Below are 129347 nucleotides of genomic sequence, written 5' to 3'. Positions count from 1 at the left end.
TCGCCTCGGGACACCGAGATGTCCGACAAGAACTTTGCCGGGCTGCAGGCTTCTCCTATTCTCGAGGAGACGACTGGCATCGGGCAGTCGTCTTCTACCCCTCGGGAGCAGAATGATCTGAAGCTTGTTCCTACTCCCAAGAGGCAGAGGGCATCCTCCAGTCCGGAAGGAACTCTCACCGTGATGGAGAGGAACTTCGATGCTGGGGCCTTTATTGACAGTCAGTTGATTCCCGGTACGGAGGACCACTTTCTTGGTACCGATCTCACGGGACAGGCGAGGTGGATGTACCGCACACTTCTCCGCGGGGCGGTGATAGCTCGGAAGGCCGAGTTCGAGTTGTCGGGCATGCAGGCGTTGTGAACAAAACTCGATACTGCTGCCCAGGCCAACAACAATTTCAAGGCCCAAGTCGAGAAGCTTCAGGAACAGCTGTCCGCGGCGGAGAAGGGGCGTAAGGATGCCGAGGAGAAGGCCACGTCCTTTGAGGAAAAAATGAAGGTCTCTGACGCCACCATATCCCGTTTGACCAAACGGGAGATGACTCTGGAGAGCCAGCTCAGTGCCGCGCAAGGTCAGGTGGTCACTATGGAGAAGGAGTGCGACCAGGCCGTTTCGTTGGCCAAAGCTGTCCAAGCCGAAGTCGAAGATCTCAAAAGGAAGCACAAGGCAACTAAAGAGCAAGGAAAGAACGCGATCTTCATGACTGAGGAGGCTCTCAAGGCTCAGGTGAAGATCGTGGTTCCAGACTTCGACACGTCGGCTATTGGTGTCTTCAAAACGATTCAGGATGGCAAGATTGTTGATATACCCCGAAAGTGAACTCTTGTAACTTGTACTTTTTCCTGGCTTTGTAATGTACTTTGTTGCAACCGTTAAGACCTTTGTTACTCTTTAATGGTCATCTGGTCGGCTTCTAATTATCGCCTTTATCTTGTTTGTTTAGTAGCGTTTATGTTTTGTTACCGTTTTTCTGGCGTGGGCTTATTGCTTGCGTCCGTTTTTCCGTTTACGTTGGTAACATGGTTGAAACCATCTTGGTCATATTGTCGCGGCCGTTTGTTATGGCTATGACTCGATTGGCTCCCGGGGTGATCAGTCCCGGATTGCCGTTTGAAGAGCGCGATTGTGTGGGATACGTTTTGGGGAATAGTAGATGGAATAATTCAGATAAGTAAAAATTGGTCGTTAGCTAAACAATATTCATGAACATGGTAGGCATTTGATAAAAGTAAATCATTGGAAATTAGCATTTGATAAAAGTAAACATCTATCTAGCTCGTCAGGCCGCTTGGCTGGTGTGCCCAAGCTATGAATAGAACCTCCTCAGGTTATCTGCATTCCATGTTCTTGGGATTTCTTTGCCGTCGAGTTTTTCCAGCTTGTAGGCGCCCTTGCCAAGCACTTCTTTGATTCTGTAGGGGCCTTCCCAGTTCGCCGCCAGCTTTCCTTCTCCTGGGGTCGGTAGCTCGACGTCGTTGCGTCGCAGGACGAGGTCTCTTTCCTCAAATTTCCTTCTGAGGACCTTGGTGTTGTAGCATAGGGCTATTCTTTGTTCAGCGCTACCTCTGACAAGTGGACCATCTTTCTGACCTCGTCTACCAGGTCTTTGTCCACCGCTTCTTCTACTCCTGCGAGGAGTAACCGTGGGCTCAGCTCACCGATCTCTACGAGTATCACCGCCTCGACCCCGTACGTTAAGCGGAAGGGGGTTTCCCCTGTGGAGCTTTGCTCGGTTGTTCGGTAGGACTAGAGAACCGAGGAGAGCTCATCGGCCCAGGCGCCTTTTTTGCTATCTAAACGCTTCTTGAGACCTAGTAAGATGATCTTATTTGTGGACTCCACTTGTCCGTTTGTTTGGGGGTGTTCAACCGAGGAGAACTTCTGTTTTATCCCCAAGCCTGTGAGAAACTCCGCGAACTTCTTGTCAGTGAATTGCGTGCCATTATCCGAAATGACGATCTCCAGGATGCCAAAACGGGTTATCACCTGCCTCCACATGAACTTCCTACAATTGGGTGAGGATATGCTGGCCAGCGGCTCACCCTCTATCAATTTGGTGTAGTAGTCGATGGCAACTATGAGGTACTTGACCTGCCCCGGGCCAACTGGGAAGGGTCCCAAGAGGTCGGCTCCCCACTGTGCGAAAGGTCGAGTGGACGTCAGTAGGCTAAGCTCGGAAGCTGGCGCTCTGTGGAAGTTGGCGTTTTGTTGACACTTCGCGCATCTTTTTACGAACTCCTTGGAGTCATTCATCATTGTTGGCCAGTAGTATCCAGCTCGGATGAGCTTCCTAGCTAGGGCTTTGCCCCCGATATGGTGGCCGCAGCACCCTTCGTGGACTTCTCTGAGTACGTAGTCCGTCTGGTCGGGATGCAGGCACTTCAGCAAAGGTTGGCTGAGTCTCTTTTTGAATAACTGATCCTATATGATCGTATATTTGGCGGCCTCCCTTCTTACCGCTTTGGCTTCCTTCTCGTCCTGAGGGAGTTTTCTGTTTTCCAAGAAGTCAGTGATGGGGTCCATCCAGGAAGGGCTTATTTTGGTTAGGTGGAGGGCAACTGCCGGCTCTTTCGTGATGCCTTGAATGAGGGAGCGGTTGCCGGTTCCAGGTTTTGTGCTTGCCAGCTTGGATAGGAGATCTGCCCGTGTGTTTCTTTCCCTCAGAACGTGTTGGACCGTGACTTCCTCAAACTGTTTGCTCAGTTCCTTGACCCTTTCTAAGTATTTCTGCAGCAGCGAGTCTCTGGCTTGGTAGCTTCCATTTACCTGCGCGGTGACGACCTGCGAGTCGCTGCACACTTCTAGCCTCGTTGCTCTGACTTCTCGAGCCAGAACCAAGCCCCCCAGGAAGGCTTCGTATTCTGCTTGGTTGTTCGATACATGGAACTCAAACTTAACTGATTGTTCGTAGATGACTCCGGCTGGGCTTTCTAGGATGATCCCAGTGCCCCCAGACGTCTGGTTGGAGGCTCCGTCTACATGGAGCTTCCACCGTGTGTCTGTGACTTCAGTTGGGTTCCCGGTTACTTCCACCAGGAAGTCTGCCATTGCTTGCGCCTTGATCGCATGTCGGGGTTCGTAACTTAAGTCGTATTGGGACAATTCGATGGCCCAGGTCATCATCCTTCCCGCCAGATCAGGTTTTTGGAGCACCTGACGAATCCTCTGATCCGTTCTCACGACCACCTGGTGACTCTGGAAGTACTGTCGTAGTCGGCGGGAGGAGACCAGGAGTGCCAGTGCCAGCTTCTCCAGCTTACTGTATCTAAGTTCTGCCCCTTGCAGTGCTCTACTCACAAAGTAGATTGGTTGCTGGGCCTTCCCTTCTTCCCGCACCAGCACCGCTGCAAGCGCTCCTTCTGTTATGGCTAGGTACAGATAGAGTGGTTCTCCGTCCTTGGACTTCCCGAGCACCGGGGGTGCTGCTAGAATCTCTTTGAAGTGGTTGAAAGCTTCTTCGCACACAGGAGTCCATTCAAACGCTATTCCCTTCTTCATTAGACCGAAAAAGGGTAGGGCCTTTGCTGCCGATGCACCCAGGAAACGGGACAACGCGGTGAGCCTTTCCGTCAGCCGCTGAACGTCTTTGATGCAGCCTGGACTCTTCATCTAGAGTATTGCTTGGCACTTTTCAGGGTTGGCCTCCACTCCCCTCTGAGTTATCATGAACCCCAAGAACTTTCCGGCCTCCATGGCAAAGGCGCACTTAAGCGGGTTGAGCCTCATGCCGTGTCGTCGAAGGGATGCGAACACGTTCTCCAGGTCACTTATGAGATCGTCAGGCAGGGTGGTCTTTGCAAGGATGTCATCCACGTAGACTTCCACCGTCTTGCCAATGAGGTCGTTGAATATTTTATTCATCAGTCTCTGGTACGTTGCCCCCACGTTCTTTAGGCGAAACGGCATCACCCTGTAGCAGTAGGTCCCCCCTGGCGTTATGAACGCCGTTTTATCCTCGTCTGGCCGGTGCATCGGTATCTGGTTGTAGCCGGAGTAGGCATCCATGAAGCTCAGATACCGGTATCCCGCAGCCGTGTCGACGAGTGCATCAATGTTGGGGAGGGGGTAGCAGTCCTTGGGACATGCCTTGTTGAGATCGGAGTAGTCCACACACATCCTCCATCTCCCATTGTGCTTTTTTACTAGGACCACGTTTGACAACCAGGTCGAATAGTCGAGCTCCCGGATGAACCCCGCTTCGAGGAGGCTGGCCGTTTGCCTGGCCACTTCCTCTACTCTTTCTTGAGACATCTTTCTCCTCCTTTGAGCTACCGGTTTGGCTTCCGGCCTGATGGCTAGGTGGTGCGACATGAGACTGGAGTCTATACCCGGCATGTCGGCAGGTGTCCAGGCAAACAAATCGCCATTGGCTATGATCATTTCCATCAAAGGTTCTTTCAACTCGTGGGGGAGGTTCCTATTCACGATCGTGAACTTTTCCTCCGAGTTCCCGACCCTAAACTTTTCCAGGTCCCCTTCGGGTTCGGGTCTGGGTTTGTCGTCTATTCTGGCATCCAAATCGGCGAGGAATACTCCCGATGCCTCTTTAGACGTCCTTCTCAACGAGAGAATGGAATTGTCGCAAGCGACTGCCGTTTCCAGGTCTCCCCTCACAGACCTTACTGACCCTTCTTCAGTTATGAACTTCATTACCAACATCCTTGTGCTGATGACTCCTCCTAGGTCGTTGATTGTCTTTCTCCCCAGGATGATATTGTAAGCGGTGGAGTCCCGTAGGATCACGAACTCGGTCATTATCGTTCTCCTCCCTTGGCCTTGTCCCAATGAGGTTGGTGGGGTGATTATGCCATCTGGCTTGATGAAATGGTCGCCGAGCTCTACGACGCTGTGCTGGTGAGTGATAAACCCCGATTTTGTGGTTTATCTTGTGCTTAATTTGGGGGATTTTATCACCTTTTCTCACATTTATTCAATGAAATAGCATGGTTTTGTAATTCTCCCTTGAATTGTGCGTAAATATGAAAACATACTTTTTAGGCCTTAAAATAGCTAATTTTAATTCACTTTAATTCCATTCGATGCCTTGATATGTTTGTTGAGTGATTTCAGGTTCATAAGGCAAGTATTGGATGGAAGAAGTGAGGAGAAAAGCATGCAGAGTGGAAGAACTCATGAAGAAATGAAGGAACCGTAAAGCTGTCAAGCCTGACCTCTTCGCACTCAATCGACTATAACTTGAGCTACAGAGGTCCAAATGAGGCGGTTCCAGTTGAGTTGGAAAGCTAACATCCGGGGCTTCATATAAAATTTGCCATATGTTACTTCGCGTTCAGGGGCGCGCACGCGCCATGTACGCGTGCGCGCCGATGCTGTCCGTGGCCCACTTTAATGAAATCGCCCCCAGCGATTTCTGAAGCATTTTGGGCCCAATCCAACTCATTTCTGATGCTATTGAACCCAAGGATTCAGGGGAGAATGAACCAAGTAGTCATAGTTTAGTTTTTCATCATGTTTGAGGGTTAGAATTCTAGAGAGAGAGGCTCTCTCCTCTCTCTAGATTTTAGGGTAGTTTTAGTTAATTCTTCTTGGATCCAAGTTATAAATCTCATTTTGATTTAGTTTTCCTTCTTAATTTCTTGTATTACATCTTTGTTCTTCTAGTTTTACTTGTTCATTTCCCTTATTTTGTTACTTTTATGTTGATGAACCATTGTTGAATCTTAATTTTCTTTAATACAATTTTATGTTTCTATGTCCTTTTTATGTTCATCTTAATTGCTATTGTTGATTTCTTGCTTGTGGTAGTCATGGGTTTCACTAATTCTTGCATTTTGTGATGTTTACTTTTATTGCACACTAGGTGTTTGATAGAATGTTTTCTTTAGTTTTTGAGTAGTTTTCTTTGCTCTTGGCCTAGGCTAAGGGAATTGAGTGACCTTGAGTCATTGGGTCTCATTGAATTGGTGATTTGAGAACCCTTGGTGATCAATTTGATAATCATTGATGCCAACCCACTACTAATCTAATTAGTAGGTAGGTTGGGACTCATGGGTTGATGTGATCAAGCCTATTTGATGTACTTCAAGCCTAGGAGTAGATATTATGTACTTAAGGCTTTTAGAAGTAGACTTAATAGGTTGGCCTCTCATAATTGTCAATATATGGTTTGTAGACAAGGATGGTGATCTCAATTACCTATGTCTAGCCAAGAGTATTTTTCCCTATATTTTATTAGTTCTTGTCATTTTACCTTCTTGTCATTTAATTTTTCTTGCCATTTACTTTCTTGCAAAAATATAAAACCAACCCCTTACCCCCTTTATAGCCAATAATTGACCACTTCATTGCAATTCCTTGTGAGACGATCCGAAGTCTAAATACTCCGGTTAATTCTTATTTGGGGTTTGTACATGTGACAAAACCAATATTTTTGATGTGAGGATTGTTTGTTGGTGTAGAACTATGCTTGCAACGAGATTTCATTCATTTGAGGAAATTCTATACCATCAAAGAATTCGTTCATCAAATTAATGGCGCCGTTGCCGGGGAGTTGCAATGGTGTTATATTGTTGGCTATTGTATATATTGTGAATAGCTTGATTTTTGGTTTGCTTGTTGGTTTTTTCTAGTTGTAGGACTTAGTTTTCTTTATTTCTTGTTAGCTTTTGTTTTTATTTTCTCTATCACCATGAATTCTCATCACTTTGGCTATGAGTGTGGTTCAAACTATATTGTAGGAAATGGAAGCTTCAATGAGGATGTGCATCAAGGATTTGGAGATCAAAGGTGTGAGGAGCCCCAAGCTTATGAACAACCTTCATGGCAACAACCTCCTCTGGATTCTTATGGGTATAATCCTAATCCTAATGCATACCAATCTAATGTGTGTGATGACCCTTATTGTGATTGTCAACCACAACCATCACATGCATATGAACCCCCTCCTCAACATAGCCCTCAACAACCACACTCACAAGCCCCATACCACCATCCACCTCCATATGACCCCAACCCATATCCACCATACCAACCACCTTGTGAACTATATGAACCATATGAAGAACCACCCCAATTCCACCACCAATACCCTCAAGAACCACCACCTCCATACTATCACATAGATGAATCACCTCCCATGTATGATAACTTTCAACCATATAATGAATTTCCCTCTCCACTACAACCCTCCATGGAAGATCACCCATATCCATCCATGCAAGAGTCAATGGATCGTCTCAATGAAGCAATGGATCGGCTTCAAGCAATAATCCGTCAAAAGGAGCAAGAGGAAGCCCAAAAGAATCATGAAGCTATTGAGGCTAACCTTGCAAAAATTAAAGCCAACTTGGACTCATGAGACTCATGCAACAAGCAAAGCATCTACACGGATGAATGTGAGAATTCAACCGATGAAAGGAGCATGAAGGAGATTTTAGAATCTCAACATGAGGACAAGGAGATGGGGTATGTCTTGCAACAAGTGGAGGAGGAAGAGATTGTTGAAGAAGAAGAAGTGGTTGAAGAGTTAGAGGAAGTTGAACAAGAGGTGGATTTCAAACTTGAGAGCACTTCCACACTAAGTGACATTGTTGATGATTTTGTGGAAGTTGTTGAACCTTCTTCCAATGAGCTTGAATTTGGTGTTGAGGAGGGTGCGCAACCTCTTAAGCATATAATGAATGATGAAGAATTGGAAGAAGGTGAGCAAGCGACAAATCTTCCTCTTAAAGATGATCCCACACCAACACATGATCCTTTGGTATTTGAGGAACCTTCTCCTATTGATATTGAGGTGAATGTTGAGATAAGTTCTACATTACCTCCATGTTGTAACATGAAGAATGGGGAAGAGCTAGACGAAGTTGGTGAAGAAGTGGTTGAATATGAAGAACTTTGTCAAGAGGAAGAGGTTGAAGTTGAAGAAACTTGCCGAGAGGTGGAGGTATTCAAGAAAGAGCACAAGGGAGTAGACCTCGCATTGTCTAAGTGTAGGGAGGTTCCCCTTCCTAAGTCACCATCCAACATAGCATTCAAGTGGGTAAAATTCTTATCTCTAATCTTTACTTTCCCACTTGAATATGGTTTGATTGAGACGGATGGGTAACTTAGAGCTCTTTGTAGAGTTAAGAGCAAAAGAGAATTTATTAGTGGGTGGAAATGCCAATCAAGGTTCCTTATGGTTGGAAACTCAAAGTCTAAGTGCAATGGTTGGTATAGTTCTCAACTGAAGGGGTCTAGGAAGATGCTTTGGTGTTTACTTGAGAATTTGGATCACTTCTCACCCAATTGGAATTGTGATGATCAACTTGAAGATGGGTGTAGAAACAAGATTTGGGATCCGGGTATATATGAGGATCAATTTTGGGAACCCTTAGCTTGTGAAGGACTCCATCAAGACTTGTTGCAACTCACTAGAAATTTTGGAGCACAATGGAAAACCAAGCATTGGTGGAGGTTCCAAGATGAATTCAAGCACAAGCCACCATAACAAGGAGCTTCCCAAATGTCCAACTTAAGGACTTAAACTAAAAGTGCTAGGTGGGAGACACCCCACCATGGTAAACTCTTTCCACTCTCTTTTAGATTTGGTTAATAAGTGATTTGAGTTGCCATTGTAGGTAGTTTTTATTATTTTCTATACTCTTATGCATTTCACTTTTATTGATAGGTTGTTTGTTGCATTCATGCTTTGATTAGAATAGTTGTTGTTAGATTGCATTTTGTTTGTAGTATAAATTTTGTTTTTAGTATGTTTGAAAATTTTTCAAAAACCAAAAAGATTTGTTGTTGAATTTAATTTTGGTTATATTAGAATTCTTGTAGATTAGGAGAGTGCCCTGTAAAAAAAAAAATCGGACATCGGCGCCCAAGCGCGCAGTGCGCGCGCGCCGATGTAGTTTCACAACTCCTAGTACTAAAACACGAGAGTTGTTCCCACTTTATGCCTACTTTGTGCCAGGCGATCCGCGCGTAAGCACGCATGGCGCGCGTGTGCCGATTGTCCCTGTCGCATCTGTGCCCTAGCACGCATGGCGCATATGCGCGGATTTGCACCCTGTCTTTCTCCTTTCTCCTTCTTTCTTCTTTCCCTCTTCTTTCTTTCTATTTTTTTCTTCTTTCTTCCTCCTCTCTTGGAAAAATTTTTTTTCTCTTTCTTTTAAAAATATAAAAATAATAATAATAAAAAAAATTATAAAAAAATAATAAAAAAATTATTAAAAAAATAAAATAAAAAAAGTATTTTTCTTCCATTTTCTTTTATTGCATTTTCTTGTTTTCATTCATTGCATTTTAATTTTATTTTTGTAACTTGTTTTCCCTTTTATTTTCTAAGTTTCTTATTTTAATAATGGTGTTGGATTCTTTTACTCAATTGTTGAGAATTTCTTGGTTAATCTTGGTGCTTTGTGACTTGTTTGACATTAATTGTAGTATTTTCTCTACACACAAGATTAGTGCTTTAGTCCTTCCTAACTCATTATCCCTTGTTTTTATACATTGTTGTCATTATGTTAGGATAGGGCCAAATACTCTCATGCTTATCCCTAATCTTGTTTGGGTCAATTATTGATTAAGCTTGATGCAACATGCTCTTGATGTTATTTACTTGTGCTTTGACTTTCCTCTTGCATCAAGTATTAATTGATATGTCCTTTGCCTATATTGCTTTCTCACTCACATGCGTAGCTAACATGTAGTGAGGACCCTACTCTTATTTGGCATTAGCCCCGCCTATGTTCTACTTGCTTTGATACCTTTGATGTAGGCTTAATTATCCTTCTTTCTCTTTCCTTTTAGGTTGGCCACCAAGAAGGAAAGGATTGGAAAGGCTTCTAGATGGGGCAACAGACAAGTTCACTCGCACAACCCTTTGAAGGAGCTCATCAATTGTAGCAACCCATCCACCTTGCTCTTCTTTGCATGCACTGAGGACGGTGCAAATTTCTAAGTGTGGGGAGGTCGTCCGACCGATCTCCATGGGTAACAATTTCCCTTTCAACACCAATTTTTCAATTTTTGCCTTGTTAGATTAGTTGTTGCATTGCATGATAGAATGCATGTTAGTTAGAATTTGTACATATTTTATCATTTCTTTTTATGTTAGGACTACTTGGTTAGGGTGATGATTTCTTTTCCAAAAAAAAAAATTTGTTTTAGGGCACCCTACCAATTTAAAATTTTTTTTCTTGTTGAACTTGCTTGAAGAATTTATTTTGGATCATGGTTTTTGAGCTAAGAATACAAGCTTGTGAGTTTTGAGCCCAATTGTGTGGTTACATCTTATAACCACTTATTTTCCATTCTTGTGTGCATTGTTCTCTTTCTATGATTGTGATCTTTGATTTGTTTGATTTTATATGTCCATTTATTCCATGTATACATGCATTTATATGATTGAGGCCATCATTTCACTTATCTCACTTGCCCAAATGGCGTACCTTTCATCAACCATTGTTAGCTAATTTTGAGCCTATTTAATCCCCTTTGTTCTTAATTTTAGCACATCACTACCCCTAAGTGAAAAATAATAAATGTCCTTAATTTGGATCTTTGATTAGCTTAGGCTAGTGAGGGTGTGTATCATTTGGGTATGGAAAACTTGGGACATTGGTTGAGGTAAAAGTGTAACTTTTATTTTTGTTAAAAATATTGGGAATTGGGTACATACTCATACACTATATGTGAAACCATATGCATTGATACGTTTGTATATACTTTAAAAAAAAAGAAAAAAAAAGAAAAAGAACATATATATATGTATATAAAAAAATATATAGAAAAGAGAAAAAGAAATAAAAAGGGGACAAAAATGCCCCAAAGTAGAGTTTAATAAAAATCAATGCATATGGAATGTGAATTAAAAAGAATGCATGAGTATGTGAAAAAGTGGAAATCATGGGTAGTTAGGTTGTGTATTAGAATTGCATAGGTTGTTATATGTGTTTAGTGAGAGCTTAGGCTAATCAAAGATACAAATTTCAAGCTCACTTGATCATATACATCCCTACCTTGACCCTAGCCCCATTACAACCTATGAATAAGTCCTCATGATGAATGTATGCATGCATTGAATAATTGTTGATTGTTAGATGAAAAATAAATCTTGGAAAGCATGATTAGAGGAGAATTGAGTGAATCGACCCTATACACTTGAGCGACTAAAGCGGATACACTTCCGGTGAGGGTTCGATGCTCAATTCCTTGTTCCCGGCTTTCATGAGCTTTTCCTTCTTGCAAGTCTACTTGTACTTTATTTTGATATTCAAATTGGTAGGATTTATGAATCGTCATATGATCATAGTCCAACTTGTTCATACATGCTCTTGGAGATTGATTTGCTTTTGACCAAGTAGGTAGAATCATCTTGCATCTAGTTGCATTCATATAGATAGGTGCATATAGTTTCTTTACATTGAATAAATGTTCATACCCTTTTCTTGTCCTTCTTTATTCTTAGCATGAGGACATGCTTGGTTTAAGTGTGGGGAGATTTGATAAACTCCGATTTTGTGGTTTATCTTGTGCTTAATTTGGGGGATTTTATCACCTTTTCTCACATTTATTCAATGAAATAGCATGGTTTTGTAATTCTCCCTTGAATTGTGCGTAAATATGAAAACATTCTTTTTAGGCCTTAAAATAGCCAATTTTAATTCACTTTAATTCCATTCGATACCTTGATATGTTTGTTGAGTGATTTCAGGTTCATAAGGCAAGTATTGGATGGAAGAAGTGAGGAGAAAAGCATGCAAAGTGGGAGAACTCATGAAGAAATGAAGGAACCGTAAAGCTGTCAAGCCTGACCTCTTCGCACTCAATCAACCATAACTTGAGCTACAGAAGTTCAAATGAGGCGGTTCCAGTTGCGTTGGAAAGATAACATTCGGGGCTTCAAAATGATATAAAATTTGCCATATGTTACTTCGCGTTCAGGGGCGCGCACGCGCCATGTACGCTGCGCGCCGATGCTGTCCGTGGCCCACTTTAATGAAATCGCCCCCAGCGATTTCTGAAGCATTTTGGGCCCAATCCAACTCATTTCTGATGCTATTGAACCCAAGGATTCAGGGGAGAATGAACCAAGTAGTCATAGTTTAGTTTTTCATCATGTTTGAGGGTTAGAATTCTAGAGAGAGAGGCTCTCTCCTCTCTCTAGATTTTAGGGTAGTTTTAGTTAATTCTTCTTGGATCCAAGTTATAAATCTCGTTTTGATTTAGTTTTCCTTCTTAATTTCTTGTATTACATCTTTGTTCTTCTAGTTTTACTTGTTCATTTCCCTTATTTTGTTACTTTTATGTTGATGAACCATTGTTGAATCTTAATTTTCTTTAATGCAATTTTATGTTTCTATGTCCTTTTTATGTTCATCTTAATTGCTATTGTTGATTTCTTGCTTGTGGTAGTCATGGGTTTCACTAATTCTTGCATTTTATGATGTTTACTTTTATTGCACACTAGGTGTTTGATAGAATGTTTCCTTTAGTTTTTGAGTAGTTTTCTTTGCTCTTGGCCTAGGCTAAGGGAATTGAGTGACCTTGAGTCATTGGGTCTCATTGAATTGGTGATTTGAGAATCCTTGGTGATCAATTTGATACTCATTGACGCCAACCCACTACTAATCTAATTAATAGGTAGGTTGGGACTCATGGGTTGATGTGATCAAGCCTATTTGACGTACTTCAAGCCTAGGAGTAGATATTACATACTTAAGGCTTTTGGAAGTAGACTTAATAGGTTGGCCTCTCATAATTGTCAATATACGGTTTGTAGACAAGGATGGTGATCTCAATTACCTATGTCTAGCTAAGAGTACTTTTCCCTTTATTTTATTAGTTCTTGTCATTTTACCTTCTTGTCATTTAATTTTTCTTGCCATTTACTTTCTTGCAAAAATATAAAACCAACCCCCTTACCCCCTTTATAGCCAATAATTGACCACTTCATTGCAATTCCTTGTGAGACGACCCGGAGTCTAAATACTCCAGTTAATTCTTATTTGGGGTTTGTACATGTGACAAAACCATAATTTAATTTGGTGTGAGAGTTGTTTGTTGGTTTGAAGCTATGCTTACAATGAAATTCTTCTTTCTATTAGAGAAATTCCTAACCAACACGATTTTTGCTATCAGTGAGTCTGTAGGTCAGCGTCCCTTAGGCCTAAGGCATCAAACACGTTACAGAACATGATGTTCGAGTCATCCCCCATGTCTACAAGGATTCGTTTGATGAGACCGGTTCCTACTCTAGCCGTTATGACCATGGGGGGCTTTCTCCGACTTCGTCAAACCACTGATCTTCCGGGCCGAACGAAATGGGTGGGAGCTTTCTCGTGCTTCGCGCAGAGGACGAGGAGACCGCCAGGACTTTGGCGTCTTTCCTTTGTGCCGACCTTGACCTAGGTGCCACGTTCCTAGCTGTTACCACATTCACTATGGTGAGGCCCCGGTTGTCTTCCTCCGGTTCTTGGCGTCGCTTGGCTGCCCGAGTCCTGTCCTCGCCGTCCTGGTCGCGGTTCCGTCGTCTCGGCTCTCTAATGAGGTGGGAGAATTCAGCTAGCTTCCCATCCCTGATCGCTTGTTCCAATGCGTCCTTCAGGTCGAAGCAATCCTGTGTTTTGTGCCCATAGCCTTTGTGGTAGTCACAGTAAAGGCTTCGATTTCCCCTTGTTCTTTCCTTTAGTGGTCGGGGTTTCGACAAGATCCCCTTTTTGGGCGATTTGTTGATAAACTTCCATGATTGGTGCAGTGAGGGGAGTGTAATTGGTGAACTTCCCGACCCGAGGAAACGGTCTGGGTGCCTTGGTCGGACCGCCGTCCCTGGCGTGTTCCTTTTGACCTTCTCTGCTCCCGCGGTGCCGGTCTTGGTTGTAGGAGGGCTGCCGTTTGTTGGCGGCCACGACTTGGCTCACTTCTTCGTCGTTGATGTACTCCTTGGCTACACATTGGATCTCCTGCATGGTCCACACCGGCTTCGTGGTGAGGTGCTTTCTGAAGTCCTCGTTCAGAAGTCCATTTGTCAGGCACAAGCTCGCAACTGAGTCTATCAGCCCGTCGATTTCCAGGCACTCGTCGTTGAATCTGTCTAGGTATTTCCTGGTTGGCTCGTCGGGTCACTGAGTCACCCCGAGCAGGTTGATTGGGTGCTTCGCTTTTGTGATCCTGGTCGTGAATTGGGCTAAGAAGGCATGGCTGATGTCCGCGAAACCGGTCATCGAGCCCTGCGGGAGGTTATTGAACCACTGTATTGCAGGTCCCGCCAGGGTGACCGGGAAAGCGCGACACCTTACCTCGTCTCCCACTCCCTCCAGGTTCATCCTGGCCTCAAAGGCCGTGAGGTGTTCCAGCGGGTCTTGCGTTCCGTCGTACCTCATGTCCGTTGGCTTGTCAAAATATTTTGGCAGCCGGACCTCGAGTATGGAACGATGAAATGGGGTCGCTCCCATTATCACGGGTCCCCGCGTTCTCGCTATTCTCCCTTCGTCGTCGTCCCGATGAGCTCCTTCGTGTCCGCGATCTGTAGTATGCCGCCTCTCATGCCTGGCGTAGATGACGGGGTCGTGGCGTCTTCTCGTGCTTCGTCTCTCTCCCGCGCTCTCGGATTCAGCCTGGGGGCTGGCCGTGCGTCTTGAGTGGCTCCTAGAGTAAGAGCGGGAGTGACTTTGTTCTGGGGTGTGCTGGTTGTGCTCCCTGTCTGCCAGCCGGCGCTCCAAGTCTTGCATCCTGTGGCGTAGTTCTTGCATTATTCTGGTGTGGTTGTCGCCAGTTCTCCCGAAGGGGCGTCTCTTGTGAGATTGTGTTGTGTGTCTTGAAGGGGATCTTGTGCGCTGCCGGGAAGCAGTCGCGGCGTGGTCCTCTCTGGGCTCGGCCTCACGGCCTGTTCCACCTTGGACCAGTACGAAGTCCATGGACGGATCCCCACAGACGGCGCCAATGTTCGGTAGGTCGGGTACCGGACAGTTCGGGTAGGTATCATGAGTGAGGGGGTGATCTCGTCTGGTCGTAGGCCACGGGCTGGAGTAGGCGGGGCCCCGAGCACTTCACGTGGAAGGGGGGTGTCACCTGCAAAGACACTCCGACGCTCTAGTCAGTGAGTGTGCAGGCGAAAAAGGGGTAGAATGATGTGTGACGTATCTTGGGGGAAGGGCAGGTCCTTCCCCATATATATCGTGTCAGAGGTGGGCCCTACAGGGACAGGCCCACCTTCTTCGAGGCCTCCCTCGCACAGCTGTGGCGAAGCTGTCAAGGACGCGTGTCAGGGACGCGTGTCCGGGTCGGCCTCTGAGCGTCTCGCCTCCGACCGTTCGGGTCGGGTGCTGCTCGAGTCGGGCCGGCCCGTAAAGTACTTGGCCCAGGCCGTAAGAATTTGATAAATTGTTCATGTTATTAATGTTGATTTGATAAATTATTCATGTTGTTGATCTTAATTTGATAAATTGTTCATGATGTTGATCTTAATTAATTGTTCTTATTAGGAAGAGAATTGAATTGAGGTATATCAATTTACAGGTAGCTATAAATTGAAAAGAGGACACTCACTGGGCAGAGCTCCTTTGTTACTTCATTAAATATTTTTTTCGGTTTCTGATGCAACACATGAGATTAAGAATTGAATGGAAGATGAGCAATATTAACTTTCTTTTCGTTTGTTTGTTTGAATATGAATTCAAGATTATGTAAAACTAACTTTTACTAGGAATCCTATAGCTTGCCGAATATGTTTCAGTTCTTCCCAGACTGAGCCTACATACTGTACATGACAGATTCAGGTTATAATATAAATATGGAATAGAAGGAATGATCTCAAATGGTTGATTGGTGCTCACCTCATCAGTGGCCTCAATACACCATCTCTTTAATTCACCCAATCCTGCCTTTACATGCTCTCCATTGCTGATAAATATGAAATCTATGTCACCCTCATAATCTCTATCAAAGTCTACAATTTTCCCTCTTAGGCTTTTTTTTATGGCAACTATTCCAAATGGAGATATTAAAAACATCTTCTCATGATAATTATAGTTTAAAAAATTTGATTTATTTATTTTATCACACTTTAAACAAAAGTAACATTTTTATAACATATAAAAATCAACCCTCAAATTTAGTCAAAATAAAGTATCTTTATATAAAAACAATTATAAAATCTTAATTAGAGTATCCACCTTTTTTTTAAAGTAGATACTAGCATGATGACATATTGACATAAAGATAATATTGTGGACCATTAAATATGTTGATATGTTTGACTAAATATGTTTGATTAATTATCTAAGAATTTATAATGTCATCTTTATATGAAGATGTCATCATGTAAATATATTTTTTTTTATTGCCCTTGGTCTTTCTTTCACGACACACGTTTTTGTTTTCCGTACGATCGTTGATGATCTACTTTCCTTTAACAAATCCGCTGTCTTCTTGCCTTGTTCACCCTTTGCACTCTCTTATGTTTTCTTTAATAATCTCTCCTTATTCAAACTTGTTTCCCTTGTTCTCTCCTTTCTTACCTTTTTAATTTTGTCCTCTTGATACGACCCATTCCCGTTTGATCTATTGTTTTCTCAAAGTCTTCTAATAAATAGGATCACATACAGATATATCCTTCCCTTCATATTGGGCTTCCTTACTTTGCTGCGCTTCTTCCATATCCTTGAAGTAAAATATTTCGCCCTAAGGTATAGACACATATGGTTGGAGACCGGTTCAAGTGATACATCATGATGTGCCTTCCAAGTAGCCACATCCCCAGTTTGAATTTGGCTAGAAATTCATTTAGTGATGTAAGTGTGTAGTGTGGATGTATTGTCTACTAAAAAAAAGGTATAGACACTTCTGCCACCAAAAACAAAATGGGGGCATAGACATCTCTGACCCAAAAAGAAGGTACGGACGCCAATATCTTAGTCAGCCATCTTGTATCATAGATCCCACAACTACAAGAATGGTGGTGTGTATACAAGATATATAGATAGATAACTAAGAAGTTAGGCCCCGTTTATGATACTAGCAGTCATGTACTAAACGGGGCATTAGTGTCTAAATGTTGAACAGAGTTATGTATTTGATTATAATCTCTGGTTAGATGTATGTAAGCACTAATTAAATATTGGCAATTGTTTTGGTATCCTTTTGAAACTAGACGATAAATTATTTTTTCTCGTGTATTATTGTAGAATAGGTTTATTTTGTTTTTTTAATACATGAAATAATCATATATTCAATCAATCTAATACACAGTTAAAATTTAAATAAAAATAAACTTTTTAAATATATTTTAGGATTACATAATTATTTTTCAAGTTTTATAATTTTATAAAAATTGAAATTATATGATAAGTTAATTACGTGTCCAATTAGACTTATTATGTGATAATATATAAAAGAGCACCGCTAGAAGCTAATAATTTTTTAATTTTTGGGCCAGCAAACAACTAGCATTAGTATTTTTCTACCAAAAAAAAAAAAAGCCAAATGCATATAGAGAGTATGAGTACACACTCTTTACCGTACCCTTTTCTTCTTCCCCAAAATCCCACACACAGTCTCTCTTTATACTCTTGCAGCGCGCTATCTTTCTTGCTCTCAACGCTGGAGCACACTCAACACGAATCAGCATTCTTGAACTCGCTATCCATCCCCAGTAGCGTCTCCAATAGCAGCGGCGTTATTCTCTGCGGCAGCATGCATCTCTCAGCTCTCTATACATTTCTCTTCGTTTTTACTGATGCGTTATGCTTCTGCAAGGTTAATGTGAAGGTTAATTAGTTTTTATTTTTGTTCATTTATTGCTTTTTGCAACTCTTTCTTTCTTGTTGTCCATCATTCTGTATCCATTCAAAACATGCAAGGAGAAACTCATAATGACACCAAAAAATATGGCTCAATGTTTCTTGTCTATTCATGAAAATCTTTAAGCACTTTATAATAAAAATTTCTTTTGATTTTGATTTTGATTCATCATATCTTATTTATGAAACTTAGGTACTTTTAATTTATAAATCTTTGAAAAAATTCATTATGTTATTATCTCAGTTGTTAGCAGAGCTTTGTTATGGTAGAGCTTTGATATGGCTACTGTACAATTGATTACTAGGTTTTTTATTTGTGTTTGTGTTAATAATATGTTTCTTAATAATATGTAGTGATTATTTGAAATGGAAAAAGATCCAGATATTAAGATGCCGCGAAAAAGTACCAATACAAAGAAATCTGAAACAGGAACAAGAAGGAAAATGCAGCAGAAAATTCTTGAAGAATTAGAATCTCGGGTATACACCCACTTAAAAGGAGATTTTGCACACTTTACTCAGGACACTTTGCACCCATCCGAATGAAATTTTGCACACATGAATCAGAAAGTTTGCATCCACTTTAATGAAATTTTGTACATCTTATTCAGCACAGTTTGCACCCAATGTAATAAATTTTTTGTACACACGAATCAGATAGTTTGCACCCACTTTAATCAGATTTTGCACACATCAATTCGACAATTTGCACCTACTTTAACATTTTTTATATTTTCTGTCTTAGTCATTTCATCAAACAGTTGGTTTGCGTTAACTGTGCATTATTGCATTATGAAAATCAAAATCGAATAAGGTATAATTTGGATTCTGTACATTTAATTTAAACTCTATTATGAAAAACAAAAACAGCATGCTTTGCAAGCTTAGAAATTCATAATCATAATCATTATTGTGTCCATTAATGCACTATGAAAATCATTACAAAAATCATGAAATTAGAAGAGAGAGAAATTGCTTACTTCAATATTCTGTTCTTCTAACACTGATTCCACCATTAACATGGAGCAAGAGAGTGAAATTCTGAGTTGTTCTATAGTTAAGAAAAAATGAGTGACAAAGAAGAGAATTTTTATCCAAGAGTAAAAAATGAAACTTCATAACCTTTGTCAATGAAACTGCGATCGTCGAAGAGCCTAGAAATTGAGATATCCGACTAGTTCTTTGGAGAAGAACGTGAGAGAGATCCGTTTGTGATAGCATATACGTGAGCAAAACTTTTCATATTATGATGGTATAAAAATATATACTGGCTGAATGATGGTTAGATTTTATTATATTTGTTGATCTTAAAATTTTTCGTATATAAAAATAATAATTTACTCTCCAATTTTTGACGAGTAATATAGTAATTACGTTAAATATTACTCATCACAAAAAAGAACAAAACAAAAAGGATAAATTTCACTAGTCCTTGTTAATATCATGCGATAGTGCACATAAGTATTTCTAAAAGTACATATTAATTTCTGTTCATACATTTTTATACATTCTTATAAAATGAGATATTGATCTCATCTATAATATATAAACATGGCACTGGCTGACTTACATTATAGGAATGACAAATTAAAGAGTAGTGTCATGTTCATGCATATATAATATCATCTAATTAATTAAGTAGTCAAGGTCACATACAAATAATAATTGACAGGCACGTGCTTGATGGAATTCAACGCGTATTCAAGTAAGGCACCAAATGCTGTTTCAACCACTTTGAAGTTTATTAAGTTGATGTTCAAAGTTCAAACAGAAGCTGCTGATCATATGGATGGATTCTTAATTACACAAGTGTCTGCATGCATACATGAGAATGAATGAACCAATGAATGCTGCTGAATAAATAATAGAAGAGTTTTACATGTACCACTTTTTTAGTTTTTTGTATACCACTTTTATAAATTTTTTATTTTTAGTATTAAAAATAAAGAATAAAAAAGATAAAAAACATATGTATCCCATATTATAAAAGGAAAATATATAAAAAAATGTATATAGAAAGTGATACAAACATTATTTTTTAAATAATATCATAATAAACGTTATTTTGACCTATGCTATATTCTCCTCATGCGGAGTTTTCAAGGTTACCCCAAAAATTACAAGAATGTCCTCACTTGTTAGTATGGTGGTTTTTATTTTTTGATTTTCCGACTAAATTAGTTCACTGGTTCCCTCATCAAAGGTTCACATAACATTAGTGTACTCTTTAAAACATTTGCGACATTAATTTAGTTAGTCTCCCAAAGAATACATATGATATGGTATTATTAGTTTAACCTTTAAGAGATTTGTGACATCCATTTAATCCTTAGAAAATAGATGGAATGTCATTTTAGTTTTTAAAAGATAGATATGTTATATATATGTAATGTCTAGGGTATTTTTTTAGAAAACTAATGTTACAAACATTTCAAAGATTAAACATTTGAAAAATCTTTCCATGACTAAATCAATGTCAATTACATGTATTTTTTTTTTTGAAAAGAGAAGATTAAGTAGATATTTTCCTTTTCTTTTTCATTTATCTTTTCTGTTTATTTTCCTCAATCCTCAACAGAGAAATAGAGAATAGAGTAAATAATTAAATATCACTTCCCTTACCAAAATGGAATCGGAAAAGTACAGCTTGCATTGTGCTTTACGAGTACGACTATGGACCAATTGGCAGCAGCACTGTTGAAAGCCTCCATTATTCAATCCATGCAAAAAAAAGCATCCAAGAGGTGCCACTAGGGAGTAACTAATTCGGGTCAAACAGTTGTAATTTTTTGGTTCTGTTTAATGGTTTATATTGTAAGTTCCACTATAGATTGTACTAAATGAATGATATATATAAAGAAAGAAATATTCGTGAGGAGTTTGAACTAAATAAATTATTGGGTATTGATGTGCAAACTTTAGCTAATAGTACTTGTTTCGAAGGTCATCTGAAATAGATGAATTTGTGTCTGAATGTGAAGTTCAAACTTTTTTTTTTTGGGACAGCGTCCGACGTCTTCTGGTGTTAAGGTATTATCGTCTGAGTTCCTTTTGAGGAGATGAAGGGTGGTACTTGTAAGGGACTCCAATGCTTAAGTTAGCAAGGATTTTAGGCAGGTTTTTAGTATATTAGAATTTGAAAAATGTCTAAAGGTGTCAGGGTATTTATAAGTGTATATATAGAGTCAATAACCACCTTTTGAGTAGTCACACATTTGGTGATGGATTTGTTACTCCCTTTTGTTAAAGAGGCTGTTAACATCTCCTTTCTAGATGAGTAAGAGAGTTAGTATAGGAGTTGATTACATATTTAGATAACTAAGGCTGCACTCATTACATGTTGTTATGACCGACCTCTATGAGGTCGGATATGTGTCGATCTGTATAATGTCTGTAAATTGGGCTTTATTTATTTTGGGTCTGGCTAGGTAATGGGTCAGGGTATGAACAATGCTCCTACTTGAGGCTGAGCTTCATCGACTCGGGCTCAAGCATTACCGAGTTGGTTTTGATCTCTTTGTAGCCTTCATTTTTTTATGTCGGGCGTACTACCTTTCTTGGAGCTAGGTCGGGTATTCGATGTGTTTTTGAATCTGAACGTTACGTCTTTTCATAACCGTTTGCGCATCTTTGCAGTTACCTTGATAACCTTGCATGTCATTAAATGAGGGATAAATGTACCATTTTGCCCCTAGTGACTATATATAAACATGATTATTTTCTCTTTCTTCTTTTTCGCTTCCACTTTGTGAAATTTTTACTTCTTCTTCAAAAACTCTTCTTCCCTACCGGACTCCTTCTTTGTTAATCTTTTTCCAATATTTCTTTATCTTGGAGTCCAGTTCCTGTTCGAGTTTGACGATCAGCGTTGCCATCACAATTACTTCCCTCTATTCTTCAACAAGACTGATTTTTTCTTTTTGTTTATCTGTTTTTTGCCGTTATTAGTTAATGTTCTTTGGTAAAGCTTTATGTTGTTGTTTTAATGTTCTTGTTTTCTTGCAAATATGGGTTCTTATTGCTTGCTTGCAAAAGTTCCTTTCCTTTCTTATTCTTGCCTATTACCCTGGTTATCGTGAATCTTTGTTATTGTTTTATGAGAATTTGCATAATCAGGTAGAAAGAATTTGTAGAATCTAGTAGATTCTGGATTTTGCTGAATTTGTGACTTGTTTGTTGAATTTTCTAGGGGTCCATGGAATTCTGAGGTTTTGTCTTGCCCTAAATGATGCCATCTCCATTCTGAATGATGGTGCCATTTCATGTTTTAGTAGAGCAGGTTGAGGGTCCCACCTTTGAGGATGGTCCAACCTTCTTTTGTATGTTGTGTTATGACATGATACCTGATTTATAGTTTGCTGATAGTGACAAAATTTTATTTCACTTTTGTAGGTATAACCCTTTATGTCTTGTTTGATTATTCTCAGTATGTCATCTAAGGTTCCTCTAGGTTTAGATTGGGTAGATATTACCGTCATTTTTGCTGTCCCTGTGGTTGATAATGAATATTAGAAAAATTTCGTTTACAACATAGGATTTGTAGGACCCGAGAGGACGAGGAGAAGTACAAACTGGTAGCACCTGACCTGGAGGATAGGATTTGTTTTTCCCGACTTAGTAACTTGGAGAGCCATTTTCTTTTTATGTATGACTGCCTTTATACTAGGCGGGTTATACTTTCTTTTCCTGATTTTGAGACCGAAATCCTTGGTATCTGTAAAGTAGCTCATTCTCAACTCTACCCGAACTCATGAGGTTTTATGAAAGTTTACTAACTCATAAGTTGGGAACTTGACCTTCCACTGTCTGCAAATTTTTTTTATTTGTTCCAGCTCACCAAGCCTTTTAGCTTGAAAAAACAACACTAGCTCTCTTTTCGAGCTATTCAAGGCTGAAAATTTTTTCTATTTATGATGAGTCTTTTCACGATTTCAAGAACTACTATTTTAAGGTTTGGGCTGTTGAGGGTTCCCGACCTTTTTTTCTTAATGAAAGAGATGAACCGGCCTTTAGTTTGTACTGGAAAGAGGCCTCCACAGTCATTAAATACAACCTTGAGGATTTGGATGAAGTAGATGAGTCTATAGTGGCCTTTTTCCAGGAGTGTTGGGGTCGAGCTCTGAACCTTAACACAAAGAAGTTTTTGATAGGCAAGGCGAGCTATGTCCGTACCGAACTAGGTAGCTACCTTTTCTTTTGTACATACTTCTTTTATATGTGTTCAGGTTATGTAACCCGAGTCTCTTTTTTGTTGTGTTGTAGCGAGGATGACCAATGACTCGAATGCATTACTGAGAGTTCGGCAAGCAAAGAAGAATGCGGTAGCTCAGGCCATTCAGCTGGAAGAGTCCTTTAAGTCGGGCGAAACTTCCTCCCCTTCCAAGTCGGATTCATCCACTTCCCAATCGGCCAAAGTAGTCTGTCCTTCTCCTCCTCCTCCGAATATAGTCTTTGTACTTAACTGCTCCTCCCGTGCCTCCCTTCTCCGACTTGAGCTCTCGTAAGTAAAAAACTCTATCTTCAGAATTTGGCAGTGTTCATGATAAGGAGTTTGATGCCATTATTTTCTGTGAGGATCATATCCTTCCTTATAGTTCTATAAGCATGGACGATGTCTCCCTAAAAAAATACTTGGAAGTACTCGCCCAAGGTGGTATTCAGACTGTAGGGGTGTGTTCATCCCTCTTAAAACAATTAGAAAAAATTCCGCTGGGCTCTATTCAAAGGGAACTGATCAACCTTAGGGTTGACGTAGCTTTTCTTCGGGAGATCAAGTCAAAACTAGAGGTCAAAAAGGGGCTCTTACTTCTGACCTTTCAAGGCTTCATGAGAGGGTGAAGTAATCTAAAGCGGCTTGTGCTATGATCAAGGGTTTACAGAAAAAGGCTGAAGATAGTTAAGCCTATATTTTTTGGGAGAAGATGGATCTGAAGGAGGAGCTGTCTAAGTTAAAGGAAGAATATGCTGGGTTGGAGGAGTCGGTGGTTGAGGGGATGGATGCGATGACTGAGAATCTGAAGGCACAATTTCGAGTTCTAGCACCCAATATCGATCTCTCTCTCATTGATCTTGATAAGGTCATGATTGATAGGAGGATCGTTCTACCTAAGGCTGAGTTCATTCCTGTTAAGGATCCAAAGACTTCCAGTGCATGAGTTGAGGAAACTCCTGTGGATTCTTCCCTTCTAACTTCTGACAGTCAGCATTCTCCTTCTATCCAGGTTGAGGGAGTGGCCGCTATGACTACTAATGAATAGTATCCTCCTCTTTCTTAGTTTTATTCTATAACTTTTGTATTTGGTGACCCGTTTGTTGGTCTTTTGAACACTTTTGTAATAGTTGAAGTAGTTTGGATATTATGTTGCCCCATACTTGGATTTTTAAAAACTTTTTCACACTTATTTTGATTTTATAAGTGTTTATAGTTTTATGACTTGTAATTGTGGTTTTGTTTGCTTCTTTGTGATTTTTAAATATCACTTAACAAACTTTTTACCCTTTAAGGATGCTATCCTTTTTTAAGAGTGATTTTCAAATATCATTTAACAAACTTTTACCCTTTGAGGATGCTATCCTTTTTTAAGAGTTGGTAATATTTTTACAAGGTATTTAGGACTTTCTTTCACAACTCATTTTGGTCGAGCTGCTTTATGACGTCGGATACCTTGTTTGGATTACCCTCCTTTTCTCATAATGTTTTGAATGATTTGTTATAAGGTCGGATAATAATTTGCTTTCTTATGTCAAGAATTGATCCCAACCTTAATAGGTCGGTCTTATTTTGTTATCAAGTTACTTTTGTGATTCGTTTTAGGCTTGCCTCTTTTGCTAACTTATTTTTGTACAAGTAGCTTAATGAGGTCGGACTACGATCTACTTATATAACTTCTTATACCAATTTGGATCTCGTTGATTTATCTTGCCGACCATCCAGAGATCGGGCAATGTTTTCTTGCACTTTTTCGAGCTTAAATTGGTGCGTGTGGTAGAACAATTGATTGTAGGAAATGGGATAAATGATGAATTATCATCAATAAAATGATTTACAAAAATTATTTTGCTACTAAGAGTTTTTCTATTTTTTAACTCCTAGCCCTTGCTATGATGCCTCATTAAAACCCCCTTTAGAAAATCATTCTCGAAAAAAAAAACCATGAAGTCAGGAAAAAGAGTACACCAGGGAGCAAGGTTCGCTTTCTTGCTATAATATCTCTTCAAGTTGCATGCATGCCATGATCTAGGGATCTCGTTCCCTTGTAGGTCGGACACTTTGTAGTAAGATTTTCCCAAGACTTCTATGAACTTGTAAGGTCCTTTCCAATTTGCAGCCAACTTTCCTTCGCCCGACCTTTGTACTTGTCACACCTTAAATTCAAATCCTTATGCTCGAGCCATAAGTCAAAGATAATAAGGTGGTACGACTCTCAAGGTGGATTATAATACATAAACATATATATAAGTTAAAAGGAAGTATTAAAGGAGAAGTCTGAAAAATGAGTATAATAAAATTGCGAAACGGAACACTCACGTTTCGATAGACAGAAGAGGAGGCGCACCCAGAAAGCGACATAAAGATAACATAGTAAAGGAGAATAAAATAAAGACAGAATAAAATCAGTTTAACAACAATATTTCCTATTTCTCCCAAAATATACATCAAAGCCTCTATAGGAAAGTTTTCTAAAATGATAAATAGATATAAGTTTTTCAAGATAAATACAGAGAGATTTTAAGCAAAAGTAAAACAGGAGTCCCATGATCTTCGCCATCTTTCAGATGAATCACAGCTCACTGTTGAGCTCCAAGACCTGTATCTAAAAAACAAGAGATATATACAAAATGAGAACCCCCGACCCATGGGTTTCCAGTACGGTAAAAGTGTCAAATAAATATAATGCACTATAATAGGTACTCACTAAGCATCCTAAGCTTCCTTTCATCAAATATTCATCCTAGGTCCTCACTAAGCCATAAATAGGCAACTGTCATAAGGGAATACTAAATCTAATTCATCTTTCTCATCTTTCCCAACTTTCAAACTCTCCAATGTAATAGAACCAGAATCATAAACAAAACCATCACCATCTATCTTGTCTCAGCAATTCTATATCAATACCTCATCTCTTCACTTGGAGCAAGTGAAATCACTTTATTGCATCTACCTAGGGAGCTCAAATCATCTCATTCAATATTCATCATTGTTAATCAGTCATCTTATCATTTCATTTCAATAAAGACAGCTCTTAGCGTCAACCGACACTAGTATGAGGGACCTCTCAGTTGTACAAACACAAGCAATGCAGACAAGTAATATACAAGTAGATTCAAGTAAGGAAAATAGCACATAATCACATAGTATGGCATATTCAATTAGGGAAACCAGATACAAATAAGCAAACCCAAACAAATCAAACATATGCAAATGATGTATGCCCACCCTATAGATGATGATATCATCTGTCAGTTATATAGCCAACCCGACATGTCCTGGTAGCTAACCATTGGACAGTCCCTGTGAGCACGCATCCCCAAGCTCAAAATCATAAATCATTCAATACATATATATCCATGGGGGAGAGCTCATCCGGAAAGGTATAAGTGTCCGGCCACACTTACGACGCAGGGTCAAAAGAATCTCGGATCTCAACCTGGAGCAAGTGGAGCCGACCCACTGCATCTACCCAAGGAATTTCGAAACTCAGATAATTTCTCAAATCTCAAATCATTCTCGACTGGGAGCAAGTGTGGGCTAATCACTGCATCTTCCCCAGGATACTCAAACCAAACCCGGAGCAAGTGGATCAATGGCTCTACATCTTCCCAGGCAGGTATAATGAATTCAGAATCAAATTCAAATATCAATTTCATAATCATTATCATTCTTATCGTCAATCTCATAGTCATCATCATTCTCATCATCAATATCATAATCATCATCATTCTTATCATCAATCTTATAATCATCATCATTCATCATCTTCATCAATCTCATAATCATCATCAATCTCATTATCATCATCATTCTCATTTCACATTTTGTTCATTTCTCTCAATTTTACTAACTCAATTCACTGGGCTTTATCCCTAACTCTTCCATCCTCAATTCCACTATGTCTAGACTCATATCAAAGTTTATAAAGGTTTAGGAGGCCAAAAGAATGGTCAAAATACATAAAAAAAAAATACATTCTTCCAAATTTTGGGAGGTGTGCGTACGCATACATGCGGTGTGTGCAGTGACGGATCCAGAAAATTTCGATAGTGGGGCAGAATATATATAACATAATAATGATTTTTATAAAAAAAATATTATATGTACATAAAAAATTAGCTACTAAATTATTTATTATGTATTTTTATATATATTTTGTATTTGAATATATATTCTTAGGAATAGTTATTTTTTATGTACACGTAGCATAACTATTATTATTATTATTATTATTATTATTATTATTATTATTATTATTATTATTATTATTATTATTATTATTATAAAATATGATTAATCTTCAAAATATTTAATTATCAAATTAAAATACTAAAACACTAATTTAAATAATAACATATAATTTAAAATTCTATTTTTTTAAGTTTTATATTTTAAAAAGATTGAATAATCTTTTTCTTAACAATACAATTGAAATATCTTTTTTCAAGATTGAATAATCTTTTTCTTAACAATACAATTGAAATATCTTTTTTCTACATATATCACTAAATGATCATTGAAAAATTCACATCCCATACAATTAGGTCTTGATGATATTCATAGTTTAGAAAGTTCTTTCAATTAATGCAGTTGTCACAAAAAAAAATCTAAAAACTAACTTTAAAAGAAGAAATATTAATGGATAAATAATATTCTTTCAAGTCGATTTCTAAAAAAAAATATTAATCTCATTTAAATTTGAGATTTGATCATTATAATACATCTAATATGAAATTCTCAAATTGAATATCAAGTTTCAAAAGTTGAGTAAAATATTATTGTGGGGTCAAAATCAATAATTTAATAGGGACAAATAAATATTATTATCATGTACTACTCAAAAAACTTCAAATTGCAGTGGGGGCGTTTGCCCCCGCACCCTTACACCTAGAACCGTCCCTGGGTGTGTGTATGCACAGGATGAAAAATTGGGTGTCTCGTACGCATGCAAAGACCCGTATGCGCATAAGGTGAAAATTTAATAAGTCGCGTATGCATGCATGGTGTTGCGTACGCATGCAGTGTCCGCGTACCCATCCATATCAGAAAATAGAAAATCTGATATGTTGCAGAAATTATTTTTTTAGTCCAATTTTCAAAACCTCATAACTTTTTCCAAGAAATTCCTTTTTCAACCATTCTCAAACTGTTGGAAAGATTGATAAATGAATTTTTATAAAAATCTAATTTTAAAAGTTTTCCAACTCTGAGGACTGAGTTACAGCACGCCGAAGTTGGCAAAAAATATATTTTTACCAAAAACACACATTTACTAATTTTCCAATGATTCACTAGCCTCAATCATTTTCAACCAACAAAATGAACCCAAACCAACTCAAGTTACATATTCACATACAACCAATTCCAAACCTACTCCTCTTACACATTCCAACTTAAATACATCCATTCTACATTTCAAAAATCTCATTTTCCACTATTTCATCAATTAATCAAATTCTCATACATTGCATACCAATTCTTCATTTAATCTCATACATTATCACACAATTCAATCATCACTTACCGTCCTTACCTTTTTTCGGCCTCTGACCCAAAATTCACGGCCTCCGGCCCAAATTTACAATTTCAATGCATATTCCACAAACCAATAATCATTATCCAATTCATCAAATTTCTCAACACACCAAGCATGCAAATTCACACAATTCTCAACCCAATCATTAATTTCCACAACATATCAACTATACATATTAATATCGACCATTTGCACAATCCAAACCTAATCCTAGGGGCATCTAGCCTAGGAATTCTCATCACATCACACGGTACTTAAATGAAACTTAAACCGTACCTTAATGACGACAGTTCACACCCAAACACATCATAACTTAAGCTTCCAAGGCTCTCAATCATCACCAATAAGCTTTAGCTACCAACACCTTGTTCCAAGTGCTCCAAATACACCCAACAACACTAACATAACCAATTTCACATATACATTAATCTAGGGTTCATAAAATTTGATAAATTACAAGGGTTTTGAGGTTTCTTACCTTAATGCATTGAACTTTGTGATGAATATCACCAATGATTCATACTAGAGTACTCCTAAGCAACCAGAATCACAAAATTACTCAATACCCATAACAAATTTCGAATTTAAGAAGAAAAATAAAAAATGCACAGAGGAAAATGATATACTCACCACAATACCTAGATAAAATCAAAGAGGACAAGAAGAATGATGCATGGCCACAAACGGCTCATCAATCGGAGCTCTGGATCAAAAGTTATGGAGGTTTGAAGTTGATGGTGGCTAGGGTTTCATTTCTCCACTCTCTTCTCTCTTCACCACCGAACCTCTCTCTCTCAAAATGGGAGAAAATGGGTTGTTTTGTGCTGAAATGAGTTCTTGTATAGTGTGGGTTTGGGTCCATTTGGGTCCGGTTCACTCGGTTTAACCCGTTGGCCTAATTTTAGGCTAAAACCTTTAAGATTAGCGTTCTAAATCGCGCTTTAAATATTTTTTACTTTCTATATCACAAATTCTAACTTTCTAATCTCTCTCACTCATAAATTATTTTTTCTCAGCTGTAGTACCGGACAGATCTCAGCCGGTATTGTCGGTCAAATTTTCATTATGCATTTTCACGCAAAAAACTATGTTTTCCGACTCAGAAAAATTCATTGAGTCCAAATATCATATTTAAATTTTCAAATTATGATTCTAAATTTTTCTAAATAATTTTTCCCATATTTAATTTATTATTTATTTAATTACGATTTAACCGGGTCTTACAGTACTCCGATGTCATTCCTGATCAGCGTGAGGTCGTTCATGGCAAGTTTCTTCTAATGACTTTCTTGTTATACCTCGAGGACATCCTCTGCTTGAATGCTTCCTCCCTTATCCGAGCTTGCTCTCAGATTTTTGGGAGGAGGTTGAACTCTTCTTTTTTAGCTTGGATGTTTTCCACTTCAATTCATTGTAGAATCTTATCCTTGGGCTATCTTTGTTGACTTTTATGGGGATCATGGATTTTATGCCATAAGCTTTGTAGAATGAGGAGTTGTCCAATATGCCCAAAGAACTTCGGATAGCTCCTCCATCCATGCACCTTTTGCATCATGTAGTGATGCATCAGCATCTTTAGTTGTTCTTTATTATTTCTTTGAATAAAGTTACTGATTTCCTTGTTATAATTGAAATTTTTATGCTTTAATCAATGTTTCTTGGAGTTGCTGTGAACTTGATATGTTTAGAAAGTTGTTGAAAGATTTTAGGCAAGAACAAAGTAGGAGAAGGACAACCAAAGAAGCCCCAAGGAGAACCAAAGAAGGTGGCATGTAAAAGGAAGCAACCTCTCAGGGAACCAAGAATTGAAAACAAGCCCCAGGGAAGTTCAAAAAAAAAATTTGCAAATGCTGTCAATCCTGACCTCTTCAAACTCGAGCGAGCATAACTTGAGCTATAGAAGTCCAAATAAAGTAGTTTTAGTGGCGTTAGAAAACTAATATCCAAAGCTTCAAAACGATATGCATTTGTTTATAGTGGACATTAAGTTTGGGCCACGAACAACCCTCACCTTTGAGCTCATGAAAATAGCACGAAAAACCTGCGTTTGACGCAAGAACTAGCTGCATTTGATGCAGCTCCACCTCCATTTCACATGCGTTCAACGCATCCCTCACACGCATTCAACGCATCTCTCCCTTGCATCTAACACACCACCAGAATCACTTCCAGTAGCTGGAACCCACCTTGCGTTGAACGTGCCATCCTTTGCGTCTAACGCAACCAATACAAAGGCCTCAAGAAGTGCAAATTAGGCCTTGCGTTCAACGCACCATGCCTTGCATCTAACCCGTTTTATGGGCCATTTCCAAGGGGCATCACAATCTTTCACCAATCTCTCCAACTTCAAGTACATGATTTGTTGACCCAAAATTAAGTTGCAAGCTCATGATTTGAACAAATCAATACACCAAGTTTTGAATTTTAAATATAAGAAAGATTACTAATTAGTTAAAAGTGATTAAAAAAGATTTGATTAGGATATGATTTGATTCTATTTTGATTTAGTTTGAATTTAAATTTTAAGTTATTATTTTATGTCATAAAATAAGTCCAGAAACTTGTCCACGGACAACACATCTTACACCACACTTTACAATTCTGTTTGCTCTACACCATGAGCAACTAATCTCCTTTGTTAAGGTTGAGAGCTCTATTTACTTGATGGATTAATATTATTATTTTTCTACTTTTGATTAATACATTGATGTTTCATTTAAGAAGTGAGTTTTGTTCTTCATCCTAAGGATTAGAGTGTATTGAAAAATAACTTTAATCTGAGTTAAATATCTCTATTATCCTGGAAGATTTAATCTTTGGAATTAGGCTAGAAACTCCTTCTCATAATTCTTTGAGTGTCTGAGACTAATTTTGATAAGTGACATATAATCAATTAGGGTTGGCTCTTAAGAATCGTATTGCTTTAAATCAGAAACTGTTCTTAAACTCTTATCATAGTTAATTGATCAAAGAATTGACGGTTAATTAAGTTAAGGAAAATTGAATTACCAAGGGATTGGAGTTTGACTATTTAAGGTTTGCCATGAACACATCTTTGTATGATCAAAGAAGATAGTAAGACGTGTTAATCCTGAAATTTAAATATCTCTAAAACCTTGACATTCTCATCATCATTGTTTTCATTCATTATTTGCTATTTGACTACCTTTGTTTACACGTGATTGCTTATCTCTCCTATTTTTGATTTGTCTAATTGGAATAGTCAATTAATCATTGTTGCTTAGTTCTTAAATCCTTGTGGGAACGATAACCCACTCACAGTGTATTACTTGATATGATTCAGTGCATTTTTTGAGTTGGAAATCCTTCTATCATGTAGCCTTTACTTAAGTCTAGCTAATATAACTTTTTTGTGCAGCTTCTGCTTGTCCATTGGCCTGATGGTGTTCTACCAATGTGAATTGATGTTTAATCTTAAGGTTTGCCACCAAGCTTCTAAAGGCTGAGTCAGTGAACTGGGTGCCATTTTCTGTGGTGATGGAGTATGGGATTCTAAATTGGATGACAATATTCTTGTAGAGAAATTTCTAACTTCTTTGAGCCGTGTTCACTGCCAGTGGTTCTGCCTCAATCACTTAGTAAAGTAGTCAATCCTAACTATGAGATATTTCACTTACCAGGTGCTTAGAGAATGGTCCAAAAAGATCCAAACCCCATTTTGCAAAAGGCAATGGTAAGATGATACTGATGAGCTCTTCTGGAGGTGCCACATGGAAATTGGCATGCCTTTGGCAGGGCAGGCACTTTTTGATGAAGTCGGCTGCTTCCCTTTGTAAAGTCGGCCAAAAGAAGCCGGCTTGTAACACCTTCTTGGCTAGTGATCGTGCTCCTAGGTGATTTTCACAGATGCCACTATAGATTTCTTTTAGGACCTCTTCAGTCTTGGAGATCGGGATGCACTTCAGCAAGGGTGTAGATATTCCTCTTTTATAGAGAACATTGTGGACCAGAGTATAGTTCTGTGCTTTCCTTATGAGTCTCCTTGCTTTCCTTTCTTCTTTTGCGATAATATCAAATTTGAGATATTCAATAGGAGTCATCCAACCCAAGTTTAGATTGAAGATTGTTAGTGCACCTGACTTGTCGACCTCCATGGCCACTGATGGTGTGTGGAGAGTTTCCTAGCTCAAGCTTTTATTATTGCCCCCTAGCTTAGTGCTAGCCAGTTTGGAGAGGGTATAAGCTTGACAATTGAGCTCCCGAGTTATATGCATGACCTCTGTCTCTTGGAAGTGTGCTAGCTTTTCTAGTGTTTTTTGCAAGTACCTCTTCGTGTTAGGATATTTAGCTTGGTAATCCACATTTATCTGAGAGGTTATTACTTGAGAGTCACTAAACACTATGACTTTTGTTGCTCTGACCTTTTTGGCTTTTTTAAGCCAGCAAGCATGGCTTCATATTTAGCTTGGTTGTTGGAGGCTGAAAACTCAAACTTTAACGAAAGCTCTACCCGAGTTTTTTGCTCATTCTCAAGAATAATTTATGCTCTGCTGCCAGCTTTATTTGATGACCTATCCACATATAGTTGCCAAGCTGCCGGGCTTCCTTGTAGTTCACCTATGTATTCAGCTAAGAAGTCGGCTAGGTATTGGGATTTGATTGCCGTATGAGCTTCATACTTGTGGTTGAACTCGGATAATTCCACAGCCCATTGTAGCATCTTACCTACGATATCCATCTTTTGGAGGATACGCTTCATGTGTTGGTTAGTTCAGACTTTAATAGTGTGGGCTTGAAAATTAGGTCGTAGTCTTCTTGAGGCTAAGATGAGGGCATATGCAAAATTTTCTATTTTTTGATAGTTCAATTCTGCCTCCTGTAATGTCTTGCTCATGAAATGGACAAGTCGTTACCCCTCCTTATCTTCTTAAACAAGAGCTGAGGCTATAGCCTTGTCTGCAATGGCTAAGTATAGCACAAGTTCTTCTCCTTCTTCAAGTTGGATTAGTATAGGTGGATGGCTTAAGAAAATTTTTAAGTCTTGGAAGGCTTAGTCACATTCTTGAGTCCACTGAAACTGATGTCCCTTCTTGAGGATTGAAAATATGGATAAGAATTTCAAAGCCAACTCGGCTAAGAATTTAGACAAGGCTGCCAGCTTGTCATTTAGCTGTTGGACCTATTTTAAGTAGGTTGGGCTTTTCATTTCCATGATGGCTCTACAATTGTCTGGGTTAGCTTCAATACCCCTTTCAGTGAGCATGAATCTTAGGAACTTTATGGCTTCTACTTCAAAGGTGTACTTTAAGGGATTTAATCTCATTCTGTGTTGCCTTATTGTGTTGAACACTTCTGTAAGGTCGGGCAACAGGCTGGTTTCTTCCTTAGTTTTTACAAGTGTATCATCTACATAGACCTCTATCAATTTTTCGAGGTGGGATGAAAATACCTTCTTCATTAATCTTTTGATATATGGCTCCAGCATTTTTCAACCAAGAGGGTATTACCACATAGCAGTAGTTTGTCCTGGGAGTAATGAAAGAGGTATTTTCTTAATCTGGCTTATACATCGGGATTTGGTTGTATCCTGAATATGCATCCATAAATGATAAGTACTTGTAGCCTAAGGCCAAATCTACCAGAGCATCGATATTAGAAAGTGGATAAGGATCCTTAGGACAAGCTTTATCGAGGTTGATGTAGTCAACACACATTCTCCACTTCCTGTTTTATTTCTTTATTATGAGTATTATGCTAGCAAGCCATAACTGGTATTTTACATCCCTTATAAAACTGGATTCTAACAGTGTCTGGACTTATTCTTCTACGACTTCTGCTCTTTTAGGACTGAGCTTTCATCATTTCTGCTAGACAGTTTGTGAGCCTGGGTAGACAGTGAGCTTATGGCTCATGAGGTCGGGTGAATTACAGGCATGTTAGAAGCTTTCCAAGTAAAGAGGTCGAAATTATTCCGTAGGAGCTTAACGAGTTCTTGCTTTAAATGCTGCTCTATATTAGCCCACACATTTGTTATCTTTTTTACCTCATCCCCAATCTGAACCTCCTCAATCTTTCCTTCAAGTTGGGGTCTCAATTCCTCACGAACTTGGACACTTCTGAGTTCTTTGCTGTTGACCTCTTTTTCTTTCGTATGTCCTCGTAGGTTCAGTCTTTCATTGTAGCATCTTCTTGCCAAATTTTGGTCCCTATTTATAGTGGCTATCCCTTCCAGAGTAGGGAACTTCATACATAGATGAGGGGCAGAGACTACTGTAGCAAGTCGGTTTAATGTTTTCTATCCTATTAGGGCATTATAAGCTAATACTACATCGACCACTATATAGTCTATGCTCAAGGTTTTTGATTTTGGGCCCTTCCCAAAGGTGGTGTAAAGAGAAATAAACCCTAGAGGTTGGATTGGAGTGTCTCTTATACCAAAGAGGGTATTTGGTATTTTCTCAAATCCTTTTCCTCTAAGCCCAACTTATCAAAAGCTGGTTTGAATAGGATGTTTGCCAAGCTTCCTTGATCTACCAGAGTTTGGTGGAGGTTTGCATTGACAAGTATCATTGTGATCACGACAGGGTCATCATGTCCAGGTGCTACCCCTTGAGCATCCTCTTTTGTAAAAGTGATGACGGGAAGGTCGGGAACCTTAGCTTCCTCATCGACCTGGTAGACTTTTTTCAAATGTCTCTTTCAGGAGGACTTTGTTACTTTTCCTCCTGTGAATCCTCCAACAATCATATGGATGTACCTCTAAGGAGTTTGTGGTGGTTGATCTCGGCGAACCCTGTCTTCTTTATCTCTTTCCTTCTTATCCTGATCATCCGACTTGTCTACTAAATACCTATCCAACTGACCTTCTATATCCAATTTCTCAATTATATTTTTTAAACCATAGCAATCATTGGTGGTATGGCTATAGATTTTGTGGTATTCATAGTATTCTAACTGATTTCTACCTTTTTTGTTTCTCATTGGCTCGGGGGGTGAAATCTTTTCTGTGTAACAGATCTTTTTGTAGACATCAACAAGGGACACTCATAATGGGATGTAGCTATGATACTTTCGGGTTTTGTCTGAGTTGTATTCTTCTTTTTTCTTTAATTCCTCCTCTTTGTCTCGAGCTGGATATTGATTGTGTTGTCTCGGAGCAGGTTCCCTTAAACGAGCTATTTTTTCCATATTGATGTACTTTTTGGCTCAGTTTTGCACCTCGTACAAAGAGGTTGTGTGCCTTCTTAATATAGATTGGGAGAAGGGTCCTTCTCTAAGGTTGTTGACTAGTCCTATGATGACTGCTTCGGTAGATAGATTCTGAATCTCCAAGCATGCTTTGTTGAATCTTTCCATATAAACTCATAGAGATTCCTCGACTTCTTGCTTTACACCTAAAAGGTTTGGTGAATGCTTAACCTTATCCTTTTAAATGGAAAATTGGGTAAGGAAGCTTCTTGCCAAATCGTTGAAGCGTGTGACTGATCTAGGTGGTAAACTATCAAACTATTTCATTGCCGCCTTGGTTAATGTAGTCAGGATGGTTTTACAGCGAGTTACATCTGATGCATCTGCCAAATACATGCGGCTTTTGAAATTGCTCAGATGATACCTCGGATCGGCGATTCCATCATAAAGGTCCATGTCCGGGCTCTTAAAGTTTTAAGAAACTTTAACCCGCATGATTTCTTCTATGAATGGATATTTGCCTATCAGAGGAGTTTCTTCTCGTTCAGCTCGGGCTCTCCTGCCCTTGAAGTCAGACTCCAATTTCAAGAGCTTCTCTTCTAATTTTCTTCGCCATCGTACCTCCCTCCTCAGGGCTCTTCAAATTCTCATTGTCGCTCTAGTTCCTGCTCGAGTTGTTCCAGCCGACCTTGATGTCCATGGATAAGTCCCATGATCTCTGTGGGATCTCTTGGCCTCGGTATACTTTCAAGCTTATCTTGTGTCCTTCTGGGTTTGAAGGATGCGCATCTCTGGTTACACCCTTCCCTCTATCAGCTCGGGGAGGTATGACTAATGCACGCTCATCATTATATTGCTCTTCTTCTCGGGCTTCAGAGTTAGAAGCCGTGTGTCCATCTTTCGGGATGTCATTTGCCATCATACGATCTTGACTTCTAGGTCCACGACAATGGTGTCAATATTCCGAGGGTTACCAAAAACAGATGAATTTGGGCCTGAACGTAAGGCCCATACTCCTTTTTGGGGCAGTGAAGAGAGAACTTTTGCGAGGTTTAGAAATTCGCAGATAAATTCTCGTTGCAGGTATAGCTTCTACACCAACAAAAGTCCTTTCTTACAAACGTTTTGGTTGTCACAAGTAACAAACCCCTAAATAAATTGATAACCGAAGTATTTAAACCTCGGGTCGTCTTCTCAAGGAATTGCAGGGAGGTGTTCTTATTATTGGTTATGAGTCTTGTAAATTGGGGGGTTTTGAAGGTAAGGGACAAGTAATTTAAAATAACAAGTCGTTAAAATAATAACTAATAAAGTTCTTGACAAGGTATAAGAACTGGAAGTCCTATACTGGTTATCCTTATCAATTGTGATGAGAATTGGATTTTTCCCCCACCTTATTAACCTCTAACTATGAAGGTAAGTTAAGTGGATGAATTAATTTTTTGAATCCTCAAGTCCTAGTCTTTCCTTGGAAAAGGCTAGAGTTATTGGAACTCGATTTAATTCTTGAAGAATTCCAATTTTCAATCAGCACCTCGAGTTTGATAACTCAAGCGTGACCAATTACTTAACCAAAGTCAAAAGGAAGAAAATATCTAAATTAAATTAACAGCATCCATATAAATAAAGCAAAGCAAAATTAAATCTGAAAATACGTCAAATTGCATTAATAAAGGAAATCAAATTTAACATGGATATTCATAAATTAAATTAGGAAAATAAATAAAAGAAAAATTGAACCTGATAAAAAGAAACAATCCTGAAAGTAAAGAAATCCTAAATCCTAATCCTAAGAGAGAGGAGGGAACCTCTCTCTCTAAGAACTACATCTAAACCTAAAATTATGAATTATGAGCTGATTATTATGAATGAATGGATTCCTCCACTTTATAGCCTCTAATCTGTATTTTCTGGGCCGAAAACTGGGTCAAAAACAGCCTAGAAATCGCTAGAGAAGAAATCTGCCACACTGATTTTCGTCACTGCGATTCGTCCGCGTGGAGCGCGCATTTGCATCACCTAGCGTCAGGGAAACTATGACATATTATATATCAAATCGAAGCCCCGGATATTAGCTTTCCAACGCAACTAAAACCGCATCATTTGGACCTCTGTAGCTAAAGTTATAGCCATTTGAGTGCGAAGAGGTCAGGCTGGACAGCTTAGCAATTTCTCCAACTTCTTGTATTCCTTCCACTTTTGCATGCTTCCTTTCCATCCTCTGAGCCATTCCTGTCCTGTAATCTCTGAAATCACTTAACACACATATCAAGGCATCTAATGGTAATAAGAGAGGATTAAACATAGGGAACTTAAGGCCAAAGAAGCATGTTTTTAATCAAAGCACATAATTAGGAAGGCAAATATAAAACCATGCAAATAGTATGAATAAGTGGGTAAAGAGTTGATAAAAACCACTCAATTGAGCACAAGATAAACCATGAAATAGTAGTTTATCAACCTCCCCACACTTAAACATTAGCATGTCCTCATGCTAAGCTCAAGAGAAGCTATAAGAGAGTGAAGAGGAATGGTAGAATGTATGAAATGCAACCTATCTGTATGAATTCAACTACATGCAAAATGTTTCTACCTACTTAGTTACAAGTAAATCAAATTCTCCAAGAATATACATAAATCAGATTTCACTAATTCAAATTATACAATAAAAGACAAGTAAACTTGTAAGAAGATAGCTCATGAAAGCGGAGAATATAGAATCAAGCATTGAACCCTTACTGGTAGTGTATATCACTCTAATCTCTCAAGTGTCTAGGGTTAATCACTTTACTCTTCTCTAGTCATGCTTTCTAAAACTTTGTTCTTCATCTAACCAATCAACAAATATTTAGCATATCAATACAAACATCATGAGGTCTTTTTAGGGTTGTAATGGTGCTGAGGTAAAGGTAATGATATATGTATGGCTAAGTGAGCTTTATAAAGTGAATCCTTGATTAGTCTAAGATCTCACCTAACATATACATACTTTATATAATTTAAAATACTTTACCTAGCTACCCAAATTTTTTTCACTTTTGTATTTCATGCTCAAGTATCAAACTTATTTTTGAATTTTGTCCCATGTGCATTGATTCTTTTTATTTTGCATTTGGGGTAATATTATTTTTTCTTCTCTTTTTTTTGTATCCCCTTATTTAATTACTTAATATTTTTTTTTCAATACACATGGTAATTTAATTATTTTGATTTCATATGAGCATGCTTCCCAAATCTTCAAATAACTTATTCAATTTAATTTCCTACTTTTTCATATCATCCCATATTCCCATAAAATTTCCCACACTTAAATTATACACAATATCTATCTTAAGCTAACCAAGGATTCAACTTGGGATTTTTATTTTATTTTTCTGCTTAAGGCTAGTAATGTGGTTATGAAATAGAAGGAGGTTAAAAAGTTCAAAGTGGTTAACAAGCAGTAAAAGGTAGGCTTATTTGGGATAAGTGAGCTAATAACAAATAATGGCCTCAATCATATGCAAGCATGTAAATACACTAAATAATGGACATATAGAATGGAACAAAGCAAAGATTGCAATTATAGAGAAGAAAATACACAAGAATAAAAATTTATGGTTAAATAATGTAACCATGTAAATAAGCTCAAAATCTCACAGGTTGTGTGTTCTTTGGCTCAAAAACCATGTTCCAAATACAACTTCAAACAAGTTTTAACATAAAAAAAAATTTCAATTTAAATTAGTGAAATTTTTCAAAAATAGAGTCCTAAAAAGAAATTTATTACTTTAACCAAGTAGTGACTAAATGCATAAAATCAAACAAACATGCAATTAAACATGCAAATGCAACAACTAATTTAACAAAGAAAATTTAAACATTGGTGTTGAGACAGGAAGGTACTAACCCACGAAGATCGGTATCGACCTCCCCACACTTAAAGATTGCACCGTCCTCGGTGCATGCTGAGATGTGCAGGTGGACGGATTGTTCCAACTGATGCTTTTCTTCAAGGATTGTGCAAATGGACTTGTTTGTCTCCCCTTTTAGAAGTTTCTCCCTTTTTCCATCTTCGGTGGCCAGCCTGAAAGAAGAGAAAAAGAAGAACAGTAACTTAGAAATAAAGATAAGAAGACAAATAAAATATGGTTGGGTTAATGCCAAATAATGAGGGTCTCAATTACATGGTAGCTACAACATGCAAGTGAGAAAACAGTAGAAGTACATGGCAAATCAAGAGTGCAAAAATTTACAACAATAGGGAAGAGAGTGTGGGTAAGGAGAGATAATATAAATTCATGTCAATGCAAAAGTAATACAGGTATAAAAGATTGGCATTGATAATATTATCTAACCAGAATAAAACAAGTCACTAAACACCCAAAATAATACAAGAGAAGATGCAACAGTTAAATAAGAAAATTCAACGCCAACAGAAAAGTAATAAATTTAGAAAAGAAAGTAAAAATATGCACAAAATTAAAATGCAATGAATGAAAGTATGCAAATAAATTAAGTAAAATAGAATGAAGGTGAAAAAGAATGAGAAGTGAAAGAGATAAAGTAAGAAAGAAAGAGGAAAGAAGAAAAGATAGAAGAAATTAGGGTTAGAAAAGAAAAGATAGGATAATTGGCGCTGATCTAGATAAGTTGTGCGACGCAGGCGATGTGGACGCGTGAGTGACGCGGTCGCGTGGTGCGTGATAAGGTCAGGTGACGCGGACGCGTGGGTCACGCGATCGCGTGACTTGATTTGTGTGATTGGCGCGAGTGCAGCCTCACGTTCGCGCAACTTTCTGTTCGAAACTCTTTTTGCTAAATTTTTGGGTGACGCAGTCGCATGGTTGACGCGATCGCGTGGATGGCCTGTCTTTTAAAAATGACGCGGACGCGTGGGGCACGCGTTCGCGTGGTAGGGCTTGTGCTTTTAGCATGGTTCCAGCCTCATTCCAGACCAACTTATAGCTTTACACCCTTTTACGTCGATTTCACAGAGCCACGCATTCGCGTGGGTGACGTGGACGCGTGGGAGGCATTTTTCCAAACGACGCGGACGCGTCAGCGACGCGGTCGCGTGGGTCAATTTGTGCCACAGGCACGCCTCCAGCCACGCTCTCGCGTGATTCTCTGTCCAATTCTCTTTTCTTCAAAACGCATTGGTGACGCGGACGTGTTAGTGACGCTGCCGCGTCGCATGCGTGCTTTTCTCTTTTTTTTTAATAATGCAGTATGCAGAATGCAATGCTAATATGAACGTTATGCATGATTCCAGGTCCAATCAAAACTCAAAAACAAACAAAACAGACTAGAGTTAAAACTGAAAAAGGGACGATCATACCATGGTGGGTTGTCTCCCACCTAGCACTTTAGTTAAAGTCCTTAAGTTGGACATTTGGTGAGCTTCCTGTTATGGTGGCTTGTGCTTGAACTTGTCTTGAAACTTCCACCAATGCTTGGACTTCCAATAAGCTCTATTAATACCAAGTAAATTCCTCAAGCTTTGATGGAGTTCTTCACAAGCTTTGAGCTCCCAAAATTGATCCTCATATATTCCTGGATCCCAAATCTTGTTTCTACACCCGTCTTCAAGTTGATTATCATGATTCCATCCGGGTGGTTCAGCCTTAGAATTCTCACTGAAGTGTCCAAACAACTTTCTAGACCCATTCAATTGAGCTCTACACCAACCTCTGCGTTTAAACTTAAAGCTTCCAACCATAATGAACCTTGCAGGACAATTCTTACCACTGACCATCTTCATCTTACTCTTAGTGCCACAAAGAGCTCTAAGTTGACCATCCGTCTCTAGTAGCCCATATTCAAGTGGGAAAGTAAAGGTCAAGGATGAGAATTTTACCCACTTGAATGTTGTGTTGGACGATAATGGCCTTGGGGGAGGTGTCTCTAATGAACTTGCAAGCTCCACTTCCTTGTGCTCTTCTTTGACATCTTCCACCTCTTTGCAAGCTTCTTCAATTTCAACCTCTTCCTCTTGGTAGCTTTCTTCCAATTCAATCTCTTCTTCATTTCTCACCAAGGGCATGGGAGGTTGTGCCTCTTTTTCTTGAATCTCCATCTCTTGATCAACCTCTTCCAAGTCTTTAACCAGTGTATGCCTTGGAGGTTGTACACCCTCCTCAACATCAAATGCAACCGTCTTGGAAGGAGACTCTATGTCTTGACTTTTCCATGGAGGTTCAGCATCTCGCAAGTCTTCAACCACTTTTTCCTCTTCAATAATTACTGCTTTGTCCAGTAGTTTTAATATAAAATCGTACTCATCCTTAATGATTTTCTTTCCATGACAACTCTTTTCAACTATTCTTTCATCTTCAAGGGTCTTTACTACCTTCACCTTTAGGGCCTCCTCTAGCTCCTTATGAAGTATGGATTCGCGAAGATGATTCCTTCTCTCTTGTTCCATGTCAATAGCATCATTGGGATCATGTTGCTCTTGGATTGATGGATGTGGGTGCTCTTCCATGGATGGTGGTGATGGGATGGAGAGATCATTCTGTGGTTGAAAAGGAAGTGCACTAGAGCTTGAGGGTTGATTATTGAAGGTATTTGGTGGTCCAATTTGGGCGACGAGAGCTTGTATAGTAGAGTTTAGATCAGTAAGTGCTTTCTCCATGGAGGTTTGGGGTGGATAAGAGGGTTCATTTGGCTCATAAGATGGTTGGTATGGTGGATACGAATTAGGGTTATATGGAGGTGAATGGTGAAAATGGGCTTGTGAGTATGGTGGTCCAAAGTCATGTTGAGGAGAGGGTTTATAGGCATATGGTGGTGGTTGTTGCCATGAGGGTTGATCAAATCCTTGTGGCTCCTCCCATCTTTGATTGTTCCAACCTTGATGCCTGTTCTCATTGTAATTTCATCTTCCTGCAATATAATTGTAACCAAACTCATAGCCAAAGGGGTGAGAGTTCATAGTAGCAAATAAAAATTAAAAACAAAAATAAAAATAATTTTAAATTAAAAGGTTATTTGAAATTTAAATTTTTGAATTTGAAAATTAAATTTTGAATATGAATTTTAAATTTTGAAATTTGAAATTTGAAATTTTGAAATTTGAAATTTAAATTTTGAATTTTGAAAAAGTCAACAATATAAGATAAAGATTTGAAAAAGATTTAAATTTTGAAAAGGTTTGATTTTTAAAATTTTAAATTTGAATTTTGAAATAAGATAAGATAAGATTTTGAAAAAGATATGATTTTTGAAAAAGATTTGAATTTTGAAATTTAAAACTAAGATAAGATAAGATAAAAAAATTTTAAAATAAAAATCTGAATTTTTTTTATGCAAATTTCGAAAATTCAATTAAAATAAAGAGAAAAGATATTTTTGAATTAAATGAGGAAAGAGAAAAACAATAAAATGACACCAAACTTAAAATTTTTAGATCAAAACGAAAAAACAACTAAGAACAACTTGAAGGTCAAGATAAACACGAAGAACAAATTTTTTGAAAAATTTTTAATAACTAAATAAAAACCAATAACCTCTTAATTTATGAAAAAGCAAAAATAAAAACAAAAAATAAAAACAAATAAACAAGTAAAAAGCAAATAAATTCTACACCAACAAAAGTCCTTTCTTACAAATGTTTTGGTTGTCACAAGTAACAAACCCCTAAATAAATTGATAACCGAAGTATTTAAACCTCGGGTCGTCTTCTCAAGGAATTGCAGGGAGGTGTTCTTATTATTGGTTATGAGTCTTGTAAATTGGGGGTTTTGAAGGTAAGGGACAAGTAATTTAAAATAACAAGTCGTTAAAATAATAACTAATAAAGTTCTTGACAAGGTATAAGAACTGGAAGTCCTATCCTGGTTATCCTTATCAATTGTGATGAAAATTGGATTTTTTTTCCCACCTTATTAACCTCTAACTATGAAGGTAAGTTAAGTGGATGAATTAATTTTTTGAATCCTCAAGTCCTAGTCTTTCCTTGGAAAAGGCTAGAGTTATTGGAACTCGATTTAATTCTTGAAGAATTTCAATTTTCAATCAGCACCTCGAGTTTGATAACTCAAGCGTCACCAATTACTTAACCAAAGTCAAAAGGAAGAAAATATCTAAATTAAATTAACAGCATCCATATAAATAAAGCAAAGCAAAATTAAATCTGAAAATACCTCAAATTGCATTAATAAAGGAAATCAAATTTAACATGGATATTCATAAATTAAATTAGGAAAATAAATAAAAGGAAAATTGAACCTGATAAAAAGAAACAATCCTGAAAGTAAAGAAATCCTAAATCCTAATCCTAAGAGAGAGGAGGGAACCTCTCTCTCTAAGAACTACATCTAAACCTAAAATTATGAATTATGAGCTGATTATTATGAATGAATGGATTCCTCCACTTTATAGCCTCTAATCTGTGTTTTTTGGGTCGAAAACTGGGTCGAAAACAGCCCAGAAATCGCTAGAGAAGAAATATGCCACACTGATTTTCGTCACTGCGATGCGTCCGCGTGGAGCGCGCGTCCGCGTGGAGCGCGCGTTCGCATTACGTAGCGTCAGAGAAACTATGGCATATTATATATCAAATCGAAGCCCCAGACATTAGCTTTCCAATGCAACTGAAACCACATCATTTGGACCTCTGTAGCTAAAGTTATAGCCGTTTGAGTGCGAAGAGGTCAGGCTAGACAGCTTATCAATTTCTCCAACTTCTTGTATTCCTTCCACTTTTGCATGCTTCCTTTCCATCCTCTGAGCCATTCCTGTCCTGTAATCTCTGAAATCACTTAACATACATATCAAGGCATCTAATGGTAATAAGAGAGGATTAAACATAGGGAACTTAAGGCCAAAGAAGCATGTTTTCAATCAAAGCACATAATTAGGAAGGCAAATGTAAAACCATGCAAATAGTATGAATAAGTGGGTAAAGAGTTGATAAAAACTACTCAATTGAGCACAAGATAAACCATGAAATAAAGAAAAAATTGGGGCAAGTGTGACCGTTAGCCTAATCTGTCAATAAAGCTCAATTAATGGAATGCTGCGTTTTGGTCACACACAATGCGTTATCGTCAGATTTATCCGCCAGTAAACTTGCCCTAAATTTGAATTTCTCGCTTTCCCCCTCATTTCGAAAGAGCCACACTCTCTCTCTCTCTCTCTCTCTCTCTCTCTCTCTCTCTCCACCAATCACCTCCGGCAGTCACTTCCGTCAGTGCCGACCACCATCAACATTCTCCAAGGATTACGTGGACTCGACTAGAACTCGTTGCATTGTGTAAGGAATTGCTGCCATTTGCGTTGCTGCTGCCACTGGTCCCTCCTATAGATAAGTTCTCCTCCTCCTTCTCCTTACTATTTTTAGGCAATTTTAATTAACAGAAACCCTAAACACATTCCTGTCGATCGATCACTACCATCGCTATCGTCACGCCGTCCATGCTGCCACCAAGCTGGAAGAGTCTTTCGTGCCGCCGCACCACTATCTTCGGGTAAACCCTAAAGCTAAAAGAGCTAAATTTGAAAATTGTTTTTGAAAGAGAATGGTAGATGAGTGACATATGTTAACAATGCTTTATTTGATAATTAACGAAATGAAAAAGTACTGCTATAGTTTAATGAGACGCAAATCAAACTTTTATTTTTCTTTTTTTTTTTCCCTTTAAGAAATGATGTGTTAGAATATTTTAGATTTGGACTTTTCATTAATTGTCAAATTTTGATTTCTTGGGCATGGGGTTGGAAGTCACTATATATTATTAAACTTAAAGTGGTTTTGTACCTTGAATACCTTGTAAAATGGGTTGAGTATATGTAAACTTAGAAACATGTTCCTTTATTTACTCTCTAGCCCATTCTATTTGTTGCCTTGCTTTCGATGTAGATTCTAACATCATCCTAAGATTGGTGGAACTGATGTAGGTTTCTAAATACATTTTGATATATTATTGCATTTTCTAATTTAACAGTATCTTTATGGATTGAGTTTTGATTGATGTTGTAAATTGATATTTTTTGAATTTATAAAAAACCATAAATTTGGATATGTCCATATTTTAGGGGAGGTTATGTCAAAATTTTGGCCAAAATTGTGGGTGAAATTAACTAGTAAAGTGATTTAAATGTAGTAAATATGTATGCATCACCTTTATATATATATATATATATATACTATTACATGCTATGGGTTTGATTCTTTATAATTTAATCATGTCTCAAGTAGACACGACAACAGGTAGAGGTGTCATGAGACGGGGTAGAGGTGGTCGAGGTACAGGAAGGGTGACTATTGGCTCCCGTGGGACCACTCAGTCCTCACCTTCTATCTCGGCTGCCCCTGGATCGTCACAGGATCCACCTTTTATCATGGTTCTGAACCCTAACTACGTGGGTCCTACTATGCAACCCTTCCTTTAGGCAGTCGTCCTGCTAGTATGTAACTTGTTTTATTTTATTAAGTTCGTTTTGTCTTTGACATATACTGTAATTATTACTTGATTCAACATATTGTTTCAATATGTGTAGTCTATGTTGTTGGAGTGTGACGTGACGATGGCGAAGACCTTCATGTATTCTAACACCTTGAAGAAGAACAAGGAGAGATTTTCTTATCAGCAGTCTACAGAATAATATGTGAATAAACATCCTGTGATAGTATAAAGATCAATATGTATTTTTTTCAATTAACCGTTGTCCTAATCCTAACATGTGTTACATGGAGTCCTACACACAGAGATTAGAGGTTGCATCTCAGCAATATCAGTAGTAGAGTGGGGACGACGACAATAACTCTACTGCTTCAGTTGTCGATCCTGATTCAGTTTGGCGTGAGACCGCTTCTGAGTTGTACAAGAATCATGTCTATGAGCTGGGGTTATTCTTCATGAGCAACCTTTGCACCTCCACATTGAAGGATTCATCCGCCTTAGCCACCAACACTACCGATCCTGAGGACAATGTTGACTTACGGGAGCAGTTTTAGAATCTCACCCATAGCCTTCACGTCCAGGCTCAACGGCTGCAGCAGTCTAAGGAGGGGTATAGTGAGATTCTTGTACACGTGTTAGAGATAGATTCCCTCAGGCTGGAGTTTAGGCAGGAGTTGGAGCAGATTCAACTGAGTGTTGTTAGAGGGATACCAACATCACCACCTAAACCGTTGACTCAGCAAGACTAGGGGATGATGACAACGACTATCAGGATCCGTAGTGATTAGGATTTTGTTCTGATTTATTTGATTATTGAATGTCTTATGATCATGGATTATTGAATGCCTTGTGATTATTGATTAGTGATGTGCTACTGTGTTATGTTTTACTGTTTTGTGACTTAATTATGCTTAAATCGTGACTATCTTGATGATTTATTGATTTTAGTTAGGGATGATAATATTAATCAAGAAGAATTTAATGATAATAATACATCTATAAATAGTAATTTGACTGCTAATCCTTCTATTTCGAAGGATGTTGGTAATCCTAATCCATCTAATTCCAACGATAGTCAGTCACAAGCTTTTTTCAATATACAGAAAAAAATAGATCCATCTTGAAAATATGTTGATGAACAAGTAGTGATGAAAAGCCACAATAACAATGTTTTTTTTTCACAAACTTATGGAGGATGTAGGATTCACAAAATGAAGAAACACTTGGCAAAGATGACTGGAGATGTTAAAACATACATATCCTAAAGTTTCATGTAATGTGGAAAAAAATGAAAGGCTTATTGAAAGAAATATAGAGCAACAAAAGCAAAAGAAAAGTAAGTTTTAGTGAAGAGAGTGATGATGAGATAGAGGATGCAATTGATAAAGCAATAGCGCAAGAAGAAGAACAACGTACGTTGAGTCAGATACCATCTAATAAGCAAGTGGTTAGAGGCAATCCAAAAAAGAAAAGTGCTTTAAATTTGGAAGATAAATTAAGGTTATGTTAGATTATAATTATGTTTTAAGGTATTTATTTATAATTTATTTATTAGGGTTACATACGATTTTGGTCTTTTTGATTTTAAACTAAAAATTGAATTCGTCCCTAAGTTTCAACTTGGTTTTAAAATAATCCATTTACACAAAAATACCCTTTCACTATCTCATTCACCATTTCACTTTCTCATACACGCACACAACTCCAAAAAGAAAGAAAGAAAGAAAGACGGAACAGGGGGTCAGAGAAGCTCAGAAGGAGAAGAGAAAATGAAAGGGGAGGAAAGAGAAGGCAGCATCGGCGAGTCAAGGTGCTGTCATCATCGTTGTTGTTGAAGAAAGAAGCAAGGAGAGAGGCTGTAACGTAAGAACCAAATTTTTGGTAAACTGACTTTTGTGGCTGTTTTGTAATTTATTTCGCAAAATCTTGAACCACGGCCCAAAAACTACTAGTGAGGCAGGCTCAATGGTAAAAAATATATAAATTAGAAAATAGTAATTAGTAGGTCAAACTTCACTTTATGAGAATAACCAATTTTTCTAAGTCAAATTTGACTAGTAAAAAGTAACCACTTGCTTGCCATTAGTTTATTTTCCTCACTAGAGACATTTTAAGTTGGGAATTCACTTTTAGTGACGGTTTTGCGTGCATCAGAAAAAAGTTAATAATAGAAAAACTCGGAATCAGTGGTAAAAATAATTTCTTCCATGGTAATTGTGCCCCAAGATTAATATTATCTATCTATTCATGATTTATTTCTTTAAGAATAAATTTTAGCCATTAATTATTTTATCACACGGTAAAAGTTACCACAAATTAAACCGAATTTCTGATTAGTATTCTGCAAACGACTTCTAAAGATTCCGAATCCTCTTACTTGTCACCAAAGTAACTTGCCCCTCCCTCTCAGCCTCTGGACCGAGATTATCTCAGCCTTTCACCCCTCTCTGGTGTGTTTTTAACCCCGAGTAACTAACTGCGATTAATTGTGGATAAGCTCGACACGCAAGCGCTGACCAAGCTTCCTCGCTTTCAAGCCCCTTCTTCATTAATACCTATCCCTTGAACATGAAAATTTTCAACCCCTTTTATCACAATTAATTCAACGAAGACTCTAAATTTTTATTTAAAGAAACCTTGCCTACAAATTTTACAAACACTTATGCATTTTTACCACCTTTTTGACCGAATTCTTGAGAGAGAAAGAGAGAAAAATATTGTACCTTCCCTCTATGTTTGAGCCTTGATTCCAATAGTTCTTCCATTGATCTTCATGTATTCATCAAGAATCAAAGCCATATAAACACAATTCCTTGTCCGTTTTCACTAATTCTTGCGTTTTTACCAAAATTTTAGCAAGGTAAGCTATTGCTCCTTTTCCATTCTTTTCAATTTTTCTAGAAGTGACCATAATGAATTTTTGCTCTCTTTCAATATATAAAATTCCTCTTGAAGCCCATATAGAGCACACCTAAGGAGCTAGAGAAATTCAAGCTCAAAGTGGTTAATTCTAACACTTTTGCGACGCTTTTGGCCAAACAAAACCTGCACCATACTCACATGTGTTCCAGCCTTTGTGAGATCATTTTCTAGTGTTTGAGAGGTCTGGTGACTGAATTAAATGAGAGGTAAGGGTTAGGAATAGTTAGAATATGTTTGTGCTTGATTCGGAGTTCATATAAACTACTTTGTGGTGATTTTGTGCTTGATTTTTAATTTTAGAAATTCAGTGATGTTTTTTTACTTTTAAACTATTATTTGAGTGATATATAAAGCTTATTTACCTCTGAAAAATGTATGGGACAGCCAAAAATTGATGGAACACTTGGGGGTTTAAGTTTTAAGCTTTAAACATCACTAAAAGTGGATAAATATATAAAACTATGTTTCTGAAAATTTCAGCACCTAAAAACCTGAAAAGCAACATGCTCAGGTGTTAAAAGAAGTTAGGAAAAGTATTTTTAATCCTATGAAACAAGTAGGTAAGAATAAAACAGATGTTATGATTATTTTCGGGTAAAAAGAGGGTTAAAAATATAATTTAATTGAAAGATCAGTAAAATTCTGAGCTAGTGTCATAAGGGATAAAACATTAATTATATAATTTATTTGGATCAAAATTATAATTAAAATAAAGTTTCGGGCCTAAATAAAAACTGTAGTAAAAGTTAGAAGTAAAACGGTAAAAAGTGATAACTAAAACAAGTAAATAAGATAATAAAAAGTAAAATGGTATTTTAGGTCTCTAGGGGTAAAATTGGTATTTAATAAAAATATTAGAGATAATTGGGTCATAAAAAAATATTAGGATTAATTCGGTAAGTTTTAACACTAAATAAGATTAGACAGAAAAACTAGAGCACTTAGGGTTAAAATGGTAATTTAGGCATAAAATAAATATAAAAATGGTTTAATTAACTTAATGAAGGATAAAAAGATATGTTAGGAAGGATATGAGGATAAAATGGTAAAGTAGTAATATTAGTGATAAAAACGCCACTAAAAGCCTAAAAAAAGGGTAAAAAGAGAAGTTATGTACACAAGGCCAAAATTAGAAATATATAAAAGTATCAAGGGCAAAATAGTAAATGTGAGAAATGCTGAGAGATTTAAAGAGAAGAGACGGGGCACAAGTTTTTATAAAAGAAAAGGGCAGATAAATCCCTTAGAGATAATGTTTATTTGAAAAGGCCGCGGAAAAAAAAATTGTAAATCCCAAGGTGCTAAGAGATTATCTGGAGAGGAGTGTCTACTTCGACAGAACCAGAACCATGCTAAGAGATTATATGGGTTGAAGGATTTTCTGCTCCAACAAAACCAGAACCATAAGATGTGAGGATACCCACTTTATGTTGAAACATGTTCCTCCAACTGTTAGCATACTATGGTGTCAAGCTCTGTGATTATTGTTAGTTGCCAGAATGCACATGGCTTTGCCTTCAGCTACCAAGATATGCATGAGCAGCAGCAGTAATCGTAGCAGTAATAGTAGTAGTCTTTGCCATTGCTCTGTATAAACTTTTAGAAGGCTGGGTGCTTTTATAAATACCCATATAAATAAGTTAAAATGGGTCCCAGACTAAGGTGTCTCTTGTGAGTCGGGGCCTATTAATATAAATAATGGAGTCTGTAAATATTTACACGAATAAGCAATGACGTAACCCAGTGTTAACTATGATCTACTAAATGAGCCTTTGGGCATATGTGTATGACATTACTATGTTTTTATGTGTTTTCTATACTTCATGTAGATATTATCTATTTAACTATTACCTAGTCCAATATATCTATCGAACACGCGATCTGGACTAGCTTTATAGGCTCATATATATATATATATATATATATATATATATATGTATATATATATATATATGTATATATATATATATATATATATATATATATATATATATTTAATATAAGGTCTAGAGTTTCTAAGGAAAGTCATGAAGTAGCGCCTGATGGCTAGCATTGGTCATGATGTGCTATAAGATGAATCGTTACAGAGGTTGAGAAAGAGAAGGACCTCACAGCAATAAAGAATCGAAGGACGAGGGAAGAGAGGAAGAAGGAGGAGGGTGCAGCGGCGCTGTCCACCGTTCATTTCTTCTTCAGCTGATTGTCGCGCTCGTTCCTACCGTGGTCTTCCTCCGTTGTGCTCATTGCCTTGTCTTCATCGTTCTCTTCTCAAGCTCTGTTCTCCAACTTTTCGTCGTTGTGCTCTGAGTCTCTGATAACGATTTTTGTTGTTACTTGTTGCTGATTCTTCTTCTTCAACCTCAATTAGTTGTTGTTCTTCTTGTTGCTGATTCTTCTTCTTCAACCTTCGTTAATTATTCTTGGCATTACTAATTCTACCTCTTTACCCTTTATTAGTACTTTGTTATTTTTGTTGTTGTTAATTCTTCTTGTTGTTCTTCTTCTTGTTAATTGTATAAATGATCAGTTATTATTGTCTGAAATTATTTGGATTTGAGGTTGTCTGAAATTTGAAGGTACAAAAATAGTAAATTTATGAAAAAACTAAAAGAAAGTGTACTTTTGTATAAGAATTTCTTTTGTCTAAAAATTAGAGAAAGATCGATTTTAAAAATAAGTTTAACTTTAGGAACGAATTTAATTAAAAAAAATTAGAAACAAATTTAATTTTCAGGTTAAACCATAAAAATAAATTTATGGTAGTTATATTATAAAATAGTTTTTTTAATTAAAGACCAATAAAATATTAAATCAATATGACTGAAACAATTTGACGACTGATCCTATCTTTTAAAACATTGATCAATACCAAAGGTAAAGGAATCTTTAATTTAAAAAAAAAATACTATGGTGGTCGGGTTGTTGCGGATCCTATTTTGGAAGCTTCAAAGAAATTTCATCAAACTAATCATATAAATTTAGTGATAACTTTATTTATAATTTGTGAATTTTAAATTCTCACAAACAAAACTATGTGCAACAAAATGTCTAACTACTACCACCATTATTTGCCACCCCTTCTAACGTCACCACCTTTATCCTCGTCATCTTAATTTTGACTTTCAGTCTTTCACTGAGTTAAGTCCCATTTTGGTCTTCGAGATTGACGAGTTGTACTGATTTAGTCCTCCAGATTCCAATTGCACTAAATTAGTCCCCCAAATTCGAAAAAATGCACCACGTTAGTCTTTAGCCTATTTTCCGTCACCGGAGGACTGACGCCGTTAGTGACGTGGCCAAATATTGCCACGCTGGACACTAAGAAACGGCGTCGTTTCTAATTTGGTGCTAAAAAACCCCTTTGAGCGACGTCGTTTGTATGCGATGGAGAAAAAAACGTTTGTATATCCCTTTTTTTTCTCCACTCTTCGTCTTCAACTCCTCCATGAGTGACGCAGTGGAAAAACGTCTCTCTTCCATTAGTGACTCAAAATAGGAACGAGTAACTGCAATAGAATTCCCGGAGACTGCTGGATCACGAGTGCACACTGTACAGTTGTCTGAGGAGGTACTTTGCCGCTACAAGGAGCTTCTATTCTGTCACCGAGGTTAGTGAAGATTTTAAAATTTTATTTTTTCAAATTTTAGGAAATGCGTTGATGGTTGTTGATCATAGTTTATTGCTTTGTATATTGTTTTTCCATAAGGTTTGTAGTGAAATTTGGGCTAGAATTTTATTTCGATGTTGTCTGCCACTATTTTTTTGGGGTTTGTCTTCATGCTCTGTTCCGATGGTGGATAAATGTGTTTTATTTTGATATATCTCTCTATCATGTATGAATGTAGTTGATGAAAACTATCTTAAAGGGATCATTGTATGGAACTCTTGCTGAAAAGAAATTTTTTTGAATCATGCAGATGGATGTGCACTTAGATATTATGTTCCACTATGACTATATATTCTCATGATAAGAAGGCATGCGTTGGTGACATTGATGTAGATACTTTAGATTTTTTTGGGTGAGAAATTATTATAAAGAACTAGGATATGATAGGATAGGAGAATATTGGTGGCATGTTCCCAGGAGGAGTTTAGATAGTGGGTTAAGAGCTCTGAATTGTGATGATGAGTTGAGAGAGATGTGTTTCATGGGTGAAAAGAGTGATGAGCTGGTTGATGTTTACTTTGAGCATGCAGTTTCAACACCAGAAATTCTTGAGGGAAATGAGATTGTGGTGTATGTTGAGGGTGACCATGATGATTTGAGAGAGGTTATTGATGAACCTGAAAGTGAACCCCTATAAGAAAAGATCCCAAACCAAACTAATATACCCACTGCCCCTGCTGATGAGACTCCATTCACCAACAACAATGAACCAATGCATAATACCTCACTACCTAAGAGCAGAGAACCAACAGATCCTGGTGCTAATAACCCAACACTCCAAAAAAATAATCCCACTACCACATCCAACTCTAATCCTAGCCAAGCTACTACTGCAAAGCCTGTTAGAAATACTCCTACAGTTACCCATAAAACTAAACCCAAAAAAGAGAGCAGCTGATGTTGCTCAAGCTCGTGCTGATGCAGCTGCAGCTGCCGCTACTACTAAGAAAAAGGCCAATGCTGAAGGAAATGTTGTTCAAGCACCTACTCAAACTCCTCCAGATGCACCTGCTCAGGCTCCTCCAGAAGCACCTTCTCAAGCTGCTCCAGAAGCCCCTACTCAGTCACCTGCACCAGTTGATGCCCAGGTGGTTGAAATCGACCTCTTTCAGCCAAACTATTCCGATGCACAACAATCCCAACAAAGTCAAGAGGTAGTCGCATTTAGTTTCACAACTCATATTTAAAATTGTTGTGCACATTCAACTAAATTTATGTCCTACTGAAACAGGATCAACCTGCGAGGCCATCCAAGTTGCAGACCAGAAGGAGGTCCTCCACACCACTATCAGGATCAGTCACTATGGATCCACTACAAGGAGCAAGCTCAGTCACATCTTTCAGACTGACTAACTTCCTGAAATTTGTCCCAACACCTGGCTTCAAGCCACCAAGGAAGAAGAAATGAAGATGTACCTAATCTGTGCAGCCTATTTTGGATGAAACTGTGAATGTTTTTGTGAATCATACTTTTTGTTTTGTGGGCTGAATTTAAGGCAGTAGACTTTTAATATATTTGAATACAGTATGACAATGATGGCACTCTGTGTCCTTTAGCTAGGGTGTATTTTGGAATTAGAACTACTCTTTACTTGTCTGGGAGAGTTGTCATTAATATGGCAGGATTATTGTTACTTTTGTTAAAACTTATTGATATGCTTGTTATGATTATGACAATTTGTTCCAGCTTCAATTATGCTACTTCAGATTTCTTTTTTGCAATTTTTTTCAACAATGTCATTGAATGACAGAAAACAATTAGGAAATTTGAGAAGGAGAATTTTTCTCTCTTCTACTACACATTAACCCTGAACACAGTAACACAAACTCATCTTCAAGCTTTAACTACCAACATAAAACCAACAACAACTACTATAAACAAAGCCAAAACTAAAATGTACATTTTTTGGGTTCTAACTTCAGCCTCTATCTTCCCAATTCTCCAAGCCAAATCCACCCTAACTTGGTCACCATCCACAGTAGAAATTACCCTTCCTCTGAGGTCTTCTTCTCCAATGTCAGCCCAGACAAAAAACCACACCACCTCTTATCATTAATATTGTAGTTAGGGCACCCAAAAAATGGCTTGTTAGGGTTAGCCTCTATTGTGGACCACCGAAGAACAGGGCGGCACCCACACCCACACCACTGTAGAACACCCGATGCTCTACTTCGACTGGAACTCCCTGTGTTTGACCGCATGGAACGACTCCCACTTGCAATCATGATGGTAAACTCGGAAGGGAGTAGGAGATGAAGAACCAGAGAGAAACGGGAAGAAGAAGATGATGATGAAGTCACAGCATGAATTTAGGTTTTGAAAGTGGGATAAGGACTAAATTGGAGCAAATCATATTTTAAGCCACGTCATCTAACTGTTAGTGTGTCCAACGTGGCAATATTTGGCCACGTCACTAACGGCGTCAGTCCTCCGGTGACGGAAAATAGGCTAAGGACTAACTTGGTGCATTTTTTCAAATCTGGGGAACTAATTTTGTGCAATTGGGATTTGGAAGACTAAATCAGTGCAACTCACCAATATCAGGAACCAAAATGGGGCTTAACTCGTCTTTCACTATTTCTATTGTGCTATCAAATTCCATGATTAGTGTCATTATTTGTATATATTATATATTAGCCCGTGAGAGTTACGTATTTGCACAACAATCACATTATATTATTTTTTAAGGATAAAGGACAACATTAAACAAAAATGTAGATCTTTTAAATTTTAAATTGAGGAGTGTTATGGGGACAGCACTTTTGTTAAATTCTGACCAGCACTTAACTATCAAAAGAAAATTGAATGATTCTACATCATTAGATACAATCTCACACCATTAAAACATCATTGATGACTAATTGATGACTAAAAACCCTAAAATTTGTTGGCCCCTTAGACTTTCTCTTTTAAATTTTTATTTTAGAGAGTAAAGTGTGATTTCTCACTTTTTGAAATGATTTTTCTCTCAGTTTTAAAGGATGGTGGAAGCAGAAGCGGAGGACGTAAGCCTCTCAAGTTGTTGAATCATTTCCAACAAACTATGTTGCGAGGATCCACCTTCTTCAACCGCTCTCAGAGCCTTCTCTTTCATCTCCTTCGCCTTCTTCTTCATCTTCTCCGCCTCGTCTCCACCGTCCATCACCTTCCTCACCGCTTTCTCTATCATCTTCGCACTCACTACTCTCTTCTTCTCATCGAACGACGATAAGCTCCACTCAGCTCTACCCACCTCCACCCCGACGCCATGCACCTGGCTCATCAGTTTCTCGTTGGAGAATTGGTCCGTAATTGTCGGCATCGTTATGGTCACCACCCCCGCACTCACCACTTCTATCACAGAGCTCGCCCCACAGTGTGTCAAAAAACCTCCCACAGCAACATGCTTCAAGATAAACGCCTGTGGCGCCCACCCTCTTATCACCATCCCTCTCTCTTCCTTCTTCATCCTCTCTTCAAACCTATCCGGTAACCACTTCTCCTCTGTTTCATCTTCATCACCTTTCTTTCTTTTGTTCCTACGCACCACCCAAACAAACTGGTGTCCCGAAGCCTCGAGGCCTGCCGCTATCTCGAAAAGCTTCTTGTCTGGCAGATGAAGCAAGCTGCCAAAGCAAGCATAGACCACGGAACCCTCCTTTTTCATAGAAAGCCATCTCAAGCACTCGTTTTCACCTTCGCTAGCATCGCTACTTCGCTGCCCAAGTGGTAGTGTTTTCTGCACCATGAGGAAAGTAGGACCAAGCTGCCACACTTTCCGACCGGTGATGATCTCGTAGCGTTGGGTGTAATCGCCGTCGAGCTCCTTGAAGCTGTTCACGATGACTCCGAGGCTGTCACTTTCGGAGTCAACCATGGACTCCATGTGTTGAAGGTATCCCGGTGAGGGCTTCACAGAGAAGGTGATGGGTTGAAGGAGGCCAGGGATGGCATAAGGAGCAGTGTCATTGCAATCAACGAGGATTTCGGGGTGAGATCTAATGGCTTCCATAACGGCAACGTGGAAGATGAAGGAAGTGTTGAAGATCACCCTGGGGATTCCCAGGCGGTTCGCGACGTCTCTACTCCACGTGTACATGGTGTCCGGGATGAACACATCCGGTGGCGATTGCTTCATGAAGGACTCCACTTCCGATCGGATGAGGTGCGCCGCCGAGTAGATCTTGCTAGCGGTGGTGTTGTCAGCGGCTGAGAGGTTTTCGACGCCGAGAGGGAAGCCTACTTGGTCGGAGGGGAAGTGGAGGGTGTGGATGGTAACAGTGATGGTCTTGTCCGCCTCCGCCAAGAGGTGGGCATTGGAAGGGGTGGTGAGGATGGTCACGTGATGGCCACGTGAGGAAAGGAGTTGTGCCACATGAACCATGGGGATTTGATGACCCGGAGCCAAAAAGGGAAGCATGAATATCTTCATTGAATGGGATGTTTCCATTTGTTGTGTAATTTTGTGTAATTAGTTGCTTAATGATGCTTTGCAACCATCATCATTTACTAGCAAATGACCCGCGCGTAGGCGCGGTTAAGTAATAATACTCATCGAATATATTTTATAATGTAATTTGGTTTTCCACTAACAGTATTTCTGTCAACACTACAAAAAAAGGTCTATGGCTACGCTTTTTTTGTCACGCTTTAAAAGCGTGGCCAAAAGTGGTCAATGGCCACGCTTTTACGAGGGTGGCGATTGATTAGAGATTTGGCCATGTTTTTTCTTGCTACGCTTAAAAAGCGTGGCGAAAAGGGTCTATGGCCACGCTTTTGTAAGGGTGGCAATTGAGCTAAGATATGGCCACGTTTTTTTCTGCGACGCTTCAAAAGCGTGGCCATAGATAGAAACAAGGACATTTTGAAAGCGTGACAACAAGGTTTCGTTATAGTGACGTTTTAAAAGCGTGTCCGTTTCTTACAACTATTTTAGCACGCTTCAAAAGCGTGGCCAAAAGGTCCTCGTACAAAATAAAACGCTCAGTTTTATTTACTTCCTCATTCAAAACGCTGCTTATCTCCTTCATCATTCAAAACCCACTTTCTCTTCAAAGAACCCAGAAGGCCAGAACCCTAAAATCTTCGAAGAACCCCAGTCCTCACCCCAGCACTCCGCGAAGAATCCCAGCCCTCCGAAGAACATCGCCGGGGCTCGCGATGCCTCCGTCGTCACTCTCTCTTCTGGCACTCCCACTATCGCTGCTCCTTCGGCGGTGATTCTCTCTGGTGGTGACTCCCTCATCACACACCATCCGTCGCAAGCCATCCATCGCAAGTCTCTCTGGTGGTGACTTCCTCCGAGTTCACTCGGTCGACTCGGAGCAGCCTCTGGACCCTGAATCCATCTTCTCCGAGAACGATGAAGATTCAAGCCCTAAATTCATGGAGCAAAGAGGGGTTCTCCACTTGTTCCAGAGCTCCTCTCATTCCTCGATCCCAAGCCCTAGCTCTCGCTCTTCTCTTGTCTTCATTCTCACCGTTCCCAATCACCTCTCCTTCGATGACCTCATTTGCTGGTGAGAATATAAAGAATTTATTTTTGTGATTCAGCTCTCCTACTATATCCTTATTTTGGCCTTTGATGGAAACAATAATAGATAATTATACATATTATCATAGTCTCATGTTCATGTGGAAGTTGAAATTGTCAATGGTAGCAGAGTTTTGACAAAATGATGGGAAACATAGGACTCTAATGTTACAGTTTTTCTGTTTTCAAATGTCAAATATACATGGGTTTCATTCCTTCACGATAGTGTAAAATTTAAATAATTTGCCCCAAGAAACAATTTATTAGGAGCAGGAACCTGCTTTGCTTTCCTCCCTTTTAGAGAATGCAGAAGCTTTCATTACTGATTAATTTTTGGAAGTATTTTCACATGGAGTAAAGAATTTTTGTGGAAGATTAATGATTGGTGGATAAATGATTTCCTGTTATGAATTAATGATCGCATTATAACTATATACATGCTGCTTGAATAAAATGTAGGATCAAAATCGAGTTACCACATCACAGGGTAGTCCTCCAGTGGGAAATGAAATATCTTCGGGTTCTGAACTGCATTTTGTTATAGATACTCAACTCAAAGACCAGTTTTCAACTACAAGTGATGGTGCTCTCAAGGTTCTCCCTAGATTCTCATCTATTTGTGGCTTTGGCATGTTAAGATTTGATTTTTTTTGTGATTCACTTCTAGAGATATAGAGGTTTTATTTTTCCTCTTTGTATCTCTGTTGTTCTGCAAACAAGAAGTTCCACTTGTCTTTCTTTACTTCTTATTTTGACTTTTTCCTTTCTATATGAGCCCTTTTTTTTAATTTATGTTTATATATATTTTTATATTTTTCTTTCTGCTTATGATCATTTTTCTTAGCTCTTGGTTTGTTAGATACATAGATCTGGTGCAATAGATAGAAATAGAAGCCAATTGGGGTTGTTGTAAGGATTTTCAGACCTGTGAGATTAGCCACTTCCAACACCCCCTAACTCCCTCTTCCATTCTTGTTCATTTTTTCTGTTTCCTTTTTTCCTCTTTCTTTCTTTCACCTTCCATTATTATTCTACCCTACTCTCTCTTTAATGTTTCTCTCTCTTTCTTTCTTTCTCTTGTTGCCTTGTTGTAGGGTGTGTCTTCTTTCTTTCTCTATTTTTCTTCCCCCCTTTGAATTTTTATCCTTTTCATGTTTGGGGTTTTTTATTTGAGGTTAAAGTTTGGAATTTTAGATCCTCAAATTGAAGTTGATGGGAAAGTTTTGAAATTTAGAAGCTTCTCTCAAATGGGGTTTACTCAAAATGGGTGGTTTGGGGGGGGTGTTAACGTTTGTGGGGTAAAGTTTAGACTTTTGATTCATGCAGTTGAAATTTGAAGCCAAGTTTTGGAATTTAGAAGCTTCTCTAAAATGGGTCTTTCTCAAAATTGGCTTTATTATTATTGTTGGACTTTTTGGTTGGTGATTGAATTAAGCTGATTTAGATTTTTGTAAATGAACAGATACATTCCCTACAGATACAAGAATAATGGAACACATGACAAAGAAATAGAGGTCCTTGTGATTAGTGCTCAGAAGGGCAAAGGAATGCAGTTCCCAAAGGTACTTTTCTCCACAACTTGTCCTATTGTTAAAGCACATGTCCCAAAGGAAGCATTTGGAGAAGAGGAGGAAGAGCACTCCATGAAACATAAACCCTTGGTTATCTTCAATTGATCATAAATTTTGATCCAGAGCTCCGCCGAATGACGAGCCGTTTACGGCCACGCATCGGGCTCATCGAGCTCTTCAATTCTATCCAAACAAAACTGTAAGTAAGTTGCGTTTTCCTAGCTCTATTTCTGCTGGTATATCAATTTCGGGTTTAAGGTTCGAGGAACTCAATTCCTTGTTGATTTTCATGTTTTAGGGGTTCACTAGACTTGATTCCTTGTGGGCATTGCTCAAGGATCAGTAGGTAAAGGTAAGGAAGTTCTAAACCCTTGTGGTTGTCCAATTTCATGTGCCCTAGTGTTAAAATTATTCAATTGTATGAACTAGTTGAGTTTATGTTGAATTAGAGTTGAAATTGTCAAATTGGAGCTTGATTGAAGTCTTGGAAAGGCTTGGAAGTGGAGTTGTGGTGCTGAAAATCTGAGTTTGGTGGTGTTGGAGCCCCAAGAGCTTGAGGAAAAGTGAAATTGAAAGTATTCCGGGTTGAGCGGGGAATCGGCCAAGGTATGGTTTCGGTTTCCTGTATCTAAAATGTAATGTGGTGTGAAAACTTAGGCTAGCGACCCATAGGATAGGAATTGAATTTGTGATGATGGTTAATTGGTTGTTGAAATTATTATATGATTATGTGATTATTGGTTTGAGATGAGTATTTGAGTAGTGGTTGGGTAATTGTGAATGGTAATAATTGTTGGTACAATATGTGAAAGTTGTATGTGATGTGGGTTAATGTGCGTGATGGATGATAATGGTGAGACTCTGTTGATGGACATGAGTTGAATGGGTTGAGATGGATTGTATTATTGTGTATGTGGTTATTGATTTTGGAGTTTTGATGAGATATGGCATACAAGATATGTATGCCTTGGTGTATGTTTGATGGTTAGTGAAATGGAGTGTTTTGTATGTTGTTGAAATATGAATGTTGAATGTGTGTTGAGATTGAATTATTGAGTTGTGGATTGGATTGAGAAGTTGGAATATGCTTGATGTGAATGGTTGAGTTTTGATTGGTGTAAAAGGGTGATTTGTGGCACAAAAGGTATGTTATGAAGTATATTGGAACTTGGTGTGGCTTAGGTTTGGTTTTGAATGAGTTTGGTAAGTGAATGTTTTAAAAAGGGGAGTTTTAGATAGCTCTGAAGATCCTAGGCTAGTTTCTTGTTTTCTCTTTATGGTTTAGTTATGTTTTAAGCTTTATTTATCTGTTGGAAGTTCTAGGATTGCCTCCGGCTTTCCCAGGACATTATATGTTAGATATGTGGGCACTGTTACCATGCTGAGAACCTCCGGTTCTCACCCATGTGGGTTTTGTGGTTTTCAGATGCAGGGCAGGCGGTACCTCGCTGAAGCATGCTGGAAGCTTCTGATGTTGCGAAGATCTTTACCTTGAGTTTATTTTAGTTATATGTATTTGTTTAGATACTTAATATCTCCACCTATTATATATATGTTGTATTTATTCCTCTTAGAGGTGATCTTAGAGATTCAGGTTTTGTGACTCTGTATTTTTGGGTTTTCTTTTGGGTTTTCCTATATATATCTATATATGTATAACTATGTGCTCGGACCGGTTTATCTTCGCAACCCGAGTCTTGAATTTTGTTACATGTGTTTTGGAACTCCTAGTATATAAATTCGTTAGCTTGCTCTATCCTGCTTACGTTACAGTACGCGGAGTGTTGCGCTTTTCAATTTAACGGTTTTTGCTTTAACCTTTTCTTCAAAGGCTCCTAGTTATAAACCTTTTTCACTATATTATATATATAAAATTTTTATTTTAGAGGTCGTAGCGCCTCGCCACCTCTATTTTATATCCTAGGTGTAAGGCTCTGTGTGGTAGGGTGATACAATTTGTGTGCTGAGATTTTAAACACTAACTTTTTCTACACAATACTTAATTTATTATCATTTTCAAATTTTAATATATTTTTTATTAAATTTATATATTTACTCTGTTTATTCTGTTGCATTAGATTTTAAGTAGAACTCTCAATTCAAATCACCTTGAAGAGGAACATTTGGACGAAAAATTTGTATGCATCAACATTTGTGTATATCTTTTGTATGTGTATACTTTTTATTTTTGGTATTAAAATGATGAATAAAAAGTGAAAAAAAAAATCTTATATGTAATAGAAAAGGCTTACACGAGTGATATACTAAAGAATAATACAAATATAATTTCTCTGAAATTATAACAAAAAAAAAATAATAAAACTATGCAACCCTTATTTTGTCCTACATTAGTATAGAACATTATCATTTTTTTTAGAATTGATTCCCATCTCCCCTCCTCCGGCCCCAAAAACAAAATAATTAGTCCTTGAAATCTGTTAGAGGACAAAGCAATTACTAATATAATAATTGCAAAAAGTATTATATTTCCACTTTGTATTGAAGTTGAGGCAGTATGTTTGTTCTATATAAACTCTTGAATGTCCAGTGTTTATGCTAAAGCTAACTTGGACAGATAGCCTGAAATAGAAACATATGCATATCTGGGTCTGATATAATCTTGCTCGCTGTGATTAATTAACACTGGCTTGCTTGCATGAACCACTTTACATTTAATAGATATACTGTCTTGTAGACATAGTTCCACATCATCATTTGATAGGATAGCATTTTAATTTTCTAACAACACTAAGTCTTCATTGTTATTAGCACCACTGTTTCTGAGTATATTTCCCATTTCAATACATGGTAAGTGATACATTGTTATTTCTCAAAAATAGATTTTGGATGAATACACAACTGTTTTCTAACATCTCAGTTGGAAACTCAAAGACAAGTAAGTTGACACTGATGCTCCTGAAACTCATTCTCTGGGATATTCTAATAACTATGGAAAACAATCTCTGACTCTCTGCTTTGGATGTATGAACTATAGACTATATTATATCATCAAGGTTGACTGGAAAAAGCTGTAACTTCTGGATTGCAAGACATCCAAGATAAACTGGAAAAGTGTACAGAATAGAGAAATGGTGTTGCTGAGGTGAGAAAGGAAGTTTGAGGGCTAAAAGAAGGAGGAACATCAAGGGTTTAAGTTGTATTATTCCTGTATTTTTCTTTAGTTTTTAGTTTTGGAATTTGAACTCGAGATTTATTTTGTATTTAAGTATTAGTTTTCTAATGTATAAAACAATTATAGCAAAAATTGTCACTAATAACTGTTTGATTTGTCTTGTAATAAAAATTGTATATTATATTGTGCAGCGATGAAGATCAAGTAAGGGAAAGAATTTTTTTTTAATTTGACAAGGCTTTCGCCACGCTTTTAAAGCGTGGCTGTATCTTGCTATCGCCACGCTTTAAAAGCGTGGCCATATCTCGTTATCGCTACGCTTTGAAAGCGTGGCCATATCTTGTTATCGCCACGCTTTGAAAGCATGGCCGTATCTCCCACATATGACCATGCTTTTAAACTTGGCAATCTATAAAAAGCATGGCGGAAAAAAAGCGTGGCGATAGGTAATCAAAAGCGTGGCGATAGAGCAACCGCCACGCTTACAGACGCTACCCTTTCAAAAGCATGGCAGTAGCTCAAAAAACGTGGTGAAAAGCTATTGCCACACTTTTTTCAGCTTTTCGCCACGCTTTAAAAGCATGGCAATAGAGTTGTTTTCTTGTAGTGCAACTTCTGCCAACTCTTATTTATAACTGTGTTTAATGGAAGTGTCTTTGTGGATGTGTTTAATAAAAATATATTTTTTATGGCTGTGTTTAATAGAATGTCTTTATAGATATATTTTCTGGATGTGTCTCTTTATATATGTGTTTAAGATATAATAATTAATTATTATTGACAATAAATTAATATATTGATACTCTATACTTTTCCTTTGATTTTCAACGTGTATAATAAATTTTATAAGCATGTGTAAATTGTAACATAATTACTCATGTTTTATATTAGGATGACGAAATTTAGTGGTTAGTGGTCTTATAAATTAAATCAAAATGATGATTGATCTTGTACATGATATAATTGGGATAACATGAAAAAAATATGAGCAGCAAATAGTAAACAGGTCAAGTATTCTAATGAAAACACATAATTTCGACTACATGAATATAAGTGGAAGTTGAGTGTTACTATTTCAACGGAAGCATGACAGCTGCATTATGGGTCTTCTTGGAGAATCTGCAAAGTGTAAATATAAGTGTAGTTATTACAAAGAAATATTATGTTGAAGTAATAACATAAGGAAATAGTTATTTGATAAAAACAAATCTAGTTTTTGAATTTAAAGAAGTTAATGTAATATAAGATATGCTAAAAATATTAGATATCTTACCAAGCGAAGAATATTATTGAGACCAATTTAAATATTCTTGAAAATTTTTTGATAGACAACATTATTTGTTGACGTGGAATTGTTTGATTGATCATGAGATATTATGATCTTTAGTCTATCTTTGTTGGTAATTCTTGAAACAGCTACATAAAGTTGTACATGTGTAAAAACAGGTTGCTTAAGTAGCAACCCAACATGATTTGAAGATTAACCTTGACTTTTATTTATGGTTATTGCATATGATAACATCAAAGGAAACTATCTTCTTTGAAATATGAATGGTAATTTTCCATCTGACGAGGTTAAGGTCATTCTAGGAATGACCTTTTTTCTAATATTGCTTCCTAATAAGACCTTAGCTTCGATTACTTTGTTGACTAGTCTTGTGATAACCAATCTAGTTCCATTACACAGACCGGCTGAATGATCAATATTTCGAATCAACATTATAGGACAACCTTCTTTAAAACAGAGTTCATGGTTGGGGAGTCCTGGTGATTTTATACTTGCTAAAAATTCTGGAGTGTGTATGCTAGCCAATGTGTCATTATCTCCTTCTTTAAAGTAAGGTGAATCTAAACTCAAGTATCTTTTCATTTCATTCTTATTCAAAGAGAGCATGTAATCGTTAAATTCTTCAACAACACTAATAGTTAGTGCAAGGATAGCCCTTCCTTGCAAATGTTCTATGTTTGAATAGTCCTTTAGATAGTCAATTTAAATTGCTTCAACAATTGCTTGGATTGGGTCGTTAAAATCTTTCAGTAAAAGTTCTTGTGGTATGTCAACTAACCCACATCCATCTTCTAGTTGCCCAAGCTTTCTATCACCTACATTCAGGATCCATCTTGCAAACGATTTCAATTCCTCACTATTGTGAATTCCAGTTAAAGTTCTTAATCTCATGTTCTATGTTAAGCTCAAAATTTGGCACTCATGCCACAGGTAAGAGGAATTAATTGAAGCATTAACAATGTCCTGTTTTGACCCTTTTGTGATAACTGGAAGAATTTGCCTGAAATCTCCGCTAAAGACTACAGTTTTACCACCAAAAGGTAGTGATAAACTTGAATCATTAGTAAAACGAAGCAAGTCTCTCATAGTCCGATCTAGTGCTTCAAAACAGAACTTATTCATCATTGGTGCTTCATCCCAAATAATAAGTTTTGTTTCAGAAATTAACTCTACCAATTGACTTCCTTGTTTAATGTTGCAAGTAGAATATTCATCAGGAGTAAGAGGTATTGCAAATCTGGAATGAGCTGTTCTTCCTCCAGGTAATAAAAGAGATGCTATACCATTTGAAGCAACTGTTAAGACAATTTCACCTTTTGACCTAATAGCAGCAGATAATATTTTCCAAATAAAAGTCTTACCTGTACCTCCATATCCGTATAAAAAGAAAACTCCTCCTGAATTTGAGTTCACTGCAGTAATAATTTTATCATAAATGGTCTTTTGTTCCGATGTCATTTGTGCTAAGTATTGACTGTGTTGTTCTGCTAACAAAACACGATCATAAAATAGTTCATCAAGTATTAATTTATTTTGCATAATTCCCCGCCTTTGAAGGTGTATGTTTTCCATATTAAGATATGGCATTGTTGGGAAATCACGTAGTGTCTTTCCGTTACTATTAAGTATTTGCTCGATTTCAATCAGAGTCAGTTGTAATAACTCAGATTCAGACAGAGTCAAATCTGCAATATGAATAAAACTTTCAATGAGTATGATATGATTTGTATGAAATTAGTAATGAATAATTTTTGTTAAAAAAATTCAGTTAATTTCTTATATTTTGTAACATGTGTATAAAAGCAGAATTATACAAAAAGTATGCTATAGATAAGAAATATAAACTTGAAAGGTAGGATTAAAATCTAGACAAGGAAATAAAACCTGGCGAGTTAAATATGGTGATATGATCATGTAGTATGCCATCTGATAATAGCGTAGAACTTTTTTCCCAAACGGCTTCAGGCCGTACCATTGTGTTTGACCACAAAAGTGTTGCAAAAAGATTGTGCACACAGTGTCCAGAGCCCCAGTGACTTGCTTCTTCAATTGCGTGAATATATTCTTGATCATCATCTAATAAACCTCGTGCATAACACGCATCTCTAAATGAAGAGTAGATGACGCTGATGAATTCATATTTGATGATATATTTTGACTCAATTTGGATGGATTCTAGCACATGAACTCACACTTAAGTACCAAAATAGCATACTTTTGTGTTTTGTCCCTAAATTGATATTAAATGTGAAAACATGCATTTTTGTGCTTAAATCGAGTAATTTAATTCCACTTTTATGCCATTCGATGCTGTGATATGTTTTGTGAGTGATTTCAGGTCATTTTGGCAAGATTGGCTAAGCAAAAGTGGAAGAAGGCATGTAGAAGGGAGAACACATGAAGATAACAAGGAAAAGCACACACAGCAAGGTGTGTGTGTGCACAAGCAAGCGTGCATACGCACAAAACCGAATCAGCCAAGTGTGCATGCACACAAGCCAGCGTGCATACGCACAAGAGAAAATTTGCATGTGTGCATGCACACAAGTACCTGTACGTACGCACAGGAGCCCATTCAGCCAAGTGTGCGGACGCACATGTCTGTGCGTCCTCACAGGACCCTGCACATGATTTCATTAATGAAACGCGTGATGTGCATTTTCTGAGGCCTTTTGGCCCAATTTTTGAAGGCTCAAGGCTGAAATGAAGTGCTATATGAAGGGGAATTGAAGACACATGAAGGCATTAGAGTAGAGGGCCACATTTTACATTTTTCTTAGCATAGTTAATTAGGAGTAGGAGTAGGAGTAGAGTAGAGAGCTCTCCTAGGGTTTATCAATTTCCTTTGTAGCATTTTATAGCAAGCTTAATTTTGGATTTTGATCATCTTTAATTGTAAGTACTCTTTAATTCCTCTTTAATTACATTGTCTTTATTTTCAATTTCCATTGGTTCAAGTTACTTTGTTCATATTTGCAATTTTGTGTTTCTTGAAGTTTTGATCAATGAATTTTATGCTTTATGCTCTCTTTATGTTTGATTGCTTGTTTATATTTGGTTTTGTTGATAGTTGGTTATAGTTTTCTAATTTTTCTTGCAATTTTCCATGTTTTACTCTTATGCACACAAGGTGTTTGTGAAAATGCTAATTATGAGTTATGAGTAGATTTTTCTACCTTGGCTTGTGGTTTGAGTTCCTAGGATACTAGAGTCATAATGTCTGACATTTAGTGGTAATTCTTGGGTAGTTAGTTGACTCTTGTTTCCATTGACGCTAGCTTTTTACTAACTAGTTTGGTAAGTTAGCTAGGACTTATGGATTAAGGTCAATTATGCTTGCTTGACTTACTCCTCGATGGTTGGGGTTAACTAGGCGAGATTGACTCTTCACAATTATCATAGTTGTGGTTATGACGATGATAGGATTCCTTGGATTCTCATTCCCAAGTCAAGGCTCTTTTGTTGCATTTATAGCATTTTCACTAGTTTTGATCTTGCTTCCCTTTACTTGTATTAATTCACAATTTTGCTTATCTCTTAGTTCTTTTATTGCTTAGTTCTTTTAATCTTTCATTTCTTGCTTGAAAACCCCTTTTTGCCTTAACAACCAAGGAAGTAACATCTCAATTGCGTCCTAGGGAGAACGACCCGATGTTGAAAGACTCTCGGTTTATATGTTTTAGAAATATTAAACTTTGTTTGAGAGGATGATTTGTTGGTTTGGGCTATACTTGCAATGAACCTATATATATTTTGATTAATCCTAAATCAACAATAGCTCCCTCATCAAGTTTTTGGCGCCGTTGTCGGGAAAGCAATTGAGTGCTATCTTTTGGTTGTTGTAAATATGTCCATAGTGTAAATAGCTTACTTTTTGGTTTTTTGGTTGTTTTTGTTAATATCTAGGTGTTTGTTTTTCTTGTTTGTTGATGTCTTTTGTTTTCACTTTTTACTTTCTCTATGAGATATCACCCTAGTTGCTTAGAGCTTGGTTGTGCGTATTTAATAGGGTATGATGAATTCCAATTGGGATTGTATCTTGGAGTGAGAAAAGCGATGGAGGGAGGAGGAATCTTTCCCATACTACAACGAGCCAAATCCTTCCCCAAGCCCTCCCCTATATGAATATCAAACCCAAGGATATGAAGGATACCCCATACATAACCTCCAACCACCAACCCTTCAAGTACCATATCATACACCTCCATGGAATCAAAATGTCTACACATCTTGCTACCAACGTTATGAACCATCACCCCTACCCTCTTATACACCACCTCAATACCCTCATCCACATGACACACCTTCCAACTATACAACCTTTCTCCCAACCTTTGAACCCTCTCTTCCACTCAAATTTGATGTTTTCCAACCCTTGCCCCAAGAACAACAAGACATTCAAGCATTCTTCTAAGAGCAAGAAGGGTTTCGAAAGAAGCAAGGGGAGTTCATTGCTATCATAGCCGAAGCGGTGAACCGCTTGGCCTCATTACGCTCAACCATTCAAGACATCCCCCTTGAAAAAGGTGGAGGATCAAGTAAGGAGTGTAGGAAGGAGGAGAACATGGAGCCTCAAGGAAAGGAAGAGGAGCCAAGGCTTGAGTCACAAGAGGAGGAAGGTAGAGCTAGTGAACCGGAAGAAGTAAATGGAGAGTCGAGGGAATTTGATCAAGAAGTGGGTGGCATCAACAATGATTTTTTGTCCACCTCGGTCAACCCCCTCAATGATCTAGAAGAACCCTTCCCTCTTGAGTATGAGAGAGATAGGGAAGAGCTTGAGAAGAGTGGTGAGGAAGAGGTGATCATCCAAGAAGTGGAGGCATACATGCAAGAGTTTACAAAAGTGACTCCAATCCAAAGGCAATTTGAATGGGTGACAATTTCCTCCATGAGCTTCATAGGCCCATACCAATATGCTCTATTGGAAATGGATCACCAACTTAAGGTGCTTCTTAGGGTGTTCAACAATGAAAGATTGGGTGTTGGTTGTCAAAAGAATTCAAGGTATAAGTGGTGCAAGATTCAATTGGGAGGAGTCCAACATTCAATTGGGTGCTTCAAAGGTGCTTGGGAAGGTTGTTCATCCAAGTGCAAAAGCAAGCATCAACAAGAGGGTGATAGAGAAACCAAAGTATGGGATCCGGGCATACATGTCTACAACCAACAATTTTGGATCCAAAGTTCTTACTTGAGGTTGCTTAGGAGCTTAATGTACTTCGTCTGGGATCCCGGAGGATCTTTGAAGAGCAAGCATGGTTGGCAACTCAAGGATGGGTGGAAGCACAAGCCTCCTTGATGTGAGCTCCAACCAAAAGTCCAACTTGAGGACTTTAAACCAAAGTGCTAGGTGGGAGACACCCCACCATGGTAATATCCTTTCAACCCTTCTTTCTTTTAGTTTTTGTTTATTGAATTTTGCCTCTTTAATTAGCTTAATTTGATTGCATTCTAGGTTTAAATTAGTTGTATTTTATGTTTGATCATGTGTTTTTGAAGAATGATGTGTTTTGGGCTTGAAAAACTTTGATTGATATCATGGTTCGTGCATTAGAAGCTTTAAAAAGGTTGCAGATACAGAGTTCTGTGCGTGCGCACAGCCATGTGCGTACACACACTTCTCCTGTTTTTCCCCATCTGTGCGTGCGCACCGATGTGTGCGTACGCACACCTGGTTTCACACGCTCTGTTCGCAGTACTCGCACCCTCTATGCACGTGCACTCCACCACATTTTCATTCTGTGCGCATGCACACCACTTTGTGCGTACGCACACATGGTCATTTTATATTAAAAAAAAGTGTGTTTTGTGCGTGCGCACAGCCCTGTGCACACGCACACGTCTTGACACCCCCTCTGCCAATAGCGCTCGCACGCCCTGTGCATCTGAATGCCCTTAAATTTGCTGGTGTGCGTACGCACGAGTCGCGGTCTAGGAAGTAATGAGAAAAGCTGCTCTGTTGCGCCACTCTTCACCTCCTTTCTCCTTTCCTTCTTTCCACTTCTACAACCCCTCAACCCCTTCTTCAGGCGACCACCACCTTCGCCATCCAACCTCCGCCGCCGGAGCCACCACCACCATCGTCTCTCTCTCTCTCTTCTCTTTTCACCTTCTTTCTTTCTCTTTCTTCTTCTTTCTCTCTTCTCTTCTCCGGCTAAACTCCGTCGCCGTGAGCCTCGCAGTGGCTAACACAAGTGTCACTGTTACCTATCTTTTTCTTTTCCATCCTTCAACTTTGCAATTTTCTTGCTTTAATCTTCCTTGTTTTGTTTAGTTGCTTGCTTGATTTCTATTTTCTTTATTTAACTTCGGGTATTTAGCTTAAGTTTTGCTTAATGATTTATTTGTTTTTTCATTGCAAGTATTCAATTTTGGATTTATGGGTTGTCGATGTTTGAATCTTTGCTCGAGTTTGTTGAATATGTGCACCGCATACTATGTGTTTGTTTAAATGCCTGAGTGAACTTTTTGTTTATGTTGTCATAACCATATGTGTTAGACTATATCCTTGTTTGGCATTCCAATATAGAATTGTGCACTTTTAAATGATTATGATATTATTTTGGATTGGAATTTCAATCATGTACTTGATCATTGTCTTGAGTTACTAGCACCAAATTGATTTAGAAATTGACTTTTTGTCTCTTATTTGGTACAATTTTTAAAAGGTACATATTCAATTTAGTAAATTGAATGGAATTGCTTGTTCATCATGGTCTTTAAGTCAATATAATCACATCACAAGGTATTTGCTCCTTGTTAATGCTTTGCATTTGTTTGAGTTGACTTAACTTGATTCTATCAAGACTTGTCACTTTTTGTAACAAACACCTTAACCATGTGATTATTTGATTATTCCTAAGGATGAACAAGTAATTTTCTTTTCATCATGGTTATTGTTAATTGTGCTATTTTATATCGATTTTGCTCTTTCACTTGCACACCTTCAATATCCAATAATTCCTACATTCAATTCACTCTTGTTATAGTTGTCTAAGTTTGCATGTGCCTGAATGACACTTATCTCTTACTTGCATCTTAGGCCATTTAATTGAGGAACTCATTCTTACTTTTTGATTGTGTTGATGCCACTTTAACCGGCCATTGTGTGTATTCCACACCACTATGCAAACTTCCTCAATTAGATGCTTATCTGCTTTCTCCTTTACCTTTTTGTGCTACTTGCCCTATAATTCCTAATTATACCTTATTCACTCTTTTTGAGAATGAGAGATAACGGCAAGGAGCTAGGAGAGGAGGAGGACACAAAGGATGGAGATGCCGAGAATGCATTGAGCATCGGCAATTTTCACACAACCCAAGCCCCCGCATCCGCCAACCGAAGGTGGAGGAACTTAGAGACATTCTCTCCGGATCATGTTCATGCACGGAGGACCGTGCAATGCTTAAGTGTGGGGGAGGATTCGTCATTTTAGGGTGTAAATTCTCTTTTATGAACACTTTGCACTTTATTTTTTGTTTCTTGTTATTATGTTTCTTGTAGATATTTGGAGTGTTTTTTTTTATTGTTGCATTGCACTTTCTTCTAGTATATATATATATATATATACATCTTAGTTCATCCATAGTTATTGCATCTTTCGCATGGTATATATTTTATAGATAGAAGTTGTGATTGGATAATGTGAATAGTATAGCACCTAATTCAATTTTGTCCTAATTGTTCATGTTAGTTTTTGGTTGTTGAAAATTAGAAAAAGAACTAGGAAATTTTGAAAATTGCATCCATCACAACATACATACATATAGGAAATAACTTTTGGTGAAAAACAACAAAGATTTCCAAGAATTTTGTTTCAAGGGCATTCTATTGAATTGATTGGGAAAATTATTTTCAAACTTGCTTGAATGATTTTATTTTGGAACATAGAAGAGTAAAGAACAAATACCTTGTGAGATTTGAGCCTTAATGAGTGGTTACACATTTTAACCACTAATTTTGTTCATTGTGTGATATATCTCTTCTATGATTGTAATCTTGGTTTTGTTTGATTCTTTATTTCCAACGATTGATGTTTTGAATTGCATTGAGCATGATTGAGGCCATCTTTGATAAAAGCTTACTTTACCCATATAGCCTACCCTTTGCATCTACCATTTGTTAACCCTTCTGAGCTTTATCTACCCCGTTGTTCTTGATATTAGCACATCACAACCTTAAGCGGAAAACCATGATTTACCTTGGATTGTATCCTTGACTAGCTTAGGTTGAGGAGTGTGTTGCATTTAAGTGTGGGGGAATTTTGGGAAATATTGGTAGTGAATGAAAATGTTTAATTTGGGTATTTCATTGAAAATTTTGGAAAATGGGAACAATCATGTATGAACTACTAAAACCATATGCATTTTATTTTCAAAAAAAAAGAGAGAGAAAATATTATCATCATAAAAAGGGAATGAAAGCTACCCTAAGTGAAGAGAAATGAATAAGAAATGCATATGTGATGTGAATGATAAAGCATACATGAATGTTTGTGAAAAAGAAATGGTGGGAAGTTAGGATTGCATGTCTTTATTATTGGGTTGATATAGGTTGAGTTGGATACTTAAATTAATCAAGGATTCAAACCATTTTTAGTCCACTTAGCTATATCTATCCCACCTTAACCCTAACCCCATTACAACCCTAATAAGTCCTCATGATAAGTGCATTCATGCATCACTTGTTGTTGATTGTTAGATGAAAAGCAAATCCTTGAAAACATGATTAGAGGAGACTTGAGTGAATTGACCCTTAGACACCGAGTGATTAGAGTGTACACACACACCTAGTGAGGTTCAATTACTCAATTCTATGTCTCCATGCCCTTATCATGTATTCTTGCAAGTTGTTTTGTTTTAAATGAGTGAATCAATTCTTTAGACTTTGATTGCATTGAATTGCTTCTTTGCTTCGCCCTATATGTCTATACACTTGCTTGGAATTTGATTGTTTTCACCAAATCAATAGGACATTATATATATATATATATATATAGTTGCATTCCATAAGTTGATTACCCCTTTTTGATCATTTTTCTTGTTGGTTTAGCATGAGGACATGCTATTGTTTAAGTGTGGGGAAATTGATGAATCCATATTTGATGATATATTTTGACTCAATTTGGATGGATTCTAGCACATAAATTTATACTTAAGCACCAAAATAGCATACTTGTGTTTTGTCCCTAAATTGATCTTAAATGTGAAAACATGCATTTTGTGCTTAAATTGAGTAATTTAATTCCACTTTTATGCCATTCGATGCCGTGATATATTTTGTGAGTGATTTCAGGTCATTTTGGCAAGATTGGCTAAGCAAAAGTGGAAGAAGTAATGTAGAAAGGAGAACACATGAAGAAAATAAGGAAAAGCACACACAGCAAGGTGTGCGTGCGCACAAGCAAGCGTGCGTACGTACAAGACCGAATCAGCCAAGTGTGCGTGTGCACAAGCCAGTGTGCGTACGCACAAGAGAAAATTTGCATGTGTGCGTGCGCACAAGTACCTGTGCGTACGCACAGGAGCCCATTCAGCCAAGTGTGCGGACGCACACGTCTGTGCGTCCGCACAGGACCCTACACGTGATTTCATTAATGAAACGCGTGTTGTGCATTTTCTGAGGCCTTTTGGCCCAATTTTTGAAGGCTCAAGGCTGAAATGAAGTGCTATATGAAGGGGATTGAAGACACATGAAGGCGTTAGAGTAGAGGGCCACATTTTACATTTTTCTTAGCATAGTTAATTAGGAGTAGGAGTAGGAGTAGAGTAGAGAGCTCTCCTAGGGTTTATCAATTTTCTTTGTAGCATTTTATAGCAAGCTTAATTTTGGATTTTGATCATCTTTAATTGTAAGTACTCTTTAATTCCTCTTTAATTACATTGTCTTTATTTTCAATTTCCTTTGGTTCAAGTTACTTTGTTCATATTTGCAATTTTGTGTTTCTTGAAGTTTTGATCGATGAATTTTATGCTTTATGCTCTCTTTATGTTTGATTGCTTGTTTATATTTGGTTTTGTTGATAGTTAGTTATAGTTTTCTAATTTTTCTTGCAATTTTCCATGTTTTACTCTTATGCACACAAGGTATTTGTGAAAATGCCAATTATGAGTTTTGAGTAGATTTTCCCACCTTGGCTTGTGGTTTGAGTTTCTAGGATACTAGAGTCATAATGTCCGACATTTAGTGGTAATTCTTGGGTAGTTAGTTGACTCTTGTTTCCATTGACGCTAGCTTTTTATTAACTAGTTTGGTAAGTTAGCTAGGACTTATAGATTAAGGTCAATTATGCTTGCTTGACTTACTCCTCGATGGTTAGGGTTAACTAGGCGAGATTGACTCATCACAATTATCATAGTTGTGGTTATGACGATGATAGGATTCCTTGGATTCTCATTCCCAAGTCAAGGCTCTTTTGTTGCATTTATAGCATTTTCACTAGTTTTGATCTTGCTTTCCTTTACTTGCATTAATTCACAATTTTGCTTATCTCTTAGTTATTTTATTGCTTAGTTCTTTTAATCTTTCATTTCTTGCTTGAAAATCCCTTTTTGCTTTAACAACCAAGGAAGTAACATCTCAATTGCGTCCTAGGGAGAACGACCCGAGGTTGAAAGACTCTCGGTTTATATGTTTTAGAAATCTTAAACTTTAATTGAGAGGATGATTTGTTGGTTTGGGCTATACTTGCAATGAACCTATATATATATTTTGATTAATCCTAGATCGACAATAGCTCTCTCATCAGACACCATTGTATGTTTTTACATCTTGATAACTTGTTGGACCTCTTACAATATTCAATAGCATTCTAAGATAGTATAAATCACCGTATGATGGTGGGACAAAGAATAATCTACCAATTACTTGAGCACTTTTTCTTGGTTCCCAAGTTCTGATGCTCCGTTTCCAAACAAAATGAGTTGGGAAGTCATTGTAAGTTAATTGTCTGGCTGATTCATAAGTTGCATTTGCTTTGAACCATGCTATGAACATTGATTCTTTGATTGTTGCTCTGTTTACCGTGGTTTGCAATGTGACGTTATCTTCAAATAGAATCGTCTGCTCATTAGGCAAGTGAAAACTCAGCCATTCAACTGATGGTTTCCTATAATGTATATCATATGCAAATATCCTCCAAAAAGATTCACATGGAAAGATGTACCAATAATCATAAAACATTTTTATTTCATCTAGAATGAAATTAGCACGATCAACTTTTGAATTTGAATAGAAAGATGTTGTTACTCTATCATTTCCTTTGTTAATGTACTTGAATAGATACTTGATTTAACGTGATTGATTGCACCACTCAACATTTATATGAGCACCATATTTTAACAATAGGAATCTATTATAAGGCACAACATAACGATTATCCAACTGAATACCTGAAACCTCAATGGTTCTATTATCATCTTGACGCCTATATACTAGATATCCATTCTGATCAATGGTAGTAAAATCAACAAATTTTTTTGAAAAATGACGAACGCACTGACCGTTTTCCATGCAAGGGGAGTTTTTCTTTGCAAGCCCACATGGCCCATGTACCATAAAATGCTTAACTGCTTCATAATAATTTAGATCATGTAATGGATCTGGGATCTCAGCTGATATGATTTTGTCAATATCTTCTGGAGAAGGATATTTATATTCTGCTGCAAGAAATAGTAATATATGTGCATGTGGCAATCCACATTTCTGGAACTCGATGGTATATATCACTGCAACAAAGAATTGTTATACACCCCAATCAATTGACTTTTTCATACTGTAGTTTTTTTTTAAATGATTAAATAATAATGTTATTTTACCTGCTTTGGAAACACCAAAAATTCTATTTCTATGAATGTCTTTGATAAGCTTCTCCAACTTTGCTTTGAATAGTCTGCAAATTACATTGTGTCTGTCTTCAAGCTTCAAGTTGGTCTCTTTGCAATAACGTTTGATTTCTTCCCATTGTGGATTGCAAGTAAATGTAATAAATAAATCTGGATAACCAATTGATCTGTAGATGGCCATTGCATCTTGATAATTTTGGATCATATATCTTGGTCCACCTATAAAGGTTGCTTATAGAATAATGCGCTTTCCAATGTTAGCTGCTTCAATTTCTCCATTGAGAATTGCATCTTTTAGTCCCTTATAGATTTCAGCTCTAAATTCTTTTTGTTTTGAGTACACATATTTCAGCCTAGAAGCTTCAATCATTGAGTAGGCATCAACTATGAATTGTTGAAAAAGTCTTCGAGAATAGATCAAAACACCCTCACGTAAATTTCTATGCTATATTTTGAAAGCAAAGAAATCCCTCATACTTACATAGGAGCTTTCATTGTTAGGATTGGTGTTAACTATATTCAACGAAAGTTTTTCCCTCCAACCATCTTCACCATATGGAAACAATAAAGGATATTGTAATCCTAGGTATGACGGATGTAGTTCAAAAATCTGTTTAAGTTCACTAGACTTTGTTTCAATAATAATATCCCTTTCTTGTGTATGTGGATCAAAATCTTTGACAACCAAGCCTGCAACCTCATCAACTGATGGCAAGTTGTATGTTCTTCCATCTTTACCTCTTTTTCCAATGAGTTTAAGATGCACGTTTGTTTGGGGATTATTAGTCAGGACATCCCGCATCAAACGAAAAGATTTTGTAAGAACATTATGTGTATCTAGAATTTGTATAATGTCTAAAACTATGTCAACATTCCATTTATCTGCTTCTTTGTCAGAATTGAAAAGTAAAAGCAACTTGTGTAATTATTTTTGAAACACTGCATAGAAGTTTTTAAATTCAGATGAAGCAACATTATTATATGATACCTTACAACTGAAGTCCGGTTTTTAATCTCATTTTGAGTGTCATAAATGTATAGTTGAGCAAATTTTGCTGACGCTCCTTCTTGTAGCAATAAACTTCCCAGTAGGTGATAATTTTAACCATGCAAAATGAAGGTAGGGGGTCCTCGACTATTGTTGTTAACGGGTCTATCTATTTCGCCCCCGAACGAAGTAAAAGTAAACGTGCTATTATATGTGCAAGTATTATTTTGGAAATGAATAGCTTTTACATTTGAACCAAAGAATAACTCATCAAGAATTCCTGGTGGTTGTTGTAGTCTTGGTAGCTGCACTTGACCTCGACGGCAACACTAAGTGAATTTAGGATTTCTTGAATTATAATGTCTATCAATTTGTTCATCATGCCAGAACCTAGCGCCACGGTGCTCACACTGAAAATCTGGATCCCCCATATCTACATAACCTGTAAATTATGGGTTCTTTTTAAAAATCAACTTGAATGTTAAATAGGCTCTAAAAGGAATGATTCATATTTCAATGTACTACATTCTCTTTCATTTTACAACATAATGTCAGGCTGTAAATTATGTGGTTCTTCAACTGTACAATAAAGACATCAAAATTTGGCAGACTCGTGTAATAACAATAGCATATTCTAAAATATATGAATAAATATTTATGCGTTAATTAGATGACTTTCCTATTAGAAAATGAACCTTTACATGTGCTTCTTTAGATATTAATTTGGTTATATGAAACGAACAACATACCATGGTCTTCATGTGTTTCATCGTGATTGTCACAATTAGAATTGTCCTCTTCTACCGTGCCTGCCATTCAATAGTAATTCATAAGCTGTTAAAATTGGAGAATTCATTAAATACAGATACACTGAATTAGATGTTGCACTTATCAATTAAAATTAAAGATTGAGTACATAATATAAATGATCATTTAACTTATTTTATTTAGGAGCTAACAGTCAGGAATTTTTTTACAAAATGACACTGAGCATTGAATTTGGATAATATTATTTTCAAAAATACATCTGATAACAAAATTTGTGGCATTACAATTTGTTTGTTCAATAAATTTTTTATTTTGTTAATTCACGGGCATTATAAAACCACCTAAAAATAGTCAACTTAATGACTGAAGACATCTATTATTCTACATGCCAATTGGAGTTAAAAGTGTATAGATAGATTTTATTCTCTCTTTTAGCCTCCTTGCCATTCAATAGTGATTCGTAAGCTGTTAACATTGGAGAATTCCTTAATTACAGATACACTACAATAGAGGTAGCATTTATCAATTAAAATTAAAGGCTGAGTACATAATGTAAATGATTATTTAACTTATTTTATTCAGGAAGTAACAAATCAGAAAAAGGTTTTAAAAATGGCACTGAGCATTGAATTTAAATGATGTAATTTTCAAGAATACACCTAATAACAAAATTTCAGGCATTAGAATTTGTTTGTTCAATTGATTTTATATTTTATCAATTGACGGGCCTTATAAAACTACTAAAATACAATATCATTATAGAAACCTCAATAACTAACCACTAAAAAAAGTCAACTTAATGAATAAAGACATCTATTGTTCTACATGCCAATTGGAGTAAAAGTGTATAGCGAGATTTTATAACTGTCTTCTAGCTTCCCTGTCATTTAATAGTGATTGGTGAGCTGTTAAAATAAAAGATTTTCTTAAATACAGATACACTAAATTAGAGGTTCACTTATCAATTAAAATTAAAGACTGAGTAGATAATGTCAATGATCATTTAGCATATTTCATTCAAGAACGAACGAATTAGAAAAATTTATAAACAATGGCAGTAAACATTAGAATACACATGATAACAAAATTTGTGGCATTACAGTTTTTTTTGTTCAATTGATTTTGTATTTTATCAATTAACGGGCATTAAAAAAAGTCAATTTAATGAATACCCCCATCCCCTCTCTGTCTCTCTCTAGAAGGAAAACCCTAACTGAATACCCTCTCTATCTGTCTAAGTTCCAGCGCTGCCAGCAACAGTAGTGTTGACTTCTCTGTCCTTGTTGTGTCGTCAAGGCTAGAACTTTCGTCGTCGTCGTCGGCCAGCCCCTCTTCACCTGGATTCGTTAGCCTCGCATCGCCAGATGGTTTGCTCGGAGGTGCTGTTGCCATCGTGATTTGTATCCTTGTGGTATCATCAAGCCCACCTCTGTAGTCATCTTCAGCGGCCGTGCTGAACTCGTGTCGCTATCCTTGTTATCTTCGCCCGTCTCTGACGATGATCCCTCTCTCTATCAAGCTCACGGCCAAGTGCCATCATGTCTTACTCTGCCGCCGTGGACACTTCTACCGCCGTGGACTATTCGCCGTCTGTCTCTACTGCCATAAAAAATCATACGGTTTGATTATGTTATTCTCTCTCTTTCTTTACTTCTTCTGTAGCTCAATCTACTTTTTTTTATTTGGTTAATTATAATGATTCTGAATTGGTGTTTTAAGATTCTGGATTCTGGTAGTTGTAATTGCCAATAGAAGTGATAATTTTGTTTTGATTAACTCTATTGATTAACATAATAGAATCTGGTTGCTGCTTGTTTTGTTGCTTTTGTTCTTTTAATTTTGGAATACTTATGTTGAGTGTAGACGGAAATTTCAGAAACTTTTTGGAATTATTTTGTTGATCATGAAAAATCCAATTTGACATTGATGCCAATAATCACATGAAGCCTTTTTTTTAAAGATAATTTGTTTCATAATAACTTCTAAAGAATTTGAATGTGTATTTTTTTTATGGATGACATTTTATTTTGCTGTATGTAATCTGTTCTTGATGATTTGTCATAAGTTGTGGGTTTGGTTGAAAATTTGTTAATGTTTTTTAGATGTTTGAAGTTGTCTGTGATCTTTTATTGATAAATTATAGTCAAATTATTTTGTGAAATTGTGAGATATTAAATTTTACTAATTTAGAAATAATTTAATTAAAAATTTTGAAATTATATATTCAACTTTGAATAATTTTATTTTATATTTAAATAAACCTGTTGAACTCCAGTTGAAGCACAGTTACACAATTGAACAATTGAATCAGTCACTTACCGGTTGGATTCTAACAAACTTAGAAAACCTACTGTCATGATCTATTTGAAATATCTATTTATTTTCAAGTCAAATGTCCCTGCATTTTATGATTATATGGATATTATGCATAATATTACTAATACTTTGTTGAACAATGAATCCGTTTGAACCTATCTCATTTTTAACTACCGTATTTGTAATTTAAGTGATCTTATTTTGACTAACACAACCTTGTGTATAATAAGTAGCTATAGTTTCATCTTTTGACATATGTCATAGAATAATGATATTGCAAAAACTCAAATCAAGAATGACCAAATTGTTTAAAGAATTTTTTCTAGTAACCTAATTGTATACACCTGAGATAGTTGGGTAACTAAATTTAGTCCAAAATAAGAAGAAACTTGGTTGAATTCCTAAGGAAGTCTTCCGAAGATGTTCTCCTGATAGAGTTGCATGTTTTGGTGTTACATCTATTCGTCGAGAAGTATCACGATTTCTTGTAGACTTTCTCTGAATTTGGAAACTTTTGTTTATTTCCATAACAATACTTTCCCGTGCAGTACATCCTTGAAACAAAACAATTTTTAGACTTACACAGTGTTTGGCACAAATGAGATGCACGAAAACTGATTTCATGAAATTATATTTTGTTATAAATTTTAATTGTTTGTCATAAAAGGCATGCATACATATAAGTATTACCTTTTAGTTTCATGGATTCATTACTGCCAAATTAATGGCATGAATAACTATATTACTCATTAGACTTATTACCAGGTATGATATCTAGAATCTTATTAGATAAATAAAAAAGAAAGACACATATGGATGTTTACTAATCTCTATCATGTTCTTGCTTAATAATTTTTAGTTTATAGGAAAATATAGACAGATTTTGTGCTTAAAACTTCAATTCTTTTTGTGTAAATATTTTTCTTAAATATAATTGACTTATTTTACATAGACATTAAAGGTCAACTTGCCTGATTGTATTTCAGCAAGAGGTCGTCTAACAACAGAATAATCTTCTTTGAATGTGTGACATTGTGAGGAATTTGTTCTTTGATTCTCTGCAATGCAATGTCCAACACTTTATGTATTTCACACATAATAAGAAAAGGGAAAATATGCAAGTAGAAACTAACAAAAAAAATGTAACATTCGAATAAGAAGAGTATAATGTCATACTCAGATTGAAGCAGTTAATAGTAAAGATAAACAAAAGATATAACCTTCATGTGTTCGGTGATATAATTTTTGCTTCCTCCCAACAGCAATAGCATATCTCTTTTTTCTTGCATGTTTTGCTTTATCTAAATCCATCCCTGGAAATCTTCAGCAAAATTGTTGACATATCTCTGGAAATAAAGCTAAAAAAGGCATTGTATCGATGGAGGCTTAGGTTGTGAAACTAAGCATTGTATGTGTTTCATTTTCCTCTTTTGTAAAGGAAAACTACAAACTATTACAAATGGAGAATCAAAACAGCTGTATGCTTTACGTAAAATCAATGCAGATGTATCAGGTGAATGATCTCTATTAAAAGTTGTGAATTGGAAGTGTTTATTTATGATGCAGGTGTTAAAACAAAAAGCTGTGTGAAAGTCTAAGACAGATAAAAAAAGATTTGTTGTGACCTACTTATCCTTGTTCTTGGTTAGATAGTTGTGTACTCTTTCTATATACGCTACATAGAGAACCAATCTACAACTCAGATTTAAGTTTATTATAAATATTCTTGGGAGTAAAATACTTTCCTGATAATGTTAAAATAGAATCCCACTAAGAGTGACTTGATGTGTGCATTATCTAATAGACTATGCATGTTCTCCATTTGCATTTATATGTACAATTTGTCTTGTACTATTTGTTTATTGTTCCCATATATTGGTTCCGTGAATGTCTAATTTTCTATAATATTGTGCTTTTTTCTTTCTTATCATAGGAAAAAAACTTAGGAATGTGGTTAAAGGCTATGTACTCATGGGAATTTGTGAAAGTGGCATTTGGTGCAAATGCATACGTTATGACTTTTTGTTTTTTCTTCCTTTATTTTATTATTGTGTTTTGTGCTATTTCAATGTTGAAAAATAATCAAGCATAAAATTTGTTTAATGGCTAAATTTAACTAACAGTAATAGTTTGTTAATTTGTTTATTTTGGCCATAACTAAATTTAGGATTTATTTTTTTTTCAAATGTCTTACAAATCCAGGGATAAAATTAGTTCTGTACTGTCTTTCCCAAGAAAACTTTGTTATTTTTTTAAGATTTTCCAGTTATTTCTAATGTTGATGGGATGGGGCTGAATTTTTTTTATGATATTATTTAGTATTGTATAAAGGAAAACTCAGAACGTTTGTTTTCTTCACTTATTTATTTATTTATTGTTAATTTAAGTTTTTTTCTGTCTGTTTTGTTTAAGATATCTTAATGCCACTGGCCTAATGTATTTTATGTAATTCTTTTTCTGTTTTTGTTTTTGTGTTCAAAAAATTATATATCTTACTATTATTGTAACACCCTAATATTCAAATCCTTATGCTCGAGTCATAAGTCAATGATATTACGGTGGTACGACTCTCAGGTGGATTTTTAATATATAAATATAGGTAATTTTGAAAAGAGTATTAATCGAGAAGCCTGAAAAGAGTAGAAATAAAATCGCGAAGACGTATCACTCACGTTTTGACAACAAAAGATAAACCGTGAAGCCGAAAACGATATACGGACAAGGCGTAGAGGAGATTAAGAGATAGATAACAGATAGATATATATAACATAAGTAAATAGCCACTAGTCGCGACCCGCGAAGTTTAGGCCGGCTAGGGTACAGTATGAAAGTAGATGACAACAGTATATCCTAATCTCTCCCAAAGGAAACATAAGAGCCTCTATAGGCAAGTTCCAAAAGAGTTCAATACATAATATAATCTTTTCAAAACATAGGTGGAGAGATTCTAATCAAACACAAAGTAGAGGAAATAAAGATCTTCGCCGTCTCTTAGACGACCCACAACTCACTTCTAAGCACCTGGACCTGTATCTGAAAAACAAGAGATATATACGGAATGAGAACCCCGGGCCCATGGGTTCCCAGTACGGTAAAAGTGCCAAATAAATACAATGCACTGCAATAAAAACTCACCAAGCATCCTAAACTCCTTTTCACCAAGTATCCAGCCTAGATTCTCACTAATCTATAAATAGGCATCTATCGTAAGGGAATACTAAATCTAGATCACATCTCATATGACTCCCAACTCGCTGACTCTCCCACGAATCAGATTTCAGAATCATAAACAAAGCCATCATCAGTCGTGCTGTCTCAGCAATTCTATATCAATATATCATGCCCTCCCTGGAACTAGTGAAACCACATCACTGCGTCTACCCAGGGAGCTCAAATCATCTCACCATCATCATGCAATCGCATCATCAATTCATCTCATCAAGAACAGCCCTCAACCTCCACCGACACCAACATGAGGGGCCTCTCAGTTGTACAAACACAAGCAATACAGGCAAGTAATACACAATTAGGGTACAAGTAGAACAAGTAGCACATAATCAGGCAACTTAGCATATATAATGTAGAAATCCAAAACAAATAGGCAAACCCAAACAATTCAAACATATGCAAATGATGAATGCCTGCCCTATGGCTGATGATATCATCTGTCGGTTATCAAGCCAACCCGACATGTCCGGTAGCTAACCCGGGCACAGTCTCTCTGTTGCGTATTAATATCATTAGAGGGAATATGTGCCCTGTCACCATTAGAGGGTATCTGCGCCCTGTCGCCATTAGAGGGTATCTGCGCCCTGTCGCCATTAGAGGGTATCGGTGCCCTGTCACCCTTACAACCAGAGAGAAAACACAAGCATGCTTACATTCAACATTTTTCATCATTATTCATTTATCATATTCATTAATTTATCATATATGCCTTTATACTCAGCCATAATCCATAATGGCCTTGCCGTAACTCGGCAATAACTCAGCCACCTGGCTCACAGTTCAATCCAGAACTAGCCAATTTATCAACATGGCTCCGCCGTATCCGGCAAGAACTCAGCCATCCGGCTCATGGTCCAATCAAGAACCAACCATTTATCAATAAATATAGCCCTTCGGCTCATGGCATACACGGTACTTCCACCGCCATCCTCCATATCTCATATAATCATATCTGATCATCATTGATCATAACCTTTTCCCTTGCTTCACTCGCAAGTTACCACATCCCCTAGCTCCTTCCTCATTGCTAGGCATACCATAATGATTTGATACATAAGGGGTGAGATCGGAGGCTTAAAAGTATGAGGTTTGGCTTTAAAAACTCAAAAATCAACTTTAGCATGAAAACAGGGCCACGCGTACGCGCACTCCACGCGCACGCGTGGATGGCCAAAAACTCATCGACGCGCAAGCGTCATACGCGCGAACGCGTGGGTTGAAAAATATCCAAACGGCGCGCAAGCGTCAGCCACGCGTACGCGTGGGTGCTCTTGCGCCCAGGCACAAAACTGGCACGACCCTGGCACAACTCTCTGGAAAATAGCTGGGCATTTGGTACAGCGCATCGACGCGCCCGCGCACACCACGCGACGCGTGAATGATGCTTTCTGGAAGAACGGCGCGCACGCGCCAGGTGCGCCTACGCGCGTAGGGTCGTTCTGCTAAAAATTTTCTAAATTAAAAGTTGTAGAATTTACAGATTCAACCCCCAATCTTCCGACGAACATAACTCTCTCATTTTAAATCGTTTTTCACCCGTCCTTCGAACGGCATGGACATCCCGGATCCAATTTCATTTCTAAACAGATTTGGCAGAAAACAGAGATTTGTAGTCCAGGTTATGTCCCATCAAAGTATGCCCCAAAACCATGTTTCCATACAAAACCACAAAGTGCCATTTTCAAAACAAGCCATTTTCAACTCTTTTCAAAATCAATCAAAACATGCCAATTTCAGCCTTTTCTTTGAAATCAATCAAAATATACCAAAATCAACATCAAGCCTCCTCAACTCGCACGTTGACACTTTCTCAAACTCAAACACATTTACATATCATATACTCTTTCTCATGCTAAATTTCAACAACACTATTTCCAATCAACTATCATTATACATAATCAATATCGTACTCACTATCACGTGGCTTTACCCACAAATCAACCTTAATCATTCCTCAAGCATATATCACGACAAACATATCTCTAATGCATCATCATACCATCAAGGCATCAATAATCATAATCACATATATGACCATATAATATATCTCAACCAAAACCAAACATACCTCATCTATATAATTGCAGTCAAATTTACGAAATCCCACACCTCAACTCCTCAAACCTTATTATTCAATAACCAACCCAATCATTCATATATTCATTATCTGAAATTCATCCAATCACTTGTGTCATCATACAATGCACACATCAACTTACCTTTCTCACCTTTTTTCGGCCTCCGGCCCAAAATCCACGGCCTCCGGCCCAATATCATAATTTAAATGCATAAACCACAAATCAATACTCATTACCCAGTACATCAAATTCTCAATACACCAAGCATACAAGGCCACACAATTCTCAACCCAAATCATTAATTCACATTACATACCAACTATGCATATTAGCACCAACTATTTACACAATCCAAACTTAATCCTAGGGGCATCTAGCCTAGGAATTCTCATCACAACACACGGTACTTAAATGAAACTTAAACCGTACCTCTTGTAGCCAAACCAATTGAGCCTCTTCTTTGGAAGTCTTCACCAACCTTAGCTCCAAGCCTCACCAAAGCTCCTCAAGCAATACCAATCTCCCAATTGTGCACCAACATCACCAAATACACTAACATAACCAATATCACATACATACATCAACCTAGGGCTCATAAAAATGACAAGTCACAAGGGTTTGAGCACTTCTTACCTTAGCCCATATGAAGTAGGGATAGAACCCACTTAGAATCCATGTTGGAGTATCCCTAAACACCCAAAATCACAAGATTTCAACACTAATTACCCAAAAACGTGTAACAGTGGGAAATTTCGAAAACTGGACAGAGATGAATAGAATACTCACCACAAAACTTAGATAGAATTGTAGAGGATGAGAAGAGCGACGCGTGGCCGCAAACGGCTCGTCAATCGGAGCTCCATAGCTCAAGTTATGGTGGTTTGAAGATCAAAGAGAGTTAGGTTTTCTCTCTTCTCTTCTCTCTTCCCAATTTCAGCGCCCAGCACCCCTTCTTTAAGGCAAAATGAGCTGAAATGCTCATAACTAATGTTTATATATGTTGGGTCTTGGGCCCACTTAGGCCCGGTTCACTTATTTTTGCCCATTGGCCCAATTTTGGGCCAAAACCTTTAAGATTAGCGCTCTAAATTGCACTTTAAATATTTCTACCTTCCCTAATTATAGTTCCTCATTTATTAATCTTATTTACCCATAATCAATTTCCTCAGTTGTAGTACCAGACAGATCTCAGCCGGTACTGCCGGTCAAAATTCCACTGCGCGCTTTTACGCAGAAAACTATGTTTTCCGACTCGGAAAAATTCACTGAATCCAAATATCATATTTGAATTATCAAATTCCAATTGCTAAATCTTCCAACCATATTCGCTCTTATTTAACTTATTATTTAATTAATTTCGGTTAGATCGGATATTACAATTATTAGTAAAAAAAACCTTCTTATTGATTAAAATAGATGTTGTATTCACGATCTTTTTACTTGTAATTCTCTAATTGATATATTTATACTTATCATTTCTGGTATGTATGAATTCTTTCCCTGAATATTTTATTCATATAAGGTGAAATACTATTTTTATTGACTTATACAAATTAAATTACAGGGAATTTGGTCAACAATAATATTTTTTCTTGAAATATTACTTCAAAAAAAAGCATTCAACTTGATTGACTCATATTTTGTTGAAAAGAATAATACAAATAATTTTGTTTTTTACAATCCTACTCAACTGGGAATAACCCTAGACAAAGTTGGTTAATAAAATTGACTTCAGTCGGATGCCACCATGCTTCACATTGAAGATGGTGTCTTAAATATGCTTCGGAATATTTGAATCTTGATAGTACAATTTCATTAGAAGGTCTTCCTGCAAGTATACTCTCATCCGTTAATGTAATGAGATCTTTGACTATAAATATTCTAGGATTGTCGTATATCTTTACACCTTGTAACTTGAGTCTTCCCTTCCATGAGAAAGTATCATTCATTCTTCGTTCAATGCTCCACAAGGATACATGACAGTTATCTACACTTCCAGGGTAAGAGACGAAACAAACCTTTTCCTGATAAGTTAATATCTTATGACAATGTAATCGAAATTGTACTGGTATAGGCAAAATATTGAATTCTCTCGTTACAATCAAGAAAATTACAATTGACTCTGGTAGTGAGGACTGGTTAGCTGAACAATTGATCCAATACAAATGACCATCAAGTGAGACATATTCAGGACTAATTTTTCCTATAACACCATGACAACCATGCATTCATGTCCATTCTCGAGTTTCGGAAGAATATATCTTATATAGAATATGTTTATCATTTGATGATTTTTTAAAACCATGAAAAATACAATACTGAGTCTCTCTTGGAAGATATACAAAAGCTAAGATATTATTCATTGAGATTATGGAATCAAATTTGTTGTACGTATGAATCTCTTTGGTTTTTCGAGTTAATATATTGAATACCAACAGAAAATGTGTATGTTCATTCGTCTTATATGAAAAACAGATATTACTATTTTCAATCCCAATGATGTTAAAGGTTAGAGACTGGCTTAATATTGGTGGCAAGAATGAATACAATCTATTACCTTTATCTGGGTTGACTCTAATCATCAAATTTTTCTGAGCTGGCCATTGAGAAAAGGAAGCTTGAATTAGAATTGAGCATTGATTCTTTGAATGAAACATATAATGTTGCGATAAGAATTCAAAAGTTGATGGTATTTCATCCACTCTGTTGACAGCAGTCTGCACCTCCCAATAGTAAGAGGATTAGTTCAGCACAAAATATCAATGATTAACTCTTTTGGGAGAGATTTTGTTGCAGTTTTTGGTGGTGTATTGTGTTTATTCATTTTTTGGCAATGTTGAAAATGGGGGTTTTGTAAAGGTTAGAAATTTATAGACATTTGTGGATATAAGTTTCCATCACTGAAGTTAATATTATATATTTATGCTAGTTAGAAGCACGTCATCCATTTGTTTGCTAAATGGAAAAAAGAGTTTGGTTTCCTGATTGTATCAAAAAAAAATGTGTCTTCAAAGCCATTTTTAGTTTTGTCATTGTGTAGTCATTCTTTGAGTATAAAATATTAAGTTTTTTTATAAAGGTCAATGTATTGTTTACTGTGCTGCTAAAGGAATACTATTTCAGATACCGAGATTTGTTTCAGACATGATATATTCTACTGGACTAATTATCGAGACTATAGACTGCCATTTGTGTAGGTTATAGAGAACAAATTCTCCATTTAATACCGAGATTTGTTTCCCGATGAATTAAAAACCTACAAATTGAAGTTTCTATAAGATAAACCATGCTTTTAATAGAAAATCCCAAGAAGGTTATATAGTAACTTGGGGCAGAAAGTTGTCATTATTTATATATTTGATTGGTGCTATATAAATTTTAAGATTGTTTAGTTGTGCACTATTAGAATTTCTAACATTTGGGTCAAATAGCAGAAAATTTAGAGCATCATTTATATTTTGACAATATCTCTCATGAATAACATAAAATATTCTATAGCATTTTTTTAATGGTAGTATTTTCTGCTTACTTTAAAATTTTTATATATTTTTTCACAAAAATATCAATGCTCATTTATTTTCTACGTTAAATAGTATTCCAAATATATTTTGCATTCATGTCATCATAGTCTTTGCATCGCGTGGGTATCTTGCTAGTATAATATAAAAATGACATTAGTTTTGATAATGTAATGCAAAATTTCTTCCTACTCTATTTGTCATTTGAACATTCCTTATAAAAAAATAGGTATTTAAAATGAAGCACTACATAATTTGATATCAGCAACTATAAAAAATAATATCAGATATAATACTTGTAACTAATATAGTTTATTAGGGTATAAGTTTTAACTAATAATTATAGATTGAGTAAAGTAAATTTTTTGGCTTTGAAATTTTTTAAAATTTTAAAAAACATTCCTACATTTTGTATTTTATTCCTATTCCAAAGTTTCCAAAAGTTGCGTATCAATCTTGCGTGTCAACTCCGTTGTTGTATTAAAAAAAATTAAAACAAAAGTTGTTCACGATATGTTCTCAAGTTATCAAAATTTGATATCAGTAATTTTTTAATAAAAAATAATAGATACAATAATACCTGTAACTAATATAATTTATTAGGGTATAAGTTTTTAACTAATAATTATAGATTGAGTAAAGTAAATTTTTTTGCTTTAAATTTTTTTAAAATTTTCAAAACCCTCCCTACATTTTTTTTTTGTTTCCATTCTTTCTTGACAGTTTTCAATTTGTATAAGATATATCCTAATATCTTAATTTTAGAACCAAAATGGGAAAAATTGGTTCTTTTCATTTTTAAAATTTTAAATGAATATAGAAAGAAAACAAAAAAAAAGTTTTGTGGTTAACCTTGTGTATTCTTTATGTACTCTGACCATAATTAATTACCATCAACATTAAACTATCAAAAAAATAATCTAGGTAACTCAATACCTTTAATTGCATATATCTTTTGACTTTAATGCAGATTATAATTATAATCTCCTGAAATGTTTTACATGATTATGTATGTAATTTACACATTATTTCTTTGACTAATGTATCACAATTTTTTTTAAATCTATCTCGTTTTTTTCTACACAAAAAATTTTAATGGTAAACTTAACGACGCTAGTTGTCCAATTGAATCAAGAGTTTCACGTTTATTGTATATTTTTTGTTTATATTTATATTACATAATATCTATAACATTGTCGTACAGTTATTTGCTAATTTAAATAAGAAGACTGGGTTAAAATTGAAGTGGAAATATTTTTTTGTGTAAAAAATAAGTTATAAGTAAATATGTTCATATATTTATGTAAATTAAAAGTAAAAATATGAGTTGTCTATATTGGATCCAGTTAGGTATAACTCAATAGTAAGTTATGATTGGAATATTCTATAATCCACTATTGATATAATCCTACTACAATTTACCATCATACTGCAATAAACATATAAATTTTTGAATTTGAAAGTAATATATAGATTCAAACCCCTTCACAATTTAAGAGCCATTCTAATTGTAAGAAAAAGATGAATACATAATACCCAAGTCATCATTAAAAAAAGGAACATGTTACTATTAATATGAAAGTAGGTTTGGACATATCACATATATTCTCATGAGCAATCTTTCCCGTTCATACTCAGGCTAAACTAATACAAATGCTAACAACTAAGTGACAGCAAGAAAGATTAAAACAAAACATGATAGAAACTAAAAATAGACACTACCAGCACACCAAATATAACAAAGAAGACATCAAAGTTGTAAATTAGGCTGGAAAGAAACTTTCGTTGAACTTGTGGATTGATTTCATTTTCACGAAGCTGTCATATTGGATTCACCGAATTGTTTTTCTTGTGTGATTTGTTTCATTGTACTTGAGAATATGGAAATAAGTGGACTTCATACCATCCATATCCATCATTGGTAGATGCCTTTCCATGATGTGTAAAAAGTTATCATCAACAAATAGTGCAGGTACGTAAGGAACTCCAATACCATTAAACGTATAAAGCTTGCTCCAAATAATATTATCATTGATAGCATTAGCTTGCCAAATGGTAGAGCTATATGACTGATCATCATGATTATTTATAGCCAGGCAAAGCTTATCATTTCGGATCAACAGATTATGGCAATGGGCATAGGCTTCAGTTGGGAGGGAAAATTTATGGAAAATAAATGTTACTACAGAGAATGATACAATACATGGAGGGTCAACATCCTCCTCATGAAGTAAGCAACTTACCCAATAAATAACACCATCAAGGGAAACGTAATCAGGATCCAATCTATCAATGTAGGGTGGACATGTGAGCGACACATTCCAATCCCTGACTAAATTTGTAGACATTGTTAATGTCCATGTAGGACTTTCTGGCTTTTCCTTGAATAGGTGGACAATGACATAATTAACGGACCTGGGATAATAAACAAATGAGAAAAAAAAGCACAATCATCACAATAATATTTTCTAGGATCATTCATGATGCTAGACCTTCTAGTTGTTGGGTTCCAAGTAAGTATAAAGGTTCTTTTTCCCATAGAACAATAACGTATACAAAATATACCATTCTGAACACCAAAAATGTGAAACCATCCCTCTTGTGTTAACAGAAATGGAAATTGGAATGCAGATGTTTGAGCACTCCATGCATTAATTTTCATCATCCAATCTAGGGGAGTAGCCCACCTAGATGAGAATCCAAAATGTGCAAAGAGGGAGCAACCATTGCTTTTCCATCTTGTTCCCATTTCTGTTATTAACTCATAGGAGTTAAGTTTGTTTCTCCAATAGCGGCATGTGGATCGAACATTTAAAAGCGTTCTTGCATCACAATGATAAAATATCCCAAGCATGATCTCGTTAGGAAGGTCTGGCAGGATGACTCTCTTAGGGGGAATGTCACTCATTTTTGAAACTGAGAAGCAAAGCAAAGACAATGAAAGGAAATAGTCTATTGATAGTTATAAGTGTTAGTTAGTTGTTTAGTTTTTGAGTATGAAATAGTAGCTTTTTTAAGGCCATTTTATAGCGAATTTTTTTCACTATTAAGGTATGAAATAAGGAAAATTAAGTTGGCTATTTTCATGCTTGTGAGGACTCACAAATTTTGAATAATCATTTTTTGATAAAATGGTAATTTCTCGAAACTAAATAATGATGGCTAATATACCAGGCTTTATATAGCACATACTTCACATTTGTTTGTACTGTCCTTTAAGATTAGTCATTTCTTTCTAGTCAATTAAATGAGTAAGTCTAGTTTTAGTTTAATAATGACGGCTTATCAATATTTTGCTTCAAAAGGTTACCATTGAATGAAATTGTTTATTTGAGTATATTTTAGATGATCCATAAATGGATATCCAAATTCTGTTTGATTGATGGGGATCATTGCAAAGATTTTAAAGCTAATAAAGTTAGGGGAATGTTTATATTGACATTAACAAATGAATGCCATAAATGCAATTAATCGAGTGCAGAGCTTGTGTAGCAATGGTATATCTTTAAGCGGCATAATCTCTCCCTAGATTTTCCATTAGGGGACTGCTACGTAGCCAAAAAAAAGAGTATAGTATAGATATAGTAGAAACTAAATGCCAGTCTCATGATAAGAGAGTGTACTCCACTTGCTTATCGATAACATACTTATCACCCTTCCTCCTTCTTCATTCCTAGAGTAATTAATTCCATTCCCAAAATTAATTTATGTTTCATCTCAATCAAATCCCTAAAAATCTCTATCAACATTTAATTCAAATAAAATGCAATTTCAATCCAGTGAGTTAACATTTGAAAACACGAAGAAATTACATAGAGTAAGATATCAAGATTTTTCTCCCCAATTTTATTCCATCCACAACCCCAGTAACCAGGAAAACGAAAAGATGCAGAAAGAAGAAACCCAGCAACTTCGTCATCGGAGCATGCCATAGCATTGTATCTGATTCATGTTGGTATGTTATTTAGTTTCATTTTTCCGTTTATTGGCATATGGAGAGTACATTATATGTTGTTGCATGTGGTTGGAGTTGATGTTAAGGATGAAAGTTTTGATTTTTATCTGATTTTCATGGGTTTAGAAAAAGGGAAAAGGGAATAGCTGCAAAAAGATTACGTTTTGGGCATAGGGATGAAGGGAAGGTAGCAGAAAATGGGTGTTTTTTGTTGTTTTCCGGCGCTTCTCTTCTTCAATAACACGCAGATACGCGTTTTCCTCTAATCCCTATTTCTTCCGCACGATTCTGGCACCCAACGGCTTCAACGCAATTCCCAGTTCTCACTTTCACACTCTCAGCTTCACCATATTCGCATTCACTCACGTTTTCCACGGTAAGTAAAACCCTTTTCTCGCTTGCTCGCTCATTTTCTCTTTATAGGCATTGGACTTTGATTATTTGAATGCTTTTCCTGTCTATTGCAACTCACTGAATCTTTTTTGTTCGAACTATTCCGGCCGTTAGAAATGTTACATGATAATGCTTTTGAAAACTATCTTCGTTGTGTTTGTCGTAATGTGACTTCTCTCTTATAGCATTATTAATACTTTTATATGATAATCATTCTTATTTCCCTATCTGGAATCTTTGTTAATTGGGATTGTGGAGTCACTCTGTAATTATGCAATGATATACTCGTTTTGCAATGCGAGTGATATGTTCTGATTATATGTTACAGTATATATTACTCTTGAATCTTGATACTGTGTGTTAAGTTGAGTTTTGTATTTTTTGGTTTTTATTTTGGGAGAAAGTATTTCCTCTTAATTCATTATGGATATGGCAAGACACCATATAAACTTTCTGTCGTAACTCTTCAATGGAATTTGGTGTGTTCTTCATGGATGTTATCCAATATGACAATCTATTTATTAAAAGTCTTTCTATCAGTATTTCAATTCCCCATTTTCTATGAATATTTTTTCTTAAACAACTGAAAAAAATGCTATGAACTTGTTTGGGTGCGTTGTGAGTAAGCATCAAAATCAGCCAATAAGACCAGGCTAAGTCAAACTGTGATAAGTATACATTAATTTTCTGATGTGTTATGGCTCCCTGATTGGTTTAGTATATGTTATGTGGTTTGAGTTGCTATTTTTCATACTTGGTGTTGTGCTTTATTTCAAGTAATTAATAATGTGACAAATATGAAACAGCCATTTCGTTCAATTTGCCTCCATATTTCGAAAGTCTCCACTTGAAAAGCCGAGCATCACATACCGTTGTCTCCGAGTCCTATAGGTATGTTATATAGTTTTATCTCTCTATTAATTGTGTTTCGAATAATTGGCATATTGGGGCTCCATTATCAGTTGTTGCTTGTGGTTGGACTCGTTGTTAATGATGAAATTTTGTTCTTTATCTCACTTTGCTGGGTTTGGGAAAAGGGAAAAACTTGCAAAGATGCCATTTTGGGCTGGAGTGGGAGTACGTTAGGAGTACTTAAAGTTATTGGCAAATAATTTTTTTTTACTTCATGTGAAGAAAAAAATCCTTCTAGATATGGTGCAATTGAGATATTATGCTTTGATTTTTTTAGTGTGAATTGCTTTAATTTTATAAAAGGTTGAGTTGGAATTTTGCATGAAATTTTTTAGTGTGAAGTGCTTTATCTTTATTAGTGTATGTTAAATACTGAACATACATACATATATGACTATTTAATTAATGGTATGTAGTTAAACAAATTAATTCACTGAATTTTGAATAGTTACTTTAGTGAAGTGATAATGACAATTATGGACACATAGTAAGTAATCATGACTTTTATATTGAACTAAGCAAAGTTATTAGCGTATCTATGCTATTGATAAACATGTTGGTATGTTAATTAGTTTCATTTAATTAGTTTCATTCATATAGCGCTTTCGTAAAACCAACTTGGCTTTCCATAGCAAATATTTCATACATATAAATCAAAAATTAAAAATAAATAAAATAGACTTCACTAAATTCCTTGTAAAGTTCCATTCAGTTACCTTTGAGAGAGATATATGCTTTATCTTTTTTTTTGGTATGAAAATGATTGCATTATTGTTTCCTCTTCTTATTACTATTATATATATATATATATATATATATATATATATATATATATATATATATATTTGTTAATGAGTGGCAATTTTAATATATTTGTTTCCTCTTCAACACATAACATGAATAATTGTCACAATTCCACACTTTATTTTAATTTTTCAATGTATAATTTTTATTTTGATAATAACAACAATTCATGGACATGAACATGGTTGTTGCATGTGCTAGTTACTACGTACAAGAGTGACCCAATGCAGAGTCTCTGAGATTTGAAAACACTCAATTCAATGCAACCACTCGTGGCGTTTTTTTCACCCATGTAAATAAAAGAAATCATAAATGAATAATAGCATTGTCTATGGAATTTTCGTACTTGGTATATTAGCATATCTATGCTATTGATAAACATGTTGGTGTAAGGCCCACATCGGTTGGGGAGGAGAACGAAGCATGCCTTATAAGGGTGTGGATACCTCTCCCTAGCATGACGCGTTTTGACGAGTGAGTGTGGGGGGCTTCGGCTAGCATCCCTATCGTCAAAGGCAAAACCGTGAGGCCTTGTGTGCCAAAGCGGACAATATCGTGCTAGCGGGTGGTCTGGGCTGTTACAGATGGTATCAGAGCCAGAACCCGGATCGATGTGCCAGCGAGGGCGCTGGACTCCCTTAGGGGGTGGATTGTAAGGCCCACATCGGTTGGGGAGGGGAATGAAGCATGCCTTATAAGGGTGTGGATACCTCTCCCTAGCATGACGCGTTTTGACGAGTGAGTGTAGGGGGCTTCGGCTAGCATCCCTATCGTCAAAGGCAAAACCGTGAGGCCTTGTGTGCCAAAGCGGATAATATCGTGCTAGCGGGTGGTCTGGGCTGTTACAGAATTGTAAGGTCCCACATCGGTTGGGGAGGGGAACGAAGCATGCCTTATAAGGGTGTGGATACCTCTCCCTAGCATGACGCGTTTTGACGAGTGAGTGTGGGGGGCTTCGGCTAGCATCCCTATCGTCAAAGGCAAAACCGTGAGGCCTTGTGTGCCAAAGCGGACAATATCGTGCTAGCGGGTGGTCTGGGCTGTTACAGATGGTATCAGAGCCAGAACCCGGATCGATATGCCAGCGAGGGCGCTGGACTCCCTTAGGGGGGTGGATTGTAAGGCCCACATCGGTTGGAGAGGGGAACGAAGCATGCCTTATAAGGGTGTGGATACCTCTCCCTAGCATGACGCGTTTTGACGAGTGAGTGTGGGGGGCTTCGGCTAGCATACCTATCGTCAAAGGCAAAACCGTGAGGCCTTGTGTGCCAAAGCAGATAATATCGTGCTAGCGGGTGGTCTGGGCTGTTACAGAATTGTAAGGTCCCACATCGGTTGGGGAGGGGAACGAAGCATGCCTTATAAGGGTGTGGATACCTCTCCCTAGCATGACGCGTTTTGACGAGTGAGTGTGGGGGGCTTCGGCTAGCATCCCTATCGTCAAAGGCAAAACCGTGAGGCCTTGTGTGCCAAAGCGGACAATATCGTGCTAGCGGGTGGTCTGGGCTGTTACAGATGGTATCAGAGCCAGAACCCGGATCGATGTGCCAGCGAGGGCGCTGGACTCCCTTAGGGGGGTGGATTGTAAGGCCCACATCGGTTGGGGAGGGGAACGAAGCATGCCTTATAAGGGTGTGGATACCTCTCCCTAGCATGACGCGTTTTGACGAGTGAGTGTGGGGGGCTTCGGCTAGCATCCCTATCGTCAAAGGCAAAACCGTGAGGCCTTGTGTGCCAAAGCGGACAATATCGTGCTAGCGGGTGGTCTGGGCTGTTACAGTTGGTATGTTAATGATTAATTTAAGTGAGTTATTTGAGTATATATAGCAGTTGTTTGTGAACAGGTGTTCAAAAAACAAGAAGTAGGTATGACTCGTACTAGGAACAAAAAAGAGACACATAAGAATAACAATCCCGAAAGAGGATTGCGGAAAAAAACTGGTGGACCAAAAAAGGTACCTTGAATGATTAGCAGTGAATTAACTGTAAACTTGGGATATTATTTTCTGATAGTAAATGTTAAAGCCGACATTCTCCTTCGTTGTCACTTTGTGCTAATTATGTATGTTTGTGTAGAAAACACTGGTATCTAGGTGCTCGCCATGTTGCGTGGCTTCAGTTATGAAGCAATTAGACTCAGACGTGAGCAGAGAGAAAATAATGGAGGTGCAAAACATGGGACTTGGCTGGCTGCAATATGTGCCTGAATGGGCTGTCAACCAAGATATGATGGTTGCATTAGCATCATCATATAGTTGGGATGAGAAGTCTTTGGTCGTCGGAACAAGAAAAATTTCCATATCGGTTGAATCAATTGCGCGGTGTTTTGGACTACCAAATCATGGTAAGCAATCGTCAAATAAAATAGGGAGAAAAGAAAAAAAATCCACAGTACTTTCGTTGAGTATATGTTTTTGGTTAAATTAGCCATTAAAGATTTGGATTGCATCGACTCAATTTTGTGCTTGGCAGGGAATAGTTTCAAAAGTCCAGAAATAGCAGTAGAGCACCGACTTGTTAACAACTTCATAGGAAAGACACAAGTAGATTTGAAAAGGGATGTTATCACATACTCGATGCAGTCCGATGTCGATAGAATGAACTTCCGGAGACAGTTCATCATGTTGATAGCGAAGTGTTTCTTCTTTCCCTCGCCAAAGGCTACTGTTTCAGACATACATATACGGGCTGCCATTGATGTATCGAACCCAAGGAAAATGTATTGGGCGAGGTACATTTATGATTTTTTAATTGAGGGAGTTCTGAGGTTTCAGGATGTAGGGAAGAAGACAGTGGATGGATGTATGTTCGCATTACTGGTGAGCCGTATATCCCTAACCTTTAATTTGTTGTTTGTTATTTTATAGTATACCTTGTTTATAGCAATTACTATAACTTTCAGATTATATATCTCCATGCTAACAAGCATGGAGATTTAGGAAGATATAATGGGAGAGAACTGTGGATCAGAGACTGGTCGCTTGTTGATCTGAAGAAGAAGGATGAAGAGGAAAGCACATCTCACTCAGTGAGGCATAATATATATATATAATCTTTTAATAGTGATAAGTGTGAAAGATATGTTAATCGGATCACTGCTTTTAATCTCTTACTTAAATAAAACTTATATGTTGTCCACTATAGGGGCTTCTAAATTTAATTGGGAAGATGTCCGGGTTACCGAACAAGCCCAACCATGTATCAAAGAGAGGAAGCATTAGGAAAAAAAGAAAGTCTAATAGAAAGACTCGTAAAGAAGCTACCACGGTAGATGAAAACGAGACCAACATACGGGCTGGTCATGCATCATCTGTTGAATTTGATCAACAACCTTCCAAAAAAAGGCAATTCCATGATTTTTTAGTTTTGTTATAAACTTTTATTGCTCTAACCTGCGTTTTTTTAATATTATTATAGTATAAAAATCTTTTACCATGTATAGAGTAATTAATTATTTATCTAATTTTAGAAGTGTGATGTTGATGCTGTAGCTAGTAAATCTATCTTTTAAAAACTGTTGAAGATACTTATTTTGAGCATGGCAATAGACCTTACACATGTAAATACATCTTCTTGTGTTTTAGCATTCATTCCATAATATAATAAATTTGATGACTTTGTGTCCTCTCCCGTTAAGTAATGCCAATACTAGTTACTTTAAATAGTATTTTGAAGAGCTAATTCTTGCCTTATTAGTTTGGGTGTTATGTATATTTGACACCTGATGTTATCCATGTGGCCTTACGGATGTTAACGGATGTTATTGTCCATTCTATACTATACTTGGGTGTACTAGATTTACTTGGTCGTATTATATTTATGCTAAGTGACCTTTTTAATTATCACTTATAGTTGTTCATCTTCCAATTTATGTAAACAGAAAATGTAGCCAAGGTTCACAACACGGAAGCATTGGAGGGGATAAAGTGTGTATGAACAAGACATGTATGGAAACGCCTACAGGGGAGGAGACAGTGGCCGACATGCCTATGGTAATTGCAACAGATGATAATGTTAAGGACGAGCCTTCAAAGGAAAGGCAAGTTACTGAATTTTCAGTTATCGCATGGAGTTTTAATGCTTTAACCTACCTCATTATAATAGTATACTAGTATAATTTTTTTTCTAATTTTGGGAAACTGCGTTGACATAATTTATCATTACATTTGTTTGCATATAAAATTTTACCATCTCTAAAGTAATTTTAATATATTTTACCTACGTATAATATTGTGCTTATTTGAGAAGGATGGCAACAGTAGGGGCTGTAACTGGTATATTTATCTTGAATAGGAGTTTGAATAGCTAATATTTTATCATTTCATTTCGGATGTTATGCATGCCTCATACCAGATGTTATCTGTCTGTCATTATGGCTGCTAACTTGTTGGCATTGTGGATGTTACTATTCATTCTTTACTTTATTATGCACGAATAAGCTTTGGGTAAACTTTAGAATTAACATCATTTATGCATTTAAGCATACTAGATTGACTTGATTACATCAGATTTGTATCATGTGTCTTTTGTTATTATCATTTATAGGTGCTCAACTTCTAATTTATTTAAGAGTCCAAAAACAGGTCCATTAGGGGGAATACTGTGAGTATGAGGAAGACATGTGCTGAAATGCCCAAAGAGGATGAGACAATGCCTGACACACCTGTTGGAAACGGAACAGATGATAATGTCGATGAAGGACCTGCAAAGCAAAGGCAAGTTAGATGAATTTAACAATAATACAAATTATTGAAAATTATATTAGGTGCATGAATCTTTTACCTCTGACTCTTTCCTTCTTATAAGGTGGAATGTTTAATCAATAATAGATGTTATCCATATAATCTTATACTGGTTACACAACTTTCTTTATTTTAGTTTTGGCTCAAAAAAGAGCACTTAATTGTTAAGGGCACTCGGTTAAGAGCACTTAATTGTTAATGACTGTGCAGGGAACCCGGAGAACTTGCAATGGTAGTATGTTGCACCAGAGGACCCACCTCAAGTTGACTTTCCAATCCCGTCATTCTCGCTTGGCATCACTCAGTTGCACATACCGGACTCACCGCCCGGATCTCCGATAACAAATGATCGAAACGCGACTCCGGAACCTGAAGCACCAGAAAACATAAGAAAAACAAAAGCTGTGGTGGACACACTAATGCCATCTGGGGGTGCTGCAAGGCCTACGGGTGATGACATGTACAAGATATACAAGTGGGTGACAGATCGGAGGGGTGCAAAGAATCTCACGCTCGCGTGGATTCGCAATGGGAGTGATGATGTTCAGCTGCAGCGAGCGGACCTTCAATCATTGGGATGGCGTAGAAGAGTAAGCGATACGATAAGAGCAAACAAAAAAAACTATAATCAATTGCTGTGTATGTGTTCTGCATTAAAGTGTCATGAAATGTAATACGTTTACTCTATCCAGGTGGTTGATTACTGTTGTGCCATGTTCAATGCTTCGAGCAACGCAAGGTTTTGCACGAATTTTTACTGTATTCCACCGAGACTAATGGTTAGTGCAATCTGTCCTTACCCACTTAATATTAATTAATACCATAATTGCCTCAGTGAAGGGTACTCTAAATTATTACGTTAGGTGTATAACTAATGCAAAATGGGTTTACAGGCCATAATATTGACTGATGATAACATTGAACGATGTGCCGGGACGAACACTGATTTTGTCCCTATTCTTAGCAGCTTCATGGGCCGCGGGCAGCACTGGTTCGATGTAGGGAAGGCGAAAAAGTTGATTATGTTAGTAATTTACGTACTTACTTATCCACACACAAAATCTATTTTTTTATTACAATATGAAAAAAAATAACTATATGCTAACATGCTTTATTCAACGATGAAGTGGTTTGTTCCAGTGTGTCGAGATGATCACTGGTGGCTATATGTACTCCACCGGAAGACTGATAACCTATGGGTGTTAGACTCCATGCACAGTGGCCCACACTCGGAGCACCGAGAGAAAATAGATAAATATTTTGTAAGTGAGAATAGATTTGATGATGCATATTTTTTCGGGTGTTAGGTGTGGCCTTCATTGTTTTTTTTTTCTTTTTTATATTTTCCTCCCTAATTTTTTCTGTCTGGCTTGTCGAAGGGCTTTCTTCTCCAAGAGTTGGCAGCAACTGTAGACCCGATTATAGTATTCACAGCCGAGGGCTATGAGTGTTGCTATGAAACAAGGCTCCAAAAACAGCCAAATGGGTAAGTCTCGAGATGAAAATGAAGAAAGGTTTAAAAAATCAACCCACACAAATTTTAATAGGTTGGCACAACTTTTTGTCATTTGTGTTGCATAGGTGGGACTGTGGCATATATGTCATTAAATGGATGGAAATGTGGGATCCAAAGAGCTTGGCAGAGGATGAATTGAACATGCCTATTTGGAATACGGTTAGTGAAGTCCAAAATATATACTGATGCTTATTTGCGTATTTAATAATTGATAAATAACTCTTCTTGGATGAATTCTACTTATGTTGGCTGGATTTATAGTTGCGTCTTTAGAGTGTTCTATACCAAACACAAATACATCTGTTTGTGACCACAGGCCTAGCTGCAACAAATTCGGAAAGAAATTGTAACTGACATTCTAATTTGCAAAGACAACATCTCTAGGAGTGAGATAGATGGTGTACTCAATGTACCATGTCGTCATGTGGAAGATAGGGAAAAGAAGAAAAATCTTGAAGATCCTTGGATGAACCCACGGACAAGATCACTGGTTCGAAGGGCAGAACGGGCCAAGAAAGCTAAACAGAACTATAAGCCATAAATTGAGATTGGAGTTGGTCGGTGTGTGGTTTTTGTTAATTTGTTTTCAAAATTTAATGGATGTTATCATTGAATACAGATGGATGTTATCGGATATAAACTAAAACCGGGTGCATCTTTATTAAAGGATTACCTATATTGGACAGCAGGGTAAATATATACACAAACAATTAATTAGGACTAGAGTTGCTGTGTGTATTTACGGTTGATATGGTTGCAGGATTTATGTGATTTTTATCATGAAATATTTGCGAATGGATTTGGATTTGGACTGAACAAAAAAAAAAGAGGATTCAATATCCCAGTTAATAATTATGTAATAAAAAAATTATTTTGAAATTGTTAGATTATTTTTTTATACGTGTTTGGCTTTTTTTTGCTCAAATCGAGATCACGTTGATTGAAGTTTGAACTTTCTTTCGAATATCTGCTAAAAATTTATGGACTTTACAATTATCCATGCTTAACAGCCAGCTAATAATATGTATGCCCAAGCAATAAATGCTCGATCATGGTTGTTATTCTAATAAATTAACGGATGTTATTGGAGGTAAATAAAATACATGTCTGGATATGCCTTTTTGATGTCTAATTTTTTAAATAATGAAAAAAAGACCTTATTGTGTACGGATACTTTTGATATTCAATTTTAAAATTCATGTATTACACCACATTATCATAATGATCAAATTATCAACTAAACATTTATTAAGATAAAATATTAGTAACAAATAATAACGGTAAGAAAGAGTAAAAGAATAAAAAAGTTGTAATTTAATTGCCCAAGTCTGTTATTGTATTTTGTTTAATAATGGTAGATGAAGCTGTAGCAAGGTAAAATAAAAGTTGAGTATATTAAAATACATAAAATAAACCCAATAAACCACCAAAATCATGATAATGTAAAATAACATTGAAGCATGGGCAAAGTACAAAGTAGTTGCTAAACTCTAATGCTTATGATTTGTAGTGTTGTTAAACTTCGAATCCTTCAAAAATGCTTCCTGTGGAAAAAAAATTTAAAAACAAAACAAAAGAGGAAACAATAAGTAAATGGATATGACATGAATGCTACGAAAAATACACTAGGTACACATACACAATTGTTCAGCGTTATGGAATGAATTCAATAGTGATATGAAGGAGCCAGAATGCGTAGCCAAATTCTCTGTCATTTCTGAACAAGCCCATTGCGTATCTTTGTAAGAAGATGCCACATTGGTAGGAGATGGTTGTGCATTACCATTAGGTCCTTTAACACACAAATCATATTGAAAAATAACATCATCACTTATCATCCATTCAACCCACTTAAAATAAACAAATGACGTGAAAAATGGGGTAGATCTCATTTTTACCTTGTTGTGATTGCGAGTGTTCTTGTGTTTGCGTGTCCTCTTTTTAATAGATTTTTCTAGATCTGCCCCAAGTCTGGTGGACGTTGGACGACCTCGCGTAGGAACACGACGTGGGCCATGTAGCTCATCCATACTAACGGGACACTCATCACGCGTATGTGAGTAAACCGCACTTGGTACATGTGCAGCTTGATGCTCGGATTCCTTGTGTTCTTTGAGCTTCTGCCGAGCACTGTCCATGGCATCACGCAATATAGCAGCAACCTCCGGAGTAGCCACGAAATCCTGAGCAACGTTGTAAAAATCAGAACACAATTCCCTAAAAATGGTCATGCTTTCATCAGAACGGTCCATGTCAATGCTACTCATGATGTATGTGTGTCTCCGACTAACATTCTTACTCCATCGGGATAGAATGTATTGTGAGGACACTGCTATCACACGAAAATGTAGGAGAACAACAAGACTGTGGCATCATAGAATACCATTCGATTGGAACATAAAGCAATCACATTGAACGTCTGATGACTGCAAGCAATACACGACTTGGTATCTGCTATACACTGACATGTCAAACACCATCTTTTGTTGGTCAACTTCACAAACTTTACTTGTGCCATGATGGTTGACTGAGGAGATGTCACAATCGGCCTTTTTGATAAATTGATCCTGAACGTCTCGAAACATGGAGTTTGTATATTCTCTCTGGAATCGCTTCTCTATTGGTGAGCTAGAAACACAAGGGATAATACCCCTTAAATCAGCAGCGTCACACTCAAGCTCCTTTTGCTCCTTGTCTATAACACAGTTTTGGTATTGGCGAACAAATTGCAACAAAGAGCTCTTACTGTTTAAGTACTTATCGAAAACTGAATGTATGCTCTCACTATGCTGTGTGCTCCTCATGCCAGCCCAGAATTCGTCCTTGAAAAATACTGGCACCCACATGTGTCGGTCAGCAAACATATCTGCAAATGAATAGGAAATAAAATACAAAAAAAAAACAAATAGCATAAGTTAACCCATAAGTGCAATATCCATATTGACTATAAAATAACATCTATAAAAAAGCCACACATAGGCAGCAAAGAATCGGAAGATTATACTACCATTTAGCCACCTAGAATTATGGAGGTCATACTCTTCAATGAAATCATGCCAATCTCTCTCAAATGAGTCCTTAGATTTGGATTCAAACACAATCCTCTTCATGCATGTGATAAGCTGATCGAAACGACAGTAACCTACCAGCTTGTTTGGTATCTTGTTTAGGATATGCCATATACACCATCTATGGCGTGTGTGTGGTAATGTGGTCTCTAATGCAGAACGCATCTGCAGCGACTGATCTATTATAACACATATGGGGGCCTTACCCATGCACTTCAACTAAGTATGAAAAAGCCATTCGAATACGCACCCAAGAAGCGTAAACATCCCATGGTGGTTGACACCTACGAAAGACCCAAATGGCATGTCATACCTAAACAATGGAAATATAAAAACATGTAATGTAGGTGGAAACTACAAATGCCTTTCATGGAAAAAAGTCTAATTAAGTCCAACAGAAAAATAATAATTTCGTACCTATTAGTCTTGTAAGTAGTGTCAACCGTCACAACATCACCAAAATATTCCCATGCAGCTCTACACCAAGCATCGGCCCAAAATACATTTCTAATGCTATGGTTTTCGTCCATATCTATTTCAAAGAAAAAGTTCGGATTGAGCTCCTTCATCCGTGAGAAGTGCTTAAGTAACTCTTTTGGATCTGTCTCATCCCCGGAAATGCGTAAGTGACGACTAATGTAATTTCTAACATCCTTCTCTGTAAAGGTGAGATTGGCAGGGCCACCGACGGCATTGGCTAGTGCCTGGTATGTCTTACTCGGTCTAATGCCAGCTTGGTCATTTTGTTGTATCAGGTCCTTCACATGCATCCTTAGCTGACGGTTTGCTGAGAACATTCCAGATAGCTTCGGATTAAGCGGGTGTGAATGGGATACTCTACTCAAGAAATTCTCCACTGCCCTGTCATTTTATCTAATGCCAAATAGCAACGGGCTTTGCAGTTTGTTGAGGCCACCATTTTCCTTCTCTTGGGTGCCTTTACACGGAAAGTGCGGTATCCATCTCTGTTACAATGCAAAGCCTGATTAACAACCACCCTCTGATCATTTCTAGTCTCCCAGCCGGTGGTTCTTATTTTGAAGACAAATCCAGTCCTAGCTGCATATCAGTAATAATATGCACGCGCATCTTCTAATGTGCCGAAGCACATTCCTTCCTCGGGATCTAGCTCCTCCTCACCAATGGCTTGGTTTATGACCTGGAAAAAAACAAAGAAAGAAAAAAAACAAATGAAACTCTACCCAATAGTTAACTATACAAAAGTGGCTAATTTCACTATCCAGTATAACAAATAAAACACAATACTATAATTTTAGGTGCTAATTTCGTTTTATTATGTATGTTAACGTGGATGTTAACTTCATGTAATTATTTTTTTATTTACATATATATTTTATTTTTTTATTTACAATCTCTATTGTATTTTAAGTAATTTAGAATTAAATATTATAAAAAAATTATTGGTCATCAAAATACTTATTTCTATGATTTATCTCTCATTTAACTTAAAACACAGACAAGAGGATGAAAACACCCATGTCCTAACGTTTCTTTTCCAGAACAGGCGCAATGGTTGCTTATATGTTCCAATAATAATAATAATAATAATCAAAGGCATATAGTAGGCACCATAGCTCCTATTTCTCTAGATTTTGTTTTAAAATCTTTCAAATAAATTTTCTCTGAAAGGCATTTTATTTTAAACAGTTAGATTATAGAATAAGTCCAAAGTTGTTTATCAATATTTTTTTTAACTTGAATTTTGATTTAAAAAATTATGTTATAATTCTTTAGCAAAATTAAATCTAAAATTTAAAATTTGAGAATCGAATAAAATTTAAATTAATTAGAATATCAATGAATGCTATGTGTACGAAAAACGTGATGATATATGATAGTCTTGGTTATATTGTTTGTGATGATGCTAAAAGAGAAAATTATTAATAATGGTATGTACTATACATTGTCATCACGTCAAATATTTTTTTACATTAATAATATTTTATCTGCATAAATTTAAATATAAAAAAATAATTGAAAAAATGAAAGAAGACCGATTTAATGAAATACTTATTATAGATTAGTTATTAAGAGTGGGCTAATGGAAAGAAATTTGAGTAGGTATATGAAGTTTTGGTATAACCAATAGAACCCATCTGTCCAGTTTATATATAAAGTACAAACTTGCACGGTTCTATTTAAAAAGTAAAAAATTCAGTTTATTTATAACGATTTATTTTTGTTTGTGATGATGCTAAAGTGAAGGGGGATATATATATAACATGAGTGATCATGTATCATTTGTCGGTGCCAAATTTATTTTTTCTTTTACATAAGTAGCAAATAAATCATGATCAAGAATGTTACGTATATAACTAAAATGTTAAAAAATACACAAAAAAATAATCCGAGTTATTATCATACCTCATCAGAGCTAGTGTAGTTTTCCATATTTTCAGAACTTGATTGACTGGCAACAATTTCATTAGGTGAGTCCGTCTGTTGTTCAAATTCTTCAGCACCTTCTGCCATAGGTACTGTATTAAGGTCGAAATCAATTGCCATACAAATTACAATGATAAAAACAATTTTTTGTAAAATTTCTTGACTTATACACTATTGTGCTTGCAATGGTGTTATTCTTGTAATTTTTGAATGACTATGATTGAATTAACATAAAGTATATATTAGGATAGGTTTCATGTTTCATATCTCCAATAATTGATGATAAATACCATAACGGACAAAGAATCAATTGCAATTATTTAATGTAATTGATATTATAATTACCGTTTTTAAATATAATCATTATTAATCTTTATTGTATTTTTATATATAAAAATCATTATAAAAAAGAATATTAAGTATTAATTTCAATAGTGCCTAATAAAAAGGGATATAATTTTATAATTAATATCATTAATAAACAGATTTGATAAGAACGGTGATAAGTAGAATGATAAGAGAATGGAATTAAAAATAAAACTGTTATTAAGAGATATAAATGAAGTAAATTATGGAAAGATTTAGCTGATTATGGCTGAAAAATTTTGGTTACCAAACTTTTTCCTTTCCATTAATGTTGACATAGACCGTTTATTTTATCTATCATTTTTTGTTTTTGTTTCTACCATCCTTCCCTTAAAAATAAAGTTATTCCTTATGTCAGGAAGCACACAGATTTTTCATCTTCCCATTTAAAAACATACATATTCCTACATTCATGTATTGTCTATTACATATGAGTTAAAATAATCATTTAGAGTTGGAGATAACATACAGTCTGATCTAATGATAAGAACCCTTATTAATTAGTGAAGAGAGTACATAAATTTTATTATAGATGTGGTTTTTGATGTTATACTTTCTATATCTCAAAAAATTTACACAAAATAAATTTGGTTAACCTTAATTGATTACATGTCATATCTTATTGTTGAATCTAAACAAAGTAACTGTTTATACGGCTATTTTTACTATTAGCTAATAATTTCATACTACCTCGTAAAATATTTTCCAATTAACCTCGTATGGAATTCTGAACGTGGGATGTTTTTATTCCAGAACTATTTATATAAGATTTTAATAGCTAATGGAAACCAAATGCAACTAACAAAATATATTTATCAATGTTGACAGGCCCTTGTTTTGTATAAATATGGTTATATTTATGCAGTTCAAATAAAAATAGAAAGAAAGCTGATGTGCAAAATAATATGAAGGCACAAACTCGAATTAGAGTATAAATACATTAATATGTTCAGCTTATAAGACAATAAACTATAAAATATTATCTTAGTTATTGACCATGCAGTTATGCCCAACATCAATTTTAGTAAACCGCTTAATATAATTTCCATAAATATCTTTTCGAAAATTGATAAAAAATTAACAAAGGGTAAAGTATATTTTTTTGTCTCTGAGGTTTGGCAAAAGTTTTAAAAATACCCCTAAGTTTTAGTTTGTTTCAATTTTGTCCCAAAAATTTTTTATTAGCATCAAATACACCCTCGACGGTTAAATTTTTAAAAAAATTAAGGCCAATCTAATAATAATGCATAAAAAGTATACTTGATTTGCTTGTGTTGATCGTTGTTCTTATGAAATTATTGTTGAATTTGTCTTAATTTTTTGAAAAATTAGCCGTCAGGGATATATTTGATGCAAATCGAAAAATTTTGGGACAAAATTGAAACAAAATAAAACTTAGGGATATTTTTAAAACTTTTGTCAAATTTCAGGGACAAAAAGTATACTTTACCCATTAACAAAATACCCATAAGTTTTATTTTGTTTTGATTTTATCGTTAAAGTTTACGATTTGCATGTATAAATTTCAGATAGTTTAAGATCAATGCTTTCATAATATATGACAATTATGTCTGATTTGCTTGAGTTGATTATTGTTCTTGCATGGAATATCTCTCTGATTTGCTTTCATAAATAGCCGCTCAAGATATATTTGATGCAAGTAGAAAATTTTTGGGAAAAAATTAGAACAATATAAAACTTAATGGTATTTTTAAAACTTTAAACAAAATTTTAAGGACAACAAATAAACTTTAACCTTATAAATTTAAGATGCAGTTTAATATGGTAACTTAGGACAGAAGGTTCTCTTTCAACGCTTGATTGCTACTATAAAAGTTTTAAGTTTGTTTTATTTTGCACATTAATTAAATTATAGTCTATTATATTCATTTTGCATGCTGTGAAATAATGTGAATATACGATAAGAATGACATTAATTTTCACAATCTAATAAAAATGTTCTTTTTATTTTATTTGTCATTTGAATACTCTTCATAAAAAATAGACCTTTGAAATAAAACACTACCTAATGAAAGAAAGAAAACTTTTGACTTTATCAATCTGGGTTGCTTATTAATTCTTACTTAATATTAATCTCTTTCATTTTGTCTCTCTATCTGATGCTAAACAAAGTCAATTTAATTATTCGTTAATTTTTTTGTAACTTAATGTTTTTAACCTTCTATATAATTATGTTTTAAAATTATCTAACGCATAAGAAGGTCTCATATACGTTTTCTAATTTTTTTTACTTGTTAAAAAAAGGTTACAACTTGTAAAATATGATTTAATTCAAATTTAAATTATCTATTACGTAAAATGTTAAATGATATTATTCTCTCTTTAATAAGTAATTTTTAAATTATCTATTACATAAAAAGTTACTTTTTTTCATTCATGCTAAAAGTTAAGAATTAAAATTAAACCAAATTGAAATTAAAACAAAACATAAAAATAAACATAAAATTCATTAAAAAGAAAAAGGAGCTCCAGAAAAAGAGTAATATTAAGTTTTGTATTCTGATTTGGGTTGACTTTAACCCACTTAATACATATTACAAAATTTCTTATCCTAATAAATATCCATAAAAATTATTAGTCTTATAAGATTATTATTTTATATCTCGCAAGTTGTAATCAACTTAAACATACATGTCTAAAGCTACTTTTTTTTTTGTAATAAATATATTATTAATAATTGTACCGAATAGTATGAGTCATTTGCTATAATTTTTGAATATAAATGTATTAACCGTTTATCCAAGAAACAAAAATTAGCATTACTTTAATGCTAATTTATTACTTAAACATACATTTCTTGTAAATTCGTTTTTATTGTAAATTATTACTTAAAAATATTTTTGCTTAAATCTTTTTAGTTATAGTAGTAACGTCAATCAAGTAGTATATATGATGTTGACACTCAAATAGATATTTTTCGAACTTTTTTATGAAATATATAAAAAACTTACAACTTGTAGTTTTAAGAAGAAATTTCAGTCGGAAAGTTTTTTGTTTTTTTTATTCACCCTAAAGATACAAATTAAAATTAATGAAATTTATTGATATTATTAAAATATGATAATTTTATAATCATGAAGCTTGTTTCTTATTTTCTAGTCATTTATATTGGCTAAAATAAACTCTACTTAAACTTCTTTTGATATCTTGATGTTAATTCCCACGCGAATCATGATTTAGTACATTATTAAGGAATATTGGGTATACTATTTTAAGCATTTAACTAAAAAGGGAGTTATTTGGATTCCTTAAAAGTAACTTTATACCTATTCCAAACTTTGCAAAAATAAAGACAGGTTAAATTTTAGGATGACTTTAAAACAACCATTCGTCTAAATAATCATAGTCAAAAACACTCAAACCATTACATGCAACACATGATAACCAAATAAGATACATATAAAATTGCACATCTAAATTTGCTAAACTGGAAAAAGCATATCATAATTAAAATTTAGAGATTTGACAAAGATGGACGACGGGTGCTCCATGGTGTAAACATGCCTCCTAAATGAACTTCCTTGACCAACAGCAGTAAATGTCATCTTTGAACGCCTACCATCATTTGGATTCTTCAATGTTGTATTAATCTCTTTCAGCAAAATTAACTCATTACCATTAAACAGTTGAGGAGTTTCTAAAAATCCAACTGATTGGCCTTCAATACAATAATGCCATGAGTAGCTTGCTGCATTCTCTACAATATTCCACATGAGCCACTTATATCCATGTGTTTGATTGTAGTTGGCAACATAATGCATGGAACCATTACCAACCAACAACCTTTGAAACCTACACCTTGCTTCTAAAGGAATGAGTATGTATCCAAACTCATGATTTAGCACAGAATAATGTATGATACATTGGTTCTTAGTAACTCCATAATTATTCCAGTTCAACCAACAAATGATGCCGTTTGACACAACATACCTTAGATCAAGACCTCGGACGTATGGTAGGCATATACAGTGTCTATCCCCCCGACGAGTGACTGATAAATATAAACTAAACCAAGAGTTTGTATCCAAAATTTTTTGCTTAAATATACTAACCAAAACATAATCGAAAGAGTTTGGAAGATAAGTGAATGCATAAGAAACTCCACAGATACTACAATGATGTTTCATAGGATCAAGGATCCGACAAAAGGTTCCCATCTGTGGATTTAGCACAATTATATTAGTTGGCTTACCTTTGCATGAGTACCTGATTGCTATATTACCATTTTGGCATCCAATGACATGAAACTGACCTCTATTTGCTTGCCAAAATGGAATTCTAATAGCTTCTCCTTTGCCAGTTTCTGCATCAAATTGAATAACCCAGCTAACACTTGACCTAAAACCCTTCACAGTTAGGTGTGCCAAGATGGAACCACCTTTTTTATTCGAATGGTTTGAGTGCTTTAAGATGAATTCTCATGTCGACAAAGCTCTCCTCCAATACGTAGATGTTGTTCTGCATCGACCGACTGTTTTACTATTGGTTCTACTAAAGATTTCATAAATGATCTCATCTAGTATAAGGGGTAGCAACTCCTGGCCGGTGAGTTAGACATTTGAATGGTAAATTGTGGTTTGGATAGTGCAGAAATTACAATAAGTTCTTTAAAGTGAAAGTTTAATGGGCTAAAAGTGCTCCATATCCTAAACGACAAACACTGGATTAAATAATATATTTTTCCTCAGTTGGGATCCGGTAAAAAAAGAGTATTTAACTTTATTTAGTCTGAAAAAGGCAATTTATTTGTTTGCCTTAAACACTAAACTGGTTCTCCATGGTTACACACTACATATGGACAAAATTGATATTGTTGACAAAATTGTATATTAACATAACCCAGCAGATATATGAACGTAGTATTATGGAATGGTTAAACTATTATGCATTGCTTCTTTCCCCTAACGTGATTTGACAGAATTAAATAAAAAGAGTTTTTAACGCTCTTAAAAAGGCTCATGTCACTTTTATCAACAAAGCAATTAACTCAAGTTATGCGTAAACGTGATTAGACATAATTGACTAAAAAGCAGCATGGTTGGTTCCCTAAATAAATGTCTTCTGATTGAAAATTCAATCACTTAACTTCTTGTGAAATAATGTATCTCTAAAAGTTGATGCACTTCTTTTGATGAGTAGGCTTAATTTATTGGTGTTCATTGTAACAAACCTGAATTTAAAATTTAGTGGAAAACAAACAAATAGAAAGGACAATTTTGTTTACCAATATACTGATAATGAGTTTTCTCTCGAAGCTTATATCATTTAATATTTAAGACTGTCAAGAATCAATCATTTCTGAATATAATTTCATTTACAAACTCCTTCATTAAATGTTGTTCCATACGACTGAAATTTAATTTTTAAATGCAAGAAAATAATTTGATCTCACAGACATATATAATAATAATATAATTAAGATTACCGACTACATTATCAACTATAAATGGTCACTAATTTCAGAAACCATCTCCTTTTAAAATATAATTTATACACGTATAATAAAGAATTCTTATTCCATAATAAAATAGTTATAAAATAAATTTAATACTTACTTACATTTTGTTTGTATATATATTTCTTGATAAGTGTATTTTGTCTGTTACATCCTTTTTGTAAAATTAGCTTAAATCTTGTAATTGTTGGTGCCATAATTTATAGGAAGATTTTCAAGTGTACCGTCATACCGGTGTATCAGTGATTTTTAACCGTTGATCTTAATTATATATATTATATATATTTTTTATAATTAAGATCAACAGTTAAAAATAACTAAAACACCGGTACACTTGAAAATTTTTCTAATTTATAATGGCAGGAACGAAGAAATTATCAAATATTTATAGATAATTGACTAAATCTCTATGAAATTAGAGCGAATAGTACTTTGAATCAAGAGAATAATTGCTCTATTAGTCACTATATTTTGACTTAATCTGTAGATAATTCACTATATTTGTTTGGCATTGGGTTAATTTGTCTATAACTTAATACTATTACTAATTTAACTAAAATAAAGTAAAAGCAATATATTCCACACATAGAGTTTAACCATAAAGGGTTACACTTAAGAATACCAATTGGTACCGAAGCATAGATGGTCAACCGCATTACTTCATACCTAAATAAACAGCACTAAGACATATAAATTTGAAACATTAGCAAAAGACATATTTCTCTGGACTTCAGCATACGACCAACTACATCTAAAACTAAAAATAACAATAACTATAATAAATCTTCACTCAATCTTTCTTTTCCCAGCTCCGCATCTTGTGGTCTTGTTGCTGGAACCTTGCACATCTGGACTATCCATCCCGACCATTATTGCTGAATGTGAAACAAATTCAACATCCGTAGGCTTGGCAGGAGTTTCCAACCCTATATCAAAATTGCTTTCCATTACAGAGTCCTACACAATTAAACGAATTTCTCAAATTCAAGATTTTTAATGGATTGTTAACTAAGTTTTTGTATAAGAAAATTATAAGAATTTATTACTGACCTTTGATAAAGAAATAACTGCTACACCAATTCCGTCCGAGTCATTATCAGTTTGTCCACTTATAGCCAACAAATTTGAAACATTTGGATCCGCACCCTAAGCCACAACATACGAAACAAATGAAAAATGAACAAACTTATCTATAAGAACCTAAATTTTTTACAATGTTCGAAAACAGACCTCAATTTCTGCAGAGGAAGCTTCGGAGCTATACATTCCAATAAGTGAGTCATCATCACTTATCTTAATTACATTATATACCTGGTCAAGAGTACTAATATTTTTCTTTCCAATGGATGTTTTAAAAAGGTACTTCCTCTCAAGCAGTGAGTCAAAAGCTTTTGGGTAGGAATTAGTGCTTTCAGATTTCTGCTAATTCAAGGAATCAAGCTAATATGTAAGACACAAAATACTTATAAACTGCATAGCATAATCTTATATGAAAGAAAAGAATGAAAAATGTTGTCTTATACTCAGGTCTCTCATGTCACCTGCAGGCTTTCCCATAATTAATTTGGCTTCCTGATTCCATATTATAAGATTAACACATCCAGTTCCATCAGTGATGACAACATTAAGCCAATACCTACAAAGCAATAATGTCAACCTATAAATCAATTCCACAGTACTCGCAAAATATCGATCTTTGTTCTCCTTAACTTTTCTTGGGCAAGTCTTACACGAAGCATAAAACCAATCTGTAGCACCAACCTCAATGGAGACAATTGTTCCAACAACCCAACACAATGTTTCCTACAACATGTAAATAAAAATATGTAAAGAAAATGATATAAATCATTTTACTAATATAGACTGACAGGAATAAAAAATCACACAGTTATCATGTTAAGAATATCCTCAATTGTCTTTACCAGAAATGCCCCGGCTGAAAGCTCATGACTAACAAAGTATTGAGGTTGCATATCAATGTGACTAATAGGCTATGACGCTCTCTCACACTGTTTCATTAAGCTAAACCGAATAATACATCAGCATGCATATCCTTTAATTATAAATCTTCACAACAATAAATAACAGTTCTAATACATTCTATAGTTACCTATTCTTAAATGATACAACATTAGCAATATCCGGATTGAAAAAACTCGAGAAGCATAAAGACTGTTTTGAACACTGACTTTCTTCAAGTAGAAATGTGGCTTAAACAACTGTGCCACCAAGATGACTGGCTCATTTTCAGGTTTACCCATGAAACTAATAACTTTATCAATAGATTCACCAAAGAGGGTGCACTTCATCCTATTCTGCATAAACAATGACATGAGGATTATTCACAATGATAAAGGAATTTTGGTTAAGGACATTATATATAAACAAACCCATTAATAACATAAAGAAACTAACTCTAATCCTCTAGGTAAAGTGCAATGCATTTACTCTGCTAGCCAAATTTCGTAACCATAGCTTGAGCATCTTCCTTACCCACCACACCTGACCGATGAAGTCTGTAAAATGACCAAAAAAAAAGGAAACCACAATTAAAACCAAATTATGAAACCAACAGAAACAAATGGACCGAACACAACAAATGATATAAAATTACCTAACAGGTGATTGCGATTCATTCCAACCATTGCCTCAATTTCAGGGAATGGAACGAAACTAAAAGGATTTAAAATAAATGTATCACTGGGAAGACGTGAAACACATGTCTTCATGTCAAAACTCAGTTTATATTTGTGCCCTGTTGTCTTCACCAGTTTGTTATTTCCTTGAACAATGAAATTTTTCATCGAGTATATTCCATTCTCACGTATCAAGGTCTTGAATACCGCAATATTTGCTTTTGGGATTGAACAATGTATCTAGTCACCCTAAAAATAGGGAAAATTACTAATAAGACAACAAATTCTAACCAACTTTATAACCACAACGCCAAGAAATTACAATCAGCACAGAAATAAAATACCTATTCATCTTGCAGCACCATCTCTAAGCTATAAACATCGGCAGGATTGGATTGGCTGCATAACTCGTATAAATGAACAACACCAACACTAAATTCCAAGCTAACTTTGTTGGATTGATACTTGCAACACGATCAACAATTTGATTCAAGATACTCCTTGGTTGCCTTAATGACATTTGGGATTTAAAAACCTAGAAGCCTCTGTTTCATTCTAAACCGCTTATGTGAGTAGAAGATACAGACTATTTTGAAATGGTGAGGTCATTGCATAAACGACATGCTCCATTTATAACCTTGAGCTCATTTTGAAAACCATGCATGCATGCCAAAAGGAAATCATTATTTACACCTTATTATCCAATCTTACCAAAAGAATTAAAATTTGAAAATTTTTTAAAGATCCCCGCTCAAAATTGCTGGAACTTCTTCTCGTAATCCTATTAACCAAAGATTAGAACAATTATCTGGGAGATAATTACTCAAAAATCCCATGTTTATACCACGAAACCAATCACAAAGCAGCATTTGAACTCGAAACAGTGATTTGGGATTGCTGAAACCACCTCTGCATTCGATCCAGCAGACAAAAAGGGACTTTGCAACAGTTCAAAATATTACAGGAGAGAGTTCGAGAAATAGGTAGTTTCCTTACCTTTTCAGCTTCAAATGGGTTAAAAGAAAGATACAAAAAGGGCAGAGGTTGTGAATATCAATGGATATGTTGGACAGAATTGTAATTACATGAGAAACACATGTCTCACCAACTAAGCTAGTGGATGTAGTTTTACTATTTTGCTAGTCATCTTTATAATTATAAATTGATAAGGGTGATGAAATACAATACCACTGTTAGAGATGGCCATGGGGCAGGGTCGTCACTATAATCCGCCTTCCGCTACGGGTAACAGAAATTTTGTATCTGTCGGAGAACTAAATATCTGTAAATATCTGCAAATTTTACAAATTAAAAATTTCAATCATAGAATATTAACAATTTCAAACACAAAACATTAATAATTGAATACATTCTAAATTTTCAAATAAAAATTCAACAACAATTGTATAAACAGAAATAAAACTAAAAAAATTAACAATTTTAAATACAAAAAATTAGCAATCGAATAAATCTTGAATTCCCAAATAAAAATTCAACAATAATTACAGAAATAAAGATACAAACTCAAAAAATTAACATTTTCAAATAATTTAAAATATTGAATAAACCCTAAACCCCAAATATTGAAGAAAAAAAAACTCAATTGAAACTAGTCAGAGAAAGGGACTTATTGATGTAGCGACGACGAGGCTTCGGGAGGCAGCAACGATGAGTGACGAAGTGGCTGTTGGAGGCAACAACGATTGTACCGGTGGCAGTGACGATTCTGCTGGAGGCAGTAACGACGAAGAAGACCGATTAGGAGGCTGCAATGACACTAAAAATTTAACACTATAACTTCAAGCTATGCAATGCACGTTCTGCAATTTCAATGTTCTGATGCATGAGCATCTTATACCATTTTTCTAGTTATTTTTATAGTGATTTCAGTTAGATTTTATTTACTTTTACATGATTTTAGTACAAAAATCACCTTTGGATGCTACTTTGAGTTTTTCTTGTGTTGTTATGATTTTAAGTGAAATTCGGAGCAGTTTGGAGAAGCCTGAAGCAAGAAAGAAAAATGCTGGCAGCACCCTACCTGGGCGCTGAACTTCCACCTGGCATTTGGCGCTAGCAGGGGGCACAGACCAGAGACGCACATTTCCCCACTTGGCATTCAATACCCATTCCTGAAGCTGAACGCCAGCACTTTGAAGAATCCTATTTTTTCTGTAATTTATGAGCAACTAAACCTCCTGGTTAAGGTTAGGAGCTCTGTTTATTTCTATAGATTAAGTTATTATTCTTCTATTTTAATTTATATTTGATTCAATTCTAAGGTATTGTTTTCGTTAGTAATCTTATGAACTAGGTGGAACGAGAGTATGACCATTTTCTACATGAGTTCTTGTGATTCTCGAGAGAGTTATCTCGCCTGAACTACAGCTTTAAAACACTCCTCCTAAATTGTTAATTACATGAACTAACCGGGATATGTGACATATAATCCTGTTAGTGTTGGGTAATTAGGATTTTTGTGGCATTAAACTAGCTTTTTAAACTTCACCCTCTGATCTGAATTGAGTGACCACGAGAGTGGCGTTTGATGAGGATTGGAGGAGATTAAATCACTAAGAGATTAAGGTTTAATCACTTATGGTTTGCCACTATGGCAACTAATGGAGGGAATCCAAACGTTGAAGAGCAAGCAAGGAAGGTGCTTGGCTCATACACTACACCCACGCCTAACTTCTATGGGCACAGTATATCTATACCTGCCATTGGTGTCAATAACTTCAAGTTTAAGCCTCAATCGGTCACTCTAGTGCAACAGAACTTTCAGTATCATGGACTCCCGCAGGAGGACCCCAATAAGTTCATATCTGATTTCCTGTAAATCTATGACATGGTCAAGACGAATGGAGTGAACCCTAAGGTCTAAAAGCTCATGCTCTTCCCTTTTGCTATAAGGGACAAAGCAAAGCAGTGGCTTGATTATCAGTACAAAGAGAGCCTGGACTCATGGGACAAGGTAGTCACTGGATTTTTGACCAAGTTCTTTCCACCCTAGAAGCTAAGTAAGCTCAGAGTGGATGTCCAGGCCTTCAGACAGAAAGAGAGAGAGTCCCTCTATGAGGCATGGGAGAGATACAAGCAGATGATCAGAAGATGCCCCCTCAAACATGATTTCAGACTGGACCAGGCTGTAGATTTTTTATGATGGCCTCTCTAAGATGGTCAAGATGTCATTAGATCACTTTGCAGGTGGTTCTCTACACATGAAGAAGACGCCTAAAGAGGCAGATGAGCTTATCGAGATGGTTGCCAACAACCAGTACATGTACACTTGTGAGAGGAATCCTGTGAACTGGGACTAATCAAAAGAGAGGAGTTATAGAGATGAATACACTGGATTCCATCTTGGCTTAGAACAAACTTATGTCCCAGTAGATAAGCATGATCTCTCAGCACTTGACTAGGATACAGGTTTCAGCTGTCAACACTCAAGATGCATCCTATGGCATGACTAAAAGCCATACTCAAGGGGACGGCTATGACATTGCTTACCCACCATGGAGGAAGTAAATTACATGAAAATTTTCTCTAAAAATTCCAATAATGATCCCTATGCAAATACTTTTAATCAGGGATGGAGGAATCATCCTAACTTTGGGTGGAGGGAGCAATAAAGGCCTCAACAGGGCTTCAACAACAACCAGGGTGGAACCAATCAGAATAGGTTCAACAACAGACAGTTCCAAGCCTCTCATCAGCAGATGGAGACGTCCAAATATAGCCTCTTTGACTTAGCCACAATAGTCTCTAATCTTTCCAAGATCACTCACAGCTTTATGCAAGAGACTCAGTCTTCAATTCGGAACTTGGAAATACAAGTGGGTCAGTTGAGCAGTAGGATACCTGAGAGACCTCCCAACACTTTTCCAAGCAACACAAAGGTAAATCCAAGAGAAGAGTGCAAAGCCCTCACTATGGGCAAGAAGGCCGTGCCTAAAGAGGAGGATGTTGCTGAGGAATTGAAAGAGAAAAAGGCTCAAAAGGAGACTGGCAGAGCACTAGTACACACCCTAGTAGTGATAAACGAGCCAGGAGTACAACACCCTCTGAACATGCAAGAGGAGACCAAGGACGAGCAACTTGCTCAATTCTTGGCAGTCTTTAAGAAATTACAGATCAATATTCCTTTTGCCGATGTGTTAGAGAAGAAGCCTCCCTATATGGCCTGTCCGAAAAGTGTATTCTCTGAGAAGAAAGTCCTGAGGAAAGATGAAACTGTGGTGCTGACCAAGGAGTGCAGTGCACTAGTGCAAAAGAAGCTACCTTAGAAATTGACATATCCCGGAAGCTTCTTGATTCCCTGCACTATAGGGACCATCACATTTGAGAAGGCACTATGCTACCTTGGATCAAGCATAAATCTAATGCCTCTCTCTGTAATGAAGAAGCTGGGGATCCAAGAGGCGTAGCCCACAAGGATCTCACTGGAGATGGTAGACAAGTCGCTGAATAGGGCATATGGAATGGTGGAGAACGTCCTAGTAAAGGTTGGAGACCTTTACCTCCCAGTAGACTGCGTGATACTTGATACTAGAGAAGAAAAGGATGACTCCATCATCCTAGGAAGGTCACTAGCTACTGAGAGAGCCTTGATTGATGTAGAGAGAGGAGAGTTATGCTTGAGGACGCATGAAGACTATTTGCTGTTCAAAATTTTTAAACCTCAACCTCTCTCTGACAAAGATGGTACTAGCACGCAGAGCTCAGTGCTCAAGCCTTCTCATTCAGTGGCAAAAGCCATACAGAGTCCCCTGACATCAAACCTAAGTTTGGTGTTGGGATTTTACCACCCACTATTGAAAGAGGAGGCCCTAAAAGAAAGTACCCAAAGGCTAGGAACAAGAAGATTCCTACTGGAGACTTCTCACCTGGCATGAGAGTAGTCTTTACAAAAAGTCCAGTCATACCACACATGGTGAACAGAATCCTATCTCTGGAGCATGTTGAACTAATTCATGAGAGCACAAGGAGGAAGTTCACAATAAGGGGTGAAGATCTAAGCCCCTATAACCCTCCGTAAAGGAGCTGTTCGTCAAGCTAATGACGGTAAAGAAGTGCTTGTTGGGAGGCAACCCAACCATACGTATCCTATAGTTTACTTTTACTTTCTTTTATTCTACTTTAGTTTATTTGAGTTTGATTTCATATTAATTTATTTTATATTGAGTTCATAGTTTTTCTCATTTTTATAACATTTGTGATCATATATAACACTTAGAACAGAAACAAGGACGTGTAGACGGAAAAATAGCACACCCTGAAGAAGGCCCCCTGGTGACGCCAAACGCCAGCCCGGTGTCTAGCGCCCAGGGGGGAGAAAAGGCAGTGGACGTTTAACGTCTAAAAGGGAGAAGCTCAAGACCAATTTTTGGTCCCTCTAGGGAGTTTAAACGCTAGCAAAAAAAAAAAGGGAGATCCCCCTGGTGGTGCCAAACGCCAGCTCAGCATTCAGTGCTCAGGGGGAGGCAGCATGTTGATTTTGAATTTTAAAGTTTTTTGGCCAATTGAGAAACCCCAACCACCAACCATTTCACCACACAATCTTATCCATTCTCTCTCCTCTCTAACCCACTTTTCCATCCACATTCATCCATCCCATCACCTATCACTTTCCTTGATTCTCTCAACTCACCTTTCACTCTATCCAATCCCCTCTCATCAATCCCATCCATCTCTCTTTCCAACAACCCACATTCAAATTCAATTTTCCCCCACTCCCACCACCATAACCGAAACCCACCCACCCCTACCTATAAATACCGCTATCTTCATCCACTTTAACCACACCTCACACTACTCTTCCCCTTTTACTTATTCTTCCCCATACACATTCCCTTTCTTTATCTTACCCCTTTCTTCACCCCAAAGGCCGAAGATAATATCCCATCTCCTTTATCTCCTTCTTTTATTTTATTTTCCTTTTCTTATTTTATATTTCTATTTTCTCGGGGATGAGCAAAGCTTTTAAGTTTTGTGTTGGGCACTCCACTTTTTGCTTCCTCATTCTTACCTCCATGGCACCCAAAACCGGAGAATTTTCAAGGAAAAGAAAGGAGAAAGCTCCCACTTACGAGCCATGAGATTTCACACGATTCCTCTCCAAGACCCATCAAGACCATTTTTATGATGTGGTGAGGAAGAAGAAGGTGACTCTCGAGGTCCCCTTCAAGCTGAAGGATGATGAGTACCCGGAGATCCTATATCAGATTCTAAGACGGGGTTGGGAAGTTCTGGCCAACCCTGTAACAGAGGTTGGAGTGTTGATGGTGCGAGAGTTCTGCGCCAACGCCTGGGTGACGAGCAAGCATGATAGAAGCGTGAACCCAGAGCCGAGGAATTGGCACACCATGGTTAGAGAACATATCATGGATTTCAGCCTTGAGAGTGTGAGGGTGACGTTACAGTTTCCAGAGCCACGAGAGGACCCACACTCATACATTCGCAGGGTCAATACTGACCAGTAGTTGGATTAAGTCCTTGCTGACATCTGCGTACCTGGAGCTCAGTGGAGGAGGAATGCTCAAGGTCAGCCTTACCAGCTAGGTAGGCTTGACCTTAGGCCAATAGCTAGAGGATGGTTGGAGTTTATCCAATGTTTTATCATCCCTACGAGTAACCACTATAAGGTTACAGTCGAGTGAGCAGGGATGATTCACTGCATTATGCTCAGCAATGAGGTGGAGGTATATGAGGTGATCCCTCAAGAGTTCTACAGAGTAGCTGACAAGCCATCCACCACTGCGAGGCTGACATTCCCTCATCTCATTTACTGCTTATGCACAGCAGCTGGAGCTCACATAGAGGGAGATACCCTGATCGAGGAGGAGTGGCCGATCACAAAGAAGGGTATGGATCACGCTAGGGAGCCCGTGCAAGGACCATAGCAGGAGCCAGTTCCACCGCCTCCGTAGGATCTTCTGGAGATGCTTCAGGGGATGTACTTCCCTCCCTGTGGCTACTGGGATCAGTTGACCACATCTTTAGGGGAGTTGACATCATCAGCTGATCAACTGAGACTGGAGCATCAGGATCAGTTTGCACTCCTCCATCAGATGATGGAGGAGCAAAGGAGGCAGGGGCGTGACATCGAGGAGCTTCAATGCTCTAGGGGATTCTTCGGAGGGAGCAGTAGCCACCATCACTGAAGTGGTCTAGTTTCACTTTCCCTATCTTTATTTTATCTCTGTTTTTCTAGTATTTAATTGTATTACCTATTTTCTTATCTGAGTTTGCATGATCACTCTTAGGATTCTTTTACTTTCTAGTTTAGTAGTTTATTTCTAAAAATCTTTCAAGATGTCTTATGTATTACGCATCAAGCTTAAAAATAAAAATCTATTGAAAAAGAAGTAGTAAAATACATAAGATCTTGAGTTATATTATGAGTTATTCTAGTTGCTTTGATATGGTGGCCTTATCTCTATTTCTGAATGTATGAATTATCTGTGCCTATTGGATATGGAGTTGAGTATATTGGTTCTTGAGGAACAAAAACTTAAAGAAATATTATGAATTCTCTGAAATAAGAAAAATATTGATTCTCGAAGCAAAAGAAACAGCAAAAAGAATTGAAAAGAAAAAAAAATGTCCAAGACTTTGAGCATCAATGGTTAGGAGGGTCAAAACTGATCTAAAGCTCAAAAGATTGATTTTTCCTAACCATATGCTTTTGGTGTGAAAGTGTTAAGTAACCCTAGAGACTGAACACTTAAAGTCGTGACCCATTGCTATTACAAAGTATGCCTAAGGCTCTGAGCACCATTGTCTGGGAGAAGTAAAAATAAAAATTCAAACCCAAAAGGTTCCCCCAGCTAAGTGCTTATGGTGTTTATGTTTTAAGTTGAGTTTGAAAACATAACACTTAAAGTCACGACTAGGCTCAAAAGTGCAAAGCACCAACGAAAAGAAAAGTTGTGTTCAAGAATCAACTAGAGCCTAAAGAAAAGAATGAATAATACCATCAGTTCTAGTTCTCAAGGACATCAGTATTTCTAAGCTTCAAAGGATAGTGAGATACCAAAGCTATTCAGAAATAGAGTGTCATTAGCTCCATTCAGTAATTAGACGTGAGCTTGAATGACAACTCTAATCTTGTGTGTTTTCTCTTCCTTGGTCCTATATTGTTTTTGGTTGCTTAAGGACAAGTAACAGTTTAAGTTTGGTGTTGTGATGTGTGAGCATCTTATACCCTTTTTCTAGTTATTTTTACAGTGTTTTTAGTTAGATTTTACTTACTTTTACTTGATTTTAGTGCAAAAATCATTTTTGGATGCTACTTTGAGTTTTTCTTGTGTTGTTATGATTTTAGGTAAAATTCAGAGCAGTTTGGAGAAGCCTGAAGCAAGAAAGGAAAATGCTGGCAACATCCTCCCTGGGCGCTGAACGCCCACCTGGCATTTGACGCCAGCAGGGGGCACAGACCAGAGATGCACGTTTCCCCCCTTGGCGTTCAACACCCATTCCTGAAGTTGAACGCCAGCAGCAGCCCGTTTCACACCTCTCTGGGCCTCCAAGTGGATTTAGTACTTCTTAGTTTTATTTTATTTTCTTTTTGTAATTTCTATTTACAAACAATATCTTTCTAGGTCTAGCATTTATTATTTAGGTTAGTATTTAAAGGAAAAGATTAACCCTTTAGAGGGTACCAAGGATCTTCTTCCTTCCGCACTTTGCAGAACCCTGTTTTCTCTGTAAGTTATGAGCAACTAAACCTCCTGGTTAAGGTTAGGAGCTTTGTTTATTTCTATAGATTAAGATTATTATTCTTTTATTTTAATTTATGTTTGATTCAATTCTAAGGTGTTGTTTTCGTTCTTAATCTTAAGAACTGTGTGGAACGAGAGTATGACCCTTTTCTACATGAGTTCTTGTGATTCTCGAGAGAGTTATCTCGCCTGAACTACAGCTTGAAAATACTCCTCCTAAATTGCTAATTACTTGAACTAATTGGGATATATGACATATAATCCTATTAGCTTTGGGTAATTAGGGTTTTTGTGGCGTTAAACTGGGTTTCTAAACTTTACCTTTTGATCTGAATTGAGTGACCATGAGAGTGGCGTTTGATGAGGATTAGAGAAGATTAAATCACTAAGAGATTATGGTTTAATCACTTATGGTTTGCCATAGAATGAATCAGTCATTGTTAAGATAGTTGGTAAGACATTTTAATCCAGAAAAATAAACATCTTCAAGACTTTAACTGTTGTCTCACATTATTTTTGCACCGAACTATTTATTGCTTTCTTTATTTCTCTTGTTTATTGCTTTATGCGTTTTACACCAACAAACAACCTTTACTGTTTGGCTGACTAAGTCCAACAAGATAACCATTGCTTGCTCAGTCCGACAATCCTCATAGGGTCGACCTTCACTCACTTAAGGTATTACTTGGATGACCCGGTGCACTTACCGGTTAAGTTGTGCAAGTTCTAATTTTACGCACCATGTTCACAAGAAGAAAAATCCTCAACTTGTTCTCAACCAATTCATACTTAGGAAACTATTGACTATGTCTCTCAAATATTTGTCGTCTTCAATAGATCCCATGAATCTAGACAGCAAGTCTGATTTATTAAGACCCGTCATTGTCATCGCCATCTCCTTCCTCCTCAGCCCTATCATCTTCATGACCACATTTTCTACCGCTCTGATCGCTTCCTTCAACTTCTTCTCCGATCCAATGTTCAATAATTGCTTCAGTTTTTATATGAACGGCAACGGTGACATTGCTCGTTGTACTGATAACTTGGATGTGAGGTCGAAGCTGTATGCCAACTTGGACTTCGGAAAAGAAGGAATAAAGCACTCGAGGTCCATTCTAAATGAGAATTTGCATATGATGTCGAAGGAGAATCTTCTCATGACGTCCTAATGTCCAAAAATCTATATTATTTGCCAGAGAGTGGAGAAAGGCATGCCCTTTGGGTAGTTGTGGAACTTGGTCTTGAGGATGTGGTGGACGTTGTCGGGGTTGGAGGTGATATTGCTATCGAGGACGTGGAGGTGGATGCTTCTAGTGGGTGAAGTGCGGAGGAGGTGGGTGTATCAGTTACAGAGATTTAGGAAGTGTGTGGTTCATAACATGTTGAGGTAGATACAACACGCGTAGCAGTTATACCATGACTTGATCTTGGAGCTGAAGAGAAGGAAGGAAAAGATGGAAAAGAAGACTGTAAAGGTGAAAAAGGAGCGTATGAATGTTAGGATTATACGAGATATGATGAAAATTTGAAAAGAACAGTGTCGTTTTCGAATAAAGGGGTCAGAGATCATTTTGTCTCCTATTAAAATTGTCAGGAATTATTTTGTTTCCCATTTGAGTTATCAGGAATCATTTTGTCTTTCATTAGAGTTGATAGAGTCAAAAACCTAAGTGACTAACGAAATTAATTATTAAGAACCAATCAAATAATTAATTTTAATTAGAAACTAAAGTGTTTGATTCGAATTTTTTTGAAAATCAAAATGGTTAAATACTCTATGACAATACGATCATGATTAAAGTAAACAACTTAAGGTTCAGCACTTCAACCATTTTAAACATGGGTCCCTCAAAACCTTAACAATCCGTAAATCATGATATTAATGAACTTTTCTTTTTGTCGCGACATTCAAGTGGGTAACTCGTCTACTTTGAATTTATACACGCAAAGGACGAAAAAAATAATCTATACGCTATTGTATGATTATATAAATCGCTGGAAGAATTATATATATTGTTCCGCCGATGGTCATTTTGAATTATTTTTGAGGATTCTGTTAGAAACTAATTTGGAGTAATTTGGAGTACAGTGACTTATAGTTAATTGGTTAAAAAATATATTAGTTATATAAAAAATATTTTTTTATTATTTCTATTTTTTAAAATTAAAAATAAAGAAGAGTTAATTAAGTTGATGTATGCTCTAAAAAATTAATTATAGCATAAGCCAATTCAAGTAATTTTTCTTTGTTTCTAATTTTAAATTTCAAAAAGTAAAAATAGTGGAGAGTTGTTTTATTTTTTTTATGTAACTAGCATATTTTTCAATTAATTGATTATACCTTAAGTTAGTTTTCTAGTGAAATCCTACTTTTATTAACATTAATTAATATTTTTTATCAAATTTTTATTTTTAGACTATAGATTTGTTAGTCCTATCTTTATGTAGAAGTATCATTAACTACTATAAAAATATTTATAAAAAGAACTCTTTTTTATTTTTAAGAAAATTAATAATTAGATATTTGTCTCTCTATTTTTTTTTAGACATTTTTTTCTATCCTTTTAAATCAGAATTTTAAAGAAAAGAGACCAGAATTCTGCTAGAATTTCTTCTCTTTCAATCACCATCGCACGTCCTCTCTCCTTCTCCCTCCGCAGTCGCTGGTTCTATGCTCCTTGCTTTGCGCTGTTTTTTATTTCTGCACTTCACCCCTGCGTTCTTGCTCGTTATCTGTTCTTTCCTGTGGGCTGTCGCTGATACTCTACTCTTTATAGTGTCTTGCTATATCTCGCCGTCACTATTGGGTGGTCTCACCTTGTCTCACTACCGTCTATGCTAGTGACGGACCCAGAAAATTTATATTGGGGGACAAAAATAATACACATTACTATCAAAAGATATATTAATTTAAATTTAAAAATATAAAAATGCATATTCATTATTCGAATACAAAAAAAAAACCAAAAATTACATTAGTCGCTAACTTTTTTCGCTTCAATTCTAAGAACTTCTTTTTATTAGAAGAAAAGACTAATAGAGTGACTTCAGATTCTAGTGGTAGCTTTCTTTTGAAATATTTTTTCATTATTATTTCTAAAAATAAAAAATATATATTTTAAATTAGTAAATTGATCAATTTACTTTAAAAATTTATATGCAACATAATTACATATAATAGAATAGAACGAAAGATAAACAAATAAATAATAAGAATCACTAAATTGAGAATAAAATAAAATATATAAATTTATGAAGAGAATAAAAAATAGATTAATACCTAAATTATAATTATTTGAATTAAAATTTGCAATTGAAAATATCAAAAAGAGAAACAATGAAATTGAAAGATACATAGAGTCATCGAGAGCTATATAAAACAAAATAGAGAATTTAAAATTTACTTTTTGATGAAGCGAAGATGACCACTAGATAAAGAATAGAAAAATAAGATTGAAAATATGAAATTAAGAAAAGGTTTTAAGAGAATAAATGAGTGACGGCTGAGATTTGAAAATAGAAGAAGACTAAATTTAATTAGGTTAACTAATAGTCAAAATAATAGAAAGATAAAATGGGTTTAGGACTTTTAATAATTGGACTTAGTTATATATATATAATTTTTTATTTAAAATTATCAAATCAGAGTGGGGGCAAGTGCCCCCATCATGATGCTTGGGTCCGTGCCTGGTCTATGCTCAAAGACGAAGATCCATTTCTTCTCATATCTGAAGCAAGTCCTAATACTATTAGGAGGGTGCTTGCTATTATAGCCGTACAATTGAAGTGATCGCTCTGGACTTGCGAAATTGAACAAAATATTGTTCTACTTTGTAGGTAAATAATTTAAGAATTTCTACATTTTAAAAGTTATGTACTTTAAGAGAGAATATTTAATTCTAATTCCTAGGAGAGTAGCTAATTTGAGTATTTTGTTATTAATTATTCTTGTATTTGATACAAATTGATGAAATTAGATTATAAAAATTGCCAAATGTGACTTATACCTCACTCTAACATGATTTACAGCAGAGATAACGACTAGCAAGGTTTTTTAATTTCTTTTTTAACTCTCTTTAATATTCATTCATTAAGATGAATTAAAAATTGTTCTTGATTCTTGTATCTAACATTGTCTTGCCACTTGGGTAGATCATTATGTTCAACTTTCAAGTAATTATTTTATTATAGATTCACTTATTTTCTCTTGCATGATCAAGTACCTTTTATTCAACTTCATGTAATCTTTAGAATCTTGACTCCAAAATTTTGTTTATTGAGTATACTACAAAGTATAATCTACCTTTTTTAAAATTAATCATTATTAGGTATCTAGCGGAGATGTTACTCTTATATTTATGACATTTACAGTTTACACACATATGTATAGGAGCAATTCTTTCATATTTTTGCATTTTTTACTCCAATTAGTTTTAGTTATTTTTTTTTAGATCGGAGATTTATTTCTTTGTGAGATGATGTGATTTATATTTCTTATTGTTTTGTTGATATGACCAATTAGTCTACTATACATGCTTGTGATTTTCATTGTAGGTAGTTGATTGTTCCATTGTAAGTGATAATTTGATTTTCTCATGTAGAGTTAGAATCCTAAGGTAAAAGACTCAATTGTCGAAGATACTCTCTCTTGCAAGGATACCAAACCTGTATGTGAACCTAGAGACATCAAACTACCTCACACTAAGTTGTTGGATCTCATGTGAAAAGCTTAGTATAAATGTAGTTGTCATTGGCACTACTTGACATGATTATGTCTTTAGTTATATTTTGAGGTTCTCTTTTTTCAAACTAACTATAGAGTTTTTAACAGTGTAGTATTGTTTTTACAATGTTAAAATGATAAGTATAATAATTAATGAGTAATTTTTCAGCATTGTAAGAGACATGCTGATGTTTTCTGCAAGCAAGAGTTTAATTTTAATTATCGCATTAGCCATATAATTTTTTTTTTAGTTTTCTATGTTTTGAAAAAACTTGGATATTGAGCTTAAACTAGCTATAGTGGCAATTATATATGCGAGGATGTTGCACTTGCTTAGCTTGATTCACATTTCTAGCTTCCTCAATCTTGAATTTGATATTAATGTCATCCGTTTAATATCCAAAGAATTGAATCATGCCATCCACAATAGCTTGTTAAAAAAAATTATTAATGATTTCATCAACCAATTACTACAGGTTAAAAAATGAGTAAAAATTCTAAAATTTAAAAATAACAAAAATTACAAAAACTAATCACCCTTAAATTAATAAAAATCAATATGGTAGAAATTACAAGAACTACAAAATTTGAAAAAACATGCATTACTTTGCCAAAGCACCATATGCCCATTTAGGATTAGTACATCTATCATAGCCCCAAATAATACGCAAAAAACATAAGACAACTAAAGAGTAAGTTTTTTTAATAAATGTTGATAACAAGCTATATATAAAACTAGTGTGAATCTATTATAAAA

At 36.3% G+C, this 129347-nt stretch overlaps 4 protein-coding genes, 1 non-coding gene and 2 pseudogenes across 6 annotated transcripts; 1 reads left to right on the top strand and 6 right to left on the bottom strand.

The window, feature by feature from the left end:
• Window positions 1–55603: 55603 nt before the first annotated feature.
• LOC107615098 (UDP-glucosyl transferase 73CC6 pseudogene) lies at window positions 55604–125848 on the bottom strand (annotated as a pseudogene). Its single transcript, XR_015899581.1, has 2 exons — window positions 125812–125848; window positions 55604–57117 (listed from the first exon to the last, which is right to left on the bottom strand). The product of XR_015899581.1 is annotated as a UDP-glucosyl transferase 73CC6 pseudogene (transcript).
• Window positions 57373–59817, top strand: LOC148543883 (uncharacterized; annotated as a pseudogene).
• LOC107615099 (ATP-dependent DNA helicase pfh1-like) lies at window positions 65028–66108 on the bottom strand. Its single transcript, XM_016317213.1, has 2 exons — window positions 66018–66108; window positions 65028–65818 (listed from the first exon to the last, which is right to left on the bottom strand). The coding sequence occupies exons 1-2, from the start codon at window positions 66106–66108 to the stop codon at window positions 65028–65030; spliced, it is 882 nt and encodes a 293-aa protein (XP_016172699.1).
• On the bottom strand, window positions 74875–76155 carry LOC107615100 (uncharacterized). Its single transcript, XM_016317214.1, has 4 exons — window positions 75948–76155; window positions 75685–75857; window positions 75440–75576; window positions 74875–75238 (listed from the first exon to the last, which is right to left on the bottom strand). The coding sequence occupies exons 1-4, from the start codon at window positions 76153–76155 to the stop codon at window positions 74875–74877; spliced, it is 882 nt and encodes a 293-aa protein (XP_016172700.1).
• LOC107615101 (protein FAR1-RELATED SEQUENCE 5-like) lies at window positions 102683–105223 on the bottom strand. Its single transcript, XM_016317215.1, has 7 exons — window positions 105204–105223; window positions 104678–105121; window positions 104511–104573; window positions 104113–104150; window positions 103659–104058; window positions 103271–103556; window positions 102683–102736 (listed from the first exon to the last, which is right to left on the bottom strand). The coding sequence occupies exons 1-7, from the start codon at window positions 105221–105223 to the stop codon at window positions 102683–102685; spliced, it is 1305 nt and encodes a 434-aa protein (XP_016172701.1).
• LOC148543882 (uncharacterized) lies at window positions 113944–115312 on the bottom strand. The gene is made up of 6 exons (XM_088498756.1): window positions 115123–115312; window positions 115011–115024; window positions 114698–114823; window positions 114253–114311; window positions 114050–114144; window positions 113944–113948 (listed from the first exon to the last, which is right to left on the bottom strand). Exons 1-6 carry the CDS (start codon window positions 115310–115312, stop codon window positions 113944–113946), a joined length of 489 nt encoding a protein of 162 aa, XP_088354882.1.
• On the bottom strand, window positions 118167–118276 carry LOC148543881 (small nucleolar RNA R71). The gene has a single exon (XR_015901146.1). It is a non-coding gene; the product is annotated as a small nucleolar RNA R71 (small nucleolar RNA).
• Window positions 125849–129347: the final 3499 nt, after the last annotated feature.

The sequence above is a fragment of the Arachis ipaensis genome, chromosome B9, assembly GCF_059453495.1.
Source record: "Arachis ipaensis isolate K30076 ecotype BB chromosome B9, ASM5945349v1, whole genome shotgun sequence".
Lineage (NCBI taxonomy): Eukaryota > Viridiplantae > Streptophyta > Magnoliopsida > Fabales > Fabaceae > Arachis > Arachis ipaensis.
Note: the sequence above shows the minus strand (reverse complement) of the source record. Positions and strands in the feature narration are given on the sequence as shown.

What these genes read in the sequence shown, in the direction of transcription:
- LOC148543882 (XM_088498756.1), bottom strand. Translation starts at nt 115,312, where the DNA reads ATGAAAAATTTCATTGTTCAAGGAAATAACAAACTGGTGAAGACAACA. An exon ending in CACATTTCTACTTGAAGAAA is followed by an intron (nt 114,312 to 114,697) that starts GTCAGTGTTCAA and finishes TACATGTTGTAG; the next exon opens with GAAACATTGTGTTGGGTTGT. An exon ending in GAGGTTGGTGCTACAGATTG is followed by an intron (nt 114,145 to 114,252) that starts GTTTTATGCTTC and finishes ATTGCTTTGTAG; the next exon opens with GTATTGGCTTAATGTTGTCA.
- LOC107615101 (XM_016317215.1), bottom strand. Translation starts at nt 105,223, where the DNA reads ATGGATACCGCACTTTCCGT. An exon ending in GGGATGTTTACGCTTCTTGG is followed by an intron (nt 104,151 to 104,510) that starts GTGCGTATTCGA and finishes GCTTTTTTATAG; the next exon opens with ATGTTATTTTATAGTCAATA. An exon ending in TATGGATATTGCACTTATGG is followed by an intron (nt 104,059 to 104,112) that starts GTTAACTTATGC and finishes ATTCATTTGCAG; the next exon opens with ATATGTTTGCTGACCGACAC.
- LOC107615100 (XM_016317214.1), bottom strand. Translation starts at nt 76,155, where the DNA reads ATGGCCATCTACAGATCAATTGGTTATCCAGATTTATTTATTACATTT. An exon ending in AAGCAGTTAAGCATTTTATG is followed by an intron (nt 75,577 to 75,684) that starts GTACATGGGCCA and finishes ACCATTGATCAG; the next exon opens with AATGGATATCTAGTATATAG. An exon ending in GCTCATATAAATGTTGAGTG is followed by an intron (nt 75,239 to 75,439) that starts GTGCAATCAATC and finishes TATACATTATAG; the next exon opens with GAAACCATCAGTTGAATGGC.
- LOC107615099 (XM_016317213.1), bottom strand. Translation starts at nt 66,108, where the DNA reads ATGGTACGGCCTGAAGCCGTTTGGGAAAAAAGTTCTACGCTATTATCA. An exon ending in CACCATATTTAACTCGCCAG is followed by an intron (nt 65,819 to 66,017) that starts GTTTTATTTCCT and finishes TTCATATTGCAG; the next exon opens with ATTTGACTCTGTCTGAATCT.